Source organism: Hemitrygon akajei, chromosome 32 (assembly GCF_048418815.1).
Source record: "Hemitrygon akajei chromosome 32, sHemAka1.3, whole genome shotgun sequence".
Classification (NCBI taxonomy): Eukaryota; Metazoa; Chordata; class Chondrichthyes; order Myliobatiformes; family Dasyatidae; genus Hemitrygon; species Hemitrygon akajei.
The window spans coordinates 2,643,773-2,779,178 of NC_133155.1; the positions used below are offsets into that span (position 1 = coordinate 2,643,773).

General features: G+C 42.9%; 1 protein-coding gene across 1 annotated transcript; it reads right to left on the reverse strand.

Moving 5' to 3' along the window:
* Positions 1–5,086: 5,086 nt before the first annotated feature.
* Positions 5,087–116,866, reverse strand: LOC140719622 (arf-GAP with SH3 domain, ANK repeat and PH domain-containing protein 2-like). The gene is made up of 28 exons (XM_073034352.1): positions 116,409–116,866; positions 88,287–88,359; positions 78,868–79,013; positions 68,557–68,631; positions 65,071–65,120; positions 53,897–54,026; positions 51,721–51,806; positions 47,368–47,443; positions 46,446–46,532; positions 44,578–44,681; positions 43,523–43,592; positions 40,428–40,515; positions 39,078–39,126; positions 38,269–38,435; positions 34,578–34,711; positions 33,011–33,105; positions 30,170–30,350; positions 28,518–28,603; positions 27,056–27,171; positions 24,560–24,627; positions 24,359–24,466; positions 20,394–20,649; positions 19,470–19,559; positions 17,893–18,127; positions 15,516–15,577; positions 13,023–13,111; positions 10,140–10,262; positions 5,087–9,751 (listed from the first exon to the last, which is right to left on the reverse strand). The coding sequence occupies exons 1-28, from the start codon at positions 116,532–116,534 to the stop codon at positions 9,677–9,679; spliced, it is 3,045 nt and encodes a 1,014-aa protein (XP_072890453.1). The 5' UTR covers positions 116,535–116,866; the 3' UTR covers positions 5,087–9,676.
* Positions 116,867–135,406: the final 18,540 nt, after the last annotated feature.

The following is a 135,406-nucleotide window of genomic DNA, read 5'->3' on the forward strand; positions in this document are numbered from 1 at the left end:
TAAATTGGTCAAAGTATCGTTTCAGTGAATCCTGGGCCCGCACGCGAGTGCAACTATGAAGAGAACACAGCTGGGCCTCGACTTCCTCAGGAGATTGCGAAGATTCGGCATGACATCTAAAACTTTGACAAACTACTACTGATGTGTAGTGGAGAGTATATCGACTGGTTGCATCACAGCCTAGTATGGAAACACCCATGCCCAATGAATAGAAAAGCCTACAAAAAGTAGTGGATATGGCCCAGACCATTATGGTAAAGCTCTCCCACCATAGAGAACATCTACAAGAATTGTTGTTGCAGGAATGCAGCATCCATCATCAGTGACCCCCACCACCCAGTACATGCTCTATTCTTGCTGCTGCCATCAGGAAGAAGGTACAGGAGCCTCAGGACTCTCACCACGAGGTTTAGGAACAGCTATTACCCCTCAACCATCAGGCTCTTGAACTGAAGGGGATAACATAACTTCACTGAAATGTTCCCACAAACAATGGACATTTTCAAGAACTTTTCATCTCTTGCTCTTGACATTTATTGTTTTATTTATTTATTATTATTTCTTTTGTTTATCTTACTGTATTTGCATATGCACAATTTGTTGTCTTTTGCACGCTGATTGTCCGCTCTGTTGGTGCAGTCCTTCATTGCTAATTGGATATGCTGAGTATGCCCACAAGAAAATGAATCTCAGGGTTGCATATGGTGGCATATACTGTATGTACTTTGATTATAAATTTACTTTGAACTTTGAATCTCACTCACAACCACGGGACATCCCAAACTGCTTTCCAGCCATTGGGGTATTTTTGAATCATCGTCATTGCTGAAGGATTGGAAACAGTCCCATTGTTCAGAGAGTGAACACAAACAACAATAAATCCCCAACACAGCATCGGGTATGAGACGTCAGAGCACAACGACACAATGCAGCTTTATATCTGTGCTGTATGATTGAAAGTACATGACCACGTCCAGTTCTGAACTATGGCCTCTCATTTCAGACAGCCGAGTAGACACTTCTGCATAAGCATTGTACACATCGGGCTTGCTTTCCAAGATGGACCCCACATCATTTCACAAGCAATATTTCTTTTAATATTTTCTAAGCACTGCCAGGGAAATTGGTCCAGGTTTTTCTAAAGAGCATTCACTTCGTCATCCTTCTCTGGTGGGGAATCTCGGAGAACAAATCCAAAGATCCAAGCACCAATCGCAGCTGCAACTTACTCTTATGCACATTGCGCCAGAGCTTGCGGATCCCAGATCAGCCTTTACAGCCACCCGAGGACAACACTAAACACCATGTGTGCACTGCTGCCCACACCTTTGTTTGTTTTTATAAATGAGAGTGATGGGACTATTTGACTGTTGGAGGCTAACAGAGACAGGTTTCATCACTGTTTTGGTTAATTCATCAAAGTTATTACATGTTGTGATCCATGAATGGGACAGAAATTCCAGAGACTAGCCCCTCTCTTTTCCAGGGCCACTGGCACTTGTTAATGTCCAGATTTACAGTATCCACTCTGGGTGGGTCAGGGAGAAGGTTTATGTAACTCAGTCCCGGTGTCCACTCTGGGTGGGTCAGGGAGAAGGTTTACGTAACTCAGTCCCAGTGTCCACTCTGGTTGGGTCAGAGAGAAGGTTTACATAACTCAGTCCCAGTGTCCACTCTGGGTGGGTCAGGGAGAAGGTTTACATAAATCAGTCCCAGTGTCCACTCTGGGTGGGTCAGGGAGAAGGTTTACGTAACTCAGTCCCAGTGTCCACTCTGGGTGGGTCAGAGAGAAGGTTTACATAACTCAGTCCCAGTGTCCACTCTGGGTGGGTCAGAGAGAAGGTTTACATAACTCAGTCCCAATGTCCACTCTGGGTGGGTCAGGGAGAAGGTTTACATAACTCAGTCCCAGTGTCCACTCTGGGTGGGTCAGGGAGAAGGTTTACGTAACTCAGTCCCAGTGTCCACTCTGGGTGGGTCAGGGAGAAGGTTTACGTAACTCAGTTTCAGTGTCCACTCTGGGTGGGTCAGGGAGAAGGTTTAGATAACTCAGTCCCAGTGTCCACTCTGGTTGGGTCAGAGAGAAGGTTTACATAACTCAGTCCCAGTGTCCACTCTGGGTGGGTCAGGGAGAAGGTTTACGTAACAGTCCCAATGTCCACTCTGGTTGGGTCAGAGAGAAGGTTTACAAAACTCAGTCCCAGTGTCCACTCTGGGTGGGTCAGAGAGAAGGTTTATATAACTCAGTCCCAGTGTCCACTCTGGGTAGGTCAGAGGGAATGTTTTCAAAAGCAATGACAGGGTACTCATTAATAAAGATGCATCACATTCCCATATATTGTGAGGCGTGTTAGTTATTTAGCTGTTGGACAAGTAGTGCCGAGGGCCTGTTTGAGTGTCATATAACCCTATGATTCTATGTGATAACCAGCCTTCAATTGATGTTAACTTACTTGCTTAATAAGCCCATCACCACCACTGGGGCATGGGCCACCCACAACAGCTCGACAGGTTCCTCACTCCTGGGCCAGTCTTCCAGCTTGTCTCAGGTGTAGCCCATCTTCTTGGTGCATCCTTTATCTCCTAGGAATGAGGTCTTTGGAGCCTCTGTAGCACAGGGTTTTTACAGGATGAGGTTGCGAGCCCCATGCCCAATCCTCCTCCTTTCACATCCGGGCTTGGGACCTCCACGTCAAAATTAATCCATGAAAACATACTTCCTCTAATCCCATCAATCTTCTGCATCAGCATTTTAAATGGCACTTTATCACTTTGTAAACTACAAGTCTGTGGTGCAGTCTGAAGCTGTGTTTATTTAACAACTACTAAGACAGCACGCCAATAGGGAATACCATGCTGAATTCTGACATTTTATTGCCCTCTAACAGAGATAACCATCAAGGTTGGCAAAATATTTAATATTTCAAGTTTCTCATTGCTTGCCCTCATTAATGATTGACCAAGGGCAGGCAGGTGGAGAACATTTATTTTCCTGATATTAAGGGTTAGCCCTAGGATATTGCACATTTCAGAGCAGTGGATCAGGGCTGCCTGTACGTCATCCCCTTTTGTGTGCAGTTACAACACAAATCAGCCTTCTGACATCTGATTCTAGCCATGCTTCTTTGCACAGAAGTGTGAGCCACTGAAAGATGTTGCTGTCACTCTACTAACGGATGCATGCCCTGTGGCAGACGGTCTTAGATTAATATCTTCATAGCTAGATTATTGAAGAGGTTGGATGCCAGGACTGTTTTATGCCAGTTCAGATGATATAGAGCTCAAACGTACAGCTGCAGCACTGGATCAAGCCATCAGTCATGATGGGATTCTACATCGCTGGTGAATATGTTTAGAACCAAACTTTGACATGAATGCATCCATCAAAAATAACCAAAAAAAAACCCAGAAGAATGTGGGTATATTAGGCCACAAGTTTAGCAGCAGAATTAGACCATTTGGCCCATCAAGTCTGCTCTGCCATTTCACCATGGCTGATGTACTTTCCTTCTCACCCCCAGTCTCCTGCCTTCTCCCCATAAACCTTCATGCCCCAACTAATCAAGAATCTATGAACCTCTGCCTTAAATGTACCCAATGACTTGGCCTCACAGCTGCAACAAATTCCACAGATTCACTGTTCTCTGGCTAAAGAAATGCCTCCTATTATTGAAACACAGTAAGAACCTATAGGGAATAACATGGGGCACATAATCAATGAATCTTACTTTAACATCTGACATTTAGTTTATATTAAATGCTGCCAAATGCTACCCAGGTTGGATCTTAGTGGCTCATCCCACATGAACTTCAGTGCACTTCAGGCTGGAGTTGTCTTTAATATGGTCATCACTTTCCTGAAAATCCTTGGCAAGTTCTCAAACAAAATTTAGTACTGAGTCACATGAGAGATTAGAAACACAAGAAAGTCTGCAGACAACACACACAAAATGCCAGAGGAACTCAGCAGGTCTGGCAGCATCTATGGAAATGAATAAATCATCGATGTTTCGGGTTGAGACCCTTCTTCAAGTCTGGAAGAGGTGGGGAAGAAGATGCTAAAATAAAAATAAAAATAAAAATAAAAAATTCTCCCATCCCACTTTCACTCTGTCTCCTCTTCTAGCTGCCTAACACCTCTCTCATGATTCTGCCTTCTACTACTACCCATAGTGCTTTCCCCTTTCATTCCTTCTTCACCTCTCCTGCCTATCCCCTCCCTGCTTCTCCTCCCCCACCCCTTGATCTTTCCTCTGATTCGTTTTCCACCCTGCCCCCTCCTTCTCCAGTCCTGACAAAGGGTCTTGGCCCGAAACGTTGACTGCTCATTTCAACGGATGCTGCCCGACCTGCTGAGTTCATCCAGCTTGTTTGTATGTCTTGATTTGACCACAGCATCTGCAGTGTACTTTGTGTTTACTAGGTGATAGGTGAAGTCAGGTGGGTAGGAAAGAATCTTTCCTGGAGAGGAAAGTAGACCAAAGAGAAAGAGAAGGTGACCCAGGGGGAAGTTATAGGCAGATGAGAAGTAAAAGATGAAAGTAGGGAATCGAGGGAGGGGAGGAGGATATTTGTTCATCAGAAGGAGAAATCGATGTTCATGCTATCAAGTTGGAGGCTACCCAGATGGAATATAAAGTGTTGCTCCTCCACCTTGAGGGTGGCCTCATCTTGGCACAAGAGGAGGCCATGGACTGGCACATTGGAATGAGAATAAGACCACAAGATATAGGAACAGAATTAGGCCATTTGGCCCATCGAGTCTGCTCCCCCATTTAATCATCACTGATCCAATCTTCCTCTCAGCCCCAATGGGAAAAGGAATTAACATGTTTGGCCACAGAAAGTCCCGCTTGTGGAAGATACATTAGAACAGATTGCTCAAATATTTTAACAAAGGAGGTAGATTTTAAGAGAGGCTTAAAGAATAGAAAAAGTTTGAGGAGTGAAGGTTTAGGAAGAGAATTCCAAAGCTTTTGGCAAAGACATAGCCACCAGAGGTGGGACGAAGGACATGTGGGATGTACCACAGGCCAGAATTACAGACAAAAATAGCAAGCTAGCAATAAATTACTCAAAGCAAATATCAACTGTTAATTTTAATAAATAGGGAATTATATTACAATGTGATAACAATACAAAAGGTTTTCTTCAGTCTTTATACTTGCAAGTGCCAATTCTCTCTCTTTGATACTGGATTTAATACACTCTCTGCAGTCAAACTCATAAGGGCACACTTTTTCTTGTATTTCTTGGCCCCTTTCACATCCATCAAAAACATTCAATTACTCACCGTTTTCCCCACAAACTCTCTTCAGTGATAATAAAAACATTGTTCATCCTTGCAAGCAGTTTTGTGAACCTCACAGCTGGAGTTGGGTTTTGCAAGAAAACTTGTCAAAATCCAAACCACCAGTAAGGAAAGAAAATGGAGAATCAATTTGGAGTGAAGGGATGGAGAGATGTTAAACGAATATTTCCTCTGCAAACACCTTGGGCAAAATCAAAACTACATACAAATTTCCCTACAAAATGAAAAGTTCTACCGCAGACATAAGTATAATAATTTTCTTGACCTGTACACAAGGCCAACACACTCAGTCATTGCCTAAGCTGACATTTACAATAATAATAATTGTAGCTAGGTAATTCTCACTTAGATACAATAATTTTGTATATTTTTCTGAAACAACCGGGGTAGGTAAGTTGGTCCTAGGCTCACACAGCAGTACCCAGTGTTCTTATAATAGTTTATTGTACTTGCAAGTACATTTCAACCCCTAGTTATACCCTGTAACTATACACACACACATGTGCAGTCTTCTTTAAATGCAGTTGATTTTGAATGCAATTTACCCCATTTACCACTTGGAAGAGTCTGTTTCCATGATTACAGGTGACCAGTCCTGTCCAAAGTTCTCTAAGTTTCTTCCAAATCTTCACTGAACTGTTCCATTGTCCTCAATGGAATGCCATCTATTTTTGACCACCATCAAGAAAAAGGAGATTTTTTTGTGATAGGAAAAGTTCTGGGTTGATCAACATTTTGAACAGTTGATAGATGGATTTCCTTCAAAAGGTGATTCTAATATCAATATTTTCTAAGGATGTTGAGAATGAGTCCAGACTTGGTGGAACCAAGGCAGTTATGTATGTATAAATCTTGATGACAAACAGATCACAGGGCTTAGTGATAAAATCAAGAGTGAAATTCCAGCAAATATGTCTTTCTGCCAACCAATTACTCTCTTCCTTACGTTAATGGAAAACCACATCTGTTGGTATCACTGTAAATACCATCAGCTCACAGATGGTTTAACATTAACATTAAAAGTCAATTGGTTCCTCACATCTCTAAAGCTTGGTCAATGAGACCTTCTTTGCAGTACAACAAGGACCTCAATTTCAAGGATTCTACAACTCACTGTTTATTATTTATTTATTTTTATTTATTTATTTTTTTCCTTTTTGCATTTGCAGAATTAGTTGTCTTTTGCACATTGGTCATTTGTCTGTCTTTGTTGTGTGGAGTTTTTCATTGATTCTATTGAGTTTCTTTGTATTTATTGTCAATGTCCACAAGAAAGTGACTCTCATGGTTGTCCGAGATGCAACACTAAGCGTCATAGGAAGTCATTCCTGCCTGTGGCCATCAAACTTTACAACTCCTCCCTCGGAGTGTCAGACACCCTGAGCCAATAAGCCGGTCCTGGACTTATTTCCACTTGGCATAATTTGCTTATTATTATTTAATTATTTATGGTTTTATATTGCTATATTTCTACACTATTCTTGGTTGGTGCGACTGTAATGAAACCCAATTTCCCTCGGGATCAATAAAGTATGTCTGTCTGTATATACATGTACTTTCATAATAAGTTTCCTTTGAATTTTTTGAACCACCTGACCCATTTAATAGAGACAAAAGATGCTGAAAATCTAGATCATCACACACAAAATGCTGGAGGAACTCAGCAGGTCAAGCAGCGTCTACGGAGAGAAATAAACAGTCGACGTTTCATGCTGACACCTTTCATCAGGACTGGAAAAGAAGGAGGAAAAAGCCAGAATAAGAAAGTGGGGGGGGGGGGGGGGGAAGGGAAGGGAAGGAGTTCAATAAATAATCCATTTAATGTTTGAGTTAAATGTGAGCTTGTTGAAGGTCTAGTTACAAATTGAAAACAGCTGAGGACTCACTTACTCACTCATCTCTCATCAAACCACCAACTCTATTCTACCCATTAAGAACTTGCCCCTTCCCACATTACTGTAAACTCCTTACAGTAATATGCATTGTACATGTCCTTCAAGTTCACATTTAATAAAAGCTCTGTAGATATAAAAACTGTAAAAACCCAGAGCTACAGAAACGCCAATAGAAGCTCCCAAGACCTTATCCCTGGGAGGGGAAGGACCTTCAATAGGCTACATCTTGAAAGACTGGTTGAAGACTCTAGCGAGCGGCAGTCAGCAGCCTATGCCCCATTGGGGGTGATGGGTTTAAGAAAAAAAAATAAAGTTGGTATATAAATCCTCTCGGAATAACATAGTCCATCCTTCATTTGTGCAGTTGATGAGGAATCATGGTGATAAGTAAGGCTTTGCAATATACACTTGTGTGGGCATTTTCTATCATATACCTTCTTAGCTTCTCATACACCGTGAAACACCCCCCCCCCCCCCCAGTTACTTGTTACTAATGTGTGCTTCCCAGTCAACACCAGTCAATATCAGAGTGTGGTTCAGACAGTTGAAATTCATCAGATATTGTTAACATTTCATTTCATCTCAGGTTTATAAATTTTCTATTCCTCCTTTAATTGTACAAAATATCACATCTAGATGGTGCATCTAGACCTGTGCATCGCACCATCTAGCTCACACGTCTCAATCTAACTTGTGTCAAGTGCTATCACCTTAACAATGTCAATTCACCCATGCAATGTACCACCATGCTCATATAGTCCAACTCAAGCAGTACAAATCCACATTAAATCCTTTAAGCTTAATAAAATGTACTCCTGATCAAGAGTCCATTCATTTCATATACACAATTCAGGTCACGCAAGGAGCATTTGGTCCATATTTTGTGGGAGGGGATCTCATTGAAACCTATTGAATATTGAAAGGCCTAGATAGACAGGATGTACAGAGGATGTTTCCTATAGTGAGGGAGTCTAGGAATAGAGGGCACAGACTCAGAACAGAAGGATGTCCCTTTAGAATAGAGATGAGGAGGAATTTCTTTAGCCAGAAGGTGGTGAATCTGTGGAAATCATTGTTGCAGATGGAAGTCATTGGGTATATTTAAAACAGAGGTTGATAGCTTATTGATTACTAAGGGTGTCAGAGATTACGATCAGAAGGTAGGAGAATGAGGTTGAGAGAAATAATAAAATCAGCCATAATAGAATGGTGGAACAGACTTGATGGGCTGAATGGCTTAATTCTGCTCCTATGTCTTATATTTACCAGTTAAACCTGTTCCATTCAGGACATGCACTCTGAATCCCACCACCCAGGCCATGCTCTTTTCTCACTGCTGCCATCAGGTAGAAGGTACAATAGCCACAGGACTCACATCACCAGGTCCAAAAACAGTTACTACCCCTCAACCATCAGGCCCTCAAGCAAAAGGGGATAACTTCACTCATTTGCCCATCCATTGAAATGTTCCCACAACCACTGATCTTACTTTATGGACTCTTTATCCCAATATCTCACATACTTGTTATTTACTGCTATTTATTTATATTTGCATTTGCACAGTTTGTTGTTTTCTGCACTCTGGTTGATCTTTCATTGATGCTGTTATAGTTACTATTCTATAGATTTGCTGAGTGTGCCCGCAGGAAAATGAACCTCAGGATTGCATATGCTGACATATATGTACTTTGATAATACATTTACTTTGAAATTTGAATATCAATTTGTGCAGTACACCATTGTGTTTATACTCCAGCTCAATTCATGAAAGAAACTATTGTGCATATACCGCACTGCTGTCCGTGCAATACTCCACTCAGTCCCATATCCCAGTTCAGTCTAGGAATGCTTGATTCAGACAGTAAAGCCCAGTTGAACCTGGTAGGACCTTCATACTTCTTTCACCTAGCATCCATGCTGCACATAGCCTAAGCCCACCTTGAAATGAAACAACCACTGACCCGACAAAATAGTACTCGCCTAATACAAAACAACTTATCAGCCACACGTCAACAAAGGCCTATAAGACTCTTCAGTGAAGCACCACGTGTTCCTTCAAGGATCTCACACTGTAACACACCTCCAGGCATTACCTATCATAATCTTTAGAGCTCTGTCTACCTTTGTTGGCACAGATTGGTCAGATGAGGCAGTGTAATACAAATCCAAAACAGAAATAAAGATAAATATTAGAACAAAATGATCTCTGTATATTGAGGTCCAGCCTTCACGTAAAGCAGTTTCAACTTCTGATCCAGGTTTGGTTGGAACAACCATGATTCTCCAATGATTACAAAAACAATCAACAAAGAGCGTCTTGATGAAAGCTGAAACCCAAATGGCAGGTTGACATCCCACTGAAGGGCCACCATAGAACCAAGCCTGCTGAGAGAAACCCAACCTTTCAGAAGGGCTTCTGCAAGTTCAAGAGGTCACAAGTCTTTTTCCACGGGAGATTGCGAGGATCTGGTCATTCCGACAGGAGATGAACATAGTCCACTGGAAAGGCTCCTGACCTTGACTTGTCTCCTTCAATGTGGCCAATCTGTGCAAGGAGCAAATTCAGGCACTCAAAATTAGTTACATGTCCAGAAAGCAATTAATGAAAGCTCAAAGCGCATTATAGCTGTGGTGTTGACGCATGACAGGTCAAGGGCTGGAGAGGAAGAAATCTGATAGGAGAGAAGAGTGGACCATAGGAGAAAGGGAAGGAGGAAGATCCATAGAACTGGGTCACAGCAGCAGGAAAAAGAATCTCAGGGTTGTATGTGGTGGCGTACATGTATTCTGATCATAAAATTGACTTTGAACTTTGAGGAAGGTTCAGTTCTGACCACTGGTTCTATCTGCATGGAATTTGCAAGTTCACCCTGTGTGAAAGCTTAAATAACAACAGAAAGAAGTTCTGAGGACCAATGTGGGCAGATACTCACCCACCAAAATAAATCTTCCTCTCCGGTCACAACAATGACCTCTCCTTTGGTGAAGGTCAGCTCATCGGAATTGTCAGCCGTACAGTCCAAGATCGCCTTAACCCTCTTCTGTTTCTGCTTGACCTGTGGAGCAAACAGAGTGAAACAATTTGCCATTTCCTCAACAGTTTGTTGCAAAAGATCACAAGGTGTTTCTCTCATTATTTTTATAAGTCAGCACATGGATATTACTGGCTAGGCCAGTATTTACTGTCAGTGCCCCATGAAAGTGGAGGGTCACATTTTGAATTTCTGCAAGTCTGATATAACCAGTGAAACAATATGAACCAAGATATAAAGAACTTGGTGAAATTAAAGTCACTGATAAACTCAATAGCATAAAATCTGCAGGTATTCTTTCCCAAAGGATAAGTGGACCTGTGGTGCGTGGAAAGGCTGAATAGGTTAGGACTTTATTCCCTGGAGCCCCAGAAGACCGATGGGAGATATAAACTTATGAGGGGTAAATGCAAGCAGGCTTTTTCCACTGAGGTCAGGGAGACTAGAACTAGAGGTCATAGGTTCAGGGTGTAAACTGAAATATTTAGGGGGAATCTGGGGGCAGAGGGGGAAACTTCTTCCATAAAAAGGTGGTGGAATGAGCTGTCAGCAGAAGTGGTATTGGTTTATTGTTGTCACGTGTACTGGGATACAGTGAAAAGCTCGTCTTGCACACTGTTCATGCAGGTCAGATAATTACACAGTGCATTGGGCTAGAATAAGGTTAAATAATGACAATACAAATGAAGTGCAAAAGCTACCAAAGTTCAGTGCAGGTTGACAATAAAGTGTAAGATCATAATGAGGTAGATTGTGAGGCCGAGAGTCTGTCTTATCATAAAGAGGGCCATTCAAAAGTCCGATAATAGTAAGGCAGAAGCTGTCCCTGAGCCTGGTGAATTGTGCTTTCCGTCTTTTGTGGCTCCTGCCCGATGGGAGAGTGAGTAAAGAGAATGTCGGAGGTGGGTGAGCCCAAGGTGTCCACAACTATGCAGCTTCTTACAGTCATACAAAGTAGTTGCCACACCAAAACATTATGCATCCAGGTAAAAGGAGTTCTATGGTGTGGGTTCAACCATAACATTTAAGAGAAGTTTGGATAAGTACACAGATTGGGTACATGGATGGGAGGGGTTAGGAGTTACATGATCTAGGTGCAGGTCAATGGGATTGGGTACATGGATGGGAGGGGGTAGGAGGTACCAGGTTTAGGTGCAGGTTGATGGGACTAGGTACATGGATGGAGGGGTTAGGAGGTACCTGGTCCAGGTGCAGGTCGATGGGATAGGAAGGAGGAGGTCAGCTACTCTTTCTGTGCTGTTCTTCTCTATGACTCTACTCTATAAAGGTATATTTATGAACCCAGTTTATTTTTACTATAATCCAGCAGTTCAACTTCCATGTACATTCATCTTCTGTATAACTCAAATCTAACTCACCATCTACAAATTCCTTCTTCTCCAGTCCTTTACCTATCTCACCCATCACCTTCCAGCTAATCCTTCTTCCCCTCCCCTCATCTTTTTATTCATCTCCCTTTTTTTCCAGTCCTCAGCTACTTATTAATTTCTATAGATGCTGCCTGACCTGCTGAGTTCCTCCAGTGTTTTGTATGTGTTACTCCGGATTTCCAGCGCCTGCAGAATCTCTTGTGTTCACAATCAACAAATGGTTGGATTTGATTTCTCAGCCTTTCACCAAATGCATGCCTACATAAGCTTAAGCACTACGCCATCAGATAGTTACCCAACCTCACTTAGGCAGAGAGTGCCAGATCCCCAGGAGGGCTCTTTGTAGAAACCTGCTGCCAGCAAAAAGCTGAACCACATGGAGAGAGAGATATGAGCAGGTCAGTGTGTAGAAAAAGTGGCAGATGCTGGAAATCTGAAATAAAGAGAAAATTCTGGAAACTCTCAGGTGTCGGACAGCATCTGCTCCATGATCAACAGACCAAGTCATTCAAGCAACACACACAATGCTGGTGGAACGCAGCAGGCCAGGCAGCATCTGTAGGAAGAAGTACAGTTGATGTTTTGGGCCGAGACCCTTCATCAGGACTAAATGAAAGAAAAGATAGTAGGAGATTTAAAAGTAGGAGGGGGAGGGGGAAATCTGAAATGATAAGAGAAGACCGGAGGGGGTGGGGTGAAGCTAAGAGCTGGAAAGGTGATAGGCAAAGGGGATACAGAGCTGGAGAAGGGAAAGGATCATGGGACGGGAGGCCTAGGGAGAAAGAAAGGGGGAGGGAGCACCAGAGGGAGATGGAGAACAGGCAAAGAATGATGGGCAGAGAGAGAAAAAAAAAGGGGAAGGGGGAAATAAATAAATCAGGGATGGGGTAAGAAGGGGAGGAGGGGCATTAACGGAAGTTAGAGAAGTCAATGTTCATGCCATCAGGTTGGAGGCTACCCATACGGTATATAAGGTGTTGTTCCTCCAACCTGAATGTGACTTCATTTTGACAGTAGAGGAGGCCATGGAGAGATCTATCAGAATAGGAATGGGACGTGGAATTAAGATATCAGAATGGGAATGGGTCGTGGAATTGACATATCAGAATGGGTTCCACCAGCATTTTGTGTGTGTTGCTTGAATTTCCAGCATCTGCAGATTTCCTCGTGTTTGCTGACCAAATCATTCATTTTGTTTCTCTCTCCATGAATGACTCAAAATATTCACAACCATTTTAGAATTTATTACTGTATCTGACTATGAGGCTGATAGAAAGATAAGAACAGTTATGAGTTTGATCTTTACAGTATTGCATGCAATGGTTTCTGATTTCCCAATGGCAGAAGAATTACTAAAGAAGCAACAACGCAGAAAGAGATTTCACCAGCTCACCCCAACGGACTTCCTTGGCAATGGAACAGGTACTGGCTTAGAGGTCACAGGAACAATATAGACGTCATCGTGATTTCTTGAATTTGACTCTGTTGGTGAAATGATTTTGTTGAGAAACAAGATTCAAACCATTATTCACTGCCCCTTCCCTAAACTCACATGTAATAAAATGTGATCATTCTGCTCACTGTGTGCAACTACCCCTTTGAACAATCATCCAATTAGACTCACTCCTTCCCCTTTGCAATTCTGTAACACTCTCTTGACACCTGGTTTTCCTGATTATTATTAGCTTTTCAGTTCCTTAAGGTTGTTACAACCAGGGAAGGTAATGGAGACAAGCTCCCACTATTAAATGCTCCCAATGACTTGCATCTCAAATAGCCTTTGACAACCAAGTCCAGCTCCTGGCCTTCTCGTGTGGCTTGGCTACTAAGACTGGTGGAACTGTTTCAGGAGAAGGGGCAAACTGGCACCTTAAAGCCAGTCGCTTGGGCAGATGGGGCTTGTCAGCTATGGTTGGCAACTCATCTAGGAGAAAGAAAACTCTGATCTCAAAGCTCTGCTGGTTGTATACCTACTCATGGGGAAAGCTTTGGAAGTAAATCCCAAGGAAAACATCCGGAGATGGAGTATCTAACACAGTCATACTTTTAATTCAATGTTAACTGGCAACTCTTGGAACACTGCTGGTGTCAAACTGCGTCGGTCTCTGCCTTTCCTTTGGATCCATCAGCTGTGTGGAGGGGGGAGGCTGCTGCATGGCAACAGCTTGCTCTCCACATCGTACTGCCCTGGCTTGTGATTGGGGTCTAGGACACAACAGCCATGGTCAACCTGACCAATGGAGGGACTACTGGCTTTTCACTGCATAACTCTTAGCTGATCCTGAAAGAAAAATCATTCATTATTGTCCCAAAGGAGGATGCCCCAACAAATTCTGTAATTTTAAAGATTGGATTAAATTTAAATTTAAAAAAACAATTTAACTTGGCAACCTAGTCTGATGCACTGTATGAAATTAATTGAAGGTATCCAGTTACAATCTTAAGGGTTTAATCTAAAAGAGCCTGAAGGCAGATTGCTTTTACGTAGTTTCTTCTCGAATACATCAGTAACTATGCCCAGATGTTTGATTTATAAGGGCCAGCGTGATCTAAAGGGGAAATCATTTTAAGTTGCTTGGAGGAAAGTATAGGGAGGGGGGATGGCAGAGGGAAGATTTTTTTTAAGAAGGAATCACAGAGAGTGGTGGGTGCATGGTACGCCTTGCCGGGGTGGTGGTAGAGGCAGATACATCAGGAACGTTTAAGAAATATTCAGACAGAAATATGGATGATAGAAAAATGAAGGGCAATGTAGGAGGGAAGGCTTAGAATTGGTTAACTAGTTGGCACAACATCGTGGGCCAAGGGACCTGTACTGTGTTGTAATGTTCTATTTTCTATATTCTGTTACTTTAAGAAAAAGAATGGTTCTAATGATTTTTGTAATTGGTCCTTTATATCTTGCTTCGCTTTGAATAAATCCAAAATGCTGTTCTGTATCCTGGTTCACACCAAACCCCATTCATACATACTATACTGTCTCCTTGTCAAGCACCAGATTCCAGCTCCACACCTCCTGCTATAAAATCACCATCCATGTTTCCAAATCTTTCCATGGGTAACTGGTTCTTCATACCTCTCACCATCTTCCTGTCTTACAACCCTCATAATTCTGTACACCTGCAGATTTGCCTCCTTACAGTACCCCTGAATTTCCACCCAACTATCTCCAAGTCTCAAAGACATTTGAGATTTTCAACTAAAACATGTATAGTTAGTCTGCGTTGAGTCACAATGAATAGGGCTGTAGTCTCTGCAATGCAGAATTTTGACCATGAGACGTTGGAGCAGAATTAGGCCATTTAGCTCATTGAGTCTGCTCAGCCATTCCATCATGGCTGATTTATTTTCCCTCTCAATCCCATTCTCCTACCTTCTCTCTGTAACCCTTAATGCCCTGACTAATCAGGAACCTACAGTATCAATCTCTGCTCTAAATATACTCAATGACTTGGCATCCACAGCCATCTGTGTCAATGAATTCCAAAGATTCACCACCCTCTGGCTGCCAAGTCTATTTGCTGTTGAGTAAACCATAAATCAGACAATTAAATTGTATTTCCTGCTTAATAACAGTTACTGCAGCCTGAAATGCAGATTAAAGCAGTCCAAGTGAAGAGACTCAACCCAAAACATCAACTGCCCATTTCCCTCCACAGATGCTGCTCGACCCCCCCCCCCCGACTTCCTCAAGCAACTCAAATCTTCCTCCAGATTCCAACATCCACAATCTCTTGTACCTCTGCCTCCAGAATGTAAATCTATTGATTTCAATGAGACCAAGAGCAGATGTATGAATTCAGTAGACATTTCTCAATCATAAGCCCTACCTGGCAGCACAGTTAACACACACCACTTTGATTCCCAGGTCTGTGCCGAGACCTACCTCTAGGCTTCTTCACTGATTTGTCTCCACTGGGTTTCCTGGTGAATGTTGTATGACTCGGGCTGCAAAATATTCCATTATTGTTTAAAATTAAATGGTGATTTTCCAGCTCAGAGTGGACATTACAAAACCCCACATCCCCTTCTCCCCTGACACCCCAGAGCTCATAGATTTACTGCCCGGCAATGTTGTCATCTTCGCAATCAAACCCCTCAGCCTTCACCTCCTTCAGGTCTGAAACCTTCCAAGCTCCTCAATGCTCCTTAAAGTTTGGCCATTTGTAAATAGCCGACTGAAATTAGTTGCCCTCAGATGAGTCCTGACGAAGGGTCTCGGCCTGAAATGTCGACAGCGCTTCTCCCTATAGATGCTGCCTGGCCTGCTGTGTTCCACCAGCATTTTGTGTGTGTTGTTGACTGAAATTAGTAATCAGTTCTGTACTACAAACAGCCAAACAGGGAATTCCCTCCCTAAAGTGCAGCTTCTCTCTTCCTGAAGATACTCTTTAGAACCAGTCACCTAGACTAGGAATTTGGACAACTGTTCTAGGACTCTTTATGTGGGTCAATGCCTTCTACAGGGCAGTGTCTTTACAAGACAGGTGACCCCAGCCATTATCAATACTCTTCAGAGATTGTCTGCCTGGCATCAGTGGACACATAACCAGGACTTGTGATGTGCACCAGTTGCTCATACAACCATCCACCTCCAGCTCCCATGGCTACATGTGTCCCTACTCCGGGGGGGGGGGGGGGCTATGCCAGTGCTACACCTCGGCCCAGGGTGACCTGCAGACTAACGGAGAGAAGGAGCACCTTACACCTCCTTTGGTAGGTGCGTATTTCTACCCCGCCACCTGAGTAGGACTGCAAGGGCCTGAAACACTTCAAGTGTTGCCCAGGTCACAACCTGGCCAATCAGAAGCTCAACAAAGCCCTGCAAAGAAATCAGGTCTTCAGCTCCCAGACAATGAAATGGCATACCCCCAGGAGCAGGAGCACTGTGCCTACCTGCAGCAGGGACCACATGCACCAGGGCCACTTGATGTGGACTGTAATCCATTGATCTGCCTAATAATGTTCTCACCAGTTGCTGAATACCACATACAAAATGCTGGAGGACAAAATGCCCAGGTTATCACACAACAATCAAAAACTCAGACAAAAGGCTTTTCACCGTTACTGCCACGTCTTCCACTGAATTTCCCATGTCGGTGCACAACCCAGAATCTTCAGACACACAGTTCTGCTCAAAGTAACCTTATGATCAAGAGCCCTCAGTGAAATTGTGATGTCAAGTTACTTAGAGCATTTCTTTCCCCTCATGTCGATAGTTTATGAAGCAAAAAACAACAATAAAACTTCCACAACTTACAAGGAAAAGCACAACAGCACAAGACCAAAGAACATGGGAGCAGAATTAGGCTATTCGGGCCAGAGTTGACTCCACCATTCCATAATGTCTGAATCCAAAGTTCAAAGTACTTTTTATTATCAAAGTATGCATTTTTATACATCCTGAGATTTGTCTCCTGACAGGCAGCCACAAAACAAAGAACGCCAACAGAATCCAGTAAAACAAAAGAGCATCGAACATGCAACGTGCAGAGAGATAAAACACATACCGTGCAAACAATTAAACAAGCAAACAGCATTCAGAACTGAAGTTCACAACGCCAGGCATCACTACGGCTGATTTATTTTCCCTCTCAACTCCATTCTCCAGCCTTCTCCCCGTAATCTTTGACGCCCTTACTAATCAAAAATCTATCAAACTCTGCCAATGACTTGGCCTCCACTGCCGTGAATTCCACGGGCTCACCACCCTCTGGCTAAAGATTTGCCTCCTCACCTCCGTTCTAAATGGGTGTCCCTGTGGTCTGAGGGTGTCCCTCTATTCTGAGTGTGTGCCCTCTGGTCCTAGACTTCCCCACTATATCGACATCCAGGCTTTTCCACATTTGATAGGTTTCAATAAGATTCCCCCTTGTTCATCTAAGTTCCAGACAGTACAGGCCCAAAGCCATCAAATGCTCATTATATGTTAACCCTTCCATTGCTGGAATCATTCTCGTGAACCTCCTTCTGGGCTCTCTTCAATGCCAGCACATCCTTTCTTAGATACAGGGCCTAAAGCTGCTCATAGTACTCCTAGTGCAGTCTGACCAATGCCTTATAAAGCCTCAGCATTACATCCTTGCTTTTATATTCTAGTGCACTAGGAACACAACCTCCATTATAGGAACTAAACCACATATTTTCAACTCCATTTCCCATCGGCGTCAAACGTACAGCTATGATGTCACAGTTGACCAGCCAGGGCAGAAGTCAGGCGGCGAAGCCTCAGTGATTAGTCTGGTGAAAGGGGAGCTTCCTACCTCACTGCTACTTGCGACTCATGCAGGGATGTTGGGGGCATTGGAGGGGGCTGCTGCTCTGAGTTCTGAAGAGATGTTTCACCCGGCAACTCCTGTCTCTTGCAGTCTGGCAGATCCACTGATGTCTGGGAAACCCAGTGATGGGAGAATCTTTTCTGAGAACTCGACTTGGTCAGAGAGCTCAATGCCTCAGTGGACCCATCAACAGAATGTCTCCAAGGCAAGTCAGGACGACCTAATGGAAAACAAAGATAAATCAAAACTGGTGTCAATCACTGACACAGATTTCCATGTGACAAGAATCTTAAGATTTTCAGTAACATAAGACATCTAACACCTATAAATCAGGCCCTTCAGCCCCTCATCTATGTTGTCCCACTAACGTTCAATCTATTTATCTCACCTTAACTCCATTTACCTGTCTTTGTTCCATAACCCCTACCCCCAACACAATCAACCTCAAGTCTTGAGAGCTCCAATTGACAAATAGAAACTCACAGACTTCTTCTAGAGAGAAAAAAGATCATCAGATGTTTCCACCTAAGTTCCCTCTGTTGGATTTTGAGTTGATACCCTCATCTAATAAATGTCTAGTTGCTCTCAATCTTGGAAAATCTATGGGATTTACAGCAGGCCTGGGTCAATAATCCTCAATGCATTTCTCAATCCACCTTACGTGAGGGGAATACAAAAGCCGACATTAAACTGTGGGTGACTTTATCTCCGGCCGGTCATCCAGACAGCAGCTTGAGCCCTGACACGATCAGCACAAAGAGCAGGGTCAGAGGTCACAATGCTAAACTCGCACTGCAAATTCACTTAAATAATGGGATAGCGTGGATAGAGCATCAGCACCTGTACTTTGGGCCCACTGAATAGCCAGCCTGTGGTTTAAATGCTGCTCCGTCTTAACATGTTGGTTGAGGCCAGAGACAACCAGGAAATATCAGAAAGAAAGCTGCAGATCTGGCCACCCCACTACAGGAAGGATGTGGAGGCTTTGGAATGGGTGCAGAAGAGGTTTCCCAGCATGCTGCCCAGGGTGCTATACAACGAGGGGTCAGACAAACTTGTGTTGTTTTCTCTGAGACTGAAAGAAAGCTTGTTAGTTTGTAAGATATGAGCGCACAGTCAATATATCCTTCTCACTGTCAGAATGTCCAATACTACAGGGCGGGTATTTAAGGTAAGAGGGCACAAGTTCAAAGGAGATGTGTGGAGCAAGTTTTTGCTTACACACAGAAGGTGGTGGATGTTAAAATGCACTGCCAGGGATAGTGGAGGTAACAATGGAGGTAAGTATAATGGAGGCATTTCTTAGATGGGTACACAAGTGTGCAAAGAGTGAAGGTATAAGGGCAGAGTGTAGGCAGAATGTTTAGTAAGGCATTTAATTATGGTTTAATATAGATCAGAACAATATTGTGAGTCAAAGGGTCGGTCCTGTTCAATTTCTAATTCCATTTTTTTTTTAAATGCTAAGTTCTCTTTTGTTTCATTTCAGTATCTGAAATGTTCCACCTGCTCCATATCCTGGTTAGAAACAGAAGAATATCTGGAGTGAAAGGATCGATTACCCAGAGCTTTTGCAGGTGGAGTCAGGAGATGCACAGGACTATTCCCGGGAGACGAGGAGCCACGTCTGTTCTGACCATCTGTGGATCCAGCTGAAAGAGGAACACAATGCTTTGAATCCTCTATATCTAATCTTCAGCAGAGCAAGCTTGAAGGTTGTCTTGAACAAGCAAAAATAGTACGTTCAGAGCCTCAAAAAGCAAGTGCAGCTGGAGGCGCAGATGGAGGCAAGGTGCTGGCTAGATTAGAGGACATGCGTTATCAGGAGTTGTTGGACAAACTTGTGTTGTCTTCTCCAAGGCTGAGAAAAGACTTGATGAAACTAAGATTATGAGAAGCATAGATAGAATAGACAAGCAATATATTTAAAGATGAGAAAACCTGCAGATGCTGGAAATCCAAGCTACACACACAAAATGCTGGAGGAACTCAGCAGGCCAGGCAGCAACTAAGGAAAAGAGTAAACAGTCGACGTTTCAGGCCAAGACCCTTGAATACGTTTCTTAGTTTCAAATCATCTAATACCAGAGGGTTGCATTTAAAGTGAGGGGGCTAGTTCACAGGAGATGCGAGCCAGATGAAGCAGGATCTAACCTACTATAGTCATCACCAATCAATCCATTAGAAAATTCAGAGGCAAGTTCCTGGAGAGTAAATGTGCTGCCACACAGAGGAGTTGGGGGGAGGGGGCATTTAGAATAGAAATTGTCAGAGGAAAGCAAACCATCATGGAAGGCAGAACAGAACATGTTGATGGGGAGAGCCCAAGGAAAGACAGGTGAGCTCACATAGAGAATGGACCGAATGCTACAAATGAGACCAGGACCAGCTGAGTGACTATCACCAGAGACACATTCATACTCAGATTCCCAAGATGGCGTTTACAGCCCAGGTTGTCCATTCATTCCACAATGCTGGGCACTCACCCCTGGTGAAGGTCTTGACCGGCAGTGGCGGTGGAGTGGTGTCAGACGATGGAGACTGAGCTGCCGTTTTAGGAGGAAGGACCAGTGCCCCATACGTCTCATTCACGATATTAGAGCCGGCAAAACTCCATCTTTCCTTCTTAGAGCCAGACGAGCTGGGGCTGATAAACGGTGAAGAAAATACTGAAGTGCTTGAAGAGCTCGGCGAGAGTTGGCTGAGGCCACTGGATTTGAAAGATCTTTGTGAAGGACTAACCTGAGGTAAAGACAGGTGTTGTGAATGTGGGGAGCAGAAAGGCAAATAGTATAAACTGAAACAGTTCCATGTCTCAAGCTTTCTCTATCATTTCATTTCACTTCATTTATTATCAACGGATGTATAAATTACACAACCTTGAGATTTGCTTGCTCACGGGTAGCCACAAAGCAAGAAACCCAAAAGAACCCAATTAAAGAAAAAAAATAATAAAAATGAAAGACCAACACTCGATGCACAAGAGAAAGAAAAAAAATAAAAATCATGCAAACAATTGCAGCAAACAACATTTGGAAAGATCAAAGCTAATTCTCTACCTCAGTTTCAATTTTTCCCATATTGCTGTATCCAAAAACCTCAGTACCTAACAACTGAGCAGGCACAGCCCCCTAGGCCTAAAGATTCACCACAGTTGCCATGGTAGTGTAATGGGTAGCACGATGCTATTACAGCTGGACTGTCAGAGTTCAATCCTGGTGTCCTCTATAAGGAGTCTCTGTATGTCTTCCACATGGAAGGTGTGGGTTTTCTCTGGGTCCTCCAGTTTCCTCCCACAGAAAGACATACCAAGTTAGGTAATTGGTCATTGTAAGTTGTCCCGTGATTAGATTAGGGTTAAATCGGGGTTTTCAGAGTTTGCTGGGGTACGTGGCTCGAAGGACCGGAAATGACATGTTCCACGCTGTAGTGATATTTTGCTCTCATTTTGCACAACTTGTATTTATATAGTTCTTACTGTAATTTATAGTTTTTTAATGCATTGCACTGTACCGCTGCTACAAAACCAATTTCATGACATAGAGTATGTGTGATAACTTGATCAGATTCAACATTACAAGGTTTATTGAGAGTTACTGTGTGATATCGTATAAAAAAAGTGAACTTTAAGTTTTGGAACATTAATAAAATTACATTCAATAGGTTAGAAAATCGGCAAGTGCATCAGCAAGGAAGATTCCTGATCTACAAAGTTCATCCGAGTTCTTCATTCATAAACAGGTCTGCACTGGATAGCATATTACCACCAGAGGGCAGCACTTGTTCACCTACCGCAAGGAACAGAAAATCTGTGCTGGTCCTGTGGTTTTCCTTTTAAAGTTAATACAGTAACAAAAGAATAATTTGAGTATGTAGAGCATCTTTACCTTGTAAAACAATCCAGAGTGCTTTATATTGCATTATCAAAGCCTAGCACCAGCACACAACAGGAAAGACGATGCTAAAAACCTTGTTTTGGAGGTGCACAGGAGTGAGATGGATTAACTGATTGAGTAGTATCACAGCAACAGACATGCACTCAATGTCAGTAAGAACAAGGAAGTGATTGTGGACTTAAGGGAGAGGAAGTCGAGGGAACACACATCAGTCCTCATCGAGGGATCAGAAGTGGAAAGGGTGAGCAGTTTCAAGTTCCTGGGGGTCAACTTCTCTGAGGATCTATTCTGGGTTCACTGTACTGATGCAATTAAACAGAAGGCATGACAATCACTAGTTTGAGGAGAATTGGTCTGTCACCAAAGGCTCTTGCAAGATGTACTGTGGAGAGCATTCTAACTGGTTGTGTCACTGTCTGGTATGAAGGGGCCACTGCACAGGATTGGAAAAAGCTGTAGAAGGTTGTAAACTCAGCCAGTTCCATCATGGACACTAACCTTCCCAGCATCCAGGCACTGCTGCCACAAAGCAACAAATTTCATGACCTACACCAGCAGTATTAAACCTGATTCTGATTCTCATTCAGAGGCGAAGGCTCTTTAGAAAATCTTAAAGCTGGAAGTGGAGGTGTCAGGAACGGGTTCCCAGAGTGATGCCTCCATTGTTGAAGACACAACTGGTAACAGCAGGTGCACTGGAGTAGGGCTGATATCTGTGTCATCCCCTCTGGTCTTACAACTCTCAAAAAGCAGGATGGAGTGAGGCCAGTAAACATCATACAGAAGGATTTTTAAAGATTGTGGCACTGATTAATCAGAAGCAAATTTAGGCCAGTGAGCATAGGAGTGATGGATAAATGGGAATAGAAGCAAGTTAGGAAACTGCAAAGGTGTGTAAGAGGATACAAGGACAATCTTGTACCCAAGAATCATAGCCCATCATCAATGCAATGCCTTGATTTTTTTAATTTAGAGATACAGCTCGTTAACAGGCCCTACCAGCCCAGTGAGCTGGTGCTACCCAAATACACCCATGTGAACAACTGACCTACTACCAGTACACCTTACGAATGTGGGGTAACAGGAGGAAAACCACACCATTGCAGGGGAAATCCTACAGACAGGGCCAGAATTAAACCGGGGAAGCTGGTGTCGTAATAGTGTTGCCCTAACCGCTACCCTACCATGCTATCCTAGGACACCCCAGATTTTATAACCAGCAAAACTCAAGTATAATCACAATTGTGATTCAGACAGTGCCACAGGCAATTCACAAGATCCCACTGGGAGACATTTTGCTGGGACTCCAGGGCAAATTCTTTCACCCTGAACAAAATAATTCCTGAAATTTTTTTAATTCCTCTCTAAGACATCTAGAACTTAGCATCTTCAGCAGTGCAGCCTTCTGGAACACTACATAGATTGGGCAGGGGGGCATCAACCTATTGGCCAAGTTAAAATTCTGTTTCCAATTCTTTCTATGTCCTGCTGAAAAAAAATCAATAAGGGGTGTATTAATCATCTAAAAAAAGGATGCACTTTTTTATTAGGGCCAGTTCATTTAAAGAGATACTGATTTAGTAGCTTTATAACAATCTGTTTTGACAGTCTGGTCAACTGCAAATGAACTTTGAACTTTGGATAAGAGTAATTCAAACTTGGGGCCTTTCTAGGATGCCGTGTTTTGTTTAAGACATTAAAAGAGGAAGCCTCATCCTTCCATATGATACTCATAGAATCAGGCAGCAGAGAAGGGGAGCAAATATCCTGTCATAAACAGTATATGCCAGTGTTTTTTTAATAGAGCTGTTTAATTCATTCTCCCTCCACTGCAAGGACATTATCAGAAAATCTTCCTCTCCACATATCCAAGGTCGCCAATGAACCTGCTTCCACCAACCTTTCTAGAATTTTATTTATTTTATATATTTATTGAGATACCTCATGGAATAAGCCCTTCTGGCCTTCGAGCCATGCCACCCAGCAACCCCCCCCCCCCCCCCGATTTAACCCTAGCCTAATCATGGGAGAATTTACAATGACCAATTAACCTCCCAACTGGTACATCTTTGGACGATGGGAGGAAACCAGAGCACCCAGAGGAAACCCACAAACCCCTTACATGCAGCAGCGGGAATTGAACCCAGGTCACCTGTACTGTAAAGCATAGTGCTAACCACCATACTACTATGCTGCCCAGGGGAGTACTTGTCACATCACTCCATTTTGAGTTTAAACCAACATCTTACAGCAACAGGCCAGTGGAAATGCGAGGAATCTATCAATTCCACTGATACTTTTCATGATTTCGATATGTTCTCCTAATATTCACCAAATGTTCTCTGAACTGTCTGTTCTCCAAGAGGAAAATCTTCACACACTTTAAGCCTCACATCCCACTATACAGAATCTCCTCTAGGAGATTCACCTTTAGAATGCCTTCATATCCTTCACCAAGGTGGCTGTCCATTACAAATGCAGAATTGCAGCAGAGGTACGGACACTGAGTCAAAGGACAGTTGGTAAAGACAGAAACAGAAGCCAGGATACGTTACCCTTTCATCCATGTCCTCCTCACTGTCATAAACATAATCTTGATGCATAACCCACTCATACTCCACATGAACAAAAGGACTGAACTTCCCTGCCAGCACTTGATCAATCTGTAAGCAAGAGGCACACAACAGTTCAATGTCTGCTTCAAGCCCGTTATGATGAGCTTAAAAAGGATTATTACTTTTCCTCTAAAACCATACCAGTTCCTCACAACCAGTATGGTTGAACTTCTTCGCAATGTCCAAGGCAGTTTCTCCAACCAGATTACCTACAAACAGGAAAAAAACCAAGAGGCATTAGTCAAGTCACACAATCCCAGACCATAATCCAACATTGATAGTTTCCTACATGGGGCCTGCACACAATAAGGGAGATAGCTACGTGTGTTCTGTTCTCAACAGGTGTTTCATGAACTCTTCTCACCCTGTCTCTTTACTGGAGTTAATTAGCTTCAACAAATCCCAGCATCCCACTGCCTCTCCCTTCCCATAACTCCCTGCTTCATAATCACTTCATGGCAATCTTAGTTTTCGCCTGAACTTCCCCTACTGATAGGTGTTGGACAAGAGGGTAAAGGGAAACAGGAAAGAGCCAGGAAGATGGATTTGTCATCCATAATCCAAGCGAACAGTGGACAGGCTGGAAAGCTGAATGGCTGTATCTAATTCTATCTTAGATTCTTTTGGCATGATTTTCAGCTCTGGAAACAGAAATGGCCGTTTATATTGGAGTCCATCTGTCACAGCTTTGCTTGGTTGTGCTGTTTGTTTTGCTTTAGGTACAAGTTTAACGATGGTGAACAACGGGCCTGCGAGTGTTCTAAACACAGGTCCCTCAGAGCATTCTTCCATTCATACACGATGCTGGAAGAACTCAGCAAGTCAGGCAGCATCCGTGAGAAAAGAGTAGCCAACGTTTTGGGCCGAGACCCTTCATCAGACCCGAAACGTTTGCTACTCTTTTCTCACGGATGCTGCCTGACCTGCTGAGTTCTTCCAGCGTCGTGTATGTATTCTTTGATCCACAGCATCTGCAGTTGTATTTTAGTGTTTTTATTCTTCCATTCATTCTGTGCCACGTTGTATAACGTGGGTGATCATGGTCTTTCCATGACCGTGAATGCTCTTGGCAACTTTTTCTACAGAAATGGTTTGCCATTGTCTTCTTCTGGGCAGTGTCTTTACAAGACAGGTGACCCCCAACCATTATCAATACTCTTCAGAGATTGTCTGCCTGGCGGCAGTAGTCACATAACAGGGTTTGTGATATGCACCAGCTGCTCATACAGCCATCCACCACTAGCTCCTGTGGTTTCACATAACCCTGATTGGGGAGGGGGGGGTGATAAGCAAGCGCTACACCTTGCCCGAAGATGACTTGTAGGCTAGCAGAGGGAAAGAGTGCTTTACACCTCCTTTCATAGAGACGCATCACCACCCTACCACTCTGAACAGTACCAGAGCAAAAACGATCAATAAACAGCAAGGATACGTTGTACAAAACCACGCTCACATGCTGACAGGTACCTTGACTGAGTTGTTTCAGATGATTAAAAGACTCAATTGGAAGAGACAGGTACACACTCACTCACAGATGGAGAAGAAGAATTTCAAGTCGTATACTTTGATAATAAGTGAACTTTTGAAAATAAACACTTCTCTAGTGACAAGAATGCAGAACAAGGAGGAATGGGAAAATTAGGGATAGACTGGTCAGAACAAGGAGGAATGGGAAAATTAGGGATAGACTGGTCAGAACAAGGAGAAATGGGAAAATTAGGGATAGACTAGTCAGGGAACCTGAAGATTAGTAGAAATCTTCTCCCCACAAAAACAAGGTGTGCACAGAGTAATGGAAAATTTCAAAGAGTGATTTTTTTAAAAAACTCAGGGAAGAAACCAAACTCAGCAAAATCTGATTAAAGGCTTATAACAAGGAAATCAGAATGAAGTGGGGACAAGAGGAGAGGTGAGCTGGAAAGCTTTACAGAAGAATATGATCTTTACTTCAGATCTCATTTTTGTGAGATACATACATACTATTAAGCCAGAAGGGGGCCCAAATTCATTTTGGTGTATAAAGGCAACTCTTTGGTCCAATTTGGTTCTGACAACAAGATGTTTATCACACTTACACAAGAAAGTGTGCAGGTGCTGGAAATCCAAAGCAACACACACACACAAAATGCTGGAGGAACTCGGCAGGTCAGGCAAAATCTAAGGAAATGAAGAAGTAAATCGACATTTCGGGCCAAGACCCTTCAAAGTCCTGATGAAGGGTCTCAGCCTGAACCATCGACAGTTTACTCTTTTCCATACATGCTGCCTGGTGATCACAATGAGGATGGTCCAACTCCTTGTCCCGATTTGGCTCTGACAACAAGATGTTATTACGATGTGGCTGGACCTGAAAAAGCCATGTGAACTATCGAAAAGAAAGATGGAAGGAGGAGGTCCAGGGTCTTTGAGGCAAAGCTCCACAGCAGAAAAGAGTCTATCGTTCATACAAGAATTTTATCATTGCAGAACAGCTGAAGATACTTCACAGGAAATACAACATTGCATTTAAACACTCAAAGAGATTAGCTTATCAGAGGTGGCTTTTAAAGCCTAAAAGGAGATGAGAGAAGTGAAAAGGAATAGCCTTAGGTGAAGTCAGTGAAATTACACTTCAATCAGCCTCCTTTCGGGCCTTACCGATCTGCGTGCTAGCTTTTCCCTTCAGTAACAGCTTCAGGCTTTCGGTTTTATTGTACAGGCAGCAGTAATGGAGGGCAGTGTTACCCTCGGCCGTCTTCACATCGAGGCCACCCCTGAGGGAATGTTACAAAACTACTTCAGACAGGCAGAGCTGAGGCATCTGAGTCAAATCTCTAGGCTGCGTTTTACTAGAACCTCACACCCTCGAGGTTGGCCAAGCCAACATCCATTGCTTACTGCAATGAATGTAATCAGTATTTAGACTGAATACAATAGGGAGATGTTACAAATAAAGTACATGTTTTTGATTAGATGCATGAACATCATGGTTCAGCATCTGGTGCTGATGGCAACAATCAGAGCTCAGGAGAGGTCCTCTAACTTGGAACAGCTTCCAACAAATATCTAAATAAAACAACACAATAACTCTGGCCTCTACCCCTCAAACTCACAATAAAATCTACGAAACTAAATCCACCTAATTCAAGGTTGTTTATTGTCATTACAGCATACGACATCCGAGAGGACCACAACCTTGCCATAAGGCTTGGAGGCTTCTGTGCCTTGGAGGGCGATGTTGGCTGGAGTCAGGGCATTATGCTTTGGCTCTTGGTAGGGTCACCCCTGCCAAACAGGTCAAAGGGTAGAGGGCAGACTGAGTGGTCCACTGGTCTTCCAGGTTTGGGGCTCGCCTCAGGGCCAACAACCCTGATTGGTAAACCAAATCTGTTGCAGAAACAGCAATGAAGCTTCCTTCAATGTGGCCAAGGACAGTCAGAGATGGAGGACCCTCATTTCTGCCCAGCGGCTTAATGCTCAATTACTTAGTACCAGTACACGAGTGGAAAAGAGAATGGAATGATTGTTCCTCCAGATCTGACGCGGCATGAAAAAAAACACAATAAGCATAAAGAACACAAAAAAACAATAGATAGTAATATAAAAGCAATCCTATTAAACACAATGTACAAGTAACTGTTATGACTGATAGTATGTAGATAAAGTGAGGTGAGGTCATGTGTATAAAGTGTTGGTGGGGTGGGTTAGTGGGTGGAGGTGACGGCTTGGGGGGAATTAACTGGTTTTGAGTCTGGTAGTCCTGGTGTGGATGTAGCCTCTTCCCTGAGCAGGGTGTGTGGGATCCTTCACGATGCTACTGGCCCTTTACCTGCCACCGTTCTGTATATATGCCCTTGATGGTGGGTAGGCTGGTGCCGGTGAGGCGTTGGGCAGTTTCAACGACCTGTTTCGGGGCCCTCCCGTTTGCTGCAGTGCAGTTTCTGTACCACACAGTGATGCAGCTCGTCGAGATGCCCTCAATGGCTCATCTGTACAGGATCGTGAGTATCGATCTGCATAGATCAGCTCGCTTCAGTTCAGACTCCTCAAAAAGTATAGACATCGCTGAGCTTTCCTGACTGTGAGGATGTGTTTAATTCAGACCAGAAACAGTACCCACCCGTTCTGTATCAGAAAGTCAACCAAAGCCAACGACAATCTGTCTGCCAACCGCACAGCAAGATGCAACGGTATTTCTCCAAGGTCCTAAAGTTTAAAAACAGAAGATGAAACTGCTTTACACTCCAATACATCTTTCAGTTGAAAACCGTTAAACAAGACTTACGACACACAAAATGTTCTTACTCATGATGAGAATTAGTTTTAACATCAGTGACATACAGTATGTTGTGAAATTTGTTGCTTTGCAGCAGCAGTACAGTACAATGGGAGTAGGCTGTTTAAATGGTGCAGCATGGACTAGATGGGCCAAAGGACCTCTTTCTGTGCTGTACTTTTCTATGTTTTAAAAACTATAAATTACAATAAGAAATAAATTATTAAAATTAAATTAATTAAGTAGTACAAAAAGAACAAAAATAATGAGGTAATCTTCATGGGTTGCTTCATCGTCCATTCAGTAACCTGGAGGGGAAGAAGCTGTTCTTCATTGAGTGCGTGCCTTTATGCTCTGGTACCTCCTCCCTGATGGTAGCCATGAGAAAAGGGCATGTCCTGAGTAATGGGGATCCATAATGATGGATGTTGCCTTTGTGAGACACTTGTTCTCTCAAATTAAATTATCTGTTTCTTTCATTTAGGCTTCAGAATCTGCCATGCTGAACAAACTGAGGGAGAGGTGACAACTTGTAATGGACAAAGTTCTGGGTTTCGTGGCTGCAAACATCAAGTTCAAGAGATAGATGGACGGGCAAAGATTTCTTTTAAGAAATGAATTTGAGAAATATCTTCTATCAGGAAAATCTCACTCCTTAGCTATTGCGGCTTGATTGTAGACTTCAGGAGAAGGAAATCAGATGTCCATGAGCCAATACTCATCGGAAGGTCAAAGGTGGAGAGTAACTTTAAATACCTGGGTGTCACTATCTCAGAGGACCTGTATTGGACCCACCAGATAAATATAATTGCAAAGAAAGCACGGCAGTGCCTCCACTTCCTCAGGAGTTTGTGGAGATTTGGCATGTCATCGAAAACCTTGGCAAACTTCTATAGATGTGTACTGACTGGCTACATAACAGCCCAGTGTGGAAACACCAAAGCCTTTGAGCATAAAATCCTACACAAGGGAGTAGATTCGGCCCAGTACACCACAGATAAAACCCTCCCAACCATTGAGCACGTCTGTATGAAACACTACAATGGAAAAGCAGTATCTATCATCAAAGTTCCTCAGCACCCAGGCCGTGCTCTTTTTTCACTGCTGCAATCAGGTAGAAGGTACAAGACCCTCAGGACTCACACCACCAGGTTCAAGAACAGTTACTACCCCTTAACGATCAGGCCCTTGAATAAAAGGGGATAACTGCACTCATCTGAGATGTTCCCACAACCATTGATCTCATTTTAAGGACTCTTTATCTTGTAATTTTATGCTCTTGTTATTTATTGCTATCTGTTTATATTTGTATTTGCACAGTTCATTGTTCATTGATCCTGTTTAGTGCTACTCTTCTATAGATCTGCTACGTATGCCCACAGGAAGAAGAATCTCAGGCTTGTATGTGGTGACGTGTGTAACAAAATTTTACTTTGCACTCTGAACTGTTCTCCAGAAAGTAAGCTCAGGAAATGGTGAGCCACTACAAGAATTACCTGTCCGTCTGGTAAAGTGAGGGGTGCAGTGAAATCCACACCTTCAGCGTACATCTGCAGCAAAGCCAGGACATCCTTGTTCCGAATTGCTTCAAATAATTTAAATCCTCCTTTGTAAACGCCTTTCTTTGCATACTTGTGTTCCACATATTTTGCAGTGATATATTCTTTCCGGGCATTCCTATGGAAGTAGGAAACAGAGATTAGCATTGCTTAGTGCCGATCAGAAAACTGCAAGATCCAAGGACTGATCTTCAGTGACAGATAATTCACTCACAACAGGCTCACAAACCATCGACTTGATGATGATGTGATGTTATGAAGGGTACCTGCTGGGAATCTAGAAATGAGTCCATCACTTTTCTACATAGTTCCATAGAACCGCTATAATCTCCATTCAAGATCCTAATGGAAGACTTTCTTTATTCATCTGCCTAAAAGCCAACTCCTTCAATACTGCAATACTCCAAGCACTGTCTACTTACCTCTCTGGGGTAGGACTTGAACCCTGACTTCATGACACAGAGAAAGGTATTACTAATACGCTGAGGGTCATTGTGAGCAGTCTGCTCCTCCTGGGCGATACAGATTGCAAGCATTGGCTCAACCATTACTTACCAACAAGTCACTACTTTCTTCTCACTTCTCTCCCCGGTGCCCCTCCTCCTTCCCTTTCTCCTCTAGACCACTCTCCTCTCCTATCAGATTCCTTTTTTTCCAGCCCTTTCCCTTTCCTACCCACCTGGATCACCCATCACCTTCTAGCTAGTCCTCCTCCCCCAACCCACCGCCCAGCTTTTTATTCCGGCATCTCCCCCCTTCCATTCCAGCCCTGAAGAAGGGTCTCGGCCTGAAATGTCGACTGTTTAGCCATTTCCATAGATGCCGCCAGACCTGATGAGTTCTCCAGCATCTTGTGTGCATTACTGAAGACCTACAGCATCTGCAGACTTCGTCATGTTTATCCCCACCAAGCCTGCTTTTCGAAATGCAACCAATTCCCATCTGTCAGAATCTTTTTCAATAATTTTCCTACCACTGACTTCAAATTCACTGGTCTGCAGTTGCCAGGATTGTCCCTGTTGTCCTTCTTAGACAAAAGAAAGACATCGCTTATTCTCCTGCCTTCTGGGACTTGCCAGTGGCTAACGGAGGAGGAGACAGGGCAAGAAAGATAAAGCAGCCACGATTATGCTGCAGAACGCCAGTTTCTTTGTAACTGTCTGCATTCATTAGGCAATCAAGGGTACATACGTATTATTTTATCACTTAGAGATACAGCACCAACAGGTTTTTCAAGGCACACTGCCCAGCAACCCCTAACACCCCAATTTAACCCTAATTTAATCACAGGACAATTAACCTACCTGGATTGTGGGAGGAAACCGGAGCACCCAGAGGGAACCCACACATTCCAAGGGGAGAACATACGGAGACTCCTCACAGAGTGCGCCGGGAATGAACTGCGAACTCCGCCGCCCCGAGCTGTAATAATGTCACGCTAACCGCTACACTACCCTGGTGCCAATACTGCACAATGGTGAAAGACTTGGCAACAATCAAAGACAGCTTTGTACATTAGGTTTAATATCGCATTACACCCTTCCTGCTCCTGAAACTCCAGTCAGCATTTAGGAACAGCCCTTTGGCTCTACGTTAAAACTTTCAACCGGTTTCGACTCACCTGTCACCTATTCACAATTGGCATGAACCCATGCAGAATTCATAAGCATGAAGACTGCCAAGTTAACCACGCTGCCCAGAATGGAGAGTGGCTGATTTCCACTTCTCCCTCCCAACTCAAATTAATCCTTCCCATCAGGAGAAACAAAGAAATCCAACATTCATTCTCAACATGTGCACAAAAATCACTTAATCTCCTCTTGTGTGAAAAAATCTCAGGAATTCAACTAATACCTTTTCTAAAATTCCAGTGGTTATTTCCTCTACCCAAGTGACATCAAAACACACAGTGAGTGAAGCAGAGGCCCAGAAGCAGGCTGTGAAAACACACAACAGCTTCGGGAAAATCCATAAAAACAAACATTTCTATACCGGTAACTGCCAAAGGACGGGTAACAGATTTGATTCCTTGTTGAGCGACCATGAATATTGTGGAAAGGGAAAGCAAAGTAGTAAAAACAAGCAGACTTTAGGTGCAATAAAGAGGAGACTCACAAGACCGCTTGCAAGGAATGGGAGATTACACATATACTCACTGTCCACTTGGTTAGTCACCTCTACCTAATAGAGTGGACACTGAGTGGACATTCATGGTCTTCTGCTGCTGTAGCCCATCAGCTTCAAACATCAACGTGTTGTGCTTTCAGAAATGCTCTTCTGCACGCCGCTGTTGTAGCACGTGGTTACTGTTGCCTTCCTGTCAGCTTGAACCAGTCTGGCCATTCTCTTCTGACCTCTCTCATTAACAAAGTGTTTTCGCCCACTGAACTGCCACTCACTGGATGCTTTTTCCTCACTATTCTCTGTAAACTCTAGAGCCTGTTGTGCATGAAAATCCTAGATGAGCAGTTTCTGAGATTCTCAAACCACCCTGCCTGGCACCAACAAACAGTCCACAGCCAAAGTCACTGAGGTCACATTTCTTCCCCACTCTGATGTTTGTTCTGAGCAACAACTGAACTTCTTGACTATGTTTGCATGCATTGAGTTGCTGCCATATGATTGGCTGATTAGTTATTGGCATTAATGAGCAGGTGTATAGATGTACCTAATAAAGTGGCTACTGAGTGTATACAGGGAGGCTGAAGCTTTCCTTCTTGGAGCAGGGAAGGCCAAGAGAAATGGTAGAGGCATTCAGAGTATTAGTTTGGTACTCACATGTCGCTGGTTGGACTGGGTTTAACACCACACTGAGTTGGCAGGGTTGCCTCAAAGATTTCATTCAATCTTGTGTTTCCAATATTGACAGCAAGCTGCATGAAACAAGACAACACTGGGTCAACGGCACATGGAGAGGACACTGCAAGACAGCAATTAACCTTTGAGATACATTATGTGGACCCTCCAACACAACTTACAAAGTGCCTCAACCCACCCATCTGCTTCCTTGCTGAGATAGGTACACCTAAAAGGTGCCAATTCATTTCCCAGACTAACTCACACCATGCCAACCCAAGTCCTCTCCAAAGTAGCACACACACAAAATGCTGGAGGATTTCAGCGGGTCAAGCAGCATCTATAAAGAGGAATAAATAGTCATTTTTTTGGACCAAGACCTTTCATTTGGAGCTCTCCAAGGTGACCAACCTTGTCTAAATTCTGCTACACCCAATCTCGAATTGAGAACATCTTCACATACAAAATGCTGGAGGAACTCAGCTGGTCAGTTAGCATCTAAAAAGAGGAATAAACAGCCAAAATTTTTGTCCAAGACCTTTCATCAGAGTTCATCAGGAAGGTCTCTGCTCAAATGTCCTTTGCTTATTCCCCTCCATAGATGCTTCCTGAGCCACTGAGTTCCTCTAGCAATTTGTGTGTGTTGCTCTAGATTTCCAGCATCTGCAGAATCTCTTATGCCTAGTACAGCTTGGTAGATGGATATTCTAAACCAAATCTCTGATGCTCCATCCATGCTATAATTTTTGAAAATTTGTAATTGTTTAGGAATTCTGATAAAGTTTTAAATAAAACAGGCAACTAGGAACACACACAAAATGCTGGTGGAACGCAGCAGGCCAGGCAGCATCTATAGGAAGAAGTACAGTCAATGTTTCGGGCCGAGACCCTTTGTCAGGACTCCACCAGCATTTTGCGTGTGTTGCTTGAATTTCCAGCATCTGCCGATTTCCTCAGGTTTGCGAGGCAACTAGGATCAAGCTTTCAGACGATGCACCCAGAGTCCAGTAATCTGCTGACATCCTGCATCAGCCAAGGTTTAGTTGGAAGCACTTTTCCATTTGAGCTCAAAAGGTGGTAGGTAATACTATTCCAGTTTCCAACACACTCTGATGGACCCAATATATTATTGAAATAGAGTTACACCATGAGGGGTACCATTGTTTGGTTATATCACAAAATTCGGGAACAGTCTCCCTCTCCCCCAACTCTGTTCAACACAAAAGATGTTGATAGACTGCTTTGAAGATCAGATGTGTTTTCCCCAGTGTTAAAGCCAATACCTTTCCGTCTATATTAGCACTCATTATTGCTCTGCCATTTGTGCAAACTTTGCTCTTAAAAGTTGTTCTGACGTGGTCTACATTTGACAGGAGTTGCGACTCTAAAATGCTTTCAGTCACCCCTAGGCCAGGAGCAATGTTGAAAAGCAGCAACTTTCTTGACATCTGGCCTCAGTGATGAGTGACAACTAACAGAAAACTGAAAACGGAGAGAAGACCCAGGGTGTTTTTGATGGTGGGGGAAGTGGAGAAAATATTCAACTTACCAAGAGTTCAGAAGTGCTGAGTACATCGAGATTGAGAGATTGTATCCTGGAATAGTGTACGCCCAACTCCCGATGAATCCCAGAGCATTCAATGCAGGTTAAAATACCCAGGTTGGTGGAGAGCCACGTGGGGTCTGGAACATAAACCAGCAGGATTATATACATTCATTTGCAACACTAAAGTAATAATGAGAAGATCAACATCCTTGAAGAAGTTGAGTGCGTCTCATCGATCATACCCTTGCTGCCCCGGTTTGCCATTTGCCATTGTCCTATGCAAATGATATAGAGTCATTGAAAAGTTCAGCACGGAATCCGGCCCTTCGGTCCACCTAGTCTGTGCTGAACCATTTAAGCTTCTTATGCCCATCGACCTGCACCAGGACCATAGCCCTCCATTCCCCAACCATCCACGTATTCTATCCAAACTTCTCTTAAATGTTAAAATCGAGCTCATATGCACCACTTGCACTGGCAGCTCAACCCACACTCTCACCACCCTCTGACTGACATGCTTTAATCCATCCAAGTTCAGAGGCAGTGGGATCAGGGCCATCTCGTTGACGTTAAATCCATACCGTTCATCTCCTCTTCAATGCAGCTATGCCAACTGACTCCCACCACCCCTACATGATCTCTACTCGGTCCAGGTCCATCACCTGCATCAGCCTCTGACCTCCAGGGCCTCTTTGTCCCTCCATCTCTGGATTCTTACCATCCCCAGTTTCTGTCACTCCTCCAATGGCAAACATGCCTTAGTGATGGCACCCTCTGGAATGCCTCCCAATGTTTTCATGCTCAGTAAACCCAACTTTAAACTACTTTTCCAAGGACTCCTGATGTATAGCTCAGCAGTAATTGGTATTTAGTTACATTGTAGTTTCAAATATACATTGGCCATTTACAGTACCAGATTAATTCCCATTCTCCCAACATCTAGAGTCACTGCATGAAGGATCAAGTTGCTTTAGTCCTCAAACTCTCTCTCTATCATATCACCCATAAGAACAGTTATCCTTCAGTCATCTAGCTCCTGAACTAATGTGGATAACTTCACTCATCTCAACACTGAACTGATTCCACAACCTATGGACTCACTTTCAAAGACTCCACAACCCATGTTCTCAATATTTATTTATTGACTTTTGTAATTGCACAGTTTGCCTTTTGCATATTGGTTGCTTGTCAGTCTCTGTTTTCGTTGGTTCTATTGTATTTCTTTGTTCTACTGTAAATACCTGCAAGAAAATGAATGTCACAGTCGTATATGGTGACATATACGGATTTGATCATTTTACTTTGAACTGAGACTTGTAGCAATGCACGTGTGGATGAGAATCCTCTACAAGACACATTAAGGATCACATGGTTGTTCAGCCAAGCATGGGACCCAGCTGTAGCTCTGAATCTGCAAAGATAGTGTCAAAGGCTTTAGCCTTGGCCATGTCTCCCAGAAATTGATTCAGACTAATGATTTTCATGATTCATCTAAAGTGACTGGAAAAGGCAAAGCTGACTAAACTAACAGCTGGAATTAACAGCAAAGCAATGATGTCAAATGCAGCCAATCATCTGCCCAATATCCAAAGCCAGATCCTCCACAACAACTGGAAGACAGCCAACAAGAATAGCTTGCGTTCATATAGCATCTTTAATTGTGTCCCAAGGCATCTGAAACAGATGTGCACAAAATAGAGAGGGAGTTCCAGAGTGTGGGATCCAGGAAGATCTGTCAAATAGGATTAAAATCAGATATGGATAACTAGACTGCTAGAGGTTATAGAAGTATAGAAGGGGTGAGATGGGGGAGGGGACAAAATAAACAACATTTGTTCTTAAATGAGGCACAGTTGAACCAGAAGCCAAGGTGTACGATGGGATGTGGCAGCAGTGTTGATGGCTAGCCCAAAGCAGAAATGTTCAGCTTTATATGAAGAGCAATGTCACCATCTTTACTGAGCCCAAAATGCCTTTCAAACTCCCGCCAATCCATGGGGCTTATTTCTGTGAATTGTCCAGGGCCTTATCATTTAAGGAAATGGTAAGTACAGCAAAACCGTGGGTGCCATGGGTATGCAACACTATTTTAGCTCAGAGTCTTGGAGTTCGGAGTTCAATCCCAGCATCCTCCGTAAGACGAATCTGTACGTCCTCCCTATGGAATGTGCAGGTTTTTCCAGGCGCCCCAGTTCCCTCCCACAGTACAAAGATGTACCACTTAGATTCCAAATAGTCCCATCATTAGGTTAGTGTTAAATCGGGGGGGGGGGGGGGTTGTCTGGTGTTGTTGGGGTGGTGTGGCTCAAAGGGCCAGAGGGCCTATTCTGACCTGTATCCCTAAATAGACAAATGAATCAATCAATAATAAATAACAGCTGATATTTGCAATACCAAAAACATGTGGGGAGATTAATAAATTTTAAAAGCGGGATTAGTTCTGGATTTGAGTAGTTGGTACTGATTGCTAACACAGAGCCAGTGGGCCGAAGGGCCTGTTTAATGAAGACTCCATACTACAGACCAGCTCCACCTGCAAAAATTGAATCATTAACGGTTAGTCACAGACTAACTGGTGCAAACCTCCAGGCTTTGCAATGAAGTAACTTGCAACATTTGCTCATCTTCTGTGTCATGCACTAGTGTGAGTGAGTATGCTTGTCAGGTTGGTTCAGTGACTAATAATTATCACCAGACCAGCACTGAACCAAGATGGAGTTCTAAGCAGTTTGAGGCAACCTGTGTCCTCACCGGTCCAAGGACAGGACCGATATCTCAGAGAGCACCGTGCCACATTCACTGATGTGTTGCATTGAGGACAGCAACTTCCAGTAGCCCCTCACCCTTTAATCCACTGCGACACATTTCAACCCATTCCACCACTTGAATTCCCTCTACAGCTTCTTTATTATTACATAACTAGCATTCACAAGAAAAACTTAAATTAAAAGTTCAAAGAAAATTTATTACTGAAGTACATATATGTTACCATTTTCTTGCAGGCATTCACAGTAAATACAAGAAACACAATAGAATCAATGAAAGACCTCACCCAACAGGACGGACAAACAATTAATATGCGAAAGGTACAGTGCGTAATGGTCCCACAACGCTTTACAGTACCAGTGACCCAGGTTCAGTTCCCACCTCTGCCAGTGAGGAGTTTGTACGTTCTCCCTGTGACCTCGTGGGTTTCCTCCGGGGGCTCCGGTTTCCTCCAAAGTGGTCCAAAGACATACCACTTGGTAGGTTAATTGGTCATTGTAAATTGTCCCTTGACTAGGCTAGGATTAAATCGGGATTGTTGGGCGCCATGGCATGGAGGACCTATTCCACATCAAAAAATAATTAAATAAAGGCAACGAACAGTGCAAATACTATAAAGTAGTAATATAAAATAGATAAGTGATAAATATCAATGAGATGAAGAGTCCTTGAGAGTGAGTTCATACTTTGTGGGAACAGTTCAGTGTTGGGGTGAGTGAATTATCCCCTCTGCTTCAACAGCCTGATGGTTGAGGGGTAATGACTGTTCCTGAGTAGAGTGGTGTGGGACTTGAGGCTCCTGTACCTTCCTGACAGCAGCACATATTTGTTACAAGAAAGGACACAACTAGAACAGCCAATTTTAGTGCAGAATTGTCAAAGTGGCCATAACAGGCTGACAAACTGGTTCCCAATGAGAGACACTCACCCGGTGTTCCACAGTCGCAGCAGACCTCATTTCCTGCCATCCCTCGGACCTCAGCAATGACTGCTTTGGTCAGCTCTTGTACCGTATCATTGGTGCCTTGGCTAGCATCTCCTTTAAAGGCATTGTTGAGCGCCTCCTCCTTGCTGTTCTGCAACACGGACACCCATCTGAAACATACATGCACATCATCAACACACGATTCCTGCACACCGTACCCCTGTGGACACACACACTCACTGGATGTGGTCAGTGCAATCAAACCATTAAAGAATGTTACCAAGCAGCACCTCTGAGAAACAAGGCAGAAAAAGAAAAAAATACCTTCAGTGTGACTACAGTGATTCCTTGATTTACACAAGAATTACATAAATATATCGCATAGGCAATGATTTCTTGTCAAGTATTAACATAATAATTTAGGGCACATGGTAACTCATTGATTATAAGTACCCATATTTCTAGGCTGAGGTAAAATGATTCAGGAATGGTTATTATAAGCCAACAGTTCCCAGCCTTCTTTATGCCATGGAACCCGACCGTTAACCGAGGTGTCTGTAGACTCCAAGTTTCGAACCCCTGTTATAGGCTTTCATTCTGGGGGCGGGGGTACTGGTTTGCCATTGCTTAATACCTTAGAGAGCAATAAAGTAATTGTATGTCTAGATCAGGGGTTCCCTACCTGGGGTCTCCATGGACCCCTCGATTAGTGGTAGGGGTCCATTGCACAAAAAAAGGTTGTGAACCCTGATCTAGGTGATCTTCCATGCAATACGCCACAGCAAACAAATAAAAGCCAGCATTTCACTCACACTTGACATTCTTGCTCATCTTCAGCATGGAAGTGGTACGTTCGATTATCTGCAGAAATTAAGAGGTGTCAGGAGTCGGTCAGCTTCAACTGAAATTCTAAAAATCAAAACACCGGCGAAGTGTTGCATTGCCAGAGATATCAACCTTCAGCTGAGATGTTAAACTGAGGTCACGCTAATTCTCATGGAAAATACAAAATATCAACACATGCTGATCTTCAAATGTAATGCACACGAAAAGCTGGAGGAGCTCAGCCAGCCAGGCAGCATCTACAGAAAAGAATAAACTGTTGATTTTGCGGGTCGAGACCCTTCATCGGGACTGGAAAGGAAGAGGAAAACTCTGAACAAGAAGGTGGAGGGAGGGGAGGAAGAAATACAAGATGGTAGGCGATGGGTAAAAATGGGAGAGGGGAGGGGATGAAGCAAAGAGCTGGGAAATTGACTGTTGGAAGAGATAAAGGGCTGGAGAAGGGGGAATCTAATAGGAGCGGACAGAAAAAAGGGAGGTGGGAGGAGCATCAGAGGGAGGCGAGGGATGGGTAAAGAGATAAGGTGAGAGAGGGAAAGGGGAATGGGAAATTTTGGGAGGGGCAATTATCAGAAGTTCAAGAAAGCAGTTGTTCATGCCAGAAATAATAGTAGTAATAATAATAATAGTTGAAAGTAATGGAAGTTCTCCATGATGAACAGGGCCAATTAATATTTCTTTTAAAAAAAGGCTATTTATTGATTATTTGGAAGTGAATAAACAGTTGACGTTTTGGGCCAAGTGTGGTGTGCGTATGGGGGTAGGGTGGGAACTAGCACCATGTGATCTTGAGATTGGGAGTTGGCAGAATTTAGGCAAGGTTAGCCACCTTGGAGTGGTCCCGATGAAGGGTCTCAGCCCAAAATGTTGACTGTTTATTCATTTCCTACCTGACCTGCTGAGTTTTCCAGCATTTTGTGTGTGTTACTCTGGATTTTCAGCACCTGCAGGATCTCCTGGATTATTGATTATTGATTCATTTTCACAGATCTGGGAATTGATAGGAAGGCCAGCATTTATGGCCCAATCCAAAATGTCCCCAAGAGTTGCTGTCAGTGAGCTGATGCTTGGAACACGGCAGTCTGAAGTACAGAATTATGAGAGGAAAAGATATGGAAGCAGGCTTTTCCCCACTTTTGGGAAGAATGATGGGAGATCTTAGAGCTATAAAAATTATGGAAGGTACAGAGAGAATGGATCTTTGCAGGCTTCCCCCACCCACTGATCAGAAATATGGTTGCAAAATATTTTAGGAAATGCCCATGGCTGTGCAAAGCCCAAACTAAATGAAATATCGCCGTTACAGCAACTAGACTTACGTGCTATTAGATCAAAGCACTTTCTGTCTTCAAGGTTTGGCCTCACCTGGCAGGTCAGCAGGTTGAGTTTAGCCGGAGGTCTGTTGATCTGAGAGAGATTCGCAAAACAAAATGTGAAAAACCAAACCAGGAACAAACAACAAGAGCAACAACACCTGAACCAAACAAGCAAAATCATCTCCAACCATTTCTCCAAGGATGTCCCTTTAGAACAGAGATGAGGAACTTGCTTAGCCAGAGGTTGGTGAATCTGCGGAATTCATTGCCAGAGATGGCTGTGGAGTCCAAGTCATTTGGTATATTTAAAGTGGAGGTATGAGGGTGAGTTGGGGTGGGGGGGTACTGCACAGGGTTGAAATATGCTGCAGAGAGTTGTTAACTTAGTCAGCTGCATCATGGGAACTAGCCCCCATAGTATCCAGGACATCTTCAACGAGTGATGCCTCAAAATGAAGGCATCCATCATCAAGGGCCCTCATTATCCAGGACGTGCCCGGTTCTCATTGCTACCATCAGGTAGGAGATACAGAAGCCTGAAGGCACACTCTCAACAGTTCAGGAACAGCTCATCCCCTCTGCCATCCAATCCCCAAATTACAGTTGGTGTAATTCATGTTTTCTTTCTATAATTATGTATTGCATTGTACTGCTGCCACAAAGACAAATTTTGCAACATATGATGATGCTATTAAACCTGATTCTGATTGGTTCTCGATTAGTAAGGATGTCAAGGGTTATGGGGAGAAGACAAGAGAATGGGTTTGAGAGGGAACATTAATCAGCCACGATGGAATGGCAGAGAAGACTCGTTGAGCCAAATAGCCTACATCTGCTCCTATATCTTATGGTATTTTGGAGCTAAAGCCAGTGTTTTACCCCAGGCTGAACAAACTTCTAAAAGTATAGAAACATCAATGTTTCAAACCCAATGTCTTTAGGCTGAAGGGCAATGTGACAGAAGTTGGATTATCCATTTGTTTACCCACTGCTGTTTTGGGAGAACTTGTTCAATGGTTCAATTTAATATCAGAGAATGTATACAGTATATAATACAACCTGAAATTCTTACTCATCACAGACTCCACGAAACAGAGTGTGGTGCACAAACTGGTTGCAGCATGTAGAATGTTCAAAAATATGGGCAACGAAGTGTCAGGCGGAATACAGTGTCAGGAAGTGTATGGAATACAGTGTCGGGAAGTGTATGGAATAGAGTGTCGGGAAGTGTATGGAATACAGAGTGGGGAAGTGTATGGAATACAGAGTCGGGAAGTGTATGGAATAGAGTGTCGGGAAGTGTATGGAATAGAGTGTCGGGAAGTGTATGGAATACAGAGTCGGGAAGTGTATAGCCGTGCACTCTGGTAGAAGGAACAAGAGCGTAGACCGTTTTCTAAACGGCAGAAAATTCAAAACTCTGAGGTGCAACGGGACTTAGGAATCCTCATGCAAGATTCCCTAAAGGTTAATTTGCACATTAAATTGGTGTGAGGAAGGCAAATGCAGTGTTAGCATTCATTTCGAGAGGATTAGAATATAAAAGCAAGGATGTCATGCTGAGGCTTTATAAGGCATTGTTAACAACTCACTTGAAGTATTGTGAGCAATTTTGGGCCCCTTTTCTAAGAATTGATGTGCTTACATTGGACAGGGTTCACAGGAGGTTCACGAGAATGAACCGGTTATCATATGAGGACAGCTTGATGGCTCTGGGCTGTACTCACTGAAATTTAGACGAATGAGGGGGAGATCTTATTGAAACTTATCAAATGGTGAAAGACCTTGATAGAGTGGACATTGGAGAGAATGTTTCCAGTGGTGTGGGCTTCTAAGATGAGAGGACACAGCCTCAGAATAGTGATGTTCATTTAGAACTGAGATGAAAAAGAATTTCTTAAGCCAAATGGTGGTGAATTCGTGGAATTCGTTGTCACAGACAGCTGTGGAGGCCAAGTAATTGAGTATATTTAAAGTGGAGCTTCATAGGTTCTTGATTAGTGTGGGCATGAAAGGTCAGGGGAGAAGGCAGGAGATTGGGGTTGAGAAGGAAATGGATCAGCCATGATGAAATGGTGGAGCAGACTCGATGGACCAAATGGTCGAATTCTGTTCCTTTCTCTTATGGTCTTACATCACTGGCTGAATTTGTGAAAGATGCTGTAGTGGATTGCATCAAGCCTACTGGAGTTACAGTCAGTCCCCCCGATCGGTACATTCCGCACCACACCAATGGGATGTCTTATGACTACCCAAAACCAGGACCACTCCCCATATGAGGACACTTTGAAGCCCAACTTTCTCACCCACCCACTGTTTCCCAATGTAGCACCTTTCCACCAGTCAGATCATCAAATGATCAGATTAGGCAAAGATGCCACTTGGCAGATATTTAATTTCTGTTTTTGGGGATACCTTGTCAAGGGCAAAGGAATGTCTACATCTTGGCCAAATGGCCCTCCTTTAGATCTGAACAGTAATTGAACTACTTAATACATTACAACCATGCACCTCCATTCCACATGGCCAGAAATGGTGAACTGCTGGATTAACATTTTGATATGGGAAGCAAAGGAACCAGAACTTTCTCCAAAACATAATGATCAACGACCAACACAGCCCGAGACTTGCTGGGGTAAGCTCACAATTGTCACGCTTTTGGTGCCAGTACAGTATGCCCACAACCCACAAACCTTAACCCTACACCTTTGGAATGTGGGAGGAAACTAGAGTAGAAACTGGAGGAATTGAACTCCAATCTGAGATCATTGATGCTACGATACCATGTTCGGGGCATCGGAGTTCGGAGTTCAACTCCAACATCATCTGTACAGAGTCTGTACATCTTCCCGTTGGAGTGCAGGGATTTTCCCAAGTGCTCTGGTTTCCTCTCACAGTCTAAAGTCACAGCAGTTGGTAGGATAACTGCCGATTGTAAATTGTCTTGTGATTAGTGTAGGGTTGAATCGGGCCTTGCTGGGCAGCATGGCTCGAAGGGCCGGAAGGGTCTATTCTGCGCTGTATTTCGATAAATAAATAAACACAACACTCATGTAAAGAGGCATACAACACCAACTAGCAACATTGGTTTTACTCACAGTACTGTGCGATATAGTAAGGTAACCATATTTAACACCACACTTTCTCTTCTGCCACACTCTTCGGATCCTGACAGTTGAAAAAAGACAGAAACAAAATTTGTACCAGACACTAGAGAGGTTCAAGCCAGCTGAGAACAGACCATTTATTATTGGATGGTAGTTTTAGAGGAAGGTTGTAATTATATCAGCATCATGATTGACCATGACTGTTTTTGGCAAATTTTTCTACAGAAGTGGCTTGCCATTGCCTTCTTCTGGGCAGTGTCTTTACAAGACGGTGACCCCAGTCATTATCAATACTCTTCAGAGGTTGCCTGCCTGGCATCCGTGCTTGCATAACCATGACTTGTGAAACCAGCTACTACATCACCTCAGGTAACTATGTCCATGCCCTTAGAGCAAGCTAATTAATTCAGTCCACTGCCTTCTTCATTTTATATCCATTTCCAAATATTTTTTCAAATTCTTATTGAAATTTATTTTTCTATCCTCTGACACTGGCTTTTCACAGTGAATTCCAAACCAAAACTAATGTCTCTTCCTTCTTGCTTCCTCTGTCACAGATGACAGAAGTTTCCTTTGGGTTACAGACCTTCCTGCTGGTGCAAAATAGTTTCACCTTATTTACTCTACCAAATCTGTTGTGTATTTAATATTTCAGTAACATTGGAGTCATCTTGTAAATATGTTGCTGATTAAGCATTCTTGTTTTTTTAAATAATTCATTCCAGGTTATATGAAAGAATATATAAATTGCATAGGTCATCCTCCTACCACATGCCTCACTTAAAGCAAACACAGAGTCAGAGCCACATTTCGGACTCCCGGGTCTTGATTTGAATTAGTTTAAAGTTTTGAAGTTACAAAACGTATCAAAATCTCTTCATGAAGTTAAGCAATATTTTAATCAATTTCCCCCTTAAACTTCTCTATTCTGACAAGTAAACTGAATGAATAATGAGGAGTACAGGATGTGTTTTGTTTCCTGGAAATTAATGAAACTGTTTGAGTCTCACAAAATGGAATCTTCTTAAACTCTTCCCAATTCTCACCCATCACTCTTCTTGTACAGGAAGCCGGACTTTTCTGTTCCATACATACGGTTTCCTGGAAGAGGGTGTATGCTGTAGCCAGAATTTTTCCGATTCAAACATTCCTTAAAACAAAAATACAGAAACCACATGTTTTTCAAGGAATCTTGGAAACCAAACTGAGCATCAACCCAACCGATCACTAGCTCACTAATGGAATGATAAAGAAGCTTGTGGAACTTTAATAAGAATTAAATGGATACGCACAAATATTCTCAACTTTACGTAACTGTAAAAAAGTTGGAGACGACAAAACCTCTCATAGGTAAAAGGCTCTAGATAAACGTCAAAGTCTCTTCTGATTAATCACAAAATGACTCAGGCTACTGAGCTCAGTTACACCTTCCATCCAAAAATTACAGATTTTCTATCTTTCTCTGCCACCAACATCATATCTGAACACTCCACTACAGTTACAATTTCCTCCAAAGGAACATGCTGGAGGGAGGATACATTATACATTAGATAAATCAAATCCTATACAGGTGGGGTTGGATACTTTCTCCAATATCTAACTACCTGAAATGCCAGAATCACTCCCTTCCATATCCATCAGAAAATCCATACGCTTACTGTTGACTCCAGTCTCCTACCCCTCACCATCATGGGCCAGATCAGCACTACAAGAGGTTCAGTTATAAAGACTGTTTCACTCACCTCTACCTCCAACTGATAGCACCTCAACCCACAGCACCCAACTCACTCCACCATGCCAGGCTCTTCCTTAATGCTCTTTTGAACAGCACCATTTTCTACACTCCTTAGGCATCATCTATCCCATACAGACTTTCAATTGCCAGCACCATTTGCTTGTTGGCCTTGCTTGACTACAGGTACCTTAATGTTCCATGTGATCTTGTTATCCTGATGGCATGAGCATTAACTTTTCCTTCCAGTATCTATAGACTTTTTTCCCCCACCCCCCCTTCCTCCTTCTTCTATTCAACACTCTGGCCTCTTCTCCTCACCTGCATATCACCTTCCTTTGGCCCTCCTCCTTCCCTTTTTCCTATGGTCCACTCTCCTCTATTAGATTCCATCTTCTCCAGCCCTTTACCTTTCCCACCCACATGGCTTCACCTATCACCCTTCTACCTTGATGTCTTACCCCACTCCCCACCTTTTTATTCTGGCATCTTCCCCCTTTTGCAGTCCTGAAGAAGTATCTTGGCTTGAAACATTGACTGTTTATTCATTTCCATAGATGCTGAATTCCTCCCGTATCTTGTGTGTTGCCCTTGTTTTAAATGTTGTAATCTCTGAATACTAGTTCCTTTATGAACTCCTCCCTCCACACCCAATAAACCACCTCCAGCCAGTCAAGTATCGCATGAAGGAGTTAAACAAAAACCTGGAGATGCTCAGGTCAGGGATCTTCTGTGCTTACAGAACCGAAGTTGATATTTGAGCTCAACAAGCTTCCCAATTCAGATGGTTTGTTCAGCGTACTCTGAATGCATCCCCCAATGCCACCTCCCACTGGCCTGAACTCTTCCAGATTTGGTTTCAGATTGCAAGCATCTGCAGCATTGAAACAGCACCCAGAGGTTTCCTTGGTGTCTTGAACATCCACTCCCTACATTGCCACACCTTCCCCACCAGCTCCCTTTGCTTCTTTGGCCAAACTGTTGGACAATGCCTCCAAATCCCCAACTATCTGTTCTTGCCTCTTCTCCACAGCCTTTGGAACTCTCTATCACTCTTCCTCTTCATCCATTAACACCCCTACCTTCCCCCCGCCCACCAATGACGTTCTCCCCTCCCATTGCACATCCAGTGCTAGTTTTTCCACAAGACACTTTCACATGAAGAACAACCATGCCACCCACCTCTCTGTGATCCACCTGAAGTACTGATCTCAAGGAATCCCTGATCTGCGCCAGTTGTCTCATTTCCTCGTCCTGTGTTTGTTTCAGCTTCAACCCAGCAGGAAGAAAATATTGATTAGAGTTGGAAGGAACCCACCCATTGAGAATTTCTAATATGCAGCAGGTCCATATGAAGTATTTATTCAAGGAAAAACTAGAGATGGTGCTTTGAATAATCCATTCAAAAAGTAGTCTAACTGTTACTACAGCATTATCAGGGAATGTGTACACCATAACAGGTGAAAATATTTACATTGTTCAGGGCAGAACATGGGCGCCACAGCAGCATAGCGGTTACTGTGCACTATTACACCTCAGAGCATCAGAGTTCAGAATTCTACTCTGACATCATCAATAAGGAGTTAGTACGTCCTCCACATGAACTCATGGGTTTCCTCCAGGTGCTCCAGTTTCCTCCCACAGTCCAAATATATACTAGGTAGGTTAATTGGATGTTGTAAATTGTCCTGTGAGGAGGTTACTTACTGTTCAATCAGGGTTGACAGGGGTTACCAGTGGTGCAGTTCAAAGGGCCAGAAGGTCCTACTCTTTGCTGTATCGCTAAATAACATAGGATTGGAGTCTTAAGCAACACAAACAAAATGCTGGGGAAGCTCAACAGGCCAGGCAGCATCTATGGAAAAAGAGTACAGGTGAAGTTTCAGGCTGAGACCCTTCGAAGGGTCTCGTCCCGAAATGTTGACTGTACTTTTTCCATAGATGCTGCCTGGCCTGCTGAGTTCCTCCAGCATTTTGTGTGTGTTGCTTGGATTTCCAGCATCTACAGTTTTTCTCTTGTTTGTGATAAGATTGGAGGGTTTTTTTTGCCTTTGGTATACAAGCCAGGATTGCTTTGAAATATTTCCATCATTCTACAACTCACCGAGTGTACACTCACTGCCAATTTTTCCACAAAGGGAGTCAAGCTCTCAGCTGCCTTGAGGCCATCCTGGAAAAAACTTTCAAACAAAACAGCAAAATGAACAATCTTGTATGGCCCACACACTACAGATGGAGTGGTCAAGTCAAAGTAATACATAGGAAACTTCTTGTCATTCTTGTTTTCCGCACTCACACTCAATTATTTTAATAAATCCAATAAATGGAAGAATACATGCCACACCACAGAATGAAACAAAATGAATATCCCCTCTTAGAGCTTCTCCACACAGAAAGACCTTGGTTAGATGTCCCAGAACATGCTTGCATTCAGGGCTCCAGACCCTGACTATTTAGTTCACTGGGTATCTGCTTGACATGTACTCCCTATACATAGGTCTCACCTAAATCTGTATTGAAGAAGCTGACACTACAATGATACCAGGCCCTTGGCTCAATTGAGGCAGTTCTTGTGATGGCATTGACTGTAATTTGAAAGAGCTTCTTTAAAGCAATATTAATGACGTACTCCATGGTCCAGTCTCTCTCCCAGATTTTAGTCAAGTTAAAGTTATTATCAAAGTCTATATATGTCACCACATACAACCAAGAAATTCATTTTCTTTCAGCCATTTAAAATATAGAATTACAACAGAATTTATTTTAAAAAGTATACATAAACAAAGATTGACAAACAACCAATGTGCAAAAGACAAACCATGCAAATAAAAACTTAGAACTTAGAACTTGATTTTAACCGACATGTGGCTGTTGTGTTTTACTATTTATTGTTGTGTTTACTATTTATTGTTGCATTTGTTATGTTATGATTGCATTTGCCCCTGGGTAACGCTGTCTCATTCTGCCCTGCAGAGCTGATGTATGGTTGGCGTGACAATAAAGTTTTTGAATCTTGAATCGAAATAATACAGCGAACACAAGTTGTAGAGTTTTTGAAAGTTTACTCTTACTAGAAACAAAAAAGTGCACTGGAAGGATTCTAGACAAATAAGGGTAGAAAGGGAAAGAAAGCCCAGTTTCCCAGTTTAGTTTGTTTAGCAGGAACAGTGTGATCAATAAAGTCGTCAGTAGTTTTGTTTACTGCGAACAATAAGCCGCTGTGTTTCATCAGCACCATCGTCAAATGTCTGTAAATGCTGGAAATCACTCAAAGCTGGTGCTTAAAGTTATTAACTTTATTTGGACTTATTCCTGGTCACTTTGTCATATGACCTGCTATCACCAACAGCCCTGTATTACTGAGCTGTTTTTGCTCATTGCGATTGTGTACAGTATATTCACTGGTGTAATCTTCCTTTATTTTCTGGAACTGATTCCCTTGGTAGGCTGGTTGACCACTGGAAAATCCACTGCCTCTTTATGCTCTTTCTCCACAAATATTTGGAACAAAATCTAAAACATTTCACTAAAGTATTGTGTCAAATTCCATTCAGTCAGCAACTGTGGGGTCAATGGATTGTTCCAGAAGCTAAACAACCCTTTGAGATGGAGGTGTTAAGAAAACAAAGGCAAGTGTTGAGAGAGGGAGATGCTCAACCCTAGAAAGCACATTAGGCCAGCTGGGTTAATATGCTGGGACACAAGAGACTCCCGATGCTTGGATCTGGAATGAAAACAAAACTGCTAAGGGGACCAGCAGGTCAGTCAGCAACTATGGAGGGAAAGGTGTTCTGGGTTGGGACTCTGCATCAGGACTATGTGTGGAGAGAAGATAGCCAGTACAAAGAGGTGAGGGGGAGTGGTGATTCAAGAGCTGGCAAGTGATTTGTGGATCTACGTGAGGAGGGCTGATGGGGTAGATATTGGAGCAGTTTCCTTTGTCTGATTGGAAGGTCTGGACCTCTTTTCCTTCTCTTGTTGACCTGACCTGTTGGATTTCCTCAGCATCTTTTGTTTCATGTCTCCAACAGGAGCAGTATATTTCTATCTGTTCCCTTGTTGTTGAGTTGAAATTTGTTCTTTCGTAGCTAGCATGAAACTGTCCTCTGGTATTGGACTCTTCCCTCAATATTTGGATTTGTTCATTCATTGGAACAAAACATTGGACGAGGAGTACAGTAAGTGATTCCAGAATCCAGGAACTGTCAGTGATCAGGCTTGTGTGGTTTTTTCCCCCTAGAAGTTGTAAAAGTGGGCTTTGATTTGTGTGGAAATTTTAGTCAGTGGAATGTGCTGAAGCTCTAGGAAGCTTTACGCTGATGTGGGCTTGAATGTAACCGAGGGAAATGGCATGATTTTCCTTGTGTTCCAACAACAAGGGACAGATCATGGATGGGTCTACAACAAGTCCCACTGTATAACAGAAGACCCATAGAGGTTTAGTAGGCCTCCTGTAACATGGGCATCGTATGTAATTACTGTATATTAAATGTATGAAAGAAGATAAAGAAAATGTGATATAGAGTCTTCCAGTTACTTCTGTAATTTGGCCATTGAACCATACAGGCAAAACTTCCCTACATCTGAAAGGAAGACACACAGTACTGTGCAAAAATCTTAGGCACATATAAAGAGCTAGAGTGCTTAACAGTATTGTAGTAATTTTATGCATTGCACTATACTGTTGCCGCAAAAAAAAATTCATGATGTATTTGAATAATGATAAATTTGATTCTGATATGGGTCTCTGTTGTGGACTGAGAGGGGAAAGGGGCACAGACAGGAGAATCGTGTTTGGGAAGCGGGGAAGGGAGAGGGGAGGGAGTGGGAATTGCCAGAGAGACATCCTGTAATGATCAGTAAACCAATTGTTTGAAATAAAATGACCTTGTCTGGTGCCTCAGGGCTGGGAGCATCTGCACCCGCGTCACCCTCCTGCATCCGGCACTCTTTCTCTGTCACCTGTCCCACGGTGCTCCACCCTCACCATTCATAACATTCTTTGCTTCTGCCAGATTTACAAACTCTCTCTCCGCTCCACGTTAAAAAATATAGTACTGTACAAAAGTCTTTTAGGCACTCTAGCTATATGTATGTGCCTAAGCCTTTTGCAAGGTACTGTATTAGCAAAATATTTCCAAAAGTTTCCAAAAACAGGCTGTTCATAATTTACTCCAGGGGCAAACATTTCCCACTCAACTAAACTCAGAAACTGGGCTTTCTTTCCCTTTCTATCCTTGTTTGTCTAGAATCCATCCAGGTCATGCTCTCTTCTTGCTGCTGCCAACAAGAAGAAGGTACAGGAGCCTGAGGTCCCACACTATGAGGTTCAGGAACAGTTATTACCCCTCAATCATCAGTTCCTGAACTAGAGTGGAGAACTTCACTCACTTCAACACTTCAAGACTCACTTTCAAGGACTCTGCAACTCTTGTTCTCAATGTTATTTTATATTTATCTATTATTATTTTGTTTTTCTTTTTGTATTTTCACAATTTGTTGCCTTTTGTACATTGGTCGTTTATCTTTGTGTGTAGATTTTCATTAGTTCTATTGTGTTTCTTTGCATGTATTATGAATGCCCACAAGAAAATGAATCTCAGGGTTGTATATGGTGCCATATATGTACTTTGATAATAAATCTACTTTGAACTTTGAGTGGGCAAAGATATGGTTGATGTCATACAGTGAGGACATCATAAAGAAAAGGCAGAGTATTAATCAAGTGATGACTGATTTGGAAATTCTGATGTACTAAAGGATCTGTGCTATCCTGAACACCAGTCACCAAAAGCAAGCCGCAAATGCAGCGAGTAATTAAGGGGGCAAATGGTACGTTGTCCTTCATTTCAAGAGGTTTTGAGACCAGGAGCTGGGAAGTCATGCGACAATTATAAAAACGATCTGGCGTTTTCTGGGCCATTTTGGTCCCTCTACCACACCAGGCAGACCATAAAGGTTCACTAGACTGATTCCCAATCCCTACAATGGCAGGACAGTCACACAAAGAGTGTTTAGGTCAATTAAACCTGCAATCACTATCGTTTTGAAGAACATGAAGGGACCTCATTGAAATATACAAAATTCTGTCAGGATAAGACAGGGAAGATATTTCCCATGGCTGAGCGGGAGTGGAGGGTAGGCTGGGGAAAGAACATGTTTTGGAATGAAGGGTCAGTGTCTCAGAACACAGGTAAAACATTTGGACTGAGGTCAAAAATGTCTTCAAGATGAAGTCAAATAGAAATCCACCCCATATCTATTGTTCAGACTGGGAGTTCAAATAAAGACCAAGATAGAGATCAGGTATCTTGATAGAAAAGGACATGGATAGTGTAGAAATAAGGAAGAAAGACAGAATTAAACTACAGGTTAGCATGATCTCCAAGAATGGAGGAAGGTACTCTGGGAACTGAATGGCCAACTCCAACTAGAAAATCAACTGAAAATGTCTTACTTCTGTTGAGCATGGAAGTACTTGATGAGGCTTTGGATTAGGTCAGGACCTTCTCGAATCTTTATTTCGCTCACCTTGAGAAGATACTGTATAACAAAGAACATACAGTCAGTTCACATTCTCAGGAATGGCATGCACTCTCTTTCTCTCTCGTGTCTAATTAAGGGAGCTTTTGAATTAAGACTAGACAGATAACATGAAGTTACAAATGACAGTATTTGCAATTTTGCAGGGTACAAAAGATGATTTCCGCCAATCCACTAATAGATAGATAGTAAATGCCTCAGTATTAGAGACATTGGTCTAGAAAGGGACACTCAACATTGATTTCCTTATCATTCCATTAGATTGGAAATATTTTGCAGATATATTATTGGTACCATTTTCAGTGCCTGGAAATATCTGCCATGGATAGTCTAGTTCTCAGACACATGTAGGAGGGCAGGGATCTCTCCTACCCAACAAACTACAAGTCTGTCTTGTGCAGAGCACATCTTTTACATGCCCAGCACCAGAATCTTAAAAAATACAGTATTCTGAGTTCTCACAGAAAGAAATCAGTGGGTGGACAAAGGAAATAATTGAAAAGACATACTCTAAGCTATCTTCAAAAACATTTCCACCATCCTTACTGACTCCTAGAAATCTCTGGCCCATGACCACTCAGAGTTAAAAAGCATTTGAGAATATTGACAGCGTGCATGGCAAATGCACCAAAGCTTTGGGCAAGTGGTCCTAGAGGCACAAACTATCCATCCACCCTGCCATCAGGCAAACCTCCTGCTCCATTTGTGGAAAAATCTCACTGGCAAAATCATCCACCTCAGAACCAACAAAACCAGAATGGAAGTCATGCTCAAGCCCAAGGAATGGCCCAAGAAGAAGTTGCTGAGTGGAGAGAGGGAAATTGACAACTCATCTGGTACCTAATAATATACAAAAAGATCTAAGAAATTCAGCAATCAATGAATTAATTTCTAGTGCACAATTTCTCTGTTCTGTAGGCAAATGATGCAGTCACTCAATGCTGTAGATCTTGAGAGGTTTTCCACAATCTCACAGTGTCTCAAAAGTACTGTGCTGCCAATTGAGTGCTTTTGAAAATGTAGTCACTACTAGATTGTAGCAAGTGTCAATCAGAAGATCTCCAGGTTATTTCCTTAGGTACTGCTAACTATAGGCAAACATTGGCCAAGAAAATGATCAGCTGTTCATCAGGAAAACCTGCAAAAGGAACACAAACCTATTGTAGGGTTTGGAGGCTTGCATACTTCAATGACCCAGAGGACTATGTTGGCTAATGTCAGTGCTTTATGCTTTGGCTGTTGGTAGGATCACCCTTGCCAAAAAGGTCAAAGGGTAGAGGCCTGATTAAGACTGGTCCACCAGTTTCCCATGTTCAGGGGTTGAGCTCAGGGCCAACAACACAAAAAAATTGTTATAAAAACAGCAATGCAGAATCCTCCAAATCTGTCTGCATAGGTATTTGGCCAAGGTCAGAGAGAGATGGAAGATCTTCATTTCTGCCCTGAACACCATTGGCATAATGGGAAGGCTAGCACTGAAAGAGTTACCTTTTGGGGAAGATAAACCAAGGTTAGAAGAAGCACTGCAAAAAAAAAATAAATGCTGTGATAAATCTCTTGGGCCAAACAGCCCATTTCTGTCTCTATTTTATGCAATGAGAGCCAAAATAGAGAAAATATATGCACTCTTTTCCTCAGTTATTTGTAATTTGCTAATGTTTAATAAATGCTTAAATCCGATGCAACTGAGACAGAGTTTGAAAATGTAATGCTTTCTATTAGGGTTACCTAATAGAAAGTTAGCTATTAAGTTACCTATTAAGGTAATAGCATGTATGGGCATTAGTAACAACACAGTAAATACGGTGTGCAGGAGGCTTACATCTGGAGAATTAAATGTACAAGAACTAACATAACATTCCCTGTTATGTTCAAGCACTGTGGGAGTGCTGTTTTGTTAACAATAAAGCAGTTAAGGATGTACTTTAGTGACGGAGGTGCTTATCATCTTTGGAGTTAAATGTACTGTGAAGCAGGGATGTATGGATATTATAAGTAAACAATGTGGAGATATTTTAATCTTGCCCCAACCCCACCCGCTTACAAGTTCAGACAGACACAATTTTTAAATGAAATATGCTGCAACTTGCCTCGCACATCTGGAGTTGGAACATCTTTCTCTCTTTCTCCAACTCCTCAGCAATTTCTGCAGGACTTATTTCTGAACGGTTTAGTCCAAACTGCTTGGCGCGGTCTTTCTTCTCCTTTTCAATCTTGTTCCTAATAGTCAAAGGCAACACAAGGAGCTCATCCAGTTGTTTGAACAGATTTTGAAGACAGGTGCACACACACAGCTGGTCTTGCCTTTACAGTCATTGCAAGACCACCAGGGTTTCTGCTGTGACCTCAATATGAACAAGACCAAAAAGGTGATCGTGGACTTTAGGAATATGCGGGCAGACAATTCGTCACTGCACATTCGAAGCTCCATCATGTAGAGAGATAGGAGCACTAAGTTTCTGGAAGTGCACATAATGGCCAGTCTCATCTGGTCCCTCAACGCCACCTCAATGGTCAAGAAAGCCAGCAGCGTCTCCACTTCCTAAGGAGATTGAGGGCCTCTCCCCCATTTTAAACATTTTTTACAGGAGCACCATCAGAGTGTCCTGAGCATCTGCGTCACCATCTAGCGCTGGAATTGCAAGGCATCTGACCACAGGTCCCTACAAAGGATTGTAAGAACTGCTGAGAGAATCATCAGGGTCTCTCTCTTCCACCCATCAGAGATATTTTTCAAGAGAGCTATGTACTCAGTGCCCTTAGCATTGTCAAGGTTACCTCCCGTCCATCTAACTATCTTCTTGACCCCCTACCATTAGGCAGGAGGCCCCATAGCATTAGAACAGGATGACAAAGAGCTTCGTCCCCCAGTCTACTGAACTCCCCGTTACCAAGAGCTTCACCACCCCCCCCCCCCCCCAGTCTGCTGAACTCACCGTTACCACCAAGGTCTCATTATGCATAAAGCACCAATTGCATTATACTGGTTTCTTTTAAACTTGTGTTGTAAATGCACCTGATTATTTGTGGTAATATTACTTTATGTGCTATGTGTGTGAGTTATATGTACTCTGGCGTGAACCTTGGTTCAGGGGAACGTAGTTTCATTTGGTGTTATACATGTAGATGGCTGAATGTCAATACATTGAACTTGAACTTGATGTTATGGCCCTCAACTACAAACAGCTCCTGACAAACATCAAACTGAGCACAAATCAGCCTACAAACTAAAGAGGAGAGATCTATACAAAAACATCTCTTCACTTTCAGATACACTTCAACTGAGTGATTTTAATAATCTGGAATGATCCAGAAATGGGAAGGCCAAAGGATGACCAGAAGCTGAGAAGGAATTCAATATTGTGGACATGGGGAAGATGGTTACAGGTAAACACAACCAGGATTTGGGGCCACAAATGAGAGTCACAAATAAATCCAGTAAGGATTCAGGAATGTAGAACTCCAAACCAATGCTTTTAAGAGAATTCCCAATAAACATGAGTGAAACAAGTTCACAAGGTATTAAACCAAGATGAAGCGACAAAGGTGAGAAGACACTCACTGTGCCTAAATTCCAGGAGAGTCCGCCCAGACTCAATTTTCTATTTATTAAGAGATGCATCGCTGTATAGGCCCTTTGAGCCACAACATCCAGCAACTCACGGATTTAACCCCAAGCCAATCACAGGACAATTTACAATCACCAATTAACCTATTAACTGGTGTGTCTTTGGACTGTGGGAGGGAACCGGAGCCCGGAGAAAACCCATACATTTCATGGGGAGGACGTACAGACTCCTCATACTGGGGTTGAACCCTAAACTCTGACGCCCCCGAGCTGTGATAGCATCGCACTGACCACCACTCTACCGTGGTGCCCACCTATTTCAATAATAAACAAAGAATTTGAGAAAAAGATATAAATTTTCTGCACTTTATCCACCCCTCTCTTTGCTCTCACTCTGCCAGAGAATGAGACTGGCTCTTCAGCTCCAGTGATACTGACAGGGAAAGTACATGCAGGTAAAATGGAGGAAGGTGAACACAAAGACGAAGAATTTAAAAAGAAAATCAGAAGAATTGTTAGCAGAACTATTGCTAGTTAGCGTGTATGAAGGTCATGAGTGAATGGAGCTTTTCTTTGGCTGAGCAATAACTTAGATGATTCAATTTTATAGGAAGAGCAAGTTTTCTCCTAAAACATACCAATCAAGCTTGGGGATGATGCAAGCAAGAGCTGGCTGTCTTATTAAGAATTAGTCATCTGTTTATGTTGACATCAAAGAACAAGAATCTCCCACACTTTTAGACAATCGTATCCCATTCTTGTGAACCTTATAAGGAAAAACTCAAAAAATGAAGACCAGGAACTAGAAAGAGTGAAATGTTTGCTTTAACCAAACATAGCACAGAAGTGAGAAATCTCAGAGAACTATGACAGAGTTGGATGCAGGAAGAATGTGGAAACTTTTAATGCTAATGACTGGATGACTTGGGGGGGGGTGGGGAGCACTGTGGGGTGGATAGCACAATGGCTTAGGGAGGAAAGAGGAGTGATAAAGAAATGTGTAACAGTGAGATAAATACGAAGATACTCTTTTTTCCTTCCTTTACTTATTTCTCAGAATTCTAATTTTCAATACACACCAATTTAAAGATTTTGCTATGCCTAAAATGTAGGTCAGAAGGTTTGGGATTTAAATCCCTCCCCATACTGTCGAGTACATGGTCTAGGATGCACTACAAGTGAGATAGAGACAGAACTGCATAATCCATTACAGCTTCTCACTTCAACCTCCCTCCCTCCCCACCCACCCTCCCCTTACCTCACTCAGTTATTACCTGCCAGCTTGTACTCACCCTCCCCACAAAGTTTTAATCTGGCTTCTGCCCCCTTCAATGAACTCTCAATGAACAATCTTGGCCCAAGATGTCAACTGTTTATTACCCTCCATAGATGCTGCCTGACCTGCTGAGTTCCTCCAGTGTGTGTTGCTTCGGATTCCCAGCATCTGATGATTCTCTTGTGTTTATAATTTATTGCACTATTAGTGTTACTTCATTCCAGTTCAATACTGAGAATAGGAGCTCTTCGCTGCCTTCTGAGGCCTCCATTGGTCAGGACGTTGCATCCTAACTGTCTAGACACGCAGGCCTTTGCAGTACAATATGGAGAGCAAGCAGTTGCTCATGTACTAAGACCCCACCCTCCATGCATCAGATAAACCCAAAGGAACGACAGGAACTGACACCAGAGAGGTTGCAGGAATTGCCAGTCAGCATTGAACTCAATGTAGGACTGCCTTAGGAACAACCCAAGGTCCCCCCCCCCCCCCCCTTGGGTTTACTCCCGATGCCTTCCCTATGAGTGGGTATAACTGCAAGGTAGCGGAGGTTTGAGATCGGAGTTTTCTTTCTCCTAGTTGAGCTGCCAACCACGGCTAATGAGCCCCATCTGCCCAAAGTGACTGGTTTTAAGGCACCAGTAACCTGCCTTTATCCCCTCTCCTGTCAGTAGAAACGGTTCTGCCAGGCTTAGCAGCTAAGCCATACGTGAAGGCCACAGCAGCTGAACTTGGTTGTCAGAGATTATTTGAGACACATGTCATTGGGAGCATTTAATAGGTAATGGGAGCTTGTCCCCACTACCAACCCCAGCTATAACAACCTTAAGGTGAACATAGATCCCATGCTAATTATTATTCTTGCTCTTTGTCTCACTATTTTGCTCTCTTACCTCTCCACTATGCTCACTATATAAATCACTATAATCACAATTTTCCTCTCTTTTTGCACTTCTTATTTTTTCTATTTCTTATTGTAATTTATAGCATTTCTTTATGTATGTGTTGCACTATACTGCTGCCACAAAATCCTGGGCTTCCGGACAGATCGCTGGCTGGTGGTAAGAGTGGGCTCCCTCACCTCCACCCCTCTGACTCTCAACACAGGAGCCCCTCAGGGCTGCGTACTAAGTCCTTTCCTTAACTCGCTGCATACCCATGACTGTGTCACCACCCACAGCACTAATTTGCCGACAACACTACATTGATTGGCCTAATCTCAAACAATAACGAGGTGGCCTACAGGGAAGGAGTCTTCACCCTGACACAGTGGTGTCGAGGAAACAACCTCTCCCTCAATGCGGCAAAAACAAAGGAGCTGGTTGTGGATTACAGGAGGAATGGAGACGAGCTAACCCTTATTGACATCAGTGGATCTGGGGTTGAGAGGGTAAACAGCTTCAAGTTCCTCGGCATCCACATCACTGAGGACCTCATGTGGTCCGTACACACCAGCTGTGTGGAGAAAGAGGCATAACAGCGCCTCTTTCACTTCAGACAGTTGAGGAAGTTTGTTATGGGCTCCCAAATCCTAAGAACTTTCTCCAGGGGTACTGACTGGCTGCATCACTACCTGGTATGGGAACTGTACCTCCCTCAATCGCAGGACTCTGCAGAGAGTGGTGCAGACAGCCCAGCGCATCTGTAGTTGTGAACTTCCCATGATTCAGGACATTTACAAATGTGTGTAAAAAGGGCCCGTAGGATCATTGGGGACCCAAACCATCCCAACCACAATCTATTCCAGCTGCTAACATCTGGGAAGCGGTACCACAGCATAAAAGCCAGGACCAACAGGCTCTGGGACAGCTTCTTCCACCAGCCCATCAGACTGATGAACTCACACTGATTTGAGTGTATTTCTATGCTACAATTACTGTTCTATTTATTATTAGTTATTATAAAGTATTTTGATTGCACGTAACGTAAAGATTTTTACTCTTCATGTATGTGAAGGATGTAAAAAAAATAAAGTCAATTCAATTCACAACATGGGGACAAACCAAGATAGGTCTTACACAGTGGATGACAGGGCACTGAGGAGTGTGGTAGAACAAAGGGATCTGGGAATTACAAGTCAATAATTCATTGAAAGTGTCGTCATAGATAGAAAGGGTCATTGAGAAAGCTTCTGGCATATTGAAGCAACACACACAATGCTGTTGGAACGCAGCAGGCCAGGCAGCATCTATAAGGAGAAGCACTGTTCATGTTTCGGGCCGAGACCCTTCGTCAGGACTAACTGAAAGGAAAGATAGTAAGAGATTTGAAAGTACAAGGGGGGGAGGGGGAAATGCGAAATGATAGGAGAAGACCGGAGGATGAAGCTAAGAGCTGGAAAGGTAATTGGCAAAAGAGATACAGAGCTGGAGAAGGGAAAGGATCATGGGACGGGAGGCCTAGGGAGAAAGAAAGGGGGAGGGGAGCACCAGAGGGAGATGGAGAACAGGCAGAGTGATGGGCAGAGAGAGGAAAAAAAAGAGGAGGGGGGAGAAAAACTAAATATATCAGGGATGGGGTAAGAAGGGGAGGAGGAGTATAAACGGAAGCTAGAGAAGTCAATGTTCGTGCCATCAGGTTGGAGGCTACCCAGCCGGTATATAAGGTGTTGTTCCTCCAACCTGAGTGTGGCTTCATCTTGACAGCAGAGGAGGCCCTGGATAGACATATCAGAATGGGAATGGGACGAGGAATTAAAATGTGTGGACACTGGGAGATCCTGCTTTCTCTGGCGGACAGAGCATAGGTGTCCACCTTTCCAGCTCTCAGCTTCACCCCACCCCCTCCAGCCTTCTCCTATCGTTTCCCATTTCCCCTTCCCCATCCTACTTTCAAATCTCTTACTATTTTTCCTTTCAATTAATCCTGACGAAGGATCTCAGCCTGAAACGTTGACAGTGCTTCTCCCTATAGATGCCGCCTGGCCTGCTGTGTTCCACCAGCATTTTGTGTGTGTTGCCATTGCAGATTTCCTCGTTCTGGCACATTGGCCTTCATACATCAAAGTACTGATTACAGGAGATAGGATGTTATGTTGAAGTTGTATACGACATTGGCAAGTCCTAATTTGAAGTAAGGTTGAAAGAGTTCAGAGAAAATTTATAAGGATGTTCTCCGGTCTGGAAGACCTGAGTTACAAAGAAAAATTAAATAGATTAGGACTTTATTCCTTGGAACATAGAAGAGTGAAAGGAGATTTGATAAAGGTATACTAAATTATGAGGGATATAGATAAGGTAAATGCAAGCAGATTTTTTCCGCTGCGGTTAGGTGGGCCTATAACTAGAGGTCAATGGTTAAGGGTGAATGGTGAAAAGTTTAAGGGGAACATGAGGAGAAACTTCTTCACTGAGAGGGTGGAATGAGCTGCCAGCACAAGTGGTGCATACAAGCTCAATTTCAATGTTGAGGAGAAGTTTGGCTAGGTACATGGATGGCAGGGGTACAAAGGGCTATGTTCCTGGTACAGGTCAATGGGAAGAGGCAGTTGAAATGGTCCAGTACAGACTAGATGGACTGAAGGGCCTGTTTCTCTGCTGTACTTTTCTATGACTCTATACATCAGTGTTAATAAACCTGATTCTATTAGAAGAGGTAGGGTATTCTAGTCACTATTTATTCCTCAATTAACATCACTGAAGTAAATAGATTATCTAGTTATTGTAATCCAACTTTTCTTGTAACATTTTAGATGCTGTTATTATAGCAGTTATAGTTGACTGAAAAGCCCTCATGGTCTCTGGGAAGTTATACTGGCTTTGCCTGATTGCCAGATTATGCTGCTCCTGTATAATGGATTGGCTTGTTTCCATGTTGGGAACACCGCACAAATCAAGGAATTTGTACAATAAACAAAAGAAATACCAGAAGAACTGAAATATCAAACCAGCTTTCTTCTTTGCTTTTTCTGAAATAAATATGCTGAATAGACTCTTTTAAATCAGTTTGAGATATTTAATGACAGCTTTTCAATGGTTCTCAGTTCAATTAATGTGGCTCTTCATGAGGGGCAGAAAGTTAAAATGGAAAAAGAAGGTATTGAATGATTCTAGGTTAAACTGGCAGATTAATTTATGGCATGCATTACAATAACATTTAACATAGAACATATCCTAAAGATGCGAAGTGAGGATGAGGAGTACTAACATCATCTCACAAGCCCAGAACAAAAAGGTGACTCCCCCAGAAAATACCATCAGAAACCAACAATGGAAATTATTCCCAATGGAATATCCTCAGAAAATGAAGGAAAGCTTTATGCTGAAGTATGGAAGGTAGACTTCCTTGCCAGTAACTGAGGTTATACAAATTGGACATTCCAGTGAAAGAACAGATGAAACTTTGACTCATTCAGGATGGTGTTTGCTACATGGGGCTGCTTCATGTCCCAATTTCAACCCAAGCTCCCTAAAGTTTCCCAAAAAAATTACCATGAGCATCACAGTAGCGTAGCATTTAGCACTAAGCTATTACAGCGCAGGGCATTCCAGAGTTTGGTGTTCAATTCCGGCACTGTCCTGTAAAGAGTCTCTGTACATCCTCCCCGTGGAATGTGCAGGATTTCCACGGGTGCTTTGGTTTTCTCCCACAGTCCAAAGATGTACTGGGCAGGTTCATTGGTCATTGTAACTTGTCCTGTGATTAGGTTAGGGTTAATCAGGGTCCTTGGGGCGGCTAATTCTCTACAGATAGATGGATAGATAAACAGATAGACAATTATGTGAATTTATTATTAAAGTCTCAAGTTTTCTAATTATATTTCCTTTACAAAACCAACTGATACACAAACTAGCAATTCCACCTCAGAAGAAACTAGTCCTATCACAGGCAAATACCTGCTTGGCATTTCTTCAAACCACTCCAAATCACGCAGTTCACACAGAAAACTCTTAAAGTAATTTAAGTGAAGTTGTTCACATGAGAGTCAGCTTGCTATTTGACATTGCTGAGAATGAATAACCAGCTGAAACTAATGTCAACGGAACTCCCAGAGAGTGCAGAGGAAGTTTATTACTATACTAAATAGTATTAATATACTAAATAGGAATGATTTTTTAGTTATATGGAAAGACAACATCAGCCACAATCCCTCTCGCTAGACAAACTTTAAAAGAGATCATTACATGGAGGTTTTCAAAATCTGGAAGGGTTTTGACAAGCAAAACAGGAAGATACTTGTAGATGAAACGTCAGTGACCCAGTGGCACAGATTTAGCATGAAGCAATCAAATGCGGTTGGTCCTAGCCCATGCTTCTGTGTTTCAGGTCCAACCACATTCAGCTGATCATCAGAAATGGGATGTTCACTGTTCCGTTTAATGCAATGAAGCAAGTTGTGCTAACACACAGCAAGGCATGGACAATATTCAATTTTAGGTTGGTTAATTGGCAAAAAAAAACACATGGTAAGTAATGACCATCTCCAAAAGGAGTTATACTATTCACAATTAACCAGGGTTAATTGAAGGGCTAAAGCGTGTGCACTTCAATGCAAGAAGCATCAGGAACAAAGGTGATGAACTGAGAGCTTGGGATACATACATGGAATTATGATGTAGTGGCCATTACGGAGACTTGGCTGGCACCAGGGCAGGAATGGATTCTCAATATTCCTGAATTTCAGTGCTTTAAAAGGGATTGAGGGGGGAGGGGAGGAGGGGTGGCATTACTGGTCAGGGATACTATTACAGCTACAGAAAGGGTGGGCAATGTAGCAGGATCCTCTTTTGAGTCAGTATGGGTGGAAGTTAGGAACAGGAAGGGAGCAGTTACTCTACTGGGGGTATTCTATAGGCCCTCTGGTAGCAGCAGAAGTACCGAGGAGCAGATTGGGAGGCAGATTTTGGAAAGGTGCAAAAATAACAGGGTTGTTATCATGGGTGACTTTAACTTCCCTAATATTGATTGGCACTTGATTAGTTCCAAGGGTTTAGATGGGGCAGAGTTTGTTAAGTGCGTCCAGGATGGATTCCTGTCACAGTATGTTGACGGGCCGACTAGGAGGAATGCCATACTAGAACTAGTATTAGGTAACGAACCGGGTCAGGTCACAGATCTGCCAGTGGGTGAACATCCGGGTGAGCATTTTTATTAATGACCTGGATGTGGGTGTAGAAGGGTGGTTTGACAAGTTTGCAGATGACACAAAGGTTTGTGGTGTTGTAGATAGTGTAGAGGATTGTCAAAGATTGCAGAGAGACATTGATAGGATGCAGAAGTGGGCTGAGAAGTGGCAAATGGAGTTCAACCCGGAGAAGTGTGAGGTGGTACACTTTGGAAGGCCAAACTCCAAGGCAGAGTACAAAGTAAATGGCAGGATACTTGGTAGTGTGGAGGAGCAGAGGGATCTGGGGGTACATGTCCACAGATCCCTGACAGTTGCCTCACAGGTAGATAGGGTAGTTAAGAAAGCTTATGGGGTGTTAGCTTTCATAAGTCAAGGGATAGAGTTTAAGAGACACGATGTAATGATGCAGCTCTATAAAACTCTAGTTAGGCCACACTTGGAGTACTGTGTCCAGTTCTGGTCGCCTCACTATAGAAAGGATGTGGAAGCATTGGAAGGGGTACAGAGGAGATTTACCAGGATGCTGCCTGGTTTAGAGAGTATGGATTATGATCAGAGATTAAGGGAGCTAGGGCTTTACTCTTTGGAGAGAAGGAGGATGAGAGGAGACATGATAGAGGTGTACAAGATATTAAGAGGAATAGACAGAGTGGACAGCCAGCGCCTCTTCCCCAGGGCACCACTGCTCAGTACAAGAGGACATGGCTTTAAGGTAAGGGGAGGGAAGTTCAAGGGGGATATTAGAGGAAGGTTTTTTACTCAGAGAATGGTTGGTGCATGGAATGCACTGCCTGAGTCAGTGGTGGAGGCAGATACACTAGTGAAGTTTAAGGGACTACTAGGCAGGTATATGGAGGAATTTAAGGTGGGGGGTTATATAGGAGGCAGGGTTTGAGGGTCGGCACAACATTGTGGGCCAAAGGGCCTGTAAAGTGCTGTACTATTCTATGTTCTACAAACATACATCATCACCAAAGTTTCAGCTGTGGAGGGAGGTCCTGCAAGGAAAAGGAACCAGAAACTTCTCCCAATTTAAGCCTGAAATGCTTATTCCTTTCCACAGATGCTGCCTGACCTGCTGAGTTCCTCCAGCACTTTGTGTTTGTTATTCTCAACCCAAAAATTAAAATGACATAAAAGGACAGGGCATGGGGACTGGGTATTTACCCCAGCCATTCACCTCCTGATTCTATTGTCAAACAATCTACAAGGTGTGTATTTGAAGGAAACTGAGTACTCTCTTCTTACCGGGATGAATTTCTCCAAACACAAAAAAAAATCATGGTAATAAGTCCACACAGCCAAATATTCAGTCTCTAGACTTCTGCAGAATCATGGCTACAGAGCCGACCTTCAACGAGAAGCACTTCAACAACACATTAAGGTTTCTTCAACATCATTTCCCCAAACCACAATGACCACTGCTCAAAGCAGGAGTTTCCAATCTAGGGGACGTAGATCCCTTTATTAATGACAGGGGTCCATGGCATAAAAAACATTGGGAACCCCTGGCTTAGAGGAAAGACACTGGGAAGCACAACCTTGTGAAAATTCTCCTCTGAATTATACACCAACCTAGAATGTGGGCACTGTTTCCTCTAAGCAGCACTGGTATGCGGCTGCACGGTAACTGAAATACCCCCGCATACATAGCCTTTGTTGTCACGCATCTGGAATTTTCTCTTATATAATGTTCTATTAAAGTGCCACACAGTTTACAGACTACGTAAAAATTTCCTCCTCAGAGCAATGGTTGGTTCGTACAGCTGGAACTTTGAACATTGAATGTGGGTTGCTCCATTTCCAGTCACTGACTCCAATTTCAACCCATTCTAACCACTCTATTAGAATGCCTTCACATTATCATTTTTCTTACCAATGGGAGTAAATAAAAAGGTACTTACTAAAGAAAGAGTGAAGGAAAGTAGGGCTTCGTTGTAAAGTAAAGAGTTACTATAATCTAGAATGCTTTGTCTAAGAGGACAGGAAGCTGATTCCGTAAACTGGGGTTCAGCACAGACCCCTTGCTGAATGGTATTGGTCCTGGGCATGGAAAAGGTTGGGACCCCAGTCACACTGAGAATGACAATATGTCTCATACAGAGATATTGCACAAGCAAAGTGACTTTAATGACAAACAACCGTGTTCCTTAATCCAAAAGTATGTAAATATCTTGAGCAGCAGCAGTAAATGGCCATGTTTTGCGGAATTAGTTGTAGAAGCATCCAATGACATTTGACCTTTAATCATAAGATATGGCTCAGGTTCAATCTCGTCTGCAGAATGATGATGCAAGGAAGCAATATCAAATATTTTACGAGCATTTGCTTGTCCTACAGAGGTGGCACTTACACTTTGTTCTCGTAATCCTTCCAAGCTTTCTCAATGAGCTTCTTTGGGTCCTGTAGACAGAGAACAAAGAGCAGTTGAACTTCCCTCATCCCTGAAGGTAGATATCCAATTCCTATTTCTTTAGGTCACTGGAGCAGGCTATTTGGCCCACTGAGTCAGACTGGCTCTCAGATTCTCACACTTACTTCTCAGCAAGTTATTCTCACTCACATTACCCCCAGCCTCTCATTCTCCTAGTGTACACCAGGGGTAAGTTACAACAGCCAATATTCTCACTCACACTACCCCCAGCCCCTCATTCGCCTAGTGTAATCAGGGGTAAGTTACAACAGCCGATATTCTCACTCACACTAATACTCAAGGAATCATACTCACACAATTTAGACACAATGTTCACCAAGTGGGAAAAAATCCTTTAGCCACATTGCATTAATGAAAAATCTTGTTTTAGACAAACAAAAAAAAAATGATGAACATCTGATGAAAATGTTTTTGCTTAAATTGGTCCGATCTGCAGTGAGTGTGTAGGGCTGGTGGCTCAGTAGGTGCAGTCTGTATTCCAATCATAGAGCAGTGTGTATAACTATGGAAATGAATAAACAGACAATGTTTTGGGCCGAGACCATTCTTCAGGACAGAAGAGGAAAGGGGAAGACACCAAAATGAAAAGGTGGGGGAGGGAGACCCGGTGCTCCCAATGCGGTCTCCTCTACATTGGTCAGACCCATCACAATTTGGGGGACCACTTTGTCGAGTACCTCCAAAAGTACTCGAAAAGAGGCTCCATCCTCCAAAAGTGGAACTTCTAGGTGGCCAAACATTTTAATTCCAATTCCCATTTTGACATGTCAGTCCACCTTATATCCCATCTCAGTAGCGTCCAACCTGATGGCATGAATATCGATTTCTCCTTCTGGTAAAAAAATATTTACCCTCCTCCCCCTGCCCCCCCACCTCTTTTTCTATTCCCCTGTCTGACCCCTAACTTCTTCTCACCTGTCTCCTACCCTTTCCTCCATGGTCCACTCTCATCTCCTATCAGATTCCCTTTTTCATCAGCCCTTTCCTTTTCCAACACACCTGGCTTCACCTATTATCTTCTAACTATCGTCCTTCCACTCCTCCCACCTTTTTATTCTGGCATCTTCCACCTTCCTTCTCGGCCCAAAACGTTGATTGTTGATTTCATTTTTATCAATGCTGCCTGGCCTGCTGAGTTCCTCCAGTGTTTTGTGTGTGTTGCTCTGGATTCCCAGCATCTGCAGACTTCGTGTTTGTATAGCAATTGGCTCAGGGCAGATCTTAGACATCAAAAATTTGATTCAATTACTGGCACAAAGTTTCATCTCAGACAGTGACTCAAACGGATGTGACTGTCCCATTTCATAATTTAGCCCTAGTACAAAACTTTGTGTTGCTGTAGTGGAAAGGAGGCGGTGCCCGGTTTCTCGAAAGCCCACAGTATAAATAACAGCATCAGAGCTGGAATGGTTCCAGGTGAGAGACTGGGCACCACCCAATGGCTGGCAGCATTTCCACTGCACCTCTGCAACAGATCCAGCCAATAAACTGTGGCTAGGTGGAGGCACAAAGAAGGAACTTGCAGTAGGTCAATGGCTGTCTCCAGTGAAAACGAACGTTAACGTAGATGGTACATGAATATGGATTGGTACTCACGGCTGAGTGTGGATGCAGTGGGAACATGGATACAACAGTTTCAATGTTGTATGACTACACATGCCTTCCTTACACTCACCCCCGCCAACAACCCCAAGAGCCTCAGAACTCACACCACCAGTTTCAGGAACAGTTATTACCCTTCAACCATCAGGCTCTTGAACTGAAGAGGATAACTTCACTCACCCTACCACTGAACTGTTCCCACAATCCATGGACTCACTTTCAAGGTCTCTTCATCCCATGTTCTCAATATTTATTGCTTATTTATTTATTACTATTATTTCTTTTTCCCCCACTTTATTTTTGTATTTGCACAGTTTGTTGTCTTTTGCACATTGGTTGTTTGTCCATCCTGTTGGGTGAGGTCTTTCATTGATCCTATTGTGCTTTAGATTTACTCTGAATGCCTGCATGAAAATGAATCTCCGGGTTGTAAAGAGTGGCATTTATGTACTTTGAACCCCCTTGTCTGTGGCAAGTTATACAGGAATAGAGTTGGGCTGTGTTCATAATTAAATGTGGGAACACAATGCCACAATACCCAGACAGTGCCATTCAATAAAAAAAAACCACCAGATTAACAGGGTGAATCTCTGCATCCATCTTTCCACTAGTACCACAGTTTATTGCAGAACACTACAGGCCTTCCCTCCTTGGATCTCTCAGTTACAATCACTGAAGCCACAGTCAGGAGCTGAAATTTCCAAAGTCAAAAATGCCTGCAAGTTTCAGTTGAACCATAGCCCGGAGCAGAAATTTAACTTGGGACTCCCATTCCCTGCTCGGTTTTAGGATTTCTATATAACCATATAACAATTACAGCACGGAAACAGGCCATCTCGGCCCTTCTAGTCCGTGCCGACGCTTACACTCACCTAGTCCCACCGACCTGCACTCAGCCCATAACCCTCCATTCCTTTCCTGTCCATATACCTATCCAATTTTGCTTTAAATGACAATACTGAACCTGCCTCTACCACTTCTACTGGAAGCTCGTTCCACACAGCTACCCCTCTCTGAGTAAAGAAATTCCCCCTCGTGCTACCCTTAAACTTTTGCCCCCTAACTCTCAAATCATGTCCTCTTGTTTGAATCTCCCCTACTCTCAATGGAAAAAGCCTAGCCACAACAACTCGATCTATCCTCCTCATTATTTTAAATACCTCTATCAAGTCCCCCCTCAACCTTCAACGCTCCAAAGATCTACGCTCAAAAAAATTTCACCTGCCAATCAGATGAACCTTCTTATTCTGACTCCTTCCCTTCCTTTTCAGTCCCAATTAAGGGTCTCACCCCAAAACGTTAACTGTTTATTCCCATCCATAGATGCTGTCTGACTTGCTGAGCTCCTCCAGCACTTTGTGTGTTTTGCTCTGATCTTCCAGCATCTGCAGTACCTCTTTGTGTCTACATTTTATGTGTGACTACATTCTCTACAGCAGGAGTTCCCCACCCCACACCCACAGACCCCTCCATTAATGATAGGGGTCCATGCCATAAAAAAGGTTGGGAACTCCTGATCTACGGAAAGATTTCTATTCTGTATGGCCTTTGGCAACTAGTAACAGGGACAATCACGGGAATGAACAATCACTTAAACAATGCTTGCGTTATTCCAGAAAATCAGGGCTCACACATTGGGAAAAGACTTGACTTTGGAATCTCTCATCCCATTGTACGAGCCCTGATCTTCTGGAATAACGCAGGCATTGTTCTCCTGCACCATAGCAACATAGATTTATACTTCTGGACTGAAGAGTATAACATTACAGTTCTTCAAAGACATAAAAAGAGAAGCAACTTCACCCCTTTTCCTTCCTTCAAATCGCCCTTTAGCAGGTTGTCCAATGGAAAGGAGAGGATATTGTTCATGTTTTGAGTCTGTAAGCAGATAATCAACACCATCAACATCAGAAAGAATCATTTTTAAACAAAGAGAGAAAAATGAATGCAAGTGTAGAAAGACTTGTACAACTTCATTTGATCCCAAGGAGTTTCAGATCACTTCATTAACAAGTACTTGCAATACTCAGAAACCTTTGACACACATGACACAATGCACACTCAGACTGACACAGTCCCTCTTTGATCTGCCCAAGGCCTTTCAGGAGGCGAGTAGTGGATGCTGACATTGAGTTTATTGAAGACTATGATTTGCATTTCTCTGGCACTGGGTAATTGAGAAGTGAGATGATTGAGAAATAGAAAGAAATAGATTTGAGAAGAGAGATCAGCAACAATGTATTGAAACAGTCAATGTATATGAGGTTTACTGATCCTCCTGCCAGCAATCTTACAAACAACAAAAAATCTTACATTTACAGGGATAGTAAAATACACTGTATTCTACTTAATTGGAACATACCTAGACCAGTACATTTTGGCCCAAATAAGCGGGTGCCCCAATTAGCCAAAGTTTCATGGATATAATTATAAAAGGTATAAAAAACACAAGCTGCTGTTTAATTGAGTAACAAATTATGTATTTAAATGAAATACAGGACAAATCAGAATACTACTAATACCACTAGAGAACTATAAAACTTTGTATTAGTTTCTAATAATTATTGACAGGGGAATTCATCCAATGCATGTGCTCTTTTGATTGAATCACGCAGGCACCTAGTGCACCTAAAGGACTGCCTTCATATAATGGTCATTCTAATCTTCATTTCCATTGTAACTTTCAAGATGATTGTTGATACCTTCCAATTCCTCATGATGTCTAACTTGTTGAAGTAGTGTAATTGTTTAATTTTTCACTCCCAGCCATTTCTGGTATCTCCAAGCCTGAATGCTTGAAACCACCATGAGTAAAACTGTTCTAAGTTGTCTTACTGCTCTTTTTTAACAACTATCAATGACAAAAGTCACTGCTTTTTGAACACAAGTGCATCCAACTGATGCCATTTAAAATCTGTTCACTCTAAGCACAGTGTAGTTTGCAATGGCCATGGAAATGCACGTGTCTGATGCTAGTTAGAAACTGCTTGGCAACAGTCTCCTGCCCCAATTAAGTGGCATGCTGTCCCAAATAAATGAAGGGAATTCTGGCTATTCTCTCAATTAGTTTTTTATTCTTTAAGAGCTGTCCCAAATATGCTGCTGCCCTGAATAACTGATGGCCCAATTAACTGGAACCCACTGTATAGTCTTAGAGAACTACAGCACAGAAAAAAGCCCTTCAGCCCATCTAATCCATGCCAAAACCATTTAAATTGCCTACTCTCATTGACCTGCACCTGGATGATAGCCCTTCATACCCCTACCATCCATGTACCTATCCAAGCTCCTCTTAAATGTTGAATCAAGCTCGCATGCGCCCTTTGTGCTGGCTGCTCATTCCACACTCTCATGACCCTGAAATCCTGAAATAATACAAAGAAAATTTGACAGCAAGCTGGGAGTGGAAATGTTAAGGAAGATATCCAGATCTTGGCTTCAAGTGACAGATTTAAGAAACATCATAAAAGAAAATAAAGAATTGGGATTAAAAAGCCAACTCTAGAAAATTGGTGGATTGCCAAGCAAAAGCACGGTCCCCTGTAGTGGGCTGTCCACAGTGTGTGGATGCTCACTATTTCATTGTTCTGCAGTCTTGGAAAGAAAAGAACTTTTAAAGCTTTGAGATAATGGGAAGAGAATGGCACATGCTAAAATGAAAGGGCTATTTTACAATAAAGATAGTTCATATTTGCTCTTTCATTATAGTACAGCTGCTATGTAGTAGTGTCTAGACCAGGCATTCCCAACCTTTTTTATGCCATGGATCCCTACTATTAACCAACGGGTCCATGGACCCCAGGGTCTAAATCACATTGTGCTGATGTTTTTAGTTTACCTGTGATGCAGTGAAAAATGAACATCCATTCCTAAACAGTTCCCTCCAGCACTTACTCCGAAGTAAACTGCAGTCAATGAAATACATAAAACTGTGGATATTATTTTTTTATTGAGCGATTCAAGGTGGAGTAGGCTCTTTGAGCCACCCCCATCAACTCTAATCTAATCATGAGACAATTTACAATGACCAATTAACCTACTAACCGGTACGTCACTGGGCTGTGAGGGGAAATTTTTATTTTTATTTATCCATACAGCTTGGAGTAGACCCTTCGGGCTCTTTGAGTTACACTGCTGCAGCAACCCTCAACAAACCTGATGAACTCTAATCTAATCATGCTGCACTTTACAGTGACCAATTAACCTACACAGTTCGTCTTTGGACTGTGGGAGGAAACTGGAATTTGTAATACGGGGCACAGGTGAAATCTAACCAGTAGTTTTATGTAAATAAGTAGGTTATTTTAGTTAATAATAAACTATTATAGAGATGAAAACTCAAATCTACAAATAGATGCTAATGCTAGCTGGCTTATTCCATTTGGTAGATTTGCTCCTCCAGCTTGGGGCCCAAGTGGCTATGTAACAGTAGCATTTGAAGATAGTCATTGCAGTGAAGGGATGTGGTTATGCACTAACACACAAAAACTGAAGGTAGTCAGCAGGTCAGGCAGCATCCACAGTGGGAAATAAACAGTTGACAATTTGGGCATTGTTCTGGAAAGGATGAGTAAAAGCCAGAGTAGAAGGGTGGGTAAATATTCTGTTACTTTACATATTTTAACATTTTTTAAATAATGGAAAACAGGGGCCAGCTGGCCAATTATTGTCAACTGATTGCTGTAAACAATAGCTCTTCCACAGAAGACATGGGAGCAGAGTCAAGCCTTTCAGCCCATCTAGACCACTCCGCCATTTTGTCATGACTGATTCAACTCCACTCTCCTGCCTTTCATGCCCTGACTAAGCAAGAACCTATCAACTTTCTCTTTAAATTATACCCAATGACTTGGCCTCCACAGCTGCCTGTGGCAATGAATTCCACAGATTCACCGCCATCTGGCTGAAGAAGTTCCTCCTTATTTCCATTCTAAATGGATATCCGTCTGCTCTGAGGCTGTGTGCTCTGGTTCTAGAGTCCCCCATGACAGGAAACATTCTCTCATCATCCACTCTATCCATGAAATCCCCTCCTCATTCTTCTAAACTCTAGAGAGTACAGGCTCAGAGCCATCAAATGCTCCTCATATGTTAACCCTTTCTTTCCTGGGATCATTCTTGTAACCCTCCTCTGGACCCTCTCCAGTGCCAACACATCCTTTCTCAGATAAGGGGCCCAAAATTGATGACAATGATACATGGCGGCACTGTTGTGAGAATCACTTCAGATGAGCTTAGCGTCTATATCTTTTCTCATTGGTGAGATTAGTCATTTCTATCTCCTGAACTAGCAACTTTCCTCCCTGCTCGGTCAACTGCAGAAAGAGAAGCCAGGATGATGTGTTGCCTCCAAGGTGCTGGGGTCCAGAATGTCTCAGAGCTGCTGCAGAAGATTCTCAAGAGGGAGGGTGAGCAGCCAGACGTCGTGGTACACATTGGCACCAATGACATAGGTAGAAAGGAGGAGGAGGTCCTGTGCGGTGTGTATAGGGAGTTAGGGAAAGGGTTAAAGAACAGGACCTCCAAGGTAATAATCTCTGGATTACTTCCAGTCCCACATGCTAGGCAGGGCAAGAATAGGATGCTAGAAGAGATGAATGGGTGACAGAGAATGGTGCAGAGCAGCAGGGTTTCAGATTTCTGGATCATTGGGATCTCTTCTGGGGAAGGCATGTTCTATACAAAAAGGACAGATTCCTTTTTGGTTGGACTGAGGAAGGGGTAGTTGGTTTACAAACAGAGGCAGTGTGTAGTGAGACTGTGAGGATGGACAGACAGGTGAGAGGGCAAAGTTGCAGTCAGTGGGATGAAGTGAAGTATAGCAAGGGGACAAAACCAAAGAGGTTGATGAATACAGGACTGAGAGTATTATACTTGAATGCATGCAGTAATACGGAATAAGGTAGGTGATCTTGTAGTCCATTTGGAGATTGACAGGTATGATATGGGCATCATTGAGTCCTGGCTGAGGGAAGGTCATATTTGAAAGCATAATATCCAAGGATACACCTTGTAGTACAAGGGCAGGCAGTTAGGCAGAGGGTGTGAGATGGATCTGTCAGTATAAATGAAATCAAATCCTTAGGAGGTGGTGACATAGGATTGGAAGATGGTGAACCTTTATGGATAGAATTAGGAAACTGCTAGGGTAAAAAGACCCTGGTGGGTATTATAGATAGGCCTCCGAACAATAGCCAGGATGTAGACTAAAACTGCAATGGAAGATAGAAAATGCATGTAATCAGAGCAATATTACAATCCTCATGGGTAATTTCAATATGCGGGTAGATTGGGAAAATGAAGTTGGTTCTCAATCCCAGAAGAGGGAATTTGTAGAATTCCTGAGATGGCTCCTTAGAGCAATTTGTGGTTGAGCCCATTAGGGGAAAGGCAATTCTGGATTGGGAATTATGTCATGAATGAGATTTCATTAGGCAGCTTAGGTAATGGAACCTTTGGGAGGCATTGATTATAATATGATACAATTCACCCTGTAGTTTGAGAGGGAGAAGATACAGTCAGATGTATCGGTATTACAGCGGAGTGAAGGGAATTACAGAGGCATGAGAGAGGAGCTGGCCACGGCTGACTGGCGGGGGACACTGGCAAAACAGCATTGGCTGGAGTTTCTGGGGACAATCTGGAAGACGCAGGATAGATACATCCCAAAGATGAAGAAGTATTCTACAGAGAAGTTGAGGCAACTGTGGCTGACCAGGGAAGTAAAAGACAGCAGGAAAGCCAAACAGAGAGCATATAATACAGCTAAATTTAGTGGGAAGTTAGACATTTGGGAAGCTTTTTAAAGAAACAACAACAAAAGGCAACTTTTAAAAAAGCCATTAGGAGAGAAAAGATGAAATGTGAAGTCCAAAATATCAAAGAATACCAAAAGTATTTGCAGTAAAAGAGAAGCAAAAATGAATATTGGACCACTGGAATATGATGCTAGAGAGGTTGTAATGGGGAAATGAAATGGCAGAAGAGCTTAATAAGTATTTTGCATCAGTCTTCACTGTGGAACACACCAGTAGTACAGCAGAAACTAGACAGTATCAGGGTGCAGAGGTGAGTGTGGTTGCTGTTACGAAAAGATGCTTGGGAATCGGAAAGGTCTGAAGGTAGTTAAGTCAACTGGACCAGATGGACTATACTCTGTGTTCTGAAGGAGGTGGCTAAAGAGATTGTGGAGGCATTAGTAGCGATCTTACAAAAATCACTAGATTCTGAAATGGTTCCAGAGGACTGGAAAATTGGAAATGTCATTCCACTCTAAGAAGGGAGCGAGACAGAGGAAAGGAAATTATAGGTCAGTTAGCCTGACCTTGGAGGTTGGGAAGATGTTGGAATCCATTATCAAGGATGAGGTTTTGGGGTACCTGGCATCTCATGATAAAGTAGGCCAAAGTCAGCATGGTTTCCTTAAGGGGAAATCTTCATGGGCAACTCTCTTCGAATTCTTTGAGGATTTAACAGGCAGGATAGACAAAGGAGCCTCAATGGATGTTGTGTACTTGGATTTTCAGGAGGCTTTTAACAAGGGTCGCATATGAGGTTGCTTAACAAGGTAAGAGCCCATAGCATTACAAGAAATATTTAGCATGGATACAGCATTAGCTGAATGACAGGAGGCAAAGAATCGGAATAAAGGGGGTCTTTTCTGTTTGGCTGCCGGTGACAAGTGGTGTTCCGCAGGGGTCAGTATTGGGACAATTTCTTTTCACATTATATGTCAATAATTTGGATAACGGAATTGATGGTTTTGTGGCCAAGTTTGCAGACAAATACAAAGATAGGTGGAAAGACAACTAGTTTTGAGGAAATCGAGAGCCTACAGGACTTAAATAGATTAGGAGAATGGATTATGGTGTAGGGAAGTGCATGGTCCTGCAATTCGGTAGAAGGAATAAAGCTGCAGACTATTTTCTAAACTGGGAGAAAATTCAAAAATCAGAGCTGCCTAAGGACTTGAGAATTCTTATGCAGGATTCCCTTGAAGGCTAACTTGCAGGTTGAGTCAGAGGTAATGAAGGCAAATGCAATATTAGCATTCATTTTGCAAGGGCTAGAATATAGGAGCAAGGATGTGATGCTGAGTCTTCATAATGCATTGGTCAGACTGCACTTGGAGTATTGTGAGCAGCTTTGCACTCCCTATTCTAAGAAAAATTGTGTTATCATTGGAGAGTGTCCCAAGAACATTCATGAGAGTAATTCTGGGAATGAATGGGTTAATGTATGAGGAGTATTTGATACCTGTGGGCCTGTGCTCATTCGAGTTTAGAAGAATGAGGGGAGATCTCATTAAAACCTGTTGAATATTGGAAGGCCTAGACAGAGTGGATGTGGAGAGGATGTTTTCTATAATGGGTGAGTCTAGGACCAGAGGTACAGCATCAGAATAGGGGGACGCCCACTTAGAACAGAGGTGAGAAGAAATTTCTTCAGCCAGAGGGTGGTGAATATATGGAATTAATTGCCACAGATGACTCTGGAGGTGAAGTTTTGGGTATATTTAAAGCAGATGTTGATAGGTTCTTGGTCATTCAGTGTGCCAAAAGTTATGGGGAGAAGGCAGGAGAATACGGCTGAGAGGGATAATGAATTCGCCATGAAGGAATGCCAGAGCAGATTTGATGGGCTGAGTGAACGATTTGGTACGAGACACTTCAGGTAAATGGGATGGGGAGTTGCAGTTCAAGTCAGAGCAACCACAATCTTATTGAATAATGAAATATGCCTGTGGGCTCCTTATTTATATGTTTATCCTGAATGATTTCCTATCTTCTACATTGGTAACAAGCTCATCCAAAACTTCACAACCAAGACTCGTTCACTTGCGCCTGCTGTGCTACACTAGCTCCTAATGAAGAAACAGATCTACTTAACAATTCTCAGCGTTGATTCCAAATCCCTCTATGCCCACAATCTCCCATCCTGACTCTTGAACTTTTGTCAATCATGGACATTTGCATCCTGGCATTATCTATTTATTGGGATACAGCACCAAGTAGGCCCTTCTGCCCTTTCGAGCCACAATGCCCAGCAATCCCACAATTTAACCCCAGCCCAATCAGGGGACAATTTACATTGAACCACCAGCAGGTCTTTGGACTGCGGTAGGGAACTCACACTGTCACAAGAAGGATGTACAAACTTCTGACAGGCAGCGGCAGGAATTGAACCCTGGTCGCCTGTACTGCAAGGCGATGTGCTAGCCACTAAGCTACTGTGCTCCCTATATAACACCAGTGAGCAGAGTGATAGTTGTCCAATCGTGCCACTCTATGCATAATGGGAAAGTGCTTTCTTTCGGTTGTGGGTCTCTTTCCCAACTCTAATTCCTATTATTTTAAACAACAGAAAGTTACAGAACATCCTGTAACTACATCACATCACTGCAATATCAAACGGTGTGGTGAAGCAATCACTCACGTGTAGGCTGATGGAGCAAGTTCAGCAAGAGAAAATAAACAAGCTGCAAAGCTTTCAAATTTCCCTGCTTGCTTACTTCCCAGCTCTTATCTCTGCTGGATATTTGCTTTCCTACTACAGCGGGCTTGCTTAGTCCAAAGCTATTAAATTTCCTCTTTGATTCAATCTGGATCTTTCCCTTGGTCTCTCTCCTCATTTTATCTTTCGCCTTGTTTTTGACCCCAGACTAATATGCCTTTATGTTTCTAATGATTCTCCCGTGAAACAGCTGAGCTGCTTGGATTTACGTACACTGTTTATATACACAATCAGACTTCTCACCGCTGCCTGTACGTTCTCCGTGTGTTTCCTCCAGGTGCTCCTGTTTCCTGTCCAAAGACTGTATCCAGTCCAAAGATGTACCAATTGGTGGGTTAATTGGCCATTGTCAATTGTCCCATAATTAGGCTAGGGTTAAATTGGGAGATTGCTGGGTAGCGTGACTCAAAGGACTGGGACGGTCTATTCGGTGATGTACCTCAGTAAATAAATAGAAATAAAATTTGTAATAATTCATCCATGTGCTGTTTGCAAGCTTCCCCATTCTTCAACCCTGGTTAACTTCATTTTATCAGATTGACCTTGCCAGATTGATCAGGAAAGAGTTGAAAGGGGGTTTCCAAAGTTTGTGTTTACTGGATAGAGCTTGACGTGGTTATTCCCCGTGGAGATCGGCTGTAGAGAGTTCCTAGCAAGGTCAACATGGAGGTTGCTGTCTGAGCTGGGCCTTGATGAAACGAGCAAGAACAGAGCAGCTCGCAGGGTGGGGGAGGAAGCAGGAAGAGCCTCTTGCTGGATATGGAGCAAGCGAGAGGAGTTGAGCTGGAATTCAGGAGCAGATGGGCAGTGACTCGACCACTACTGCTGACTCACTAGCTGGAGAGTGCAATGGTTAAGGGTTGAAACATTCCTGACGGCATCTGCCACTGGCCAAAGGACACAGTTACTTCATCAGGTAACTGAAGAGATCGCTTTGGTGTATGATGCAAGCGACATTTTGTGGTCCAAGTGAACACAATCTTCAAACTCCCTATAGTCCTGTCAGATGGAAGCATTTAGTTTTCAAAAGGAAAACTCAACTTAATTTACATCTGCAGTCCCAATTTTGTCTGAGGTGCCCTTCTTAGATGACTCCAGAGACTTTGTCCCATTCTCTCCACTTCATACACTGGTAAACTGATTTATTAATGGTCTTGCATACCATCCACACACACCATTTCATCACATCAATAGATTGAGGTAGAATGAGGCAAAACAATAAGAGAATGCAGAATAGTGTTACAGTTACAGAAACTACAATGCAGTCACACAGTATGATGCAAGGGCTAAAATGTGAGCTCGAGTCCATCTTTATTTTTTATTATGATTTATTTTATTTTAGTGATACAGTGTGGAATAGCCCATTCCAGCCCTTCGAGCCAGCAACCCCAACAAACCAAATTAACCCTAACCTAATCATGGGGCAATATACAATGAGTGATGAACCTACCCTGTACACCTTTGGACTGTGGGGAGGATTCTGGAGAAACCCAACTGGAAGGACACACAGAGGAGACTCCTTACAAAATGGCACTGAAATTGAACTCCGAACTCAGGAACACCCCAAGCTGTACGGCGTCATGCTAACCACTACACTACCATGGTGCCCATACAAGGGGTCCATTTCATAGTCTTATTACAACGGGATAGAAACTGGTGGTATGTGCTTTCAGGCTTCTGCCTGATGAGAGGTATTGGTATTTATGTAGATAAGATGGACAGCTATGCTATGGCAGAGGGCTCCCATGGTCAGTGTTTCATTATCGAACAGCATTAATGAAACCAATTGTCTGCTCGTCATGATCCATCTCTCCAGGAATCAATTTAAAAAGAAAATTCTTTTACTTCTGCTAAACAAAAACATACTAAAAGCCTAAAGTATGCATAATATTCTAAAGACTATCACTAAAACTCTGTATGTTTGCAATAAAACTATCTTTGCTGTTATTCACCAACTCCTTTCCAGCTAAAGATTAAAGATTAGCTTTATTTGTCACGTGTACACCAAAGCATGCAGTGAAATGCTTCACTTGCATCAACGATCAACAATCACAGTCCAAATATGTGCTGGAGGCAGTCTAAGTATCGCCATTCTTCTGATGCCAACATACCATGCCCACAACTTACTAACCCTTACTACCCTGCATGTGGGAGGAATCCTGAGCACCCAGCGGAATCTCACGCAGTCATCCCCTTGACCACATCACAGTGCCATGTTTTTGTTTTGAAGTAAGAAAAAATTCTTTGATAATTGATTCCTGGAGTGACGGGAACATGACGTGAGCAGATTATTTGTTGCACAAATGCTGTTTGAGAATGTAACACTGACCGTGGGAGCCCCCGCCACAATCTCGATCCCTGTGTCTGTAATGCGTTACGCTAGCCGCTATGAGCAGGCGAGCTTTCCACTCTCACTTGGAAGAACTTTCACTAATGAGTCTCTCATGTAAAAATATGCTTTCGCAATCTTCCATGATGTTACCATTAAACCCCACAAAATAATCCATCCTCTCGTCCCATCACATCCCTTTGAAATCTCTCAGCTCAATACATACCACCTACCAGAGAAATAAGTAACTATGGAGACATTATCGAGCTTACCAGATTCTTGAAGAGCGCAGTCACTTCACGAGTAAAAACACCCAGGTTTAGGAAGCCTGTAGACAATTCATTCTTATTTTGAGATAGGTGGTGGTTTCCAAAGCTCTCCAGAACCTCAATGTATTGTTCTTTATTTTCCACGTGGGCTGGACAACAACATGCAAGACAAAGATGACCATATTCGATGTGTCTGATGTGATAATCAGTACAGTCAGATAGCACAACAAACAGCAGAATCACAGGGCCTCCAAATCCGGTTTAATATCACTGACACATGTCGTGAAATTTGTTAACTTAGTGGCAGCAGTACGTGCATAATGCATAATATAGAAAAAATAAGTAAACAATTACAGTAAATATAGATATGCATATTAAATGGTTAAATTAACAATAATGCAAACACAGAAATAATAAAAAATAATGAAGTAGTATTCATGGTTTCAATGCCAGTTTAGAAATCAGATGGCAGAGGGGGAGAAGCTGTTCCTGAATCACTGTTGTAACTTGAAAATGCTTTCACTACACCTCCAAAATATCCAATCTACACCATCCAGGTAGGCAACAGCAGCTGGTAAATGGAACTCCAATACCTGCATGCTCCAGGCCACGTCACACATCATCCTAGTTTGGAAATGTATTGCTGTTTTCTCATTGGCAACAGTTCCAAATTCTGAAACCCCTGCCAAAAATTACTGTGAGAAGCTTCACCACATGAACTGAAGATTCTCAAGGGCAGCTGAAGTTGGACAATAAATCGCGCTCTTGACAGTGACACCCCAGTGCTGTAACACTCAGTGGCCACTTTATTATTTACCTTCTGTACTGAATAAATTGGCCACAGAACGCATGTTTGTGGTTTTCTGCTACTGTAGCCCATCCACTTGAAGGGTGACGCGTTGTGCACACCACTGGCATTTGGCCTAAACAGCTGAGCCTCTTGACCATGTCTGCATGCTTTTATGCATTGAGTTGCTGCCACATGATTGGCTGGTTAACAATTAGCATTAAAGAGCAAGTGTACCTAATAAAGTGGCCACTGAGAGTATAAGTAAATTCCCTGGTGTTGGAAGAGGAAGTCAAACCACACTCTTAGCTTCTGAGGTTCTGGAATAAACAAGGCAAACTCACTGGTACAGCACAAACAGAGTTGTAGGAAATGTTATTCGTTTAAAGAAAGGTCAAAATGAGCTGTTTCCTGCTCATGGTTGAAACAAATCCAAAAGGCCTGTCATTGGTACCAATGGATAAAGAAAAGAGCAACTTCAGAATCAGAATCAGCTTTAATATTACCGGCAATATGCTGTGAAATTTGTTGTTATTCAGGAGCAGTACATTGCAATACGTAAGAAAAACTGTAAATCGCAGTAAGTATATATATTAAAAACTCAAATAAATAGTGCAAAGAGAGAAAAAAGAAGCAGTGAGGTAGTGTTTATGAGTTCAATGTCCAGTCAGAAATCTGGTGGCAGAGGGGAAGAAGCTGTTCCTGAGTCATTGAGTCTGTGTCTTCAGGCTCTAATAACTCCTCCCTGACAGTACCATTGAGAAGAGAGTGTGTCCTTGGCAATAAAGGTCCTTAATGATGGATGCCGCCTTTTTGAAGCTGGATGCTGGGGAGGCTGGTGCCCATGATGGAGCTGACCGAGTTTACAACTTTCTGCAGCTTACTTTGATCCTGTGCAGTAGTCCACACTCCCACAGTCATACAATTGGAATTTCAACTTAACATTATTATTCAACCTCAAATACATTGCTGCCTTCTAAATTAATTCATTGTACAGCAGTACTATGAATTGTATGGCATTCCTAATCAAGGCAGTTAGTAAATGCATAATGAAAATCAAAAATGCAGATTCTGGAAACCTAACATAAAAGCAGAAAAAGCTGGGAACACACAGCAAGTCAGGCAGCATTTGTGGAAAGAGAAAATGAATCACGTTTCAGGTCAAAGACCCTTTTAAAGAAAGTTTCCCAACATTTCCTGTTTATAAATAAGCTTATCTAAAGTAAACTTTTTTTTAAACATTTCATTACGTCTTCAAGTCATTTTCTTCTGTCATTCAATAGAGTCATTTTGCATTTCAACTACATTTACCAGTTCCACATTCATAACCATTATTAACTAACATTATTTTTAATTCTTTATAATTGTCTATTTTGTGCATGTCACACTAACACACCATAAAATATTCCTAAAACATGGAGATGTATATGGTGAATAAAGTTGACTCCTGATCTCTGATTCAAGAGACTCTTTGATGGGAAGGATCAGGGAGACTGTTAAATTTTTGTAACTTCTAAATGGAAATTAGTTCTTAACATCATTCATGAACAGCCTAGCTCTACTTTTAATCACCCAGGTTTCTCTATGCATGCTTTCAAATCGTTCCTTCCCTTCAGACATCTCAGTTTGTGGTGAATCTTTTCAAAGGCTTTACGGTGCATCAATTAGCTGCACAGATCCCACAGACCTGGGGTTTGATCTCAAACTTGGGTGAGGCCTGAGTGAAGGTTGCAAGTTCTCACTCTGATGGCGTAGAATCCCCAGCACTCTCCAGTGTGTCCCCACTACCTGAAGTTCGGCTGGCAGACTAGAGCAACTGGAGAAGATGGCTGGTAGGAGGATCGGGGAAAGCTGATGGCCATGCAGGAAAATTGGAAAATGGAACTGATAGGAATACTCTGAGAATGGCCATGCACCAAGTAGATTAAATAGTTAATGTCTATAAATAAACATGAAATATTGAGAATTCTGGTACAATTCTGGAAAATCTCTATTGAACTTTAAGGTCTTTCAGCTTCCCAACATCTTCACAGACTAACCCGATCCTCAGAAACATACATGCCAATATAACGTAACAGTTCCATTTGCATTTTTCTCCCAACAGAAACTAACCAAATTAATTTTAGCATTTAGATGTTCCATTAGATTGCAGAAAGTAATGGATACTGCCCATTCCATCACGGGTAAAGCCCACTCCCACCCTGCCACTGAGCACATCTACACAGAGCGCTGACACAGAAACCAGCATGCCATCATTAAGGACACCCACCACCCAGATCATGCTCTCTTCTCACTGCTGCCATCAGGAAGAAGGTACAGGAGCCTCAGGACTCACACCACCAGGTTCAGGAACAGTTAATACCCCTCAATCATCAGGCCCCTGAACCAGTGAGATAACTTCACCTGCCCCATCACTGCCCACAACCTATGGACTCACTTTCAGGGACTTTTCATCTTCTGTGCTTGTGTCATTTATGTATTTAATTTAGTTATTCTCTTTCTTTTTGGATTTGCACAGTGGTTGTTGTTTGTCCTGTTGGGGGTGGTCGTTCAATGATTCTATTGTGTTTCTTGTACTTACTGTGATTGCCCACAAGAAAAAGAACCCCAGGGTTGTATATAGTGACATATTTTGATAATAAATTTACCTTGAACTTTGAGCAAAGATCATAACTGAACTTTGAGCAAAGATCATAACTGAACTTTGTCAGACATTGCAATGGCATTCAGAATACATAGGAAGATCTTTACTTGCTTCCTTCCCACAGTTCTGCTCCTGACAGCAATTGGTACTGATCCCCGACATTGAGCTGATGATCCCTCCTATCATTCTGATGAAAATGGAGAATTACGATGCTTGGCATCTGTAGCTATCACCAAGCAGGAAACCTATCATGGGCTGAGAAACAGGCAGGTTGGGGGAGGGGTGGATTGAGTGAAAATTAGTTATATTTCCTTCACTTTGACTCCTTCAAGGTCAGCCAGCAATAGGAAATGTGTCTAACCTCTTTAGGCAGCTAGAACAAATCTGACTCCCTAATTATCTGCCCTTCGGCAAGAATTATAGTTACACTGCTTTCCCAATGTAGGATGTTTTCATGTAATTTTTGCATTTTTCCAATACCACCCCACCCCTTCCCCTTTGGCGGTCCAACCTTGGCTCCCTATCAACCTCCGGAAATTTCCTTGGCCCTTTTCCTTAAAATTCTGAATAACTAGGAGGCACTTTGTTTTAATAGCACCTTAGAATTCCACATTTTTAGAATCTCCACTTTTTTCCTCCAATCCATCTATCATCTCCAAGTACAGTATATGAGGCATAAAAGGTTAGAGGTTTAGGGTGAGAGGTGAAAGATTTAAAAGAGACCTGAGGAACAACACACAGTAGCATTGTGGTTATCACAAGTTTACAGTACCAGTGACCAGGGCTCAATTCCCGCCACTGCCTGTAAGGAGTTTGTACACTCTCCCCGTGACCACTGTGGGTTTCCTCCGGGTGCTCCGGTTTCTTCCCACAGTCCAAAGACGAACCAGGTAGGTTAATTAGTCAATGTAAATTGTCACATGATTAGACTAGGGTTAAATCGAGGGGTTTCTGGGTGGCACAGCTCAAAGAGCCAGAAGGGCCTTCGCCACACTGCATCCCAATAAATAAAAAAGTCTCCAGAAGTTGTTGAGTGACGTGGCGTGTGACGTGGGGTGACGTGGGGTCACGAGATAAACCAGACACTGAAGGTTGGTGCACATTTGTGAGGCCACAGATGATACCATCATCAGGGATGCCTTTAGTCCCACAGAACATTCTCTCTTCTCCTCTCTCCCATCGGGCAGAAGACACAAAAGCCTGCGATATCAAGCTCAGCTTCTAAACCAGTTTTAAAACTATCTGTTATAAACACAAGCAATTCAGCAGAAATCCAGAGCAAGAGCCCTGATGGAGAGTCTCTGCCCAAAACGTCGACTGTTTATTCCTCTCCATAGGTGCTGCCTGACCTGCTGAGTTCCTCCAGCATTTTGAGTGTGTTGCTATTAAACAGTTCCTTAGTATGTTAAATTGGAATTTTAGCCACACAGTCTACCTCGTTATGATCTTGCACCTTATTGTCTACTTGCCCCGCACCTTCTCTGTAACTGTAACACTTTATTCTCATTCTGTTATTGTTCTGCCCTGTTCTACCTCAGCCAGCCAAGCTGTATGGGTCCTAATGCCCTTCCCTTGGACAACATCAGTGGCGTGGAGAGGGGAGACTTGCAGCTTGGGCAACTGCCGGTCTTCCATTAAAAGAAAAGCTTGCCCAGGCTTGCACCCTGGAAACTTTCCAAGGTGCAAATCCATGGTCTATCAAGACTAACGGAGGCCTACACTACACCTCACTGCACTGTGTAATGATCTGATCTGTATGAACACTACACAAGACAAGCTGCTCACTTTAACACAGTAACAAACCAATGTATTTTGTACAAGACATAACTAAAATACACCTTCCCCATATATATTACATGCCCAGGATGTAATGTTGAGGCTTTATAAGGTGCTGGTGAGGTCTCACTTCGGCCATTGTGAGTAGTTTTGGGCCCCATATCTAAGAAAGGATGTGCTGATATTGCAGAGGGTTCAAAGGAATTTCACAAAAATGATTTCAGGATTAAATGACTTAGCAAATGAAGAGAGTTTGATTACTCTGGGCCTGTGCTCACTGGAATTCAGATGAATGCTTTGTGAACTCATTGAAACCTATCAACTGTTGAAAGATCTCAATAGAGTGGATGTGAAGAGGATGTTTCCTATAGTGGGGGAGTCTAAGACCAGAGGGCACAGCCTCAGAACAGAGGAACATCCATTTGGAACAGAGATAAGAAGGAGTTTCTTTAGCCATAGAGTGGTGAATCTGTGTAAATTACTACCACAGGCAGCTGTGGAGGCCAAGTCATTGGGTATATTTAAGGCAGAGATTGCTAGATTCTTGATTAGTTAGGGTATGAAGGGTTACGGGGTGAAGGCAGGTGGTTGGGGCTGAGAGGGAAATAGATCAGCATGATGAAATGGCAGAACAGACTTGATGGGCCAAATGGCCTAATTCTGCTCCTAAATCATATGGTCTTATGATGCTGATATAGAATGCCAACTTCCACACAAAACCATGCATTGGGCAAGTCTGGAAATGTCCAACATTACTTAAAAGAGTGCAATCAGTGGACCAATTTACCCTAATGACCTGCAGGTTGCAGCTGAGGGCTCAAGGCAAGGACTCCTCTCGGGGACCAACTGCTGAGCGTGGACACAAGCTGGACCAGAGTAGCACCTCGTTGGCACTGCAGCAACTTTTGTATAAAAAGAGCTGTTGCAGGCACAGGCTGCAAAATTCTCTAAATGACCATCACCGCCCTCTCCCACATACAGCAATATGATCATAACTGGATAATTTATTTTATTCATTGAAATAATATATAAGTATTGGTCAGAATCAGTGATAATTCCTCTGTTCTTCAAGGAGCATCATAAGCTCTTAAAAATTTACTGAAAAGGATAGTCAGTTTTAAATCCCATCCAAACAATGGCTCTTCCAACAATGCAGCACTCTGCACTTCTCTGGTAACACCTCACATCTGGGCTTCAAACTACAAAAACTGGCAAAAGGACTTGTAGTGAACCATGAAAACAAGCAATAATGCCCAGCAATACACACAATGTGCTGGAGGAGCTCAGCAGGTCAGGCAGCATCTATGGATGTCATCGTTTTGGGCCAAGAATTGAATTGACTTTATTTCTTACATCCTTCACATACATGAGGAGTAAAATCTTTATGTTATGTCTCCATCTAAATGTGCAATCGTAGCAATTTATAATAAATAGAACAGTCAATGTAATATAGAGTACACTCAAATCAGCATGAGTTAATCAGTCTGATGGCCTGGTGGAAGAAGCTGTCCCAGAGCCTGTTGGTCCTGGCTTTTATGCTGCGGTACCATTTCCCAGATGATAGCAGCTGGAATAGATCGTGGCTGGGGGAGACTTGGTCCCCAATGATCCTTCAGGTCCTTTTCTCACACCTGTTTTGTAAATGTCCTGAATCATGGGAAGTTCACAACTACAGATCCGCTGGGCTGTCCACACCACTCTCTACAAAGTCCTGCGATTGAGGGAGGTACAGTTCCCATATCAGGCAGTGATGCAGCCAGTCAGGATGATCTTAATTGTGCCCCTGTAGAAAGTTCTTAGGATTGGGTGCCCATACCAAACTTCCTCAACTGTCTGAGGTGAAAGAGGTGCTGTTGTGCCTTTTTCACCACACAGCTGGCGTGCACAGACCATGTGAGCTCCTCGGTGATGTGGATGCCAAGGATCTTGAAGCTGTTTACCCTCTCAACCCCAGATCCACTGATGTCAATAGGGGTTAGCCCGTCTCCACTCCTCCTGTAATCCACAACCAGCTCCTTTGTTTTTGCAACATTGAGGGAGAGGTTGTTTTCTCGACACCACTGTGTCAGAGAGATGACTTCTTCCCTGTAGGCCACCTCGTTATTGTTTGAAATTAGGCCAATAATTGTAGTGTCGTTGGCAAATATAATTAGCAGATTGGAGCTGTGGGTGGCAATACAGTCATGGACATACAGGGAGTAAAGGAGGGGACTCAGTACACAGCCCTGAGGGGCTCCTGTATTGAGAGTCAGAAGGGTGGAAGTGAGGGAGCCCACTCTTATAACCTGCTGGGCATCTGACAGGACAGGGTAAGATCCTTCATCAGGACCACCAAGTGGTCTGGTTCCACGTAAAGACAATAAGGACCATCAATCAATTTTCTGCTAAAGTCTAAAGATAACATCAAAAATTGAACTACGTTCCTAAACTGTGGAATTTAATACTTAAAACTATAATGGATTTACATAAATTTTCCTGTGTAGGCCAAAAAGTTGACACTTTTAAACACCAGCTCAACATTTATTTATTTAACCTTGGTTTTAACTAACATCTTTTTGACTTTTATTTTCATGTTTATTTTTATTCTCATGTTTGTACTTCATCCCATAGTAAAGTACTTTGAACTACATCGTCTGGAAGAAAACATAGAACACAGAACAAAGTTGTGCCAAACCAGCTAAAAAGCAAATCAGCTCGTTGTGATCTGGCACTTTATCGGTTAAAAAAAAAGCAAATCAAATCTACCCAAACACTATTCCCTCCTACCTACACCATGGCCATATCAGTTCATCTTCCTTACATCCGTGTGCCTATTCAAACGCCTCTTAAAAGCCTCTACCACTGTACCAGGCAGCGCATTCTCCCCAAGTTAAAAACTTACCCCTCACATCCCCCTTGAACCTTCCCCCCTCACCTTCAATGCATGCCCTCTAATATTAGGCAGTTCAACTCTGAGAAACAGATACTCCCCGTCTACTGTATCTATGCCTCTCATAATCTTGCAAACCTCTATCCGATCTCCCCTCAGCCTCCACTGCTTCAGAGAAAGCAACTCGGGTTTGTCCATCACCTGCCTCTAAACCAGGGAGCATCCTGGTAAACATCAGCACCCTCCTCAAAGCCTAGTTGGGCATCCAGAAATATATGCAATGCTCCAGGTATGGTTTTATAAAGCTCCAACATAACCCACTGACTTTTGAACTCAAAGTGCTCTATAAATACAGGTGTTATTAATTATTATTATTGTATTTTTATCTTTTTTCTCAGCTCACACTGGTAAAACCGGGAGGTACAGGCATAGCCAGCACACTCATTTTTCAATCGCCAGGAACTTTCAGACTATTCTAGAGGTGTTTAGCATTCTGGAGATTTATATAAATATTGCTGTGTAGGCCTAATTGTTTAAATGCTCCCAATGGCATTCATCTCAGTTAGTCTCGGACAACCAAGTTCAGCTCCAGCTTTCACATGTGGCTTAGCTACTAGGCCTGGCAGAACCGCTTCTATTGACAGGAGAAGGAATAAAGGTGGGTTACTGACACCTTGAAACTTGTCACTTTGGGCAGATGGGGCTCGACCGCCGTGGTTGGTAGCTCGTCTAGAAGGAAATCTCTGATCTCAAACCTCCACTGCCTTGCGGCTACACCCACTCATGAGGAAGGCTTTAAACCTAGACTGTAAGTCCGGAGCCGGAGTCCCTAAGACAGTCTAACATTGAGTTCAACACGACTGACAACTCCTGCAATGCTGCTGGTGCCAGACTCTGTTGGTGTCAGCTGTTCCTTTGGGTTCATCAGATGTGTGGAGTGCTGCATGGCCAACAGCTTGCTCTCTATATCGTCCTGCCCTGGCTTGTGTACTTAGACAGCTACAACACAGTATCTATTATCAACCCTGACCAATGGAGGGCCTCTCTTCATTTTGCAGGCTGGACAGGTTGACAAGAGTGAATGGTATGCAATCTGCAGACATTGTCAAACATATTCACAATTCAAAACAGCTGGCCTTACTCAATATAACAGTGAATCCGGCCAGAAGGAATGCAATTAATTTACAATCTCCTCTTCCTTTGGGATATGTTTTATTAAAATATACAAGAAGCTCTTTCACAGACAATTTTCTATTCCTCCTTTTCATAAAACAGCTTTCTCAATCACTATCTCAATAAACAACGCGTGGATTGTGATTTTGTCATTATACTAACTTGGGACTTACCGAGTCCAGAGGAGTGAATGGCCTTAACCAACTTCTTCATCTTCAGTAAGATGGACTGATCTGCCTCCAGTGACTACAAAGGAAATAAGAACATTAAGAAGTGCTAAAATTTTGCAATCAAACAACAGAAATGAAAGTAATGGAATGAGCTCCAAAAGGTTGCATGAGGGAAAACCTCAAATAAGTAGCGGGGAGAAAAGTGAATTAGCGTACGAGTTCATTCATTGCTTCTGGTGGAGGGGAAGAAGCCTTGCCTGAAATACTGAGGAGCTGAAGAAGTCAGACACCAAAAAGAAGAAGGAGCTGACAATTGGTGCCAAGAACGTTCACCAGGACTGGAAAAATAAAATTCTAGAAACAACCAGTGGTCTGGGCAGTATCTGTGGAAAGAAAAACAGTGTTAATGTTTCAGGCTGAAGCTCCATTGTCTGTCATCACACCTGAAATGTTAACTCTGCATCTGCTAAATGTATTCAGATTTTACTCCCAGCAAATTATCCTCAATTTAACCCTTCTAGTCAATCTCTATTGTTCTGACAATGCCAATATACCCTGAGGCAAGGTGGCAAAAAGTGAATGCCATTCCACACTTGAGAACTGAAACATTGAGAGTGTGTCTTCAGGTTCCTGTACCTCCTCCTTGATGGTAGCAATGAGAAAAGGGCACGTCCTGGATAGTGGGGGAAAGAGCTGCTTAAACAGTGTTCATTATTATCTGAAGAGGCAGGATGTCTTGCTGGTGTTTCACTGATATGAAATTTCCTCAAAAAGTCACATCTTCCTACTTGACTATTTCCTGTGACATTTTCTTTCACTTACCAGTCCTACACCAAACTTACTTTCATTAGATTCAAATTGAACCTCACATTAGCAGTGTTAATTAATTCACTGGTCTTTTATCCAGGAATTATAAATATTGGCTCTGACTTTGCAGTTGGCATTGCTGGTAGTGTCCACACTTGCTACCATTCCTCCACAGCAGTGTGAAGAATTCCGTGCAAGAATATCTCGTCGCATAAACCCAAAAGTTGTTGTGAAAGATGCAAAACAACCACAGACTGCTGTCTCACAACCTTCTCCAGCACAATGCTGAGAAAACAGAGAACTGAAAAAAAGTTCAGATATTCACAAACCACTCTGCCAATAACACACTCTAAAATGGTGGCAAAAAGCCAGGAGTTTTCTTTGGCAGATAAATAGCAAGTACTGTTCAACAACCCTGCTGACATTGTTGTTCAAGTGCATGTGCTTTGCGTTCTTCTCAGATAAATATTGTAAACTATCACAGAATTTTATGTTGAATTTGCTATTTTTGCCCCATCTTGTACAATGGTCCAATCCATATTTTGAAGTGTAAAATGTTCAAGAAGTCAGTTCAAAATTGTCCTTTTGAGTTCATGTCTCAGTCTGCTCTGAGAGTTCTTCAAAGTTACTGGTTGCTTAATCATGTTCCTGGATGCTTAGTCATTATGGCCTGATGTCATTACAATTAACGTCCCAAAATTGATCTTCAACAGCAACAGATGTCATAATATTGAAAGCTCATTCCTTATAAAGGAGTAAATCTCGCTGGAAACACAGAGTCCACATAGTCCAGATGAAAGATCCCGACCCAAGGTGTCAACTGCCCATTCTCTCCATAGATGCTGCCTGACCCACCGAGTTCCTCCAGCAACTCAAGTGTTGTAGTAAATCTCAGAGAGCAGCTCTCTTGAAAGTCGGTGACAACTCATTTCTGTTGGATTATTCTTATGGGCTGTGGGTGGCATTGGCAAGGTGAGGACTTGTTGCCCATGAGAAGGTTGTGGACATCTATCTTCTTGAGTTACTGCAATCCTTGGATGGAGACACCCACCATACTTCCACGGAGGGATTTCCAGAATTGAAGCCATAGAAAGGGGAACAATATTTCTCAGAGCAAGGATAGCGATCAACTTGGAGGGCTATTGCAAGCAATAATACCTCAATGCAGCTGATGCTCGCAGGTTTAGAGGGCAAAGTAACACCAGCCCTTTCACCATCAAAATATGCAGGAACCATCAGGTTCTTGAATCAAAGGAGATAACTTCACTCAACTTCGCTTGCCCCATTATTGAATTGTTCCAACAACCTGTAAACTCACTATCAAGAACTCTTTACCTCATGTTCTTAATATTTATTGCTTATTTATTTATTATTTCTTTCCTTCATATTTACTCAGTTTGTTGTCTTCTGCACTCCGGTTGAAAATCCAAGTTGGTGCAGTCTTTCATTGATTTGGTTATGGTTATTATTCTATAGATTTATTGAGTATGCCCACAAAAAATATCAGGGTTGTATGTGATGATATACATGTACTTTGATTAAAAAAATTACTTTGGACTTTCCTGCAAAGCATTTTGTGGATGGCATGCACCCTATCCATCGCACAGTAATCACAGAAGGGAGTTAATGGAGAAGGAAGTTCTTCGGCATTTCAATACTGTACAATTTCAACGTACAGTACATGTAACAAATAAAGTTAATCTTTGATTATTTAGGGTGATGGATGGAAATTGAAACTTGCAGATCATTTTGTTCTGGGCATCCCTTCAGCTGCAATCAATCAAGATGGGAGTAATTCATCATACTGGTAACATAGCTTGTAGATGAAAGCAGGAATAAGGTTTGATTCACCAGGCTCTGATCTTGCCTCTTATCAATCTGTGTCCAAATGTAGGCCACGTCCTGCTAATGGACTGTTTGATTACTTGAAGAGTTGCATCTGAAATTGAACCTGCTTTAGTCATGGGAGAACAAAATGATTCCAAGTTTGGAAGGCTTGTCATATGAGGAGCGTACGATGGCTCTGTGCCTCTACTCACTGGAATTCCACAGAATGAGTGGCGACCTCATTGTCACTTATCAGATGTTGAAAGGCCTCCATAAAATGGATGTGGAGAGGATGCTTCCTTTGGAAAACAAGAGAACACAGCCTCAGAATAGAGGGGCATCTATTTAGAATGGAGATGAGGAGGAATTTCTAGACATAGAGTGGTGAATCTGTGGAATTTGACACCACAGGCAGCTGTGGAGCCCAAGTCATTTGGTACATTTAAGGCAGAGGTTGATAGATTCTTGGTTAGTCAGAGCATGAAGGGATACAGGGAGAAGACAGGAGATCAGGGTTCAGAAAGAAAATGGATCAGCCATGATGAAATGGCGGAGCATACTTAATGGGCTGAATGGCCTGTTTCTGCTCCTATATCCTATGTTCTTATGGTTTTTGTTTCAAACTATGAATGGAACAAATATTATTGAAGAAGTAATTGAAAGTGGACAAGACCAGAACATTGCAGTGTGGAACAGTACTGTAGTAATATCCTGGGCTAATGACTCGTCTCACAAATTACAACCATCAATTATCCCAGGTATGTCTTCATCCCATGATGCTTTATACATGCGATTCTCACTGACCCAGGGGTGATTGAAGCTCCATCCCCCTTTCCTTGAAGTCAAGAGCAATTCTCATGAAGTGAATCGGATGAGCTGAAGATTAACCTTCAGGACAATTGAGGACCAGAAGTATTTTGCCCAGTCACATAAAATGTTAAGTCACAAATATTCAGCCATGAAAGGCCTAGTTCCAACTTTAACATTTTCAGGGTGTTTTTTCCTGTGCTACAGTTGCACATATATTTTAGCATTCTCAATATTAACTCAACTTTGCAACCAGCCTGTTTGTAGCAGAAGGCAGCGGTTTCAATGAAGGATCTAAACTACACCTGCTCCCTAATCAGTTTTCCCAACCAATTCAAGTTCAAGTTTAATTATCATTCAATCACACATGAATATCCATGGATACAGCCAAACTACTTCAGGGTCAAGGTGCAAAACCCAGAACCAACAGTCAGATAAAGTTGAGAGTACATTTATCAAAGTATGCATACTTTATAGAACCTTGAAATCTGTCTCCTTACAGACAGCCTCAAAACAAAGAACCCCAATAGAATCCATTAAAACAGCACTGCAGCCACTTCAGAAGTCCACAGACTCTGATTCACATGGCCTTATTCTAGCATGGAGTCGAGCGGAGCAGTGAGCTGAACTAGACAGTCTCTTGCCTCCGACCCCGACACCCCAACCACTTCAATCTGACCTGGCGCTTAAATCACCCAAACCTCAGGAACCTTGCCCTCAGGTTCCATCACCTCGATAAGGCCGGTACCCAACCTTTTCAATTCAGCTCAGCGGGTAAGCGTACAGTCACACAAAAAAATATATACATACAGCCCAAGTCCCTTGAGTTACCGGTCCCATAAACTGATGTGCATCTGGCCGAGAGCTGACCCAAAGCTTACTCAAGCCTTGGCAAAAAGCCAGTAAACCACCTGGCCTTGTTTGCCCTTGTCAGTCAACAAGAAGAAGCTGTGCTAAATGCGCAGTTCTCCAAATATAAACAACCTGTGCCTTAACTTTCATCACCACCACTTCTGTGACCAGGCTTCCCCAAAAAGCTTCCAAGTTGACCATTTCCTACAAAATCGGTTTTGTAAAACTTGAAATTTAGATGGCTTCCAAGTTTAAAGTTCCTTTAGTTCTCTCTTCTTTTCGTCTGTGAAAGCTAAACCAGAAATTCAATCCTCTGTAAAAGGGGAACAGTGGTAACAGACAGAGAAGGTGCCACACAATGGGTAACAGACAACAGCCCTGAAACATCTCACCCTGCTCCATCCTAGCTATTGCTCTCACAACAGGGAGAACAGACAGCTGCTGACAAATGAACAAAGTTCAAAGTACACTTATTATCAAAGTAGGTATACATTATACTTCCTTGAGATTCGTCTCCTTACAGATAGCCACAAAACAAAGAAATTCAAAAGAACCCATTAAAAAAAGACTGCTGAACACCCAATGTGCAGAAAAAAAACAATTCATGCAAACAATAATCGCAAGTAAATAATATTCTGAACTGAAGTTCACAAAGAGGGTCCACAAAATATTTACCTAGTTGCTTTCTTTGTTTCATTAGTCACCAGCCAGAAGCCACAGAGATTCACCAGCAACATCTTAAACTGGAAGGAACACTGTTCACTGGCAACACGAGTGAATCTGCAGATGCTGGAGATAAATAAAAACACAAAATGCTGGCAGAACTCAGCAGGCCAGACAGCATCTATGGGAGGAGGTAGTGACGACGTTTCGGGCCGAAACCCTTCATCTCCTGAAGTTTCGGCCCAAAACGTCGTCACTACCTCCTCCCATAGATGCTGTCTAGCCTGCTGAGTTCTGCCAGCATTTTGTGTTTTTATGAACACTGTTCACTGTTCAGTTTCATTTGCAGCTCCTCTCTGCAGGTAACAAGAGTTGATTTAGGTCACATTTGGATACCTTCCACATTAACCTTCAGACCACATAGTTCGTGAACTGATCATTTTTTACTCGTGGTAGCTGGCATTACGAGGGGTCACAATTGAAGGATAAAGGGGAAGCCTTTTAGGACCGAGATGAGGAAAAACTTCTTCACACAGAGAGTGGTGAATCTGTGGAATTCTCTGCCACAGGAAACAGTTGAGGCCGGTTCATTGGCTATATTTAAGAGGAAGTTAGATATGGCCCTTGTGGCTAAAGGGATCGGGGGTATGGAGAGAAAGCAGGTACAGGGTTCTGAGTTGGATGATCAGCCATGATCATACTGAATGGTGGTGCAGGCTCGAATGGCCAAATGGCCTACTCCTGCACCTATTTTCTATGTTTCTATTACCTTGACTGACTCTTTCCCCTCCCCTCACCTTTTTCTTCCCTCTTCAGTCCTGAAGAAGAGTCTCAGCTCGCAACATCAACTGTTTATTCATGTCCATAGATGCTGCCTGACCTGCTGAGTTCCTCCAGCATTTTGTGTGTGTTGCTCTGGATTTCCAGCCTCTGCAGAATCTCGGTGTTTATGATTTGCTCCTCCACTGCAAAGTCTCTTCAAGGTAGGCCTACCCTGAAACCATCTCTCATTGCTCCCCCTGCACGATCTCTACTACCTCCTACTGTTTGCCAGCAAGCCTCCTTCCCCACCCCCCACCTTTTCATTCTGACATCTTCCCCCTTCCTTCTCAGTCCTGATGGAAGGTCTCAGCTGAAATAATGACTGTTTATTCTTTTCCGTGGATTGTGTGTGTGTGTGTGTGTGTGTGTGTGTGTGTGTGTGTGTGTGTGTGTGTGTGTGTGTGTGTGTGTGTGTGTGTGTGTGTGGTGGGGTGTGTGCGAGTGTGTGTGTGTGGTGGGGTGTGTGAGTGTGTGTGTGTGGTGGGGTGTGTGCATGTGTGTGTGTGTGAGTGTGTGTGTGTGTGTGTGGTGGGGTGTGTGTGTGTGTGTGGTGGGGTGTGTGCGTGTGTGGGGTGTGCGTGTGTGGTGGGGTGTGCGTGTGTGTGTGTGGTATGTGTGCGTGTGCGTGTGTGTGTGTGTGTGTGTGTGAGTGTGTGTGTGTGGTGGGGTGTGTGCGCGTGTGTGTGTGGTGGGGTGTGTGAGTGTGTGTGTGTGGTGGGGTGTGTGCGTGTGTGTGTGTGTGGTGGGGTGTGTGTGGTGGGGTGTGTGCGTGTGTGGGGTGTGCGTGTGTGGTGGGGTGTGCGTGTGTGTGTGTGGTGTGCGTGTGTGTGTGGTATGTGTGCGTGTGTGTGCGCGTGTGTGGGGGGGGTGTGCGCGTGTGTGGGGGGATGCGTGTGGAGGGTGTGCGTGTGTGTGTGTGTGTGTGTGTGTGTGTGTGTGTGTGTGTGTGTTGCTTGCTTGCTTTCGATGTTTGTTTTTGAACATTGCTACCAGAATCTAAGGCTGGTATTGAGTCAGCCAGTGCATTCAGCAGCAAAAGAAAAGGGAAGAAAACTGAAATAATAAGCAGGCAAACCAACATTTCCCTATTGTTTACAGCGTGTAGATAAAGAATTGCTGGCAACAGCTTATTGCATCAACTTGGAATGTGTCCAGACTTGTCCGGCAACAATACAGAGTCTGCTTTGTCACACAGACACTCTGATTAAAAAAGGCACTTGTTCGTAAGCATTAGCTACGACCAATTTAAGTTCCACACCCGACCCCCCCCCCCCCCCCCACAGCACTTCATGACATGGTTGGGTGCAGTTTAAGAACAGCAACCATACTCTCTTCTTGCTGCTGCCATCAGGAAGTTGTTACTGGAGCCTCAGGACTCACAGCACCGGGCTCAGGAACAGTAATTACCTCTCAGCCATCCGGCTCTTGAACCAGAGGGAATAACTTCACTCACCCCAACACTGAACTGTTCCCACAACCGATCAAGGGCTCTTCATCTCATTTTCTCGATATTTATTGATTATTTATTACTATTTCTGTTTTCTTCCTGTATCTGCGGTTTGTTGTGTTTTGCACACTGGTTGTTTGTCCGTCTCGTCGTGTTCAGTTTATCACTGATTCTATTGTGCCTCTTTGTCTGTCTGTCTGTAATGAGACGCAGGCGGAATAGGCCCTTCCCGCCCTTCAAGCCATGCCACCCAGCAACCCCACGATTTCATCCGAGCCTAATCACGGGACAATTTCCAAGATCAATTAACCTACCAGCTAGTAGGCCTTTGGAATGTGGGCAGAAACTGGAACACCCAGAGCAAACCCACACAGTGAAGGGGAGAACATGCAGACTCCTTACAGGCAGTGACAGGACTTGAACCTGTGTCTCGGGTCCTGTAAAGCATTGTGCTAACCACTACACTACTGTGCTGCATTTAACATGAATGTCTGCTAGAAAACAAATCTCAGGGTTGTATATGGTGATAAATATCTACTTTGATAATAAATTTACATTGAACTTTTGAACTTTGAGGTAGTTAGGTTATGAAACTGCACTTATCTAAGCCAGGGTTCACCATCACACCATCAACTTGTGCATCAGACGGTGGAAAGTTTTGGAGTGTCAGGTGGCAAGTCGTCACCAAAGAGTACCCACCCTCGAACCTGCTCCGACACTGTCCGCATACAGCTCGCCAGGTCACGTTCCCAAACAATCTCCCTCTCCGTCCCAAAGCTCAATGTTGAAGATATGATCGACTCTGAGGATCTGTCCCAGGTCCGGCACGTAACTGCCATTAAGAATAAAGCATGGCAGCACCTCTACTCTCTTACAAGTTTGCGAAGATTTGTCGAAGTTTTAGATGGCATGTCAAACTTCTATAGATGTGTGGTGAGAGTATATTGACAGTCTGGTATGGAAACACCAATGCCCTTGAACAAAAAATCCTACAAAAAGTAGTGGGTACGGCCCAGTCCATCACAGAAAAAGCCCTCCCCACCACTGAGCACATCTACGCGAGCGTTGTCACAGGAAAGCAACTTCCATCATCAGGGACCCTAACCACCCTGGACATGCTCTCCTCTCGCTGCTGCCATCAGGAAGGTGGTACAGCAGCCTAAGGACCCACACTGCCAGGTTTAGAAACAGCTATTACCCCCCCTGTAACTTCTTCCTGATGGTATATAAGTATTTGCAGACCTGAGTGGTGATTAGGGTGGGTAAAGTTGTGTGGAGGTTGTGCTCGCATTGCCACATCTGGCAACTATTTCATAGAGTGGAGTAGTTACATCTGGAAGAGCTTTGGCTGCATTCCATCTGCTCTCTCTTCAGGCGCACACACAAACCTATTTAAATGGGCAATTACATCCCCAAAGTAGCACTCACTGGGGCGACAGCTCAGTAGCTTTTCAAATATTGAAAGCATTCAGCCACATGATGCCACAGAACGAAGGTAGAAGATCAGTAATGTTACCGAACTGCGATCTGGAGCACTGGACCAAAGGTTGAGGGACTGTACAAATTCCACACAGCAAGCTGAGCAGTTAAATAATCAAACAATCCATTAATGGAAAACTAGTACCAGAAGACCAAACAAGTGGATTATTTCAAGTATCTCTCTGGCTTTCGAGCATCCTTCAGGGAAAGAAATAGGGCATCCTCACACAATCTCCACGGCAACATGACCGACTCTTGTAACAAATAAAATCACCCAGATTGGACCAGGTCCTTGCAATCTCCATGACCTGAGTAACCTTTCACAGCACAGCCCTATAGATTGAAAGCAGCCACTCCAGTCCTGTGTAACAGAACGGTTCAGTGCACCAACAAGGCCTCCATCAGGTGGATCCTGAGGCCTTGTCCTGGGCCATCTGATGGCTGCCAAGGCCTTGACAACTCTAATTATCAGAGACATTTTCAAAACAATTGAAATAGCTGAAATAAAATTTAGCAGTTTTTAATTTAAGAATCTAATCTTCTCATCCAGATTAGCAAACCCATTCAAATCATTGGAGCATAGAGTCTTACAATTGAGGGAGCTTCCTCGATTGAGATTGAGGATACTTGCTGCCATTCTAGTTCTGGCTTATCAGGTAACTGAAGACCTTAAGATTTAGGAGCAGAATTAGGTGATTCAGCCTATAGAGTCAGCTCCACCATGACTATATTTCTTACTCCCTGCCTATTCTCCTGCCTTCTCCCTTTACTAATCAAGAATCTATCAATCTCTGCCTTAAATACTCCCAATAACTTGGCCTCCATAGCCCTCTATGGCAACAGATTCCACACCCACTGGCTAAAGAAATTCCTCCTCAACTCAGCTTCTCTTCATTCTGAGGATGTGCCCTCAGATCCTAGAGTCACCTACTAGTGAGGATATCCTCTGCACATCCAGGCCTTTCAGTATTCGAGGAAGCCAATGTGGGTACTAGGAGCTCTGATAACAGCTGGGTAGCTCGTGAAGCATTTCTCTCCTTTCACACTCTACACTGGGTTTCTCTGTGCCCCTGTTGCATGGACTCCAGGCTCTGACTGCCTTCCTGAATTGTCCTTCTCCTCTTCAAGCAGTTATTGGCCAGAGATTCCCAAAAACACATCTTTCAACTTCCCCTCATTTGCCTGATATTCTCTTTTATTCCAGGTTTGGAATAAAGTCAAAGGCCTTTGGCCAGCAACAGATCCAGCAAGAGACTGGGAGATGATTTGTTTGGCAATGCTTAGGCACATTAGTCAGGAACAGACTTGTGAAGGAAAACTCATCAGATTGTCTCTCCGTACTGATGGCCAAAAGCTTCAGGCCAACACCTCCTGCTCAAGAACACTGTAGTCACCATTCAACTCTCAAAACCAAATAACCTGAATCCAGTTCCCTTGCCCTTGCCAGCTTCAGCTGTTTTAAATCACCACAACAGGACCTCAGTGATGTACTGATTAGCGTAACGTTATTACAGCTTGGTGCGTCAGAGTACGGAGTTCAATCCTGGCATCCTCTGTAAGGAGTCTCCGTACTTCGCCCCAGTAGAATGGGTGGGTTTCCTCCAGATGCTCTGGATTCCTCCCACGGTCCATAGGCACACCACTAAGTAGGTTAATTGGTCATTGTAAACTGCCCTGTGATTAGGCTAGGGTTAAATCTGGGTTGCTGGGCGGTGTGATTCAAAGGGTCACAAGGGCCCATTCTGTGCTCTATCTCAACAAATAAATAGAAGTAATGCTCTCTCAGAATCCAAACCGAGAAAGCTACAATAAAATTTCATTTCAACAGCACAGTAAAATAGGAACGTTTCAGGAAGCGTTGCCAATGTGAGCAGGAAGTTAGATATTACCACACTTGTGAGTTCAAAGATTACATATCAAAGGTGAATGAGTTGCCAATAAACAGTTCCCAATGAGCAACATGCTGACCTTCTCTGTGTTTGACTGTGAATTTGCTGATTTCAGGGGCAAGGCCAGTAGACCCATTATGACATGCTGGAAATAAAATACTAATCGGAATGGGAGTGATAAGCCACTGAAGCACGTTGGTGCCGCAGACGCCTAGCAATATCAGTCCTGCTTTCCTGAATGGGGCCCATAGGAGCATGACAACACCCACTCAACATTCAAGGAACAGCTTCTTCCCCTCCACCATCAGATTTCTCAACACACAATGAACCAACCCTGAACACCACCTCACTATTTTTGTGATTTAATTCTTTGTAATTTATTATTGTAATTTATAGTATTTTTAATGTATTGCACTGCACATGAAGATGGCACCAATGAGCAATGCCACCAAAGGTGACATCCTTCGGACAGTTTACAAAACTACTTCTTTCACTTTCAAATATGATTCTGCTGCTAAGCTTGGAACCTATGATTTACATTTTGATTGTGTATTTTCAGACCAATTCAGCAGTCTGGTGCTTTGCTGTGTCCAAGGGAGTTTGGTGAGCTTTCGAGTGGAGTGTGTGGCCTGGAGGACAATAAGTCTGATCGACTCCATTTCTCGCTGATCAAGGCTTCGAGCAAGATTGAAATCAACGAGGATGAGAGTAGAAGGTGAGTGGGAGTTCAGCGCCGTCTGCCTGTGTGCGTGTGTGTATTCTCTCCCTCTCCTACCAGAGAAAGGTGGCTGCCTGTGAACAGTCTCTCAAGTTATTGGTCACTACTCCAGGAGGAAGGTGGCTGTGTTTGACTAGTCTCTCTCCCTCTCGCTCAACACTGACGGAGAATGGTGCTGTAGGCTTAAGTCTTGGGCAAGATTTAATCAGAACGGCTTAAGAATTGGACTCTGCAGATTATGTTATCATGTGTCCCTGGTTTCTGATTACTCCTTTTTTTAATGCTATTCTGTGTAATTTTGATCGAGGCAGACTGGCTCTGCAGCCTGCAGTCAACAAACAACACAATGCAATATTTAACTAAACTGAGCTAAGCTGAACATTCCTAGACTGTTTCAATGACTCTGTGGTTTGATGTTTTACGTTTTGCGTTTTTTAGCTGTTTGCATGATTGTTCATTTTTTGGCGCATTGGGTGCTTGATGCTTTCTTTGAACGGGTTGCATGGTGTTTCTGTGTTTCATGGCTGTCTGTAGAAAGACGAATCTCAGGGCCGTAAACGGCATACATACTTTCTGCATATACATACATTGCATAAAACAACAATAAAGTGAAATTTGATTCCTACTCTGATTTTCCATTTACATATTTGTCGAAGCAATTTTAAATGCTGTTATTTATATCTGCCTCCCCTGGCAGCTTGTACTATACAGTTACCATCTTTTGTGTGAAAATCATGCCCCTCAAATGTCCTCTAAACATTTCTCCTCTCACCTTAAGTCTCCGCCCTCTAGTTTTATCCACGCATCCAGAATTGGACCAATGATCTACCCTAGCTATTCAAACTATTTGTCATTTAGAGAAACAGCATAGTAACAGGCCTTTCCAGCCCAAAGAACCAGTTCTGCCCAGTTACACCCATGTGACTAATTAATCTACCAACCCATTTTGTTTTTGGAATTTGGGAGGAAAACAGGATGGAGAATCCAAAGGAAACCCACATGATCACGGGGAGAATGTACAAACTCCTTACAGACAGCCGTAGGAGTTGAATCCAGCTTGCTGGTGCTAGCTACTACACTACCGCACTACCCCATGGGCTTATCCCACTTCCCAGCTCTTATGCTACAAGATTATCCATCACCCATCGTCCATCACAGCAATCACTCACAAGGTATTTTAACATTGAAACCTTCCACCTCGATCCTTACATGGAAAAAGTACATAATCCTTCCTTATTTCTGTTACCATTATATCTATGCCACTTATTTCCACAGAGGGAAGCCAATTATACCTAAGCATGCACTCTAGGTCTCTTATAATTGTATACACTTCGGTTAAGTCTTCTCTTGGTCTCCTTTGTACAACAGAAAATAACCTTTACCTTGCCAAACTTCCTTCAAGGTTAAACTTCACCAATCTTGGCAACATCCTAAATCTCTGCCACAACTTTACCATATCGGTCTCTCTTTCCTCTTTAGAACATACCTTATAACCAATCCTTAACCAAATTTTTGGTCACCTATCTCAATATTTCATTGTGATTTAATGACAAATTTTATATGCTATCACCATTAAGTTGGTGTTCAAAGTTCAAAGTAAATTTATTATCAAAGTGCATATACAACCCTGAGATTAATTTTCTTGCAGGCATACTCAATAAGTCCATAATAGTAACCATAATACAATCAGTAAAGACTGCACCAACTTGGTCATTCAAACAAGGTGCAAAAGTAACAAACTGTGTAAATACAAAAATAAAGAAATAGTAATGATAAATAAATAAGCAATAAATATTGAGAACATAAGATGAAGAGTCCTTGAAAGTGAGTCCATAGGTTGTGGGAACGGTTCAGTGTTGGGGTGAGTGAAGTTGAGTGAAGTATACCCTCTGATTCAAGAGCCTGATGGTTGAGGGATTACTATTTCTGAACTTACTGGTGAGAGTCCTAAGGCTCCTGTACCCCCTTCCTGATGGCAGCAGTGAGAAGAGAGCATGTCCTGGGTGGTGGGGATCCCTGATGATGGACGCTGCTTTCCTCCAACAATGTTTCATGCAGATGTGCCCAATGGTGGATTTACCTAGGATGGATTAGGCCGCATCCACTATTTTTTGTTGGGAGGGGTTTCCATGATAGAAGGAACATGATCCAATCCAATCTGAACAAGGTCTATCTAAACTCAAATTAAACACTTAGAAACACACACAAAATGCTGGAGGAACTCAGCAAGTCAGGCAGCATCTACGGAGGAGAGTAAACAGTCAACGTTCTGGGCCAAGACTTTTCAGTGGGACTCCCTAAGCCTCACTTCCACTTGAAGTAATTCATCAGGAAGCATTTGGAATACTTTTTATGCCCAACTCAAAATCAGGACAATTATTCAGTTGAATAATCAAGTTCTAATTCAAGGGTCCCAACCTTGGGTCCACGGAACCTTTGGTTAATGATAAGGCTCCAAGGCATAAAAAAGGTTGGGAACCCTTTGTCTAACTGGTTGTTGGTGGGTGATGAGAAAACCTGGTTTTCCTTTATCATCCAAACTCTGCCCTCTATCATCAAAACAACCCCACACACAGTTCCTCAAACTGGGAAATGAATGGATGCTAGTTTGCCCAGCTGGTTAGCATTAACATGAGTCACTTCCTTTTCCCAGGTACAAGCGTTAAGAAAGAGTGGATGGCAGAGCCCTGCAGAGTCAACAACCTGAGCACAGCGGGGTCTGGTCAGTTCATAGGTGGGTTACCCTGAATCAAGATGTCCCAATAGAAAGAAACATCCACCCAAAGTGTTAGGAAACAAGGGAGTTCCAAAATATGCACCGGGTGTTTAAACCAGCAACTCTACCTTTCAGCTAATTATTCATACTGGTACAAATCCTGAATAACCGAAATCATCAAGCCCACTTTATTATCATTTGGACAAATATAGCAAGGTACAAGTGCAGTGAAAGACATTCTTGCTGCAACATCACACAGATGATATGGGATAGAAGAGGAGGTGAAATTTAAAAATCCTATTAGTTCAAAGATCATTTATTGATTCATTAATTCAAGGCCAACATATGCAGTTCATTGCTAAATCCCCTTGAACATGCAGACTTTCAGATGAAGGTATTCCCAGTGCTATTGGCTAGGACGTGCCAGCACTCTGAACCAGTGATACCAATGGACTTGCCATACACTTTCCAAATCAGGATCAAATGTCACTCTTTAAAATGCAAAATATTTCACTTCATTGTTATTTATTGAAATACAGCACTGGATTTCCTCCCACAGTCCAAGGATGTACAAGTTGGTTGGTTAATTGATCATTGTAAATTTTCCAATGATCTGGCTAGCATTAAATTGGAGGACTATGGGATGGCATGGCTTGAAGGGCCTACTCCAGCCTGTATATCAATAAATAAATAAAATAGGCCCTCTGTGCTACTCTGTCCAACAATCCCCCAATCCTAGCCTAATCATGGGACAATTTACAATGACCAATGAACTTACCAACTGGTACATCTTTGGACTGTGGGAGGAAACAGGAACACCCAGAGGAATCTCAGCGGTCACGGGGAGAACATACAAACTTTTCACAGGCAGCAACGGGAATTGTCTGTGGTACTGTAAAGCATTGTGCTAATCTCTTTACTACTGTGCTGCCCACTTCTGTCTTGCAAGGATCAAACACCAAGCCAGAACATACAAACCAGCATTCACCTCCTTGCTCAGCTGTCAGAGATTCTCAATGGAAACCAGTTAACTTCAAATCGACATCTTCTGGTCACCAACGTTCACCGAGAACTGGATTGCTCCACCATAAAAAAGCTCTTTTTTACCATGGAAATTGGGCCTAAACTCTAAGACAGGGTCATGAGTGGGGAAAAAAAACTTTCAGAAGACCAGCAAAAAATCCGCTCCTGCTGCACGTAATAATGATCTTACAAAATTCTTTGGGCCAATAACAAGATGATAAATAAATTTTACAAGTTTACATAGCCACTTAGTTTGATTTTATTTTGCCACCCACCATCCCTTTAAGAAAGGAGACTACCCAACCAGAGTCAGATATGGTGATTGTGGAGAGAACACATGGGGAGCCAGGCGGTGAAACGTGAGCACCTTCAAATGTTTGTGTTTGTGGTTAGGTCTGCCAAAGCGTCAGTCTGCGAGTGGATTTGGAGTTGGTGTGTGGTCAACTTGAAGACAAGTAATGCAAGTCAACTTCAGTGGAAAATATTAAGTAGTAACTCAATACACAAAATTGACTGGGAGTGCAAATAACAGAAATCAAGCATTGATTAACATTTCTATTTCTAGCTGCACTTAACCAAACTTTCAATGGAATAGACTGTTCCATAAGGAACCATTTAAAAATAAAGTTACTCAGAAAACCTGGAGAAGTTGGGATTATTTTACTTAGAGTCAAAAGGGTTAAGTGTAAAAGTTAAATAGGGATGTTCAAAACCCAGTAAAGGATTAGATAGAATAAAGAATGAAAAACTCTTTCCACTCTGCCAGGAAGGTCAATTACTCAGGTATATAGGCTGCAGAATTCCGGGAGATCTTTTCCGCCCTCCCATCTTCTCTTGAAAATAGTCTTGCCTACAGTCAATTGCACTGATGCCAAGATCCCACTCAAATGCTATCAGGAAGCTTGCTCTTTGACCATAGAAAGGTCACAGTTGAGTACAATCCTATGTTATGCAATGTTTACATTGTCCATGAAAATAACAGAGTTTGACCTGCTTATCCCTTGCCTAAAGGTCAAGGCCGACCGGTGTGTACCGCTGCACCATTTTAAGTAGCACATGACCTAGAAAGGTCAGCCACCAACCTCCTGAGTCATGGGGAATTTGAAGTACTGGGATATATCTTGTTTGGTTAATTGTATGAAACAGAACTTGTGGAGTATCATTCTCAGTATATTTTGCACCCCCGCCCCCATACTCCAGTGTGCATTGCCCAATGACTTGCTGAAAATGCAAGCTAATGAATAGCCTGTGAAGGCAAAAGGCAAGTAATGTCTGCAGAACAAGACCCACTGCAAACAGATTTGGCACGTCACCTAAATCTTTGACAGACTTCTATAGATGCACAATGGAGAGTATCCTGTTCCATCACGGCCTGGTATGGAAGCACCAGTACCCAGGAACAGCACAATCTCCAAAAAGTTCTGGATACAGCCTAGCCCATCACTGACTACATTTACAAGGAGTGATGCCACAAGAAAACAGCATTCATCATCAAGGACCCGTCATCCGGACCATGCTCCGTTCTCGCCTCTTCCGCCAGACAGGAGATACAGGAGCTTTAGGTCTCACACCACCAGGTGCAAGATCAGTTATTACCCTACAACCGTCAGGCTCCTGAACCACTACAGATAACTTCACTCACCTCAATAATGAATGCATTTCACAACCAATGAGCTTACTTTCAAGATCTCTACAACTCACTGTTACCTATTTACTTTTTTTTTTAATTATTTGCGCAATTTGCCTCCTTTTGTACATTGGATGTTTGTTGGTCTTCAGTATGTATAGTTTTTCATAAATTCTACTGGATTTCTTTATTTTCCAGTAAATGCCTGCAAGAAAATGAATCTCAAGGTAGACAAACTGTATGCGTACTTTGATAATAAACTTACTTTGAACCCAACAAACTTGTTAGCCCATCAGAGCTTTAGCCTGGAGTTTTGTCCCAAAAAATTTCCAACTGGTATCATTTGAAACAGGTTAGAATTACATTAACTCAATTGTGCCCATCAAGGATTAACTGGTAGCACTCTCGGTTTCAAGGCAGTAGACTGAGTGAAATGATACTGTACTGGCTCATTACCAAAAGCAGTTGGAAAAGTCTACTTCTCTCTGAAATGCCAGCTTTTGCATCAAATGTCAAGCATATATCAAGGGAAGGAAAAGAAATTTCCCTCAACAATATCAATCCTCATCCAACAACCAGAGACAGATTACAATAATAATTTCACTGGCCAAAGCACATTAAGGAACCTCCTCAAAATGGTGGCGTACAAATGCTAGTCAGATACTTTTTTAAAAGACTTTACTCATTTTGGAATGCTGCCATATTCTGCTTGTTTATCATGTTACCCCTACAAAAGAAATAAAGCATTATAAAGCATTTGATAGGCTCGAAGATCATAAATGATTCATCGCAATGGAAATTCCTTTTGAGACTTATCTACAAATGATAACTGTGTATTCTTTCCTAAATATGTTGAGACAGTGTATCACTTTTGTATCACAGAGTACTCCTCCAACCTAACCTCATGCTCTGCTGTAAGTATTTTACATATTGGTAAAGTCTGCTTTTAAATACCCGAATCTTGTTACTTAGGGCCTTTCATTCAGAAATTGGACCAAGAAACCAAATATTTGGAAATCAAACAGCTATACTCTGTTCAAATGCACCAGACAGGTGTGTCTGAGGTTTATTCCACTGTTTATGTGGAAAGTAAATACAGCCCAAAATGAAGGAGTTATATGATGTTTAAATTTGTATTACATAAGGGACTTCTTTCAAGCTTTCCATCTCAGGCACACTTATGACTCATATCTCCCCTGTCCAAACCATCCTTTGTCAACAGGCTCTGCGGAGATCACTGCTTGACTGGCTAAGCAAGAGGCAGTAAAATGTTCAGGGCAAGGAAATATAAAATTGTAAAGCAGCATATTATAAAGGGAAAATGACAAGGCAATCGAAGGAGAGAAATACTTTGTTCGAATGATAAAGTCAAACTAAACTTACTATCAAAATACATATATGTCACCATATACTGAGATTTATCTCTGTGCAGGCATTTACAGGAATGTAAAAGAAATAGAGTAGAATTTATGAAAACTGTACATAAAGAAAGACTGACAAACAACCGATGTACAAAAGAAGACAAATTTTGTGAATGTAAATTTTTTAAAAATCATACTGAGTACTTGGGTTGTAGAGTCTTCGAAAGAAAGTCTGTAGATTTTGTAATCAGTTCAAAATTGAAGTGAGTGAAGTCATCCATAATGGTTTAGGAATAAAATAGAATAGAACTTTATTTTCATTGCTAATAACAAGGTTGTGGTGCTAATCCGGTCTGTGCAAAACAGATATTTACAATGCTACAATGCATGAGGTACAGCTTAATATTTTTTTTAAATTCTCATATATACATACAAGTGACTTTGATAGTCCACAACACTCAAAGGTCAATGGCAGACTGGGGTGTAGCATTATTCGGGAATGATAGTTATAGGGAAATAACTTTGAACCACTCAATAGATCGAATCCCTCAGAAGATTCAATACAAGTGATTTCAAGACCTCAACTTCAGTCCTGGAGGGATTGCAACTCTGACGATCAGACATTCTCTCAGAATTACCAAAAGACACAGCTTTGGAAACACCCTTCAGCCAACTGCACTCGCACCAATCAGGAACTATCCACTTACTTTAACCTAAAGTTTATTCTCCCCATATTCTTATCAATTCTCCCCCAGACCACAGGTTCTATCACTCACCTACACACTAGGCTCAATTAACCTAATTAAGAGATGCTCTCTTCTCACTACTGCCATCAGGAAGGAGGTACAGGAGCCTCAGGACCCTCACCACCAGGTTCAGGAACAGTTATCACCCCTCAACCATCAGGGTCGTGAACCAGTGGGGATAACCTCACTCAATTTCACTCATCCCATCACTGAACTGTTCCCACAACTTCTGGACTCACTTTCAAGGACTCTTCATCTCATGTTCTCAATATTTATTGCTTTTTTATTCTCTTTCTTTTTGCATTTGCAAAGTTTGTTGTTTTGTGTACATTGGTTGTTTGTCCATCTGTCTGGGTGTGCTCTTTCATTGATTCTATTGTGTTTCTTGTATTTACTGTGATTTCCCACAAGAGAACAAATCTCAGAGCTGTAGATGGTGACATATATGGACTTTGATAATAAATTTACTATGGACTTTAAATCTGTACATCTTTGGGAGGTGGGCAGAAACCAGAACACCTGAAAGAATCCAACATTGGAAGAAAATGTGAACGCCACACGGGTGGGGTCAGAAGGCAGAGTCAGGATTGAACCTGGGTTACTGGCAGTGAAAGACAATAACTCTACCAATTGCACCTGTACTCTCATCGTAAACTGTGAAGTGTTACAGGATGACATTTTGTTTATGCAAATCTTTTCCCTAATACCTCAGTATTTTGGCATGTTTGGGAAATGGACTGGGGCAGTAGAGTTGTAAGGAAGTTGAACCACAGGCAAACACAATGTTCTCATCACCTCAGTCAACAGATATTATTTCCAAATGGAGAACTCCATCCACTTCTACCTCTGTGGGACCAACACCATTACAATTCTATAAGTCAGCGACAAACCCAAGCTTGCCACATTAAATTGAACATCTTCCAACAAGTTTTATCAAATGATTTCCCACACACCAACTATATTGAGGTGAGAGGATGGGCTTGGAGTCTTTCCAGGGCCAAAAGGGAAAGAAAAGTGGCCAAGTGGATTATTCCAACTTTCTAGATGTCAGTCTACATTCCAAAGTTAGCTACAAAGTGCTCAATGAAAATGCAGCTCTCCTAGATTTGCTTGTAGAAGTGTTCTGGGGAAATTACTCTTCAGCTACAACTTCTAGTAGTCCAGGAGGGTTTGCAACTGTGGTGATCAGCCAACTCAACACACACCAGAAATGGACCTTAAGCCTTCCACGATGTAAACTAAACTCATCAACCAGTCAGATTTCTTCTTTAAATTCAGATGTAATCGCTCCTTTTCCTTACTCCTTTCCCGAACATAGGTCAGGGAGTACACTGTTAAGGGCAAGACTTAACAGCGTTGATGAGCAGAGGGATCTTGGCGTCCAAGTTCATAGCTTCCTAAAAGGGCTACACAGGTTGATAGGGTGGTCAAGAAGATATACAGCATGTTTGCCTATAGTAGTTGAGGTACTGAGTTCAAAAGTAAGGGTTTATAAAACTTTAGTTAGGTCACATCTGAAGTATTGCATACAGTCCTGGTCACCACATTGTAGGAAGGATGTCACGGCATTGGAGAGAGTACAGAAGAGGTTTACCAGGAAGCTGCCTGGATTAGAGGGCATATTCTATAACGAGAGGCTGGGTTGTTTACTGTGGAGTTTCGGATGCTGAGGGGAGATCTGATAGAGGTTTAAAAGATTATGAGAGGCAGAGGTAGAGTAGACAGACTGTATATTTTCCCCAGGGTTAAAATGCCTAATACTAGAGGACATGCATTTAAGGTGGGGGGGGGGGTATCTTCGAAGGATATGTGAGGAGCATGTTGTTGTTTGGTTGGTTGGTTGTTGATTTTTTAAAACACAGAGCGATGGGTGCCTGGAATGCGCTGCCTAGGGACTTGCTAGGGACCTTTTCAAGAGATGTTTAGATAGGCACATGAATATGAGGAAATTAGAAGGGTATGGACATTGTGTATGCAGAAGGAATTAGGTTAGTTGGCAAGTTAATTACTAATTCTATTGGTTGAGCACAATATTGTGGGCTGAAGGCCAGTTCCTGTGCTGTACTGTTCTATGTTCAAAGTCACTATGCTCTGTGCAATAACAAACAAATAATTGGTAACTTCTCTGAGCCCAGCAGGTGAGTGGGATTAGAAGGCAGCAGGAACTAACAGAAGTAGTTAAATAACTTTCAAAATTCAGGAACACCAGCATGCAGGTGTATATGCTTCTACGTATATTGAATAAATAAATCTGAATTTGGACCCTAATTTGACACCGCTAATGTGATCTCGTCACACTCCATTGTCACGATCCGACTGTGAACAGCACTGCAGCAGTTTTGTAAAAGAAATGCAATTACAGTGTGACAAAATCCAAGGAGAACACACAGTATAAATACGGATAAAGGATCTATGGAAGTAGTAACGACTGCTAAGTATATACCATTTCTCAGTTTCTGGACACTCACATTTATTTATTGAGACACAAGAATAGACTCTTCTACATTTTCAAGCCAAGCCACCCTTGAACAACCCCACCCAATTTAATCTCGTCGTGGGACAATTTACAATGAGCAATTAACTTCCTGACTGGCAGGTCCTGCGACTGTGGGAGGAAGCCGGAGCGCCTGGAGAAAACCCATGCATTCCACCAGGAGGATGTACAGACACTTTACTGATGATGTCGGAATTGAACTCTCATAGTGGTTAACTCTTAAACGTCTCACGATGCATACGCAGAAACACGAACATGGGACCTCATCACATGCATAATGCTTTCACTGCAGTGAGTATCAGATGGCAATTCAGCTAAGGGTGGCTTAATCTTCATCTCCTCCAACACGTGTTCATGCCCAGCAGAAATCATTTCTGAGTTCATTAAAATCTGAGATTTTTCTCCCCTTTCATTGGTGAATTCTTGGATAATCAGTTGGGCCCCATATCTAAAAAGGACTACACTGACATTGGAGAGGGTTCAGGGAAGGTTTACGGGAATGACACCATCGAAGCGTGATGCTATTACAGCTCACGCCATTCCGGAGGTCAGGGTTCAATTCCAGCGCCATTCTGCAGGAGTCTCAGTACACTCTCCCCCTGCAATGTGTGGGTTTCCCCCGAGTACTCCAGTTTCCTCCCACAGTCCAAAGACATACCAGGTAAATTGTCCCACGATTAGGTTAGGGTTAATCAGGGTTGTGGGGTTGCTGGGGTGGCATAGCTTGAAGGGCTGGTAGGGTCTACTCTGTGCTGTATTGCTAAATAAACAGATACATTAATTAATAAGGGAAAATTCCACAAACAATTCATTAGGACACCTGGACATTTCAATTACAGTCCTGCCAAAATTCAGCACAAACTGACCAGGAAGAAACACTGGGATCCGACTGACTTCCACACCAAGTACGGCTGATAACACTTTGGTTAGGCTGCGTGTGGAGTACCGTGGGGAATTCTGGTCACCTCATTACAGGAAGAAAATAGGAATTTTGGAGAGGGTTCAGAAGAGGTTTACCAAAGTATTGCACTGCCTGGATTGGACGGTACGAGTTAACAAGAGAGTTCAGACGAAGTTGAGTTGTTTTCTCCAGAGCACTGGGGATTGAGTGGGGACCTGATGATTTAAAATTCTGAGGCATTGATAGGGTGAACAGTCAGAATCCTGTCTCCAGTGTCGAAATGTCAAGTACTAGAAGACATGCATTTAATGGAAGAATAGAAAGATTTAAACATGTGCAGAATAAGTTTTTTTTTTACTTGGAGTTCTCCAACCGCACCACAGAAAGTTCCCCAAAAGTTACCAAGGGAAAGCACACACAAGAAACAACTTCATGTTTATCACAATTTTCATGACCTTGGGTCATATCAGAACAGTCATAACTAAGTAAGTACTTCCACAAAATGTGGTGAAAGTGTCAGTGATGACAGGTGGGTATGCCAGGTGTAGCTAACAATCAGGTGCCAACATAAAGTGACACTGGATTGCTTGCATAACATTGGGGAACTCTGCCACAGAGAGAACTTAGCAAACCCACAACCAATCAGTCAGCAAGAATGCCTCACATAATGTCCAGGTCGCAAACAATTACAAAGAACACATAACAGCACAGCACAGGAAAAGACGCTTCGATGTCTGTGCTGGATATAGTGCCAAATTAAACTAAATTTGTTCTGCCTCCACATAATCTATATCACTTCAGATCCTGCATAATCACGTGTCTCTCTTAACGCCTTATAGACTGTGCTGGTGTATCTACTGTTGTGTGGCGGGGTGCAGATACGTCTCTACCAAAAGAGGAGTAAGGAGCTTCGTCCCTCTGCTAGCCTGCAGGTCACCCTTGAGCAAAGTATAGCACCTGCTTTGCCCCTCAATCAGGGTCACATGAAGCCACGGGAGCAGCTGGTGCGGATCACAAGTCCTGGTTACGTGACCGCTGACAGCAGACAATCTTCGAAGAGTATTTATAATGGCTGGGGTCACCCATCTTGTAAAGACACGGCCCAGAAGAGGACAATGGCAAACTACTTCTGTAGAAACAATTGCCAAGAACAATCACAGTCATGGAAAGACCATGTTCGCCAACATCATATGAAACAGCACATTAATGATGACAATTGTATCTACCCCTGGCAGCCAGTCCAGAGCACCAACCACTCTCCAAGTAAAGAACTTATCCCTCACATCTCCTTTCAACTTTATTATTCTCACCTTAAATACATGCCCTCTCGGGTTTGACATTTCTACCCTGGGGAAAAGATTCTGACTGTCTACCCTCTCAGAATTTTATACCATCAGGATCCCATTCAATCCCCAATACTCTGGAGAAAACAACCCAAGGTTGTCAGAACTCCTTTGATAACTCGTACTGTCTAATCCAGGCAGTGCAATACGCGGGTAAACAATTTCTGAACCCCATTTTCTTCCTGTAATGAGGTGACCAGAATTCCCCAAGGTACTTCACACACAGCCGAATCAGAGTGGTATACAACGGTAAAATGACTTCCCTCTTATTCGTACTATCCTGACCAATGAAGACAAGTGTGCCAATGGCTCTCTTTGTCATCTGAATAGCTAACTTGACCACTTTCAGGTAGTGTTGCCTTTGGAATCCACAGTGTTGTTAAGAGCCTGCCATTAACTTCATTTTCACTGTCATTATGTGCCATGTCACATGATGTCCGGCCTCCATCATGCCATGTCACATGATGTCAGGCCTATACCATGCCATGTCACATGATGTCAGGCCTATACCATGCTGTGTCACATGATGTCAGGCCTATACCATGCCGTGTCACATGATGTCAGCCCTATACCATGCCGTGTCACTTGGTGTTGGGCTTCCACCGTGCAACACTGCACATAATGATGATGAAGGCAATGGAAAACCACTTCTGTAGAACAATCATGATCAATCAAGATCAATCATGGGCAGTGTCTTTACAAGACGGGTGACCCTAGGCATTATCAGTACTTTTCAGAGATTATCAGTCTGACATCAGTGATCACATAACCAGGACTTGTGATAAGCCCCAGCAGCTCATACAACCATCCGCCACAACTCCCTGGCTTCACGTTGCTCTGATTGGGAGAAGTTAAGCAGCTGCTACATCTTTCCCAAGCATGCCCTGCAGTATACCGGAGGGGAGGAGCACATTACACCTCCTTTGTAGAGATGTCTCTCCACCCTGCCACCTCACACTACTCAGTTTAGTCCACCCACATATTAACTGATCTCTCGCGACCACGTGGGCTTCATTCGGGGGCTCCCATTTCCTCCCACGTTCCAAAGGTAAGGTCAGTAAGCTGTCAGCATGCTACGTTAGCACCAGAAGCGCGGTGACACCTGCAGATGCCCACCCCCACGCCCCCCAGCATTTCTTCAGGCTGTGTAGATCATTGATTCCACTCTGTGTTTCCATGTACATGTGACAAATAAAGCTGATCTTTAATCTTTAACCTCTTCACTGTCCAACACTCCACCAGTCTCAGTGTTGTCTGCAAACTGAAACAGCTCACAGGAGATGATTCTAGACAGGGGTTCCCAACCTGGAGTCCACAGCCCCCTCAGTAAAGGCCAATGCATAAAAAAGGTTGGGAGGTAGAGAGGTCGAAACACGTAATCCATCATGAGCGAGAGGTGCCACATGAAGGACCTAATTCATTCTATAACCAAGTACCTCGCAGGAGTAGGCACTAGTTGAACAAACGGGAACATTCACTGCCACTAACCTAGTGAGGTTAAGGGTCAATGTGCAAATCATAAACGTGAAGGATGTGAGCACCTGGCTTATCAAAAACAAGCAAAAGAGAGTCTAGCATGCTGTTGGATTGGGGGGGGGGGGGTGGAGAGGGTAGAATCATTCATTTGTTTGTAGTTTAACTTTACTATGCTTGCTTGTAATTTTATATATACATGTAATTGTTCAGCAAATTTTCCAGTAATTATAGGGCAGTTGCTTCCTGGATTTTTCTAGAAACTTCTTAGTTTTCAGTAGCAAATGTCACATTCTCTCTGTGACCATGTGGGTTTCCTCCCACATTCGAAAAAGGTATGGGTTAGTAGGTCACATGGGTGAAACTGTTATTGTGCTGTAACTCCCAATTAAAACTAACATTGTAAGTGGGATGCTCATGGATAACTTGCAGTTCCTCAGATAACAAAGCAGATCGTGCCCTCGCACAGAGCCAATCATTCAGATTCAGGCTAGTAACTAGGAAAGCAAGTTCTAAGTACGCATACAGAATGCATCTCTGAGATTCATCCTCCCACTGGCAGCCACAAAACAAGGAAACGCCACGGAACACGTTCAAGAAAACATCAAACACCCAACGTGTGAAAGAAGAACAAATTCCGCAAATGGCAAAAAGCAAGAGAACCACACAGAGAATATCAACATCAAACCAGAAGTCCAGGAGTATCAAGATTAGTTCAGTTCGGTTCGGTACTTCCAGACTACTGCAGGCCGTACAGCCAGTCTCGATCAAGCCGCTCAAAAGCAACAACAAAAAAAGGAACCAGAATTCAGAAACACATGCAACATGAACCTCAAAGTCCCCCAATACAAGCCCACAGGCACACAGATCAATCCTTGAGTCTGGAACACAAGATTCCTGCACTTTCCTCTGACAGCGAGGAAGACCGGCCAAACGCAGGTAGGAAGCACCAATCACCCATCCCGTCTTCCGCTCTCATTCTCGTCGACTTCCACCTTGCTCGACACCTCAATCGGAGAGAAGGAATGCAGTCTATCATGGGCTCATACCCCGTCTCCAGGCTGCTCTAATCCATAAAAAACCCTCGGAGACAGCAAAGCACAAGATCGTTCATCTTGCCCGAAAAACACACCATCAAAATGTAAATCACAGTTTCAATCACATGCAGCTTAGTAGTAGAATCGTCTTTGAAAGGAGAAGTAAAAGAAATAGTTTCATAAACTGTCAGCAGGACGTCAACATTGGTCACTGGTGCCATCACATGTAATGTGCTAGTTGCTTTCTGAGAACAAGTCTGGACAATGATTATTTCTAACAAAATCCTCTAATCACCTATCATGAAACATACAACTGTACAGCAATGGAAATGGAGAGGTCATTTAGCCCAGGATGTTGTACTGACCCTGATAGTTTTATCCTAAATGTCTGTGAACTGTGTATCATCCACATCCCTCTAGGTTCTTAGTATTCATGTGACGATCTAAAGCAGGTTCCCACCCTGGGCTCCATGGACCTCTTGCTTAATGGTATTGGTCCATGACATAAAAATGGATGGGACCCCTGATCTAAATTCCACCAGACTGGCTGCTTCAGCCACTACTCCTGATAACCCATTCCACAGCTACCACTCACCACACTCTACAAAAAACTTGCTCCTCGTGTTGCCCTTACTAACCTTAAAAACATGTCCTCTAGAGTTTGATATTTCTACCCATACACCACCGAAATGGGCCATTCAGACAATAAAGTCCATGGTACGCATCAGAATCAGGTTTAATATCACAGGTATACGTTGGGAAATTTGTCGTTTTGCAGCAGCAGTACATTACAATACATAATAACAGTGGGTGTCGGGGTGGAGATAGGTCTCTACCAAAGGTGCTCCTTCCCTCTGCTAGCCTGCAGGTCACCCTTGGGCAACCTACAATATCTGCTTAGCCCAACCACCCCCCATCATGCCCATGTGAAGCCATTATGAGCAGCTGGTGCACATCACAAGTCAGCGCTGAAACATCGACTGTTCACTCCTCTCCATAGATGCTGCCTGACCTGCTGAGTTCTTCCAGCATTTTGTGTGAGTTATTCAAATTGGCACATCTCCCTCCCTCAAAAAAGAATCTGCCTTTCCCGAGATTCAACCTGAAATATGTCTCTAGGACCAAACTCCCGGCCATCTTTCTTCACACCCTTCACATCTTGCCCTCTTTTTAAAAAAAAAAGTTTTGTGTTGTTTTTGACATGTAGCCGACTGCCTCGTAAGCGGCCCCGGGCACTTGATGATGTGAGGCACTCGATCTCCGCACGATCGCCACCAAGCGCAATACATTCAATTTCACAACTCGAAATGGTGGGACCTGACCTCAATTTCTGGGTCTTTGGCCCAGAACCAGAACCATTTAGCAATCACACCCTCTGGGGTTTATTCCCGAAATGAATGAATGCAAAAAACGCTGCAGGTTTGGGTACTAGTTATCGAATGTCTGGTGATGCATGGGGAGAGGCAGAGAGAATTGACAGGAGAGAACACAATTACAATCAGGCCGTTCCAGAAGAAAGGGTGGCGGTGGAAACCCGGGTCTCTTTCCCCTCACAGCAAACCAAACTGGAGGCTGGGCGCTGGGAGCGGGGAAATCAATCGAACTTTCAAGACTGAAACTGCCATTCCTCTTGGATAGAAAACAAAAGATATCAACCGGGTTGACTTCAGCTCTGCCACCTCTTTATCAACAAGGTGAGGTCACCATGGCACTAACCCAGGGCAGCCCTTTCGAAAAGGGTGTGCAGTGTTGAAGGCGCGTTCGATTCCCGCTCCGCCTCTCTGTCTGCCATTATTCCCGACTGCAGCTAAACAAAGTTTCCCGAGCGGGCACCTGCTCAAGAAAAATGCTTCTACTTTTTAACAGCAGCCCATAATAGGCAAATTTGTTCCTCGTTTGCGTGGTATGAAGCGTACCGGGGGGAAGGGGGGGGGGGGGGAATAGTCCAAAACAGCTCATCTAAAACACAGTCCCAAGTACAAGAAGGATTCGCCAGTGCGAGTAGCATTTGGAATACATTGAAACGCAATAATATCCTGCTTTACAAAAGACCCGCTTTCCTCCTTTCTCCTCTCGCACGAAACAGTGCTCACCTCCTCCAAAGCAATCACCGTGTTCCTGCAGTTTGACATCTTCGAGGTGAAGTTAGAGGTGATCGGCGAGTTGATGTCTTCTAACGTCTCGCTTACAAACTCCGAGATGCTGATCTGTTCCGGCATCCTAACTTTTTTTTAATAAAGAAAGAAGCAACTAATATGTAATTGCGCTGCCGCCTGTACAAGTGAAAACAAACACAGCGAGACCAGCCGCGAACTCAGCCCAGGGTTACTTTGTATCAAACGAGTCACGTGGAATCACGTCGGATACAATTTAAAGCAACACCGTGCTGTTCAGGAAGACGTCGGAGAGAGAGGGGGTGGGATTTGTGCAGACAGTGCATTTCGCGGTTTTCCTTTGTTTAGTTGTGTTGTGTGTGTTTGCCTTTCTTCTCTCTCTCTCTCATTCACTCTCTCCCTCTGTCTGTCACTCTCTGTCACAATCTCGCTGCCTATCTCTCCCTCCCTCTCTCCCTGTCTTTCCCTCTTTCCCACTTTCTCTTTTTCTCTTTGTCCCTCTCCCTCGTGCGCATCAATGTTTCAGCTTTAACATATATAAAACGTATTACACACAAAACGTCGGGACAATGTACAGTATTCATTTTCATAGATGCTGCTTGACCTGCTAAGTTCCTCCAGCATTTTGTGTGTACTGCTCTGGGTTTCCTGCCTATGCAGACTCTTGTGTTTATGACATGTAAAATGACCGTTTTATGACTATGGAAAATGCAGAACACACAGCAAGCCACGCAGCAAAAGAGAAACAATTTAACATTTTTAGGGAATACATCTGAGTATCCCGTGTATCTTTATTTTTTTCAGATCTCCAGCGTTATTTATCTCTATAAATATTCGCTTTCCAGTGTTTTCTTTATTCTATCCTCATTTCCTGAAGACGTTCCGTTTGGGATGTGGTTCTTTTCAAGCGGGCTGCAGTGTACTCGGGCCAGCTCTTTGTTACCGAGTTTGGCGCTGGTTCATCACAGCGAGGCCGAAATTTGCACTTTTGACTGGGCCAGGAGCAGTTCCGAGAATACGAGTCAGCAGCAGCAGAAAGCTCTGGCTGTCAGCCCCGATGGATGACCCCCTGTCCTTCGGCAGCGCTTTAACGTAACAGCTATAATTCATTTAACGGTAATAAACTCAGCTGAGGTCTGCTAAACTCCGCACAATAAAACTGCAAAGTGAGGACCTACAGATTTTTACAACTTTGCACCACACAGGACGGTGTCATTACACAACCGCCCACCAGGAGACTGAATGGGGATTTAACGCAGGGAGGCAGCGCGTCCCCAGGATAAGCTCTCGGGATCTTGTAGGAAAGTGTGAGAATTCTGTCCGAATCTGTTGCTTTAACATGCTGTGAATCGTTATATCTTCATTAACAAGGATTCTTTTTGTTGTTCGATCTCTTCTGTTCAGTTATCAGAAAAAAAAATAAAACTGCGGGTGCTGGAATCTGATAGGAATCGCTGAAAGATCTCAGCCAGTCAAACAGCATCTGTGCAAGGAGAAACTAGCCAATGTTTCCAGTCGGGGCCCCACCTCGGGACTTGGGGGGGGGGGGGGCGGGGGCAGGGTTGGGAGAGATTGGAAAGGTGTCCGCAGTGAAAGAAGAACTGGGGGAAAGTGAATTGTAATGAAAAGAATACAGTACTTGGAATTTGGTAACGAAGGTATTTTAAAGAAATTGTCGAGAAGTATGAAAATAGAAACTTCAGCCATCAGATTCATGAACCAGGGTGGATACGATAACTTCTCTCACCTCAACTAGGAACTACCAACTCACTTACCACTCATGTTCTCAGATAGTTAGTTATGTACACACTGTGTGCTTGAGATTCTGCAGATGCTAGGTATCTAGCGGAACGTACGCAAAGTGCTGGAGGAACTCGGCAGGTCAGCCAGGACAGTCCTGCCCGAAACATCGACTGTTTATTAATTCCCGTAGATGCTATTAGGAACATATTGAGCTCCTCCAGGGTCTATGTGTGTCACCTATGTAGAGTATGTATTTGTCTATCTAGTTATTTATTTGCTCAGTTTGTCTTCTTTTGCACACTTTGTTTGTCAGTGTTTGTGTATAGTTTGTCGTTGATTTGCCGATTGCATTTCTTTGTTCCGCGAGGAATGAATCTCCGAGTGATGTATGGCGATATATATGTACTGTACATTGATAATACATTCACTTTGAATCGTTGAACCATTGATGATAGAGCCGTTTGTTCAGTGAAGGTGGAAAACTCATTGTTCCTTCCTTGCCCAGAGTTAAGATAAGATTTTACTCTTCTCGTTGACGTTGGATCTCTCGGTGGCCGCATTCAGATAGACCGGAGTAGGAACAGGATTGCGGATTAAAGCCAGAGCTGCCGGTTTCTCCGGTAGAGAGCTGCCGGCCACACTGAACAGTAAGATCTGTTGGAAGAACCACTGCTTCATCGTTCGGGTTCCTGGATGGAAGGAAAAAAACGAGGTGATTGGACAAGACTTACATCTCTTCTATTTGCATGGGAAATGTTAAATTGATGGGGTTTTTTTTGCTGTAACGTTCCCTTTGCTGTTAATAATTGAAATTATGGATCAATTAAATACTATCTCATATCAGAGTTCCAGGAAATATCTCAGTACGTTATCTTGGAAAAAAATACCAAACATATGTAACTCGTGCCACACTCCAGTGCACTACAGGAATTTAGATGTGTAATCACTGTCATAATAAGACGAATTTGGCAGGAATTCTCCGCATCAATTGATAAGATGCTCGACACTTGATAAATTTCCCTCGTCTTCCCCCACAAATCTACGAGATCCTTTATGTCCAGAGGAGGAGGCGGATGAGCTCAGTTCATCATTCCGTCTACAAGACTGCAGCTCCTCAAATACTCACTCAGAGATCCACTGCAATTATCATCCTAGATTAGTGGGTTTAAATCTGAGGAAGTAGGCCTTGAATTTATAGGTTTCTGACTCAGGGACTGTACTGTGGAGATAAACGAAATTTAAGTGTGCAAGGCATGTTCCCACAGGAAGCAATCCACTTTGAAAGATAACTGGTAATGAAGGACCCAGAATGAGGAAGTCTCCTTACTGTTTTCCAATAGTGCCATGGATTCCATTCGACCCGACCAAATTAAAACCGCAAACTTGTTTAACGTGTAATCCCATTGGACAGAGGAACTGCTCGTGTGTCGGTGGTGTCAGCCTTGGTCATGTGCTCATGGCGTAAACAAATGAGAGTTCAATCAGCTCACTCCTGCTTATAGGAAAAATAAATTTGGCATAGCATAAAATGCAGTCGATTTCTGCAATCAGCTCACACTGTGCAAGACAGTCTTAACCCATTTAACCCCTTGGATCTACTTTACCAGTCAACAAAATGATGGCCAATCTTCTACCTCAAACATCATTCCCTCCTCTATCCCCATATCCTTGAATTCCTTTCAGTTGCAGAAATCTATAAATTGATCTTTTGATTGTAATTCACTACTGAAGCTGCATGAAGAGTGTCCTGGCCAGCTGTATCACCATCTATGGGAACTTCAAGGCATCTGACCACAGGTCCCTACAAAGGATTGTGAGGACAACTGGTAGGATCATCAGGGTCTCTCTTCCACCCATTAGAGATATTTATCAGGAGCACAGTGTACGCAGGGCCCTTAGCATTGTCAATGATCCCTCCCATCGGCCCTACAATCTCTTTGGCCCTCTGCCATCAGGGAGGAGGTGCAGTAGCATTGGGACAAGGGCTGTTAGGATAGGAAACAGCTTCTTCACCCTCCACTTCTCCCGGTCGTGAGAGTACTGAACTTCCTGCCAGCTCTCAGGTCTCATCATGTATGGCATGCTAGTAGTGTCATATTGTTTACTTTTAAACTTCTGTCCTAAATGCACCTTATTATTTGTTAATTTATTGGTGATAGTATTACTTTATGTGTATCTGTGTGAGTTATATGTATTGTGTTGTCCACCTTGGACCACAGGAACATTGTTTTGTTTGCTGGTATACATGTGTACAGTTTAATGACAATAAACTGAACTTCAACTTGAATTCCAAGCTAAAGTATTCGAAGTTTCCCGAGTAAAAAAAAACCCTTATTTCTGTCTTATCCTTTATTTTGATGGAGTTACCCCTAGTTCTAGCCAAAAGAGACATCCTCTCTGCATCCACCTATCGAGTTGGCTAAGAATTGTATTTGTGTCAGTTTGAATGCTTCATTGTTCTAACCTGCATGGAGGCCTGGCCTACTTTATTTCTTACTATCTACTATCAGGTTTACTATCCCAAGAAAAAGTCTGGTGAAATTTTGTTGTGTTCTCTGTGCCAAGTATATTCTTTATTGGGCAAGATGATCAAGACTGTATACAAGACTCCCTATGTGGTTTCCACCGAGCCTTATACAGTTGTAATAAGATAGCTTAATCAGTCCTTTTGCAATGAAGGCCAACATACCAGTCATGTTCCTAACTGCCAACACGTTCATATGTATGGCTGCAGAGACCTGTTTCCTGATCAATACACTGGGTTCACTGTAGATCTCTGAGTAGATACATTTGGAATTAGTTGTTTTGTACAGGCTTACTGCAAACATGGTCATAAAAGAAAGAATTAAGTCAGGCAATTCAGGCTTCTGCAACCTATTTCCACTACAACCCTAGCTTCAGTCTGTTACATATTATCCCTTTGTCCTGTACCCCACATCCTCTGCTTCTTCAAACTAACTTGTCCTCTCTCTTTTTCAGTTCTGACAAAGAGCCAATAACCATAATTATTAACTCAGTTTCTGCCAGATATAACCACCTGGACAACACAAACACCTACGTCAGGATGCTGTTCAACAACTACAGTATAGCTCAGCACTTAATACTATCATTCCCACAACCCTATTGAGAAGTTGCAGAACCTGGGCCTCTGTACCTCCCTCTGCAATTGGATCCTTGACTTCCTAATCGTTAGAACACAATCTGTGTGGATTGGTGATAACATATCCTCCTCGCTGACGATCAACACTGGCACACCTCACCTCAGGGGTGTGTGCTTAGCCCACTGCTCTACTCTCTATATGCCCATGACTGTGTGGCTAGACGTAGCTCAAATACCATCTATACATTTTTTGAAGACACAACCATTGTTGGTAGAATCTCAGGTGGTGACGAGAAGGCGTACAGGGGTGAGATATGCCAACTAGTGGAATGGTGCCACAGCAACAACTTGGAACTCAACGTCAGTAAGACAAAAGAGCTGATGGCGAAGAAACACATACCAATCCTCATAGAGGGATCAGAAGTGGAGAGAGTGAGCAGTTTCAAGTTCCTGAGTGTCAAGATCTCTGAGGATCTCATCTGGTCCCAACATATTGATGCAGTCATAAAGAAGGTAAGACAGTGGCTATACTTTATTAGGAGGTTGAAGAGATTTGGCATGTCAACAAATACACTCAAAAACTTCTATAGTTGTACCGTGGAGAGCATTCTGACAGGCTGCATCACTGTCTGGTATGAGGTGGTTACTGCACAGGACCGAAGGAAGCTGCAGAACTATAGAACCATAGAACATTACAGCACAGAAACAGGCCTTTTGGCCCTTCTTGGCTGTGCAGAACCATTTTTCTGCCTAGTCTCACTGACCTGCACCTGGGCCATATCCCTCCAAACCCCTCTCATGCATATACCTGTCCAAGTTTTTCTTAAATGTCAAAAGTGAGCCCGCATTCACCACTTCATCTGGCAGCTCATTCCACACTCTCACCACTCTCTGCGTGAAGAAGCCCCCCCCCCCAATGTTCCCTTTAAACTTTTCCCCCTTCGCCCTTAACCCATGACCTCTTTTTTTTCTCCCCTGGCGTCAGTGGAAAAAGCCTGCTTGCATTCACTCTATCAATACATAGAACATAGAACACAGAATAGTACAGCACATTACAGGCCCTTTGGCCCACAAAGTTGTACAGACCCTCAAACCCTGCCTCCCATATAACCCCCCACCTTAAATTCCTCCATATACCTGTCTAGTAGTCTCTTAAACTTCACTAATGTATCTGCCTCCACCACTGACTCAGGCAGTGCATTCCACGCACCAACCACTCCCTGAGTGAAAAACCTTCCTCTAATATCCCCCTTGAACTTCCCTCCCCTTACCTTAAAGCCATGTCCTCTTGTACTGAGCAGTGGTGCCCTGGGGAAGAGGCGCTGGCTGTCCACTCTGTCTATTCCTCTAAATATCTTGTACACCTCTATCATGTCTCCTCTCTTCCTCCTTCTCTCCAAAGAGTAAAGCCCTAGCTCCCTTAATCTCTGATCATAATCCATACTCTCTAAACCAGGCAGCATCCTGGTAAATCTCCTCTGTACCTTTTCCAATGCTTCCACATCCTTCCTATACTGAGGCAACCAGAACTGGACACAGTACTCCAAGTGTGGCCTAACTAGAGTTTTATGAAGCTGCATCATTACATCGCGTCTCTTAAACTCTGTCCCTCGACTTATGAAAGCTAACACCCCATAAGCTTTCTTAACTACCCTATCTACCTGTGAGGCAACTTTCAGGGATCTGTGGACATGTACCCCCAGATCCCTCTGCTCCTCCATACTGCCAAGTATCCTGCCAAGTATACCCATCATAATTTTATACACCTCTATCAAATCACCCCTCATTCTCCTACGCTCCAGGGAATAAAGTCCTAACCTATTCAACCTTTCTCTGTAACTCAGTTTCTCAAGTCCCGGCAACATCCTTGTAAACCTTCTCTGCACCCTTTCAACCTTATTATTATCCTTCCTGTAACTAGGTGACCAAAACTACACACAACACTCCAAATTCGGTCTCACCAATGCCTTATACAACCTCACCATTATATTCCAACTCTTATACTTAATACTTTGATTTATAAAGGCAAATGTACCAAAAGCTCTCTTTCCAACCCTATCTACTTGTGATACCACATTTAGGGAATTATGTATCTGTACTCCCAGATCCCTGTGTTCTACTGCACTCCTCAGTGTCCTACCATTTACCTTGTATGTTCTACCTTGGTTTGACCTTCCGAAGTGCAATACTTCACACTTGTCTGCATTATACTCCATCTTTCAGAAGGTTGTAAATCTAGTCAGCTCCATTTTGGGCACTAGTCTACAAAGTACCCAGGACATCTTTAGGGAGCAGTGTCTTGGCAAGGCAGCGTCCATTATTAAGGACGTCAAGCACCCAGGGCATGCCCTTTTCTCACTGTTACCATCAGGTAGGAGGTACAGAAGCCTGAAAGCACACACTCAGCGATTCAGGAACAGCTTCTTCCCCTCTGCCATCTGATTCCTAAATGGACATTGAACACTACTTCACTTTTTTTAATATACAGTATTTCTTTTTTTTGCACATTTTAATCTATTCAATATATGTAAACTGTAATTGATTTACTTATTATTATTTTTTTCTCTTCTATGTTATGTATGACATTGAACCACTGCTGCTAAGTTAACAGATTTCACATCACATGCCAGTGATAATAAACCTGATTCTGATTCTGAAGGCATAGCTGCTACGACAGGGTAGGTTCTACGGCAGGGTAGCTGCTATGGCAAGTTAGGTTCTACGGCAGGGTAGGTGCTATGGCAAGTTAGGTTCTACAGCAGGGTAGGTGCTATGGCAGGGTAGGTTCTACGGCAGGGTAGGTTCTACGGCAGGGTAGGTGCTATGGCAGGGTAGGTTCTACGGCAGGGTAGGTTCTACGGCAGGGTAGGTGCTACGGCAGGGTAGGTTCTATGGCTGGGTAGGTGCTACCTCAGTGCTATTACAGCTCATTGGTACAATACAACTATATGAAACACAAATTAAATATCAATAAGCTAATGAGATAAGAAAATAATGGCAGACTTGAGGAAAGAACTTATTCTAGGAAAGCAATACCTGTACATCGTTAAGGTGTGGTAAATAAGCTGACTGTAAGGAGTTTGTACGTTCTCCCAGTGACCACGTGGGTTTTGTCTGGGTGCTCCAGTGTCCTCCCATAGTCTAAAGACGTAACATTAGGAGGTTAGTTAGTCTCTGTAAATAGTCCCGTGATTAGGCTAGGGTTAAATTGGGGTTGTTGGGTGGCGCAGCTCAAAAGGAGATATTCCACGCTGTGTCTCAATCAATCCATAAATAAATAGATCAATAAACAGATAGATAGATAAACAATCAAACAGATCAATAGATAGATAGATAGAAGTTTGGTATGACGCTGTTTTCACACTGATATAATAAAGCAGAAAGAAGTGAATTGCCATTCAGTAGATTGAAAGAAAAGTAGAACATTGACAAATGCTAACAAGCCTTTGACCATTGTTACGAATGTGCCACAACTCTGAGGGGCCGAAGGGTACAAAGTAGCCCCCTCCTTTTTGAGAATCGCAAGATCGCTATTAATTCAGGTCTGGGACCCAGGAAATGAGAGAGAGACACGCAGAATCCACAAGGGTTTGGAATGTGTGTCCTGCCCTCAGCAAGGCGGAACCATTGATAACGGCTATTGTCTCTTGGAGACGGAATTGTGTATTGAGTACTGTACTATTCATTGAAGCCCTCAGGGAATGACCAGAGTGGGCTGGTTGAGGGATTGCATCATCCCAACCTGATTGACATCTGAGACCCCATGAGTAAGGATAAAAGAGGGTCTGGGGAACAACCCCTTTAGACGCACCAGGAGAAACGTATGAGACCGGTGGGGACTTGTGTGTGTGTCCATCCTTGCCCGGATGACAAGTCTTCCACGGAACGGCCTCACTAAAGGATGAATACGGATCAAGATCGGATAAAAGGAAAAGCTGGCAAGTTTCTAAAATCTGTCTCTCTCCAACCAAAAGGCTGCAGCCTGCATGAACTGAGTGACTTTTATATTTCCATCGGACAATACATTATCCCCTAGACAACGATAGAGCTTATTTCTTATTGATTATTATTATACCCGCACTTTTAGATTTAGTATTGACAACGTATATTATCTGTATGTTTGCATTGATATTATTTTTGTGTATTTTTACTAATAAATACTGTTAAAGATAGTACCATCAGACTTCAACGGACCTCTCTATCTTTGCTGGTAAGTGACCCAGTTACGGGGTTCGTAACAGCATGAAGGCTCGGGACACCAAGCTCCAAAGTGTAATACTCCAATCAACTATTTAGTGGTAATAATTCAGTCAGATCAAAAGAGCTGGTGGAGCCTTGGTTTAATAACCTAATTAAAGATTTGATACCCAACAGAGCAACATGCAGCACCACACTGGAATATTGGACTAGATAACATGTACCAGCATCAGAACCGATGACCTTCAAAGCCAAGTCAACCTACTGAGGTTGAACTCACTTGATAGTCTATTTGAAATCCAATGATCTCATACAAGGAAGAAATTTGTTACTGCTTCACATTGCTACAGATTCAAGACTGTTTCTTGTCGCTCTTCAGTACGCAAGTAAAAAGGAGGAGAAAATGAGTGTTACTCCGAATCCAGTGCAGTATAAAAAAACACAATAAGCATAAAGAATGCAATAAAAAACAAAAAAGCACAATAAATATAAAGGCAATCCTATGAAACACAGTGTAAAGTAATTGTTATATACAGTACATAGACATTGTATGTACATAGAGTGCTACTAAGTGATGGAGATGTACTGGTTGTGGGGGGGGGGGGGGGGGTCAGCCTGACTGCTTGGAGGAAGTAAATCTTTTTGAGTCTGATGGTCCTGATATGGATGCTACATAGCTTCTTCCCTGATGGGAGTGGGACAAACGGTCCATAAGCTGGGTCATAGAGTCATAGAAAACCACAGCATAGAAACAGACCTTTCAGTCCGTATGGAACCATTAATCTGCACACGGACCATAGCCCTCTATACCCCTCCCATCTGCGTACCTATCCAAATTTCTCTTAAACCTTGCAATCAAACCTGCATCCACCACTTGCATTGGCTGCTCGTTCCACACTTTCACCACTCTCTGAGTGAAGAAGTTTCCCCTCATATTCCCCAGAAACATTTCACCTTTCACCCTTAACCCATGATCTGCAGTTCTAGTCTCACCCAACCTCAGTGGAAAAAGCCTGCTTGCACTTACCCTATCTATACCCCTTTTTAATTTTGTATACCTCTATCCTCTCAATCTTCTACATTCTCAGGAATAAAGTCCTTACCTATTCAATCTTCCCTACAACTCAGGTACTCAAGTCCCAGCAACATCCTCATAAATTTTTTCTGTGCTCCTATCTTTTTTACATCCTTCCTGCAGATAGATGACCAAAACTGCACACAATACTCCAATTTAGGCCTCACCTAGAGTGTGGTGGGAGCCAATTCGGATCAATGCTTCTCAACATTTACTCGGCTCTGCACTGAACTATGGGACTCTCTTCACGTCAGAAACGCTATTTACTTACGGTTACTGTTTGCATTATTTTTTTCCCGTTGTATATTGGGGGTTCATCGGTCTGTTTTGTGAATTATTTTATTCCTTTATTTTTTATGCATTTTTGTATATATATATAGTTTGTTTTTGTGTTTCTTTGTTTTATAGCTGTCTGTAACTCGAATCTCAAGTTTGTATAATGTGTACATACTTTGATAATAAATGTAATATGAACTATGAACCAATGTTTTATACAATTTCAACGTAACATCCCAACTCCTGTACTCAATACTTTGAATAATGAAGGTCAATGTGCCAAAAGCTTTCGTTACTCTGTCTGCCTGTGGCACGACCTTCGAGGAATGATGGATCATTCCCACGTCTCTCTGTTCTAACACATTCCTCAGTGGCCAACCATTCACTGTGTAAGACCTACCCCGCTTGGTCCTAATGAAGTGCAAAATCTCGCACTTGTCCATATTAAGTTAAATAAGGATCCACGGTTGATGGGATTCTTTATGATTTTTCCAGCACCTTTCTGTATGTGTGTCCTAATTCAGAAAGTAGAATAGTTTTAACAAGTAGTTTGCATTTATGACCTATGAAGGCATAAACTTCAGGTGAGGGGAACGAGTTTTAAAGACCATAAGGCCATAAGATATATGAGCAGAATTAGGCCATTTGGCGTGTTGAGTCTGTTCTGCCATTTCATCATGGCTGATCCATTTTCCCTCTCAGCCACAATCTCCTGCCTTCTCCCCATATCCCTTCAAGCCCTGACTAATCTATCAACATCTGCCTTAAATATACCCAATGACTTGGCCTCCACAGCTGCCTGTGGTAATGAATTCCACAGATTCCTGTGGCAACAAATTCCACAGATTCACCACTATCTAGCTAAGAAATTCATCCTCATCTCCATTCGAAATGGATGTCCCTCTATTCTGAGGCCACGTCCTCTGGTCATAAACTCCCTTACCATAGGAAGCATCCTCTCCACATCCACTCTGTCAAGGTTATTCAACATTCAATAGGTTTCAAAGAGATCCCCCCTCATTCTTCCAAATTCCAGCGAGTACAGGCGCAGAACCATATGATAAGCCTTTCATTCCAGGAATCATTTTCATAAACCTCTTTTGTATCCCCTCCCAATATCAAAACATCCTTTCTAAGATAAAAGGCCCAAATCTGCTTACAATACTCTAAATGAAGTTTCACCAGTGCCTTATAAAGCCTCAACATTGCATCCTTATATTCTAGTCCTTGTGAAATGAATGCTAATATTGCATTTGCCTTCTTCAATATCGACTCAACATGCAAATTAACTCCCGAGTCCCTTTGCACATCAGATGTTTAAATTTTCTCTCCATTTAGAAAATAGTCTTCTCTTTTATTTCTTCTACCAAAGTACATGACCATACACTTCCTTCTGTCACCTCTCTGCTTCTTCAAAACTACGTGCCTCTCCACCTAGCTTTGTATCAGCTGCAAACTTGGCCACAAAGCCATCAATTCCATCATCAAAATCATAATATACAACATAAAAAGAAGCGGTCCCAACATAGACCACTGTGGAACACCACTAGTCACTGGCAGTCAGCCAGAAAAGGCCCCCTTTATTCCCACTCTGTGCCTCCTGCCAATCAGCCACTGCTCTATCCATGCAAGTATCTTTCCTGTAATAAAATGGGCTCTTGTTAAGAAGCCTTGTGTGCACGTTGTCAAAGGCCTTCTGAAAATCCAAGTACACAATATCCACCAATTTTCCTTTGTCTATACTGCTTATTATTTCTTCATAGAATTCCAACAGATTTGTCAGGCAAGCTTTTCCTTAAGGAAACTATCATGTGCCTCCAAGTACCCTGAGACACCATCCTTAACAATCAAATCCAACATCTTCCTCAACATTGAGGTCAGACTAACTGGGATTTCTCTGGGTGCTCCACTTTCCTTCCACAGACCAAAGACATATTGGATAGGTTAACTGGTCATTGTAATTGTACCTTGACTAGGTTAGGGTTAAAATCAGGGTTTGTAAGGGCTCAAAGGGCCAGAAGGGCCTACTCCTCACTGTATCTCTAATGAGAATGAAGGAAAAAAGGAAGGAAGGAAGGAAGAAACAAAGAAAGCAAGCAGGAAGGAAGGAAGGTCAACCTGCCCATCAGTGGGCCAAAGGGCCTGTTTCTGTTCTCTGCACCTCCATGACGCTCATAATTCTTTCACATGATGTAATAAGGCAATGCCAGCATTCACTACCTGTTCTGTTTTGACCCTCAGAGGAAAAGAATCAACAACATAGGTGGTCTGGAGCCACAGAAAAGCCAAACTCGGTAACTACAAGTTAGTTGGTCATTGTAAATTGACTTGTGATTAGGCTAGTGCTAAATCGGTGGGTTGCTGGATGTGCAGCTCGTTGATCCAGAGGGCCCATTCCACACTGTATCTCTAAAATTTAAAAAAGCAGACCATTTGTCCCTGGTAACGTGCTAACTGAGCTCAGCCGGGACTGCAAACACACCTGGGAAGGGGATGTGTATGACAAAGCCCCTGTTAATATCTAAAAGCAAGTGTTTATGTGTCTGGAGATACCATGCGAGGGAGCGTTGGGCAGTGATGCAGACAGTATTGGAATAGACTACCAAATGCTGCTATCATTTGATTAAACTCGGAATATTTCAATCAAAAAATCAAACCGTTCACGCACCCAGCTAAGATGTGCAATGTTAATATGTCACATCAAATCTTTCTTCACCTCATTCTATCAGTAGAATCTTTTATACCATTCTGCTCGTTGTACCTCTGCAAGTATACTTGTGCAAACTTATTGTATTTAAGTTGGTTGCTCTGTTTCCTAAATTACTATATAAACATAGTTTAAAAAACAAGTAGTGGCTGAAATGCTCTTTTTGATGTCCTGGGTTTGTATAATGTGCTATATCATAAAAGTCCTTTCCCACTTTAATTTAGATTCAGCTCCAGAAGAGATCAGTAATGAAAGAGTTAAATCCCTGTGTAATGTAACTCTCCTCTTCTCTTTCCAACTCAGTGTGTGTGGTCTGGAACTCAGAAGATGCTCCTCATGTTTCCACATTTACTACATTTCGGAGTTGTAGGAGCAACTATTAATATCAGAATTGCCCAAGAGTAGATCAAAAGGTTCTCTCTGACCTCCTCAGTCCTCAGTACTACCCTACCACTCCTGGTTCTCCTCCCTTCAATTCCTGGCAACTCAACTAGGTCACGGCAATTGAAATAAAATATTTCAGCAGTCAACAGCATAGGTGGTGCATTGTCACAAAATAAATAAATCGCAAATGAATAAAAATAGCGCAGTTGACTTATTTGAACACCCTTGTGTTTTTTACTTTCCTTCTGCACGCTATGAGAATTGTATCGATGTTAGAAAATTTGCAGCTTGAGTCACTTTTGGCCACTGGTTTGGTTCCAGCAGCCAGTTAGATTCTTCTCACAATGGGTAGTGGGCAGGCAGTAGAACACACGACATACACTTCAGGTACACCTGTACACCTGCTCGTCAATGCAAACATCCAATCAGCCAATCATGTGGCAACAACTCAATGCATAAAAGCATGCAGACATAGTCAAGAGGTTCAGATGCTGTTCAGACCAATGGGAAAGAAATGTGAACTAAGTGACCTTGAACATGGGATGGTTCTTGGTGACAGACGGTGTGGCTTGAGTATCTCAGAAACTGCTGATCTCCTGGTATTTTCACACACAACAGTCTCCAGAGAGAAAGGTGGGAAAATCGAAAAAACATCCAGGGAGCCGCAATTCTATGAACAAAGAGCCTTGATCATGAGAGAGGTCAGATGAGAATGGCCAGACTGGTTCAAACTGACAGGAAGGCGACAGTAACTCAAATAACCACACATTACAACAGTGGTGTGCAGAAAGGCATCTCTCAACACACAACACATTGAACCTTGGAGTGGATGGGCCACAGCAGCAGCGGAAGACCACAAGCATACACTCAGTGGCCACTTTATTAGCAACAGGAGATACTTCATAAAGAGGCACTGAATGTAGAACGTTACAGCACATACAGGCCTTCCAGCCCACAATGTTGAGCCGAACCTTCAATCCAATAGACAATCAAGCTAACCCTTCCCTCTTTCTCGGTACGTTTCCCTTTGGTGGATAACCACTTTAATAAGAAATACAATTCAATTTGCACATGTTCCTACAGACTGAAAGAAGTGACCATAGGATCCGATTTGCTAATGTCTGCTGAGTTCCACAGTCCAGGAGGCAAGCACAATGACCATTTCCTCCTTCAAATGGGTACGTCTCGGTTTAATGCCCACCTGCAAGATAATGTATCTGAAATGCAGTACTCCTTCAGCACCACACGGGAGAGACAGCTTAGAAGATCTGCTCTCCTCATGAGCTAACTGCATCCTAATAACACACACAAAATGCTGGAGGAGCTCAGCAGGTCAGGAAAGGAAGGGGGAAGATGAGAGAATATAAAGGTGGGGAGAAGGGGAAGGGGGACTAGGAAAGGAAAGTTGAATTCCCCTCGCACCACCTTTTAATTCTGATGTTTCCTCCAGCATTTTGAATGTGCTGCTCTAGATCTCCAGCGTCTGCAGAATCTCTTGTGTTTATGGTTTGCTGCTTAATAAGGCGCAATGGGTAGTCAGTGCTGACGCAGCTGATCCTGCCTCTGGGAACGATTAAACACCCTAAAGCAGCTGACAACAAACGCAGCAAGCATTGACTGAGATCTATGATCATTTTATAATGCCACAGTGCAAGGTGGAGCTTTGGCTCAGTGGATAGTTCTCTTGTTAGCTGAGTCAGTCAGTTGTGAATTGCCCTCTACTGCTTTGATGTGGCAGCTGACACTCCCAGTTCAGTACTGAACTAACCTTGGAATGTATCAGCTTGTAAGTCCTCATCTGCCTTCTCAGCAGGATGCAAAATATCCAAAAACACTGCACTAAAGAAATGTACAAAGAGGAGAAGGAGTCCTTCCAAAATTAGAGGGTATGATATAAGAAAAGTGGGGAGAGATTTAAAAGAGACTTGAGAGGCACAGAGGATGGTGAGCATCAGGAATGAGCTGCCAGAGCAAGTGCTTGAAGTGGGTACAAAGAGAAAGTTAGACAGGCATGTGCAAGGGAAGTGCTTGGAGGGTTATGGGCTGAACACACAACTGGGACGAGCAGGGCGTAAGCTGTGGTTGGCACAGATCAGATGGGCCGAACAGCCTGTTTCTGTGCTGCATTGCTCTATGACTCTACGTACCTGATCTTTATCTCATTTGTGGTATCTGGCCATACACAGACTGTGCTCATGTTTGTTGTAGTAGAGTCACTCATGGGTCCAGAATTCAGAACACATCCTAGACAATCGAGAAAGCTCACCTCCACTTTCTGAGGAGGCTGGACTACGCCCATCAATATTTAGAGCCTTCTACAGGTGTGCAATACAGAGCATCCTAACATGCTGACTACATAAACTGCACTGCCGCAGACAGGAAGCTCTACAATGGGTAGTTAAAACAGCCCGACGTAATACTGGCACCAACCCACTCACCATCAAGGACATACGGCGTATCGTTCAAAAGTCCCAGGCACACATATATAGCTGGAGTGCTTAATACTTTTGCACAGTACTGTATTTGTCAATGTGGAGTGGAGAGTGAGTTTGTAAATCTGGCTGGAGAAATGGATGCTGGGAATGGTGAGGGTAGAGTCCCATGGGAGGGGTGTGGGGCAGGTGGCAGAGAAGGAGTGTCGGGAGTAGTGGGTGGTGTTGGTGCAGACACACCTGACAAAGTAATTTGATTCCGAATAACCGGTTTGTTGATCATGACTGTATGTCTCTCTGGTGCTTCCCTCTCCCCTCTTCCCTCCCTTCCCCTTTTCCCAATCATAATTCCCCTCTGCCTGCCCCCTATCCTACCCTATCCCCCTGACAGAGCCTCATATCCGAATCAGGTTTATCGTCACTCACATATGACATGAAAGCAGTAAGAGTGATCAATACCTCCAGCACTAACCCAAACCTCACACACCCCACCACCACCACTTTATCATTTCCTGTCTGTCTCCTTATGGACAGGCACCCCTGTGCCGAGCATCACTTTATGGACATACGATCAATCTATGTATATAAGGTATCTTATGTATTTATATTTATTTTGTTTTTAATTACTGTGTTCTTTATCTTATTGTGTTTTTTATATCCTACATCAGATCCAGAGTAACAATTATTTTGTTCTCTGTTACACATGTGTATTAGAAATGACATTAAACAACCTTGAATCTTGAATGTTAACATGTGTCGAATGGTGCTTTGGCATCTTTCAGATATGAAAATGAAACTCAGATCACCTTTTCTTTTCCATTTGTGTGTGGGGAATCTTCTGAGAACAAATCTGACTCGTCTCTGGTGCTCCTGACAGGACGTCTCTCTCCTTTGTGTAATAACTTACTGGCACGTATTGAGTAGGCTTGCAGATGAGAAGTGGCCTCCCCGGTTGGGGAGTGTAACCGTATGATCATAAGTGGCCACCCAGTGGAATAGGTTACATGAAAACAGCTGTATAGTGGGACTACACACAACAGATTCTGGCATTTCAGCAAACCAGCTGCAGTTAATATGCCGATTATAAAAGGGTGGGGAGATGCCCAGTGTCCCAAATTACCCACAGGGGAACATCCTCTGGGAAGGAATTGGTGGAAATGATTCACGACTCTTAGCCCTGAACCGCAACAAGTTAACAAATATACTCAAGTTCACTCGATGAATCAAAATAAGCACCCAGCCTGCAGCAAGTTCAAAGAAACAGGGGAAGGCGAACACACAAAATCTTGTGCCTGGTTACAAGAAAGAGAAAAATAAGCAGAGGACTATGATTAGTTGTCATGGGCCGATTAATCTAGAAAAAAACAAAAAATCTTGGGTAAAAATATTTAAATTAGCAATGTCTGAGGATGCCAAGAGAGATCAGCAGGATCCCAGTGGATCATGGGTAAAAAGCTTTAAGTGGTAATAAGCATTAACAGCTTACATTTATATAGTGTCAATTTTGCTCAGGGTCTTATAGGAGCATCATAAAACAAAACAAAAGCAACTATCCAGACTGTTGGTTAAAGATTTCAGGAATATTTTAGAGAAGGTGAGAGGGAGAGAAAGAGGGAGCAATGGAGGGAGCTCCAGAGCTTAGGGAGTTAAAGGCATCGCTGCAATTGATGGGATTATGGAAATCAGGACACACAGAAGACCCAATGATCGAGTGCAGAGATCTTGTGGGGTTAGAGGAGATTATAAAAATAGGAAGAATGCTACCATCAACAGATGTGAAAAACATGGTTAAATTGAGCTTTACCAGATCTGGACCTAGTCATCACCAAATGTGGAGGTGGGTCTAGGCATATGTTAGGATCAGGGTGCAGTTTGGAGAAGGGTGGGACGGTGGCTGACAACATTGTATTGAAACATCCAAGACAGGCAGTACGTTCCCACCACTAGTCAAACCTGACCTTTCCCCCCTCATCTGCTTTCTTCTCAAACTGCTCCCTTTGGAACTTCCTGGTCCAATCAACCTTCCCCACCCATTGATTGCTACGCCTGACATATTCCCCTGCAAATGAAGGAGGTGCAATTCAATGTCTCTAAAAAAATGGGATTAATATACTAGTGCAGACAGGTGGTTAATGGATAGTGTGGATGGAAAATGTTGAACACTACAGCACAAAAACAGACCTTTTACATAAAGGTTCTAGAATAGATCATCCAATACGACAACACCAAGAAGTTAAAGCTACTGACCAGCCTCACCTCCAATCTTCTGATGAGGTTTGGCTCATGAACCTTCAGCTTCTTCTTCCTGTAGATGATTATTGGCATTTTATACCATCATCCCCCTCTAAACTAACTAAACTCCCAAACTGCAATTGGATCCTGGATTTCCTCACTTGTGGGTCCCAGTCAGTTTGGATTGGCAAAGACACCTGCTCCACAATCTCTGTCAGCACAGGAACACCACGGTGATGTGTACATAGCCCCCTGCTCTACTCACTTTACACCTAAGAATGTGTGGCTAAGTACAGTTCCAACACCATATACAGATTGGCTGATGACACCACTGTGGTGGGCAGTATCAAAGGGGGTGATGAATCAGCATACAGGAGGGAGATTGAAAACTTGGCTGAGTGGTGTAATAACAACAACCTCTCACTCAATGTCAATGCAACCCTCGGTCTGGCTAGCAGTTTAATGTAGGGGATGATAGCCCCCAGCCCGGCCAAACTTAAGGAATCTCGTTTAGGTGGATGCTGTGCGATGTGTCCCCTGTTACAAATCAGTACCCCTAAATAACAAACAGTACACAATATGCGATTAAACAATTGAGCTTTATAATTCTTAATTTGATTATATGGTTAGTAAAGAAACAAAAAACAGAAAAAGGGCCCATTCTCGTGAAACAGTCGAATGCACAATGTTGGAGCTCACAGTGTCATCCATTTGCTCCTGTTGACATCCTCCAAGCATAGCCGACCCTCGCTCTTCAGTCCACTCTGTCTGGCAGTCTACCAGCTCTCTCCATTCGCATCCTCTCTCTTCATCGCTCCCCGACAAAAGACC

Bases quoted from the DNA above. Each gene is read 5' to 3' on its own strand.
- LOC140719622 (XM_073034352.1), bottom strand. From the start codon at position 116,534: ATGCCGGAACAGATCAGCATCTCGGAGTTTGTAAGCGAGACGTTAGAA. The intron at 51,807-53,896 runs GCAAGTTGCAGC...TTTGTTATACAG, and splicing joins TCCAACTCCAGATGTGCGAG to TATCTTCTCAAGGTGAGCGA. The intron at 28,604-30,169 runs GTAATTCTTGTA...TTTAAACTTTAG, and splicing joins TCACTTTACCAGACGGACAG to GACCTTGGAGAAATACCGTT.